Source organism: Mustela putorius, unplaced genomic scaffold, assembly GCF_011764305.1.
Source record: "Mustela putorius furo isolate JIRA1106 unplaced genomic scaffold, ASM1176430v1.1 tig00000580_pilon_pilon_pilon, whole genome shotgun sequence".
NCBI lineage: Eukaryota > Metazoa > Chordata > Mammalia > Carnivora > Mustelidae > Mustela > Mustela putorius.
In genome coordinates, this window is record NW_025421423.1 from 14,788,607 (window position 1) to 14,932,785 (window position 144,179).

At 37.6% G+C, this 144,179-nt stretch overlaps 2 protein-coding genes and 2 long non-coding RNA genes across 4 annotated transcripts; 2 read left to right on the forward strand and 2 right to left on the reverse strand.

The window, feature by feature from the left end:
- The first annotated feature begins 2,240 nt into the window (after positions 1-2,240).
- Positions 2,241-10,406, forward strand: GNG10 (G protein subunit gamma 10). The gene is made up of 3 exons (XM_045081704.1): positions 2,241-2,396; positions 7,943-8,074; positions 9,444-10,406. Exons 1-2 carry the CDS (start codon positions 2,316-2,318, stop codon positions 8,066-8,068), a joined length of 207 nt encoding a protein of 68 aa, XP_044937639.1. The 5' UTR covers positions 2,241-2,315; the 3' UTR covers positions 8,069-8,074; positions 9,444-10,406.
- Positions 10,407-16,194: 5,788 nt separating this feature from the next.
- On the reverse strand, positions 16,195-84,369 carry SHOC1 (shortage in chiasmata 1). Its single transcript, XM_045081705.1, has 26 exons — positions 84,279-84,369; positions 77,939-78,123; positions 70,024-70,186; positions 69,720-69,816; positions 68,433-68,470; positions 67,519-67,649; positions 66,679-66,780; positions 65,338-65,446; positions 59,981-60,075; positions 59,016-59,258; positions 56,272-56,685; positions 54,297-54,422; positions 52,766-52,942; positions 50,707-50,811; positions 47,534-47,712; positions 46,164-46,236; positions 41,264-41,336; positions 39,315-39,493; positions 37,497-37,614; positions 36,755-36,866; positions 34,631-34,752; positions 29,786-29,879; positions 24,238-24,369; positions 22,444-22,593; positions 20,833-21,796; positions 16,195-16,522 (listed from the first exon to the last, which is right to left on the reverse strand). The coding sequence occupies exons 1-26, from the start codon at positions 84,344-84,346 to the stop codon at positions 16,422-16,424; spliced, it is 4,350 nt and encodes a 1,449-aa protein (XP_044937640.1). The 5' UTR covers positions 84,347-84,369; the 3' UTR covers positions 16,195-16,421.
- LOC123392484 lies at positions 22,465-39,524 on the forward strand. The gene is made up of 2 exons (XR_006607210.1): positions 22,465-22,577; positions 39,249-39,524. It is a non-coding gene; the product is annotated as an uncharacterized LOC123392484 (long non-coding RNA).
- A 6,322-nt stretch (positions 84,370-90,691) lies between the features above and the next one.
- On the reverse strand, positions 90,692-93,783 carry LOC123392485. Its single transcript, XR_006607211.1, has 3 exons — positions 93,698-93,783; positions 92,519-92,606; positions 90,692-90,765 (listed from the first exon to the last, which is right to left on the reverse strand). It is a non-coding gene; the product is annotated as an uncharacterized LOC123392485 (long non-coding RNA).
- Between the last annotated feature and the right edge of the window lie 50,396 nt (positions 93,784-144,179).

Here is a 144,179-nt window from a genome sequence, read left to right on the forward strand (position 1 = left end):
GCCACACCTAATCTGGGCTTTCCAACTCTACATAACCCTTGCTTTCAAATAATGATTGGTTCAGGGTGGGCACATGACTGAATAATGTTGGTAAGATCCAGTATGGGGGTTTTTGTTGAAACAGTGAGAAAGAAAAGAGGAGGGGTCTTGCTCCTGAGTTCGCTGGGTTGGGACAATGAAAGCATGGAACGAACCTCTTTTTTTTTTTTTTAAAGATTTTTATTTATTTATTTATTTGACAGAGAGAAATCACAAGTAGATGGAGAGGCAGGCAGAGAGAGAGAGAGGGAAGCAGGCTCTCCACTGAGCAGAGAGCCCGATGTGGGACTCGATCCCAGGACTCTGAGATCATGACCTGAGCCGAAGGCAGCGGCTTAACCCACTGAGCCACCCAGGCGCCCTGGAACGAACCTCTTACAGTCTGTTTACCACTGAAGAAAATGAGGCCAATACCCAGAAAAAGCAGAGTCAAAAGACAGAGATCCCCCAACCTACTTTTTGGGCAATTAAATCCACTACTTTAAGTCCTTGGCTTTTCAGTTATGTAAGCTAATATATTACCTTTTTGCATTACTCAATTTAAATGAGCTCTGACATAACAGGTGACCCTTGAACAACAGGGGATAGGGGCATTGACCCCATGCATTCAAAAATCCACATATAAATTTTGACTCCCCCAAAACTTAATTACTAATAGCCTACTGTTCACTGGAAGCCTTACCAATAACATGAACAGCAGATTAACACATTTTGTATGCTGTATGTAATTTTTACTGTACTATTCTAGTAAAGCCAGAGAAAAGAAAATGTTAAGCAAATCACAAGTTAGAGGGGTGCCTGGGTGGCTCAGTCATTAAGCCGCTGCCCTCGCTCAGGTCATGATTCCAGGGTCCTATGATGGAGCCCCAGGTTCGGCTCCTTGCTCAGCAGGAAGCCTGCTTCTCCCTCTCCCCCTGCTTCTATTCCCTCTCTTGTGGTCTCTGTCAAATAAATAAATAAAATCTTTAAAAAAAAATCACAAGGAAGAGATGCCTGGGTTTTTGGTTTTGGTTTTGGCTCTCATCAAGATCTCAGGGTGCTGATATCCAGCCCCAAGTTGGGCTCCATGCTTCGTGGGGAATCTGCTACTCTCCTTCTCTCCTTCTGTCCCTCCACCCTCTCTCCCTCTCTCATCAATAAGTAAATAAATAAATCTTAAAAAAAAAAAAAGAAAATCATAAGAGAAAATCTTTTGAGAACTGTATTGAAAAAAAAAAAAAAAAACAACAAAAACCCAACCCAACAAGTATAAGTTGACCCACACAGTTCAAACCTGTGTTGCTTAAAGATCTACTGTTGTACAATGGTGTACAATAACAAAGGCGATATTCACGATACACTAAGTGAAAAAAATTAACACAAAACATACATTTTACATATAGCAATGACGCCAGTTTTGTAAAACAAACTAATGTACACAGTTAAAAAAAAAGAGGTGGCTCAGTCGGTTAAGAGTCTGTCTTCCGCTCAGGTCATGATCTCAGGATCCTGGGATCCAGCCCCCGTCTTGGGGGAGTCTGCTTGAGATTCTCTCCCTCTCCCCCCTCCCCCTGCTCTCTTTCTTTCTCCGATAAAATAAATAAAAACGTTTTTTAAAAATGCAGCACAACAGAAACAACATTATAGTTAAATGGTGAGATGGGACGGGGAAGGGTGGGAGACTGGATTTCATTTTCTCCTACAGGTTCCGCAGAGATGTCCAGGCCTGGGATTTGAGCCCTGCTTACCTTACTGACCTACCGACGCAACTGACGGGACTCCCACGACACGGGAACAAGTGACTCACGGGGCTCCTCTACCAGCCCTCCTCCCTCTCCCCCCATCCCCATTACAGAAAGGCCCGGAAGCCTCCAAGAGCTTCTTTCAACTCCTTTGCCACGTGGGCTCCAGTCACCCCGAGTCCCAGTTCCGATTTCTCAGGAGTGCGTCTCCACCTTCCCGAGCCCTAGAGCCCCCCATCCCGCAGGTCGCGTCCGCTCCTCCAGAAGCGCCACCGCGCTGAGGAGCTGGGTCCGCCGCGCGGCTCCGCGTCCAGGCGCAGGTGCGGCTGCTATCCACGTTTAGGGAGCAGAGAGAGTTAAGTGCCAGGCGACTCGGGAACCCACACGGTCGCTTACCTGCGGCTTCTGTCGCTTTGGAGACGGTCAGCGGGAGAGGCGGGGCAGCGGCGGCGGGGCGGGCGCAGCGGCTTCCCCGCCCCGGGGCGGCGCTCGCGCTCGGGGCCTCGCGGCTCCCGCGGCCCGGTTCCCCCGCCTTCGGAGCCCAGCGCCGCCGCCATGTCTTCCGGGGCCAGTGTGAACGCCCTGCAGCGCCTGGTAGAGCAGCTAAAGCTGGAGGCCGGCGTGGAGAGGATCAAGGTGAGACGGGCGGCGGCGCCCTTTCCTCGCGGCGCGGTGACGGCGCGCTCCCGCCGGGGAGACGTGAGGGGAGAAGCCGGCTGCCCCTTGCCGCGGCTGGGTTGTGGTGGGCGTCTCGTGAGGACGGCAGCCGGGTCCTGGCCAGCTTCCCGGCCTCGGCGGGGAGGCGGCCGTGAGAGGAGGCCGGGCCTGCCGGGCCCGCGGAGACCGGCGAGTCTTCCCGAGCGGGGCCCCGGCCGAGTGCCCTGGGGGAGTTTCCCAGTCAGCGGGGAGGACCCGGCCTCGGGGTGGGGGTGGGGTGGGGGCGGCGGAGCGGGGCGCACGCGCGCCGCCCAGGGATGCGGGCGCCGCGCGGCGGGCCTGGCCGGGCTCTTGCGGGAGGATGCGCTCCGGGCCTGCGGAGTAGACGAGGACCGGCCTTACTGAAGGATTCATGGGACGAGCGCGAGAGCGCGGCCCGAAGACGGGGCTCAGGTTTCTGGCGTGGTGACTGGGCGTCGGGCGCTGCCCTTAGTCCCCGCGGGGAAGAGGGAGAGCGGCTTCGCGGAATGAGCACGTCGGTGCTGGACGTGTGGACTTTGCCGAGATTTCCAGGTTGCGCTGGAGGCTCAGAGGACAAGGCTGAAAGAAGTCCTAGGAATGTATGGGGGTAAAAAAATGTGTGTTAACGAAAAGACCAGAGTGTGGACCCCTGCGCCGGCCGAAAGATGTCTGAGAGGAGAGGAGAACCAACAGAAAGCAAGGAAGGAGGGGCTTTCAGAAATTGGAGGCTTTGGGGACGCCTGGGTGGCTCAGTTGGTTGAGCAGCTGCCTTCGTCTCAGATCATGATCCCAGCGTCCTGGGATCGAGTCCCACATCGGGCTCCTTGCTCGGCAGGGAGCCTGCTTCTCCCTCTGCCTGCCATTCTGTCTGCCTGTGCTCTCTCCCTCTCTCTCTGAGATAAATAAATAAAATCTTTAAAAAAAAAATTGGAGGCTTAGTTATTATGTCTGATGTTTAGTCAGTTGATTGAAAAGCATCTCTTGTATATTGTGTTGAGCGACTAGGGTCGCATTATTTGTAGAATGTATGTTCGTGTGTGTGAATGACCACCGCTCTGGCACTCCGTGTACTTCCACAAGTGCCTTCTCTCTGTAGTTGGCGCTATTCTAGGTACTGAGAATGTGGTGATCATACTGGCAGAGATCATCAATAAACACATGAGTAAAATAACTTCAGACCGTAAGTGAAGATTATAAAACAAGATCAAGAGAGTTATGGCATGCAGAAGAGGTTTTAGTAACAGAGGTACTGGTAGGAGAATCTGGATTGTAAAAGGGTAGGCAGGCCTTTTTAAAAAAGAAATCTGGCATCTGTACCCCAATGTTTATAGCAGCAGTGGCCACCCACGGTCGCCAAACTGGAAAGAACCAAGATGCCCTTCAGCGGACGAATGGATAAGGAAGATGTGGTCCATATCCACTATGGAGTATTATGGCTCCATCAGAAAGGATGAATACCCAACTTTTGTAGCAACATGGACGGGACTGGAAGAGATTATGCTGAGTGAAATAAGTCAAGCAGAGAGAGTCAGTTATATGGTTTCACTTACTTGTGGAGCATAACAAATAGCATGGAGGACATGGGGTGTTAGAGAGGAGAAGGGAGTTGGGGGAAATTGGAAGGGGAGGTGAACCATGAGAGACTATGGACTCTGAAAAACAATCTGAGGGGTTTGAAGTGGCAGGGGGTGGGAGGTCGGGGTACCAGGTGGTGGGTATTGTAGAGGGCACGGATTCATGGAGCACTGGGTGTGGTGCAAAAATAATGAATACTGTTATGCTGAAAATAAAAAATAAATTAAAAAAGAAATCTGGTTTTAAAGAGGAAACAACTTTATTCTTTCTTTCTTTTTTTTTTTTTTTAAAAGATTTTATTTATTTATTTGAGAGAGAGCATGAGAGGGGGAATGTCAGAGGGAGAAGCAGAACTCCCTGCTGAGCAGAGAGCCGGTTGTGGGACTTGATCCGAGGACTCCAGGATCGTAACCTGAGCCGAAGGCAGTCGCTTAACCAACTGAGCCACCCAGGCACCCTTATTTCTTTTAATTTAGGAAATGAAAAGCTTTATTTCGAGGTTGAGGGAAAGGAACAAACTATTTTTAGATTGAGGGGGACCAAATAGAGGAGAATTGGAGGTAGAGAAGACAGGCAGTCTGCCTGTAGGGACATGGATTGAAGGGGCAACTTTTGAGATACGAAGAAAGATCAGGACGTATGTGAAGATAGATGTTTCTAGATGTGTGGACTTAAGGACTTGTATGATGACATTTTTCTTTGTGAAGTAGAAGGCCAAGTTTTCTTCTAGGGCTGAGGGGAGGGAGCTAATGGAGTCACAAGAGTGAGGATGGAGGAGAAGGTTGTTGGGAATGGGAGAGGAGCCCCTACCAGGCACAATCATAGGCACCTTGTGACTCTGAAGCCCGAGTTACTTTGAGATTGGAGACTGATTGCCCTACTTGCGGGGTTTGTTGTTTGTTTGTTTTTCCTCCACTAGCACTTAGTCACCCAGGAATCTGAGTATCCAAGGTGAATGGTAGTTGATCCAAGTAGTGGGTTAGCAGAGGAGGTATAACACAAAGATGGAAGTGGGGGCAAAGGGCAAGGAGCTTGAGGGGCTGGCTAGAAGGAGGCTGAACGCAGACTGGTTAGAGAAGGAACTGATCCAGCCTCCTGGTGATGGGCTTGGCAAAGGGGGAGGAGGCATTCTCCTGAGGTCAGAGAAAGGATGTAGTGAGAAGGAAGCAGCATTCTGGATGGGTAGGAGAGATTGTGATCAGAATGTAGGAAGTTAAAGTGTAAAATTTCGGATGTGGAGCAGTTAGAGGTGTTGGCTGTAACTGTTGGCACTGAGGAGAAGGCTGTCTGAGGAAAGGAGGTCAGGGAACTGAAACTAGGGTTGTTGAAAATGGTCAGGATGATGTTGGCACCTGAGAGGGAAAGGAGAGCTGGGAGCCAGTTGCCTGCCTACCCTGTGGAGTAGCTAGGTGAGGTATTTGCTACATTTAAAAAATAATTTTGTGTGATAAAACAGACCCAGAGAATTCAAGTGAATTGCTCAAAGTCACACAGATAATAACTTTATTTGTGGGGTGTTCTCATATGTAGTATGGTTTCAGGTGTTTGGTGGGCTTCTCTCAGGCAGCACCCTAAGGAGTCACAACATTCCAGGATCTAGTTGGCCTTATTGCAGGACTCAGCAACGAATGGATGCTCTCAGCACATCCACAGATGCCTTCTCATTAGCAGACTTGCTAACTAGTAAATAAACCAGAACACCAGTTTTCTAGCATATAATGGAGGGCATCTCTTGCTAGTAATTGGAATGCTTAATATTCTTCCAAGGGCCCCTTCTCTGTTTTGGAGAAATCTCTGAGAAGTTGCTGGGCGAGCATGGACTCAATCCAAGGAAAGCCATATAATTTGGGTATCCTACCTCCCATGGCAAATAACAGCTTCTAATTGTTTGAGCTTGTATTCCACCCCCACCCCACCCCCAAAGCGTTTTTCCTGTAAAAGTGCTAGAGAAATGCTGGCCACTTTTATTCTTCTCTTATTTTCTCTGCATATCCACTCAGCTTAACTTTTTGTCCATGTTCTTTAGGTAGAGTCCAGTTAGTCCAGTTTCTCCAGGGGTCCTGGAGGTTAGTCTCCCTTCTACCCATCACGTGTGAATTCATCTGTTCCCTCTGATGGAGCAATAGTAAGCATGAGTTTAATTGGTTCTAAATTCCTTGTGAATTAATAGCTGCTATATATAACCATTAATTCCAATAATAATCAACATGAACATGTCAGAACTTCTTTTGAGGGAAAAGGAAGCTTAACCATTAGTTTGATAGTATTATTTTATGTCTTTATATTTATATAATAGAAACTTATTACATTAATGAAACCAAAATTCGTAAGGCATTCTAGGAACTAGTTGGTAACTATAACATAAGGAGTTGATTTTCCAGGTATTTAGAAGCTTGGAAAATTAACACAAACTAGTAGTGATACTTGAACAGCAGTTGGAACCAATTTTTTTATGATAGGAGTGAGATTTTATACAAAACACCTTCTCAGTGCACATAAAATGGAATGGGAGGAAAGCCTCGATGTACAAAACTGCATCAAATGGAGGCTAAGAAGATAGGCAGAAATTATCAGTGCTACCTAATAAACTCCAAAACTTCGTCACTTAAAGCAACATTTATTAATTCGCAGTTTTTAGGTCAACATTTTGAGCTGGGCTCAGCTGTGTAGTTCTGCTGATCTTTGCTGGGCTCTTCCACGCATCTGCAGTCAGTTGGAGGGTTGGTTGGTGGCCGGAGGATGGAGGATGGCCTCACGTGCATGTCTGGAAGTTGGGAGGCAGATGGCAGGAGCTGGCTCCCTAATGATTCTCCCCAGGATCTCCAGCAGGCTAGCCTGGGCTCATTAGATGGTCTTACAGTTCCAACCACAGCAAGAGAGGTAGCTGCAAAGACTCTTCAGACCTACAGCCTAGAACATGTCCGTTATTTCTACCACATTTTCCTGGTCAAACCAGGTCACAAGGCTAACCCAGATTCAAGTGGTGTTAGGGAAAGGCTCTTGTTGGCAAGAGGAGCCGTAAAATACTGTGACTGTTCTTGTAGTCTGCCACAAATGTACTGCTGACTGTGTGTTAACACTGTTCTACGTGTTTTACATGCATTTAGCTCATTTAATTGGCTCATCAACTCACTGACTTACATACTGTTAAAAAATGTATTTCACAGATGAGGAAACAAAAACTGAGAAATTAAGTTAACTTGCTCAAGATCATACAGGTAAGGATGGAGCTGAATTTGAGTCCAGGCATTTTGGTTCCAGAGGCTGCACTTTTACCCAATAAGCTATCCTGCCTCAAAAGCTTGAGGAAAACTTGTCACTTTGTTTTGGGCAGACTGGATAAGGCTTCAGCCGTGTAAGCATTAAAACAGTCTGCTCAGGCACCTGGGTGGCTCAGTGGGTTAAGCCTCTGCCTTTGGCTCAGGTCATGATCTCAGGATCCTGGGATCGAGTCCCACATCGGGCTCTCTACTCAGCGGGGAGCCTGCTTCCCTCTCTCTCTCTGACTGCCTCTCTGCCTGCTTGTGATCTCCCTCTCTCTATCAAATAAATTAATAAATAAAATCTTAACAACAAAACAAAACAAAAAACCAGTCTGCTCACATGGCAAACCTGACTATATTAGCGCATGCTTATAAGTGAAAATTTGTAAAGGAAGTACTAGAATGAGCTATTTCTTTACCAGGTCAGTCTCACAACTAGGATTCTAAATGGATCAAAGATACCAGCTTTATTTTTCTTTTATTGAAGAAGCAACGGAATTAAAAAATACCCTAAATCATGGAAACTGTAACATGAACTTTCAGCAAAAAAAGAGACTTTTGGAGATCACAAGATGTGGGACCTTTATCAGGCTGTAGGATCATTTTTCAGAGTATCAGATGGCTCGGCTGTGAGCAGCACGTCAAGCCGGTGTCCCTTTGTTTCAGGTCTCACAGGCAGCTGCAGAGCTTCAGCAGTACTGCATGCAGAATGCTTGCAAGGATGCCCTGCTGGTAGGTGTTCCAGCTGGAAGCAACCCCTTCCGGGAGCCCAGATCCTGTGCTTTATTCTAAAGACTGGTGAGTAATGACACACTGTGCTGTCTTTGGGCCATGGCATTATCACAGGGCTTCCCAAGGGATCGGGCAACTGAGCTTTGAATATCCACTATTTTGGGGGAAATTAAAACAAGAAACAGTAAAATGCACCTGAGGGGTGACTCTAGTCAGCATGTCTGTGGAATACATCTCATTAAGTGAGTCTCAATTCTCTTGGGCACTAACTCATGAGATGTTAATATCCTTATGTACTTGAGGTCTTTAACTGAGTTGGCTGGTAGTAATTTCATGACCTTAATCCCACCATCTCTGCCCTAACACCATTCCAGTGCTGTGATTTGCTGCTTGGTGTTATCAGTAGGCTTGCTGCTCTCTGGACCAAGGACTCTGCAGAGGAGACTTGTTCCTACCACCAGCTATGATTTCTTTCCTGGAGGCTTTCAGAATATATGGGTTTTGGGTTTTTTGTTTTTTTTAAGATTTATTTATTTATTTATTTGACAGACAGAGATCACAAATAGGCAGAGAGAGAGAGAGAGAGGGAAGCAGGCTCCCCTGAGAAGCTCACTGAGCCACTCAGGTGCCCCCAGAATATGTGTTTAATAGAGGAAGAAGTGTAGTTACTGGAGAAAATCGTGGGTAGAGTTAAAAGAGCTTTGCAGGGGCACCTGGGTGGCTCAGTGGGTTAAAGCCTCTGCCTTCAGCTCCGGTCATGATTCCAGGGTCCTGAGATCGAGCCCTGCATTGGGCTCTCAGCTCAGTGGTGAGCCTGTTTCCCCCTCTCTCTCTGCTTGCCTCTCTGCCTACTTGCAATCTGTCTGTCAAATAAACAAAATCTTAAAAAAAAAAAAAAAAAGAGCTTTACAAATTGATTAGTGAAGTGAAAACACCTGTTTGGTGGCATATTGGGAATTTCACGGGTCCTAACGTGTTGCGTTTCCTTCTTTCACATTTTCACCTCCCCCCTCCCCTTTTTGGGAAGAGGTCAGGGCATAGATTACTGTAGTCTTTTGGGCCCAATATAGTTCAAATTATGTGTTCTGAGGGATTTTCATAAGACTTAAGTAAACATCTTAGGTCCTTTTTCATATATTTGCAAAAGGGAATTACTCATATTAACAGAAAGAAGTAATTATGTTGTCAGGTACTATTATACCTTTTAATGGAAAATGTCTACATTTATGGTATTAAAGTAATAGTCTTGTGCTGGCATAGCATTTTCCTTTTTACAAAGCAGCTTAATGGGTGTTATTCATTCAATAATGTAGCTTAGATATTTTTTATATTGTTACTTTCTACTTTGAGAACACTAAAGTGACCTGAATTGATGACTAGTTAATTATATGTATAAATCTTACTAACGTGAAAACCTACCTCATTCTCTTTTCAGTAAGGAAGAAGCTCACTGAGGAATGCTTTTAAGTGCAAAGTGACGAATAACTAACTGCCTCCAAGTCTCAAGAAAACACTTTTCTCCAGCCAAATGACTCTTATATATTTCAGACCTTTCCTTGGCCTGGTCCTATAGCCAAAATTTTATAGAAATTGATGAGTTTCTACTCAGATAAGGAAACTGGATGAGGGGGAAGACTTTAGATAATAATGGCCAGAGTCTTTTGGTAAAGTGCTTTTATATTTAAGACAAACAAAAATGTTACCACCAAATACACCTCTTTCATAAGCAAATTACTAGTGTTTCTATTCCTGGAATATTGTTTGTTTTATTTACTGGACGTTTACATTTTGGGAAGGCAAACATTTTTGTTTGTTAAAAAATTGAATATTTGTAATTTGTTGTTCCTAAGATTTTTATACCATAACAAAACTTGATCTTTTCTCCTGAATTTACAGTTTCTAAATGAAGACAAGCAAGTATAAAACTGGGGGAAGAGTAGACTTTGTTAATCAAATGCTGTCTTGATTTTTCTAAATGAGAAGATTCTTACATTTGTAACACTAAACATAGGAGCTGTTTCTTAGCAAACTCATTTGGAAAGATTCCTGTTGTGTTTTATATTAGATTGCCCCATCCAGTGTATGAAGCAGATTTGGTCTTTGTTTTCTTAAGTTCCTCTACTTTATAGTTGTAGTTATACTTAAAACAACAAAAAAAAAACTACATCATTTTATGTCTTTAAAAAAATGTGTTCTTTCGAACATTACAAATGAGTAAAAACAAAATCATGTGAAAATACAACCTACATAAATTCTTCATGTCACAAGTGTTTTATTTTGATGATGTGCCTTTGATTTAATTTGGAACACTTTTAAAAGGGTATTATGTGTTTGTAAAAATCTTTGATGAGCTTGGAAATAAAATTTCTGCTTAATTCATCATTTTCTATGATAGCAACATTTTGTGTCAGATTTTCTTTTAAGGTGTCATGAATTTTTGTTTCCTTGTGAAATTGAGTGCTAGAAGTGGGAAGTGAGATTTTTGCTTATAAGTTCTTGTAGAACTTTGTAAAAAAAATATATATATATGTATATAAAATGAGCAGAAACATCTCAATTTCTGGCAACATTGCACTTTGAAATAGTTATGTATAAATCCATAAATAAATGAAAATATCTTTTAGCATAATTTGTGTTACCAAGTAGAGAAAATAGAAGCCATCATATGGAAACTCCCTTAATCTCTGGCCACTAAACTTCCAAATCTAAGTTATCTGCATCTCTTCCTCCGTTCAATCAAAATTCAGGTGTCCCTTTTCTTTTCTTTCTTTTTTTTTTTTCCCTTAGTGGCAGAGATGGGGTTGTTTTGTTTTGTTTTGTTTTGTTTTTTACGGTGTCTCTTTTCTAACCCTGCTATTTGTTCTCTGGATCTGTTTTAATGTTTTGCCTTCTTTGAAATCATACTATCAATTATCCTTTCTCCTTTATCTTCAACTACTTTATTGGATCCTTTCTGTCAACATTAAACGTGCCAATCTCCATCTTAACAACAATAAGCATTTTTAAAAATCTCCATTAAAAAACTCATTTTCATTTATAAAAGGTAAATAAGTCCCAGAGATCTACTCTACAGCATAGTGCCATGGGTAGCATATTGTATTATGTACTGAAAAATTTAGTAAGAGGGTTGATCTTATGTTAGGTGTTACTATAAAAAGTAATAAGAGGGTGGGAGAAGAAACTTTTGGACATCATGGATAAGTTTATGGTGTAGATTGTGATGATGGTTTCAGAGGTGTATACTCACCTCCAAAGTCCTTAAGTTGTATACATTATTATGTACAGACTTTTGTATGTCAAAAAGAAAAAACTCTTTTCTTGATTCCGATTTCTCCTCTGGCAAAAACTTGGTAAGATAATACAAGAAGCTATAGATTTCTCACTTATGAGTATAAATATGTGTCCTAAATATAAGCAAATCAAATTCACTAGTGTATCAAGAGAAGATACAACGTGACAAAATTATTTTGATAAAAGGAAATCTATCCATGTATTTCATTACATTACAGGACCCTGGGATAATAACCGGAGCCGAAGACCCTGGGATGATGCTCAACTGACTGAGCCACCCAGGTGTCCCTTTATTTATTTATTTATTTTTAAGATTTTAATTCTTTGTTTGAGAAAGAAAGCATGAACAGGGGTAGGGAGCAGGGAGCCCAATGGTGGACTTGATCCTAGGACTCAGGATTGTGACGTGAGCTGAAAGCAGACACTTAACTGACTGAGCCAGCTAGGTGCCCCTTTATTTATTTATTTATTTAGATTTTATGTATTTACTTGACACAGAGAGAGCACAAGCAGGGGAACAGCAGGCTCCCTGCTGAGTGGGGAACATGATGCAGGGCTCAATCCCAGGACCCTGGGATCATGACCCTGAGCCGAAGGCAGATGCTTCACCGACAGCTACCCTGGCACCCCTAAAACTAAGATTTTTTTTTTTTTAATTACAAAGAACGGCATGTGGGTGGCTCAGTGGGTTAAACCTCTGCCATTGGCTTAGGTCATGATCTCAGGGTCCTGGGATCAACCCCCAGATCAGGCTCTCTGCTCAGCGGGGAGCCTTCTCCCCATTCCCCTACTCCCCCCCACCTGCTACTCTCTCTACTTGTGATCTCTGTTGCTCTGTCAAATAAATAAATAAATCCTTAAAAATATTTAAAAAAAACACAAAATTACTGTGATATAGGAATAGGCAAATAAATGATTGGATCATAACAGTTCAGAAATGGACTTTTCTCTTTGGTAGGAAAGTATGGTTTACTAATAAATGGTGCTGGCATTACTGGTTATCCACTTGGAAGGAAATAAAATTGGACTTGTAGGGCGCCTGGGTGGCTCGGTGGGTTGAGCCGCTGCCTTCGGCTCGGGTCATGGTCTCAGGGTCCTGGGATCGAGTCCCGCGTCAGGCTCTCTGCTCAGCAGGGAGTCTGCTTCCTCCTCTCTCTGCCTGCCTCTCTGCCTACTTGTGATGTCTCTCTATCAAATAAATAAATAAATAATCTTAAAAAATAAAAAAAAATTAAAATAAATAAAATTGGACTTGTATTATGTAATAAATGCACATCGGTTAAAGAAAGAATACAAATGTATTGGAAGAAAAATTAAGGGAATAGTTGTATAACTGAAGTAAAAAATTTATAAGGGTCTTCCTAAGCAAGGCAGGAAACCAGGAAATCAAAAAGAAAAGATGTGGATACCTTCCTAAAATTTAATTTAAATAAATAATTTAAATAAGTATTAAGTTAAAATCTGTTGTATGATAAAATCATAAACTGAATATAAAGGCAAAAGACAAAAATGTGTACTTTTTAAGTCCTCATTTGGGATTGCTCTTGGCATTCCCCACCACCTCTAACCCAGATTGCTCTGTTTATTAAAATTATTTGATCTCTTGTTTGAGGATCAGCTTACTATGTGGGGGAGAAAGACCAACCTATTTACTGTGAGAGGCAAGGGGTGGGATGCCCTGGTGTTGATTCCCATCTGGGCCCTGTATCTCAGTGGCAAAGGAAGGAGTATCTATGTCCATCCACAGTTGGAGGGGGCGGCTGATGTTCTCATGAGGCCTCAGACTTAGGGCTGGACCTAGGACCTCGGAGTAAGATCTCCCAAAACCTCTCTAAAGTGAGCAGCCCTATCACTAGCAATGGATCTAAGGGCAAGTAACTTTTTGGACCATGAAAAACCTCACAGGGAAATACTCTCAGAGGAAAAAAAAAAAATCAAAGTTCCATGCCAAGAGCCAGCCTGAGAAGATGGGGCTATTCCAAACAATTCTTTCTGATGGGTTGTTTGGAAGATGATATTGGGAGGTCAGACTGACACTTTGGGTCCCGCAGCAAGGGCCCAACCAGACCCTTCCGGCTTCTATGGATCAGCCCAACCTGTCATGTGACAATGGCTCACTTTAGCAGAGCTCACTCTAGGAGTCACCAGACTCCTAATACAAGACTTGCTTCCCAATACCTCTGACAGAGGCTGTTCTGTTGTGCCCAAATTCCGAGACCCCCCAAAGACGACCACCAGAGTCCAGAGTCAAAGCCAAACAGCAAGGGTTGTTTATTACGAGTTCGAACCGGGACCTCCGCGCACTCCTTACCAGTGATGCTAAGAGGTCCTGAGCTCAGGATCACAGCACTTTTTATACACTATTTGGGGAGGCAGGGAGTTAGCATACAACATAGTATCTCATAACAAATCACTACATACCGCGGGAAAATCAAACAGCAACTCTATAATATGACTGGTGTGCTACAGAGCGGGAAAAAGCTGAGAATAGATTATTGGTTAGATCAAAGGGCTGTCATTCTTTAAACTGCTTAGTTGGTGCTGCTAGGGTACGTGCCCCCTCAGGATTGGCGGGGTCTCCCAGTCAAGCAGCGGGGAGCCAGATGGTTATTATCTCCCGTACCCAAAGCTGGGTGGGGGGTCCGGGGGCAGTCACTTTGTCACGTCCAATTCCGGGTGGGGGTTTCTCTGGCGCCAGATGGCTGTTATCTCTTGGCCCAGAGCCGGGTGGGGGTCCAGGAGTGGCCACTCTGCTAGGTTCGATTCTGGTCGGGGGTTGTGTGGTTACAGAGTGCCTATAGAAAGTTTGCTGGTAATTTTCCATCTCCTCATGGGTTAGCATGGAAGGTACAGAAGCAGAAATAGCGGTTATGGTTATAATTTAGGCATCTCAGTTCCATGCCCAGGCAGAATCTGTCCTTAAACAGCAAGCGCCATTGAGAAATGCCCACAGGAGGACTCAAATACTTAGACTCCATTTGGTGAGGAAGCAAGACATGAGTGTTGATTGCCTAGCCTCAAGGCTTGCTGCAGTTGGTGGCCTATGAAGAAACTCCTCTCCTCGGAAGCCAATTAAAGGCAGTATAAAGGTGATCTGCAAGCTGAGAAGCCTTAGCCTTACATTAGTTTAGAAGCTATCCTGCCAAAACTTTAAGTAGAATAGCAAATCCAATTAGATTTCCAGAAACAGTTTCTCTTTAAAGTCTTTACCCCCTACATACCTAAGCAAAACCAAACACCCTATAAAGAAAAGTGTAATAGCAAGAGGAGAGTAGGAGGAAAGTAAGAGGTGATGTTAAGCCCGTTTCAAGCCCGTTTCAAAAAGGAGGACATGATTAACAGTAGCAAACGCTGAAGAGAGGTCAACTAGGGTGATGTCTGCATGTCTCTTGGATCTGAGAAGGTAGAGGTCAATTTTGGTAGTAATAAGGTGATAATTTCAGAAGCTAGGAAAGAGAGTATGCTTGTGGTCTTCAAACATTTTTGCTGGTGTACCACCTATAATAATGTCAAAAACCCATTACCTCCATTTTAGAGATGACATATAAAAGTTTTGTTAATAACCGAATAGTTGCAAAGAATATAACTTTATTAGAAATCCTGATATTTGAAAATAAAATTAATACATCTTTAAAAAATATTCTCAATGGAATATAAATACCAGAGTAATAAGAAACCTATAATCATCCATTAAAAAATATACAAACTACCCTCCAAAAATGTACCAACAGCATAGGAAAGTGTTCTTTCTCCAATATGCTGACACTGAATATTAAAATTTTCAAAGATTTTGCCAATCTGATAGGTGATCTGTTTTCTTTTGCATTTGCCTGATGAGTAATAAAGCTACATACAATTTAAAATGTTTATTGGCTACTTTTGTTTCTTCAGTGTAATATCTATCCATATATTTTTTTCTATCTACCCATATATTTTGCACACTGTTCTATTAAGTTGTCTTTTTTCCTACCAATTGTAGGATTCTTTGTATATTAGGAATGTATATCTTTTTTATTATGTAGGTTGCAAATATTTTCTTAGTGATTTGTTTTAAATTTTTATTTATGAAGGCAACATTTTATTATTATTATTTTTAAGTATTTAAGTAATCTCTACAACCAGTGTGAGGCCCAACTAATGACGCTGGAATCAGGAATTGCCTAGTCCTCTGACTGAGTGAGGCAGGCATCCCTGAAGGCAACACTTTAAGTGGGAAGTTCTCTGATGCCTGGGTGGCTCAGTAAATTAAGGGTCTGTCTTTGGCTCAGGTCAGGATCTCAAGGTCCTGGGATTAAGTCCCACACTGGGCTCTCTGCTCAGTGGGGGGTTGGCTTCTCCCGCTCCTTCTCCCTTTGTGCACTCTCCCTCTTCTTCTCCTCTCTCAAATAAATAAATAAAATGTTAAAAAAAAAAAAAGTGGGAAGTTCTCTAACTTCAACTTTGCCTAGATTTTAACTTTCTTGGTAATGTAGGGTTTACTCTGGTGATCTTCACTTCTTGACTTAAAAGGTCAGCCTGAAATGGAGGCTCATTTTAAAAAGCTTGCTGGAGGGGTGCCTAGGTGGCTCAGTGGGTTAAGCCTCTGCCTTCGGCTTAGGTCATGATCTCAGGGTCCTGGGATCGAGCCATGGGGCTCTCTGCTCAGCGGGGAAACTGCTTCCCCTCTCTGCCTGCCTCTCTGCCTACTTGTGATCTCTCTCTGTCAAATAAATAAATAAAATCTTAAAAAAAAAAAAAAGGGCTTGCTGGAGGAAAGGTGGGAAGCAGTGAGCCATTCGGAAGACAACTAAATTACCCTTTTATATATAGATACAATACTGTATATACTGCTGTTGCTCTAGATGTATATATTGTACCTACTGCTCTAAAAAAAAAAGAAGGCTTGCAGTGTTCAGGTGAATCTAGAAGATAATTGGATCTTACAATAATTATGCCAATCAGAATATTTAACATACAAAGATGCAAACAATAGGGCAGAATATATATTTTGAAATTTTAATATGGAAGAACCAAGAACATGTAACAAATGTATTTTATTTAATGAGTGAGCAAATCTAAATCATTTTGTTACTAGATTTTCATCAAAAACAAAGGAATGTGGCACAGAATATTATCCTTTCCTTCAAAAAAACCTCAGACGAGTTTGTCCATCAGCTCTACCAGGGACTTTTTCATACACCAGACGCCGTTTTTTGAATTGTGGTAGTTGTGAGCACATGAAATCTGTTAAAAGGAGAAAAAGGAAAACCATTTTATTTCTGACAGTAATAAAGTATAGCTATTTTTCTCGCTATTCTGATGCATCCTATCTCTTCATCTATCTACAAAGTGTTAAAATTTCCAAACTGAGCTAAAATGACTATAAAAAATTACATTTTTATCAGAAATGCATCTGTAGGGGTGCCTGAGTGGCTCAGTGGATTAAGCCTCTGCCTTGGCTCAGGTCATGATCTCAGGGTCCTCGGATCAAGCCTCACACCCAGCTCTCTGTTCAACGGGGGGCCTGCTTCCTCCTCTCTGTCTGCCTCTCTGCCTACTTGTGATCTCTGTCAAATAAATAAATAAAATCTTAAAAAAAAATGCACCTGTATCTAATAGCCCAATACTAATTAGTATCATGTACACATATTTGTATGCTCATACTTTGCACAAATAATTCAATCTCCCTGGATTTAAGACCCTTTCATTTTAGTTTTCCCTCATTAATTGCCTCCTATCTGTAATGTTGTAGAATTTATCCTGAGCTCTGATATATGATAGGTGGTGATCATGTATGGACTCACCTTCTATGACTGTATTATATATGACACTTTAGCCTGAAATATCCCAGATTTGGATTCTTATAGAGGTTAATTAATTAAATCAGTTAAAAAGGAGGCTAAAATATTTAAAACTATTTTAGTAATTATCCTGGGAATGTAATCTCATAATTAGAAGAGTTGGATGTCATTATAAGCAAATTTAAAAAGCAGTATAATAGGTAATTTTTATCATAGAGATCACAAATATACATCTATAAGACAGATGGAAAATTACCTTGAGATTATGTCAATGGCTTTGGATAAATTGTCTGGGCCTGAATTAATATGAATTCTAAAAGTTTATATCTTAGGGCACCTGGGTGGCTCAGTGGGTTGAGCCTCTGCTTTTGGCTCAGGTCACGATCTCAGGGTTCCGGGATCGAGTCCCGCATCGGGCTCTCTGCTCAGCAGGGAGCCTGCTTCCCTCTCTCTCTCTGCCTGCCTCTCTGCCTACTTGTGATTGATCTCTCTCTCTGTGTCAAATAAATAAATAAAATCTTTAAAAAAAAAGTTTATATCTTAAACAGTGAAGGCTTTATACCTTATAAACAGTGTTTATACCTTAAACAGTGAAGGTAATGATGTGCTATGGGAAACCACAGTAAAAAAGTCAAAAGTTTCCATAGCGAGAATGATACTAGTATCAAAGATTCATGTAAACTGTTTGAATAAAATTATTTTATGGAAGAAGTTTGAAAGTGGAAAAAAGCAATATTTCTAAACAAAATTATTTATCTAATATATTTAAAAATATATTTATAATTAAGTTAGTGAATTAAAATATAAGTAGACATTTGACTATTCCATCCATATCCCCAAAAGCTTAAATATAAAAGTTATTAGAAATAATTTTTGAGATCTTCTCATCGAGAAAATGGGAAGATTTTCCTATACATTGGGATGACCTAAGTTCAAGAACATATAGTAATTCACATGCTTGATTTGGTTCAAGATGGGAAAAAAATGGAATTTTTAATTCAGTTCATTTATGAAGCTGGAATAAACTTCATGTCAAAAATGTGACAGTACAATTAAAGAGCACAATAGGTTAATTGCATTATGAATATAGATATGAAAGTCAAAAATAAGTATTAGTAACCATATTCAACAACAAATTGAAAGAATCACTCTTCCAAAGCCAATTAAGTTTATTATAGAATAATAAGAACGATTTAATATTAGTAGACCTATTCTAATCCTTGACTTTAATGGATGAAAGGAAAAAACATATTTGATTTTCCCCAATAGGCAAAAAATATTTGGATAAAAATATTTGGATAAATATCCAAAAAATATTTGGATAAAATTTGGAATCTATTCCTCACGGAGGTTCTTATAAAACTGGGATAGAATAGTTCCCATTAAGATCAGGAGCAAAACAGGAGTTCCTGGGTGGCTCAGTGGGTTAAAGCCTCTGTTTTTGGCTCAGGTCATGATCCCAGGGTCCTGGGATCGAGCCCTGCATTGGGCTCTCTGCTCAGCAGGGAGCCTGCTTTCTTTCCTCTCTCTCTGCCTGCCTCTCTGCCCACTTGTGATCTCTGTCTGTCAAATAAATTAAAAAAAAAAAAAAAGGAGAAGATCAGGAACAAAACAAATTATGATTATTAAATAGGATCAAATCCAAGTTTTGTGAGTCCTGGCATTTATACAGTTGATCCTTGAACAATGAGGGTGTTAGGGATGCTGTCTCTCCCTACTCAAAAATCTAAATAAAGCTTTCTTTTAAAGTAATCTCTGCATCCAACATGGGGCTCAAACTCATGATCCTGAGATCAAGAGTCACATGCTCCACCGACTGAGCCAGCAAGGCACCCCAAAATTCTATAAATAACTTTTGACTTCTCTAATACTTGAACTACTAAGAGCCTACTGTGAACTGGAAGCCTTACTGATAACACAGACAATTAACACATATTTTGTATGTTACATGTATTATATACTGTATGCTTACAAGGAAATAAGCTAGAGAAAAGAAATGTTATAAAGAAATCTTAAGGAAAATATATTTATAGTACCGTATTGTATTTGTCAAAAACTCCATGTGTAAGTGGACCCACGCAGTTCAAACCTGTGTTTTTCAGGGGTCAACTGTACAGGTTGGGAGGTCCTCTTTATTTTATTTTATTCTTTACTTATTTTTTATTTATTAATATTATTTAATCCCAGTATAGTTAACATAATACAGTGTTATATTAGTTTCAGGTGTACAATATAGTGATTTATCCAAACCCATATATTACTCCGTGCTCGTCATGGCAAGTGAACTCTTTAATCCCCGTCCCCTATTTCACCCATCCACCCACCTCCTCTCTGGTGACATCAGTTTGTACTCTATAGTTAAGGGTACGGTTCTTGGTTTGTCTTTTTTTTTTCTTGTCCCTTTGTTTTGTTTCTTAAATTCCACATATGGGTGAGATCATATGGTACTTGGGGAGGTCCTCTTTTAACAAAACAAAGAATACCAGATTTTCTGGGAGTCTCTCAAGTCTCACAAAAGGGCCTCTGCAAAAAAGGAGCTTTGAAGTTTAAGCTTCTCCCCTTTTTATTTATTTTTTTCCTATCGTGGTAAGGCTACATTTATATGGCCATTAGAACTTATATATTTTGTTCTAGATGTTCAAGCCAATGTAATAAAAGACATCGAAAATAAAGGTACAAGAGGTATCTTTACCAGGAAAGAGAAAACTGTCCTTTTAAAAACTGACATGATTAGGGGCGCCTGGGTGGCTCAGTGGGTTAAAGCCTCTGCCTTCTGCTCAGGTCATGATCCCTGGGATCAAGCCCTTCATCGGGCTCTCTGCTCAGCAGGAATACTGCTTCCCTTCCTCTCTCTCTGCCTGTCTCTCTGCCTACTTGTAATCTCTGTCAAAAAAAAAAAAAATTGATATGATTAAATGTTCAGAAGCAGCAAATGTAAAGTAGAGCTAATAGTAGTATTTATCTGATATCTATTTAATAGTATTCTTAGAATTCAGTAATCTGTATAAAGGGCCTAGAAGGGCACCTGGCCTATAATAAGCTCTTTTTTTTTTTTTAAAGATTTTATTTATTTATTTGACAGACAGAGATCACAAGTAGGCAAAAGAGGCAGGCAGGGAGAGAAGGAAGCAGGCTCTCTGCGGAGCCGAGAGCCCGATGTGGGGCTCGATCCCAGGACCCTGGGATCATGACCTGAGCCGAAGGCAGAGGCTTTAACCCACTGAGCCACCCAGGCGCCCCTATAATAAGCTCTTAATAAAAGTTATCCCATTAAATATTCCTGCCCAACAAAGAAGTTAATTTTCTATTCATTGATTTCTGTTTAATCTTTGCTCATTTTATAGTCTTCAGCTTTACTTAGACTTGTTCTAAGGTTTTATTTTTCACTTCTTAAATTGAATGCTTACTTCATCTAAAGCTATAAGAATTTGACATATTTTGTTTGCATTTATTTTCTTAGATGTCTATAATTAGAATTTTGATTTTCTTTTTGACTCCAAAGTTTTTGAAGATTCTTTAAGTATATTATTTAAAGCAAACTTTTTTTTTTTTAAGTTTAGAGATGGTTCTATCTTTTAATATTACATCTGTAAGGGGTACCTGGCTGGCTTATGTTGGGATGGCATGTGACTCTTGATCTTGGGATCGTGAGTTTGGGTCCCTCACTGGGTGTAGATATTGGAAAAAGAATAAATAAACTTTAAAAAAAAATGACATCTCTGAGTAGTTTTATTAACATTAGGTAGTGTTTACCTGGTAATGATTTCTTGTCTCCTGAGTTAGATGAGGAGTCCGAGTGCCTCTTCTGTCCTAAACATTTCCCAGCTCTTTGGTGGAAATAAAGACTGCTGAATTCTTTTTGATTTACATTAGGATCAGAAGCACAAAATAAATCCAAACTGGGGGCAGATGGTAATTCTTTCCAGGATGTCCTTTTAGTCCCAGCATTTGACCTTTCACATATGAAGTCTTCTAACTCATCAGATAAACATTTTTGCTGATTAGTGAATAAATTATTTTCCTGAGAGTACCATTTGTCACATGCAGTCTGCTTTGCACCATATTTTAAGTTGAATGAGTGATTCTGTTGTTCCCATACATCTTTCTTAAGGTTCCAGTGAAGAGGAGATTGGGAGCCTTCTAGTGAAAAGCTAGGGGCAGGCACTTCTTTATTTATATGTCTTTTTGCATCATGTGTTCCCTTTTTCTGGTAATTTATAAAATTAGGGGCAACTCTCTTCTGAGTGTCAATTGGTGATACTATGTTTTCATAGTTTATTTGTGTTAGATCCAAACAAAAGACATCTGACTCTGAATCATTTTGGTTTTGAAAGGAGTCATCAGCTACATTCTTTGATTCTGTATTAATCAGGAAAGGATTATGCACTATGTTAGGGTTAAAATTGGAGTCTTTCCAGTAGCTGGCCTGATTGTAAGAAGTCACAGGTGGTAAAACGCATGGCATTTCTCTTAGTTCCATAAGGGAAGAGTTACAGTTTGAAGAGCTGTTTGTGTCTCCATGCACTGCTTCTCCTATATCTGAAAAGTGGTAATTTTCATTATGTCCTTGAAAGACAGAGTTTGAAGAGCCAGAAGCTAAACTCTGGGAGGTGAAGGTACTAGTCTGATTTCCATTTTCCTGAGGTGATGGACTTTGAGGTGAGTTTGTTATGGAAGAAGAACTAATCTTGAATAAGGAAGTGATGCTACAAAAATGCTAAAAAATTTTTAAAATTAATTAATATAATACAAATACAACATAAACATCAGTTCAAGTAATATAAAAAAATACAACATAAACATTAGTCAAGTAAATATAAATAGCAATGCTTATCTATATGTAAAGAAAGCAAAATATAAATAAGTAGGGTATTATAATGATCCATGTCATAAGAACATAATTAGGCTCCATTAAAAGAAAAACTTATTGTAATTAGAAAATCCATTTTCTAATCCAATTTCTAACCCATTTTCTAATCATAATTTAATAGAGTTTTGAGTTATACAAGTTATATAAGAATACCATCTGCTTGATAAAAATTTAAAATTTTTACCAATAAGGCTAAAGTTTTCTTTACTACTATAATGAAGGGCATCAGGATTGTAAGCACATATGAATAGAGTGTGTGATCACATACTTGTAGGCACAATAACATTTCAAAATAATTTAAAGTGTGATAAACTGTACTGAATTATTCATATAGGATAGCTTGAGAATTCTATGTGAAATTTAGTTCAAGTAAATTATTTCTTTGCTACACGAAGCCCAAAACAATTAATCTTGGATACTTTCATTTTGAAAACTGTTATGGTAAGTGGAAAGGAAATAAACTCATGTAAGACTATGGAATTCAAATAACTAACCTTTAATACTTTTTCTGGAACTTCAGGTAAAAGCTCCTGAAGTTGACACAGAGTTGCTAATAATATCCAGTGCAGTGAAGGTCCTTTATTTAACATGAGCTGAGCCACCAATGGGTTAATACATGGAAAATCAAGTAAGTACATTTCTTCCTAGAAAAGAGTTTAAAGGAATAATCAGCCACTAGTCATTTGCAAATGACCCATTTTATTCTGCTCAATCTAGCATATTAAATTTTTTGTCATTGCATCTCTCCTCAATTTGAGATGTCTGGGAAATAAGTATGGCTACTAGGGAAAGGAACTTCTTTGGCAGTTAAGATTCATACGCTCTCAGAATTAAGAAAGATCTTAAAGTTCATTCATTTAAATCACTCATCCAAAAAATTTTATTACAGTTCATCTCCTTTGAATGACAATTGTTTTTTACCTAATGGTAGATTTTCTAATGAGAAATGTTTTAGGGGACTTTTATAACTCAAGATTTCTTTAGCTATCCCTTTGTAGGCCATATACTACTATCACTATTTGATTAAGATGAACCATATTTATGAGAAACCATGTTTATGATACTTTCAGGAAAGCCTTGCTGTGAAGAGTATAGGAAGAACTTGTGTCGACCATAACTGACCTTAATGGTCTAAAAATATGTGTTTTCAGAGAGATCTCATAAAAGTCTAGAAATATAGCAGCCATGTTTTACTATTACTGCATTTTGTTTTCTTTCTGCATTACATTGGCTTTTTGCACCCTCTTTGATTTTACCAAATGACAGACATGTGAGTAGATTAGACATGCCTTGGTGAGAGGGAACCTGCACAGACATACATACATCCATAATTATACCCATACATGCTGATAGTACTATTTTCTGTTTAGGCATATAAAAATTCTATAATTTAATAAATATGAATGTTTGATGAATGTATATGAATACATTAATATTTTATTGAATTTATTTGCTTTATAATTTTATTTTTTAAATAGGTAAAATAGTCAAATGGTTCAAAATTCAAAAAGTACTAAAAGGTGTGCAGTAAAAACTCTCATCCTAACCCATTTTCCCAGTTCTCTCTGGAGATAACTAATGTTATCATTTCTTGATATCCTTGCAGAGATGTTTTATTCATTTACAAACACGTATAAATATTAATTTCCTTTGTTTTATACAAGTGGTAGTATATAAGCTCTATGCTGCAACTTCATTTTTAATGTAATATATCTTGAAGATCATTCCATATTAGCATGTAAAAAGCTTCATTATTCTTCTTTTACATTTTCATGATTTGAATATATTTAAAAAAAGGTAACAAAGATACTAGGTTGGTATGAGAACTTGAAAATATTTATGCTTAAACAAAAGGAATTTCTAAAAATTAACTAATCAATCTTAAAAATATTTCAAAACTCTACTTTCAGTTTCAATTATGTAACTAAATTACTGACAAAATGGAAGGATGGAATTTTGCTGTACTCATATTTACTACTCTTAAGTGTTTAAATTTAGGAACTAGGAAAAGTTATCTTTTGAAAATATTAGACATTAAAGTCATTATATCACACTATAATACACTTGATTTGAAAGTTCATTATAAAAGATCTCATTAAAATACTTCTGTGAAGTTGAAAAATACCCATGATTCTAGAAAATGATCTAAATAAATGTACATTATGGTTACTGCTATATATGCACATGCAAACATTAATGGACAAAAATAAGCTACCAAAAAGAGAATTCCAGTACATGTATTTATATTTGCCTTGTAAATGTCTAATTTACATAGTTAGGAAATGAACCTTAGATGGTGAAACTTCAAGCCAGGATTTATCCAACCATTCACGAGGATCTCTCTTTGAGGTCATTAAATTGTGATCAGCAATTTGCCGAATTATCAGTGCAGCCTCTTCCACTCCTGGGGCAATTATAAGCTAAAATATATTTTTTATATATTAGATTATAGGAAATTTTAGGAAGCAAAATATATAATTCAGAAATTGTTTGTAATCAGAAGAAAAAAAGCCCAGCAGATTTTAATCTTTGAATATAATTTTAGATATAATTTACCAAAATATGTGAAAGCCAGCATATTTTGTGAGGATAAGCAGTTTTCTTTCCTTCTTTAAATATGATATCCTTATAGTTTTCCAATTTTTGGAGCTAAATTTCTTCATTTCCATTTTGTATTTATTAATAAATTTATTAAAAATTTGGATGCCATTTATAATATTTACTATTTTTGTTTTTTCCAAGTTAAATCTAGCAGTTCTCAAAAATAAGAATTTAAGGGGCACCTGGGTGGCTCTGTTGGTTAGGTGTTTGCCTCCAGCTTAGGTCATGATCCTGGGATCCTGGGATCAAGTTGGGCATTGGGCTCCCTGTTCCATGGGGAGACTGCTTCTCCTTCTCGCTCTGCCAGCCGTTCCCCATGCTTGTGCTAGCTCTCTCTTTGTCAAATAAATAAATAAAATCTTAAAAAAAAAAAAAAAGAATTGGGGCGCTTGGGTGGCTCAGTGGGTTAGGCCTCTGCCTTCGGCTGAGGTCATGATCCCAGGATCCTGGGATAGAGCCCCATGTCAGGCTCTCTGCTTAGCGGAGAGCCTGCTTCCCCCTCTCTCAGCCTGCCTCTCTGCCTACTTGTGATCTCTCTCTCTCTCTCTGTTAAATAAATAAATAAATAAATAAAATCTTTAAAAATAAATAATTTATTTTTTAAAAAGATGATTTTTCAAAATGATATTAGAAGATAAAGGATAGGGGCACCTGGGGGGCTCAGTGGGTTAAAGCCTCTGTCTTCGGCTCAGGCTATGATCTCAGGGTCCTGGGATGGAGCCCTGTATCGGGCTCTCTGCTCAGCAGGGAGCCTTCCTCCTCCTCTCTCTCTGTCTGCCTCTCTGCCTACTTGTGATCTCTCTCTGTGTAAAATAAATAAAAATCTAAAAAAAAAGATAAAAGATATTTACAGATGAATTTGATGCTGTATTTGATGCTAATGAAAAACATTATTTTAAAAAAGATTTTATTTATTTGACAGCACAAGCAAGGGGAGTGGCAGGCAGAGGGCAAGGGAGAAGCAGGGAGTCCAATGCAGGTCTCTATCCCAGGACCCTGGGATCATGACCTGAGCCGAAGGTAGATGCTTAACCAACGGAGCCACCCAGGCACCCCAAAAAGGAAAAAGTTTTGATTTAGAATATTTTGGGAATTGTTCCATCCAATACTGGCTTATTTGATGCTAAGCTCTGTGTGTGTTAAACCTAATTCTAAAGAAAATTTCTTAATATCTTCTACTTCCTGTCTGTCACTTGTGTGTTTCCTCCATGCCTTTCTTTCGAAATGCCAGCCTTTTTCGTCTGCTTTCAGTTCCATTTTTAACTTCTTCATCTTTTAGATTCAGTTGAAGTAAAAATAGTCCATGGGTTAGCAGGCTTTTTTTTTTTTTTTAAAGATTTATTTATTTAATTTACAGAGAGAGGAGTTTGGGGAAGAGGGAGAGGGAGAGAGAGTCTTAAGCAGACTCTGTGCTAAGCAAAGAGCCCAACAGAGGGTTCAGTCTCAAGACCCTGAGATCATGAGTGGAGCCCAAACCAAGGGTCAGTGGCTCAACTAACTACCACCCAGGCACCCTAGTCCATGGGTTAGCAGTTTAATGTGAATAGGAAACACTGCCCTAAATAACCATATCTTAGAAATATAAACCTCCTGTCCTGTAGTGAAAATTCAAGAAACAAAGACTGTACAAACCTCATAAAATAATTATGACAATATTTTTTTTCACAAGATAACAAATAAAAAAACTGTTAGTACATAAAACTGGGGAGTATATGTATTCTAAAGAAGGATTTTCTTTAAATTATATTAAGTAGGTATAATTTTTTTTTCTTTTTTTTTTTTGAGAGAGAGGGAGAGTAAGCAGTTGAGGGGAGAGGAGGAGGGGCAGAGTGAGAGGGAAAGAGAGAATCTTAAGTAGGCTCCATCTGCCGTGGACTTGGGAGCCTGACTAGGCCTCCACTCAGGCTCAATCTCATGACCCTGAGATCATGACTTGAGGTAAAATCAAGTCGCTTTCTTAACTGACTGAGTCACCCATGCACTCAAAATATGTATAGAGTGCACAGACATAAGAGTGTTTGATTCCAAATTAATTTTTTAAAAAGATTTATTTGACAGAGATCACAAGTAGGCAGAAGGGCAGGCAGAGAGAGAGGGGGAAGCAGGCTCCCCACCGAGCAGAGAGCCCGATGTGGGGCTCGATCCTAGGACCCTGGGATCATGAACTGAGTTGAATGCAGGGGCTTTAACCTACTGAGCCATCCAGGTGCCCTTCCAAATTAATTTTATTGCAGTTTTGGATATTTTAAGAAGATCTGATGCTTTTATTTAAATATAAAAAGGCACAATTTTATGGTGATGGTAATGAATAATACCTTAATTTATTAGGCAAGAATTCTGGAGTTCATGGCTAGACTTTGGGAGATTCAGGAACCTCAACAATATTTTCAAAATTTTGCATATATGTTTATCTATGCATTTTTCTGTAAAAGGAACTAATAACAAATTTACAGAGCTTTTTGACATTAGAATAAAATACAGCACAACACTACTAGCAGTATTTTCTTTTAGCTTAAGAAAATGTAGTTAAACTTCTTAATGTTTCCTTAATGGCTAGGTCTTCAGATGCCTGAAAAAAAAATTTTTTTAAAATCCATACTGATGTGTTCTAACAGGCCCAAAGACATATTACTAAATTTGGTAAACTAAAGCAACAATATACTCTAAAATAATTTGAGTCTAGGGAACCCCCTGTATTTTTTTATTTTTAAGATTTTATTTATTTATTTGACAAAGAGAGCAAGAGAGTACAAACAGGCAGAGTAGTGGAGGGAGAGGGAGAAGCAGGCTCCCCCTGAGCAGGGAGCTGGATGCGGGGCTCTATCCTAGGACCCTGGGATCATGACCTGAGCAGAAAGCTGTTGCTTAACCACGTGAGCCACCCAGGCACCCCTTTAATGTGGTAATGTCATCAAGTCAGGAGAATAGGAGGCTTGAGTACTGGTGACATATTGATAATAGAACAAACTGGTATTTGTTTCTTAAATTCTATGGGAAAACTGATCTACTTTTAAGATTATTATGTATAACTTGAAAAGCTCTTGGAATAGTTTGATCCAGGTGAGAGCAGACTTTTGTTTGGAATGGATTGTGCCTGGGCATACTTCCTGTGTCATCCCTAAATGCTTTCCTTGGAACATGTCCTCTATGGGCCATGTCACTGTACCTGAACATAGTATTGCTCACTAGTATCATATAACCCATATATACAGGAATAAAATGATTCCCTTAAGTATATTTTGCAAATAACTGCTTACCATTAGCTGAAAAGAGGCTAGTTAAGTGGTGAAAGCACACTTGAATGGGTAAGGGAAATATACTTACATTTGCCATTCACTGATAACTTTTCTAAGAAATTTATTTCAATGTTTAATATGCATCACAGGGTCAAAATGATTAGGATTCTATTTCAAATAGATAATTTGTTAATTTTCTTAACAGGCTGTGCTTTGATTTAATTCAATTCAGTAGATGTTTGTTGAACATTTTTACTGGGTACAAAGTACTGTGCTGGATGCTATACATTTTTCAAACAAAAAGGTTCTTCCCTCCAGAGTGGAAGGCATATGAATGAATACATCATGCTACAATAAAGATATGAAGTGCTCTTGCGAGAACGGGAGGAGAGATTTATCTTGAGAGGGCATACTTGGGACACATTTCTTAATGGAGGTAGTGTTTGAGCTGGGCAACAAAAGATATAACTCCAAAGGCTAGCAGTAGGAGGAAGGGGGAGACAGCGTGTGATGACATGTTTGTGGACTGGCTGGCTGTGATAGTGTGGATATATTCAGGAAATAGTGAGTAGAATGATGCTAAAGGAAGAATTACTAGGGGCCAAATTATGAAGTTTGAATCCAGCTGAGTTTGATCTCTATTTTGAATGAATTAGGGAGCTACAAAATGTCTTTTGAGCAAGAAAATTTGATTTAACAACACATATTATCAAGAGTCTACTAGGGGTGCCTGGGTGGCTCAGTGGGTTAAGTCGCTGCCTTCGGCTCAGGTCATGATCTCAGGGTCCTGGGATCGAGTCCCACATCGGGCTCTCTGCTCAGCAGGGAGCCTGCTTCCCTCTCTCTCTCTCTCTGCCTGCCTCTCCATCTACTTGTGATTTCTGTCAAATAAATAAATAAAATCTTTAAAAAAAACCACGAGTCTACTAGATACTTGGTGCTGTGCTGGGTGCCAGGAACACGAAAACAAATAAACATGTTTCCTTTCTTTCAGGAGTTTACAGTTCAGGAAGTGAAATGTTCACAGCTTTATTTCAGAAATGTAATTGGTGTGAATATTATGCAACAAAGGAGGACAACTAGAAATAAGGAGATTAGTCAGGAAGTTGCTTTAAAACTCTAAAAGAGAGATGAAGGTCTGAATTTGGGGAAAAGCAGTAGGAGTAGAATGGAGACACATATTCTAGAGACACTGCAGTTACACATTAAGTTATAGTACTGCCATAAACTAAGTTTGGGGAGAATGAGAAGTTGTGTTTTGGACATAATATTGTTTGAGGCACCTGTCGGATATTCATGTAGAGATTTCCAGTAGAATGCCAGAATATCGGTGCAGACCTTAAAAAAAGTCAAGAAATTTTTAAGGATTATACTCAGAAATGAAAGCTAAATTTGTGGGAATTTTGAATTTATTAAGGAGAGAGTTAAAGTGGTAACAGAAGAGGACTGAGCCCTGAATTTGGAGGATTATCTAAATTTCATAATGAAACATTGAAAAAAGAACCAAGAAAGGACACTGGTTAGGGATCACTACAGCAGATTAAAAAAAAAGTATATGTTTCTTAAATGAACATATTTGATCAATGCATATTTACTTTTATTCATATCCTGCTAAGCAGCAACTAAGAGATAAAATATGACTTTAAATTTTTTAAGGCCTTTAATATTTATTATTTTATTTTATTTATTTGAGAGAGAGAGAGAGCACAAGCAGGGGAAGCAGCAGAGGGAAGAGAAGCAGGCTCCCCGCTGAGCAAGGGGGCCACACACGCCTTGAACCCAGGACCCTTGGATCATGACCAGAGCCAAAGGCAGGATGCTCAACCAACTGAGCCACCCAGGTGCCCCAAGGGGCCCTTCTTCTAGAACAGAAGTTTAAATGGAAAGAATATTAACTTTTTAGTTTATTGTAATGTTTCTTTGCACTGGGTACTTGAATTTGAGTATAATTTTGGTTTATGAAAAATACTTATAAACAAACATTTAAAAAAAAGAATACCTTTACATCCAGTTCTTCTGATTTTAGCCCAAATGATACCAAAGCTGCATAAATCAGTGCTAGATGATGAAGTGTTTTTTCTGTAAGATGGTACCTAAAAAAAAATTATATTACTATACTTATACTCATTTGATATCTGATTGTTCCTATTAGAAGTTCAATTCACTTTCCATATTTCATGTTACGACAATAATGTGACTAAGGTAAAACTTTGTGGCAGACTCGGCACTCTTTTAAGATGTTTCCACCTCCATTCTTCAACAATCCAGTTGAATCTAGGGGATGCTGAGAGTGTGTTTGAGGGGAGAAGTTTAACTCATCCCCTTACTGGCTCCAGGGATGGTTATCTGACTGACCCCAACTAAAATACTCTATCTCCCTGGCTAAAGTAACAGGTTCAGATAGGAACACGTGACCAGAACCAGAATAACTAGAATCCTTCCTGGGTCTTTTCCTTGAACTGTTCGAAAAAACACCTTTTAAAATGATCATTATGTCGGGCGCCTGGGTGGCTCAGTGGGTTAAGCCGCTGCCTTCGGCTCAGGTCATGATCTCAGAGTCCTGGGATCGAGTCCCGCATCGGGCTCTCTGCTCAGCAGAGAGCCTGCTTCCCTCTCTCTCTCTCTGGCTGCCTCTCCATCTGCTTGTGATTTCTCTCTGTCAAATTAATAAATAAAATCTTTAAAAAAAAATAAATAAAATGATCATTATGTGATGTGATAGAGGTGTTAGCTAACCCTACAGTGATAATCATATTATAATACATAAATGTATCAAATCAGCATGTTGTAGACCTTAAACTTACACAATCTGGTATGTCAATAGTATCAATTAAAAGAACACTCCTTTTTCCCCCACTATGGGTATTAAGCAGATCAGATTGAGTCTTGAGCTATCTGCCTTGAGCTACTGACTTTATCTACTTTAAGTACTCTAAGCAGCAAAAAGGAAATTTATTGGTTCATATTACTAGGAAGTCCAGGAGAAGACATTATTGGATCCAGGGACTCAAACCATGTCATCAAGACAAGGTCTCCTTAACTTATTGGCTCTCCTTTCCCCTGCTGGTTTTTTTTCCTCGGGTTAGCTTTTTCCATAAGAGTGGCTGACAAGAGTGGCTTACTATGCTTAAACTGTTTGTACAAACAATGTGGTTTCTGCTGAACACCTGCTTTTCTTCTTGGGAGTATAGAATTTTAATATGCGCTAGGCAGAGAGTGCCTACATGATCAATCCTTAGCGAAAGCCCTGGGGTTTGAGTCTCTAGTGAGTTTCCCTGGTACACAACACTGTACAAGTGTTGTCACAACTCTTTCCTGTGGAAATTAAGCATATTCTGTGTGATTCTACTAGGAGAAGATTCCTGGAAGCGTCCTTCTAGCTTCCTCTGGATTTTGTTCCATGCACTTTTCCCTTTGCTGATTTTGTTTGGTAACAGTTTACTATAATAAATCATAGTCATGAGTACAAGTAAGGCCGAGTCCAGTGAATCCTTTTACCAAATCATCAAAAATGGGGGTAGTCTTGGGGACTCCTAACACATTTTCTTAAACAAGAACTAATGGCATGAACTACGAAGGTAATTCAAGCAATTTTATTTTGTACATTGAATTTTCCTCATTTGATCAGTTGATTAAGATATTTCTTAAACGTTTTATATATCTAAAAGTATGGAAGTGAGAAACCTAGAAGTCTGAAAATAGCTACATTTTATAATAATAGCTTATTGTAAATAAGTAACTCTTCATATCCTGAACATCAAACTATCTCAGACTTACATAACTGGGTTTTTTTCCCATGAAAATCTGGGTAAAAATAAGTGTGAATCCCTCTTTTTGGCTGTACTTCAATTATACCTCTGGAATATAGGTGACTAGCAATCTAAAAACAACCTAAACTTTTTTCCTAAACAGTTTTATCTATAAGATACTTCCAAGCTCTTGAAAAAGTTAAATGCTTCACAAGTAAGTTCCAAGCTTAAAATGCTATACAGCCTTTACTAATATTCAAAATGAAGATTTTTAGACCTAAATTATTATTTTTATTTTTCAATTTTGGTAGTAAGGAAAAGCAAGGTTAAATGATTTGCTAGATATTATTGTTATTAGAAAAAGAAATAAGGGGATGCCTGGGTGGCTCAGTTGGTTAAGCAGCTGCCTTCAGCTCAGGTCATGATCCCAGCGTCCTGGGATCGAGTCCCACATCGGGCTCCTTGCTCCGCGGGGAGCCTGCTTCTCCCTCTGACTTTGCCTTCCACTCTGTCTGCCTGTGCTCGTTCTCGCTCTCTCTCATAAATAAATAAAATATTAAAAAAAAAAAGAAAAAGAAATAAGAACCAAGGTGTTTGGACTCTTAAATTTTAATTTGTACTTATGCCCCCCCATAATAATAATTGTATACAAAGAGCTTGTATATTGGAGCTGTGTACTGATTGGAAAGTCAGTAAAGGAAAAGAAATCCAAATGCAATGTCAAATAAGGAAAGATCTCTATACCTTCTCTATACCTATCTCTATACCTTCTTCTTCTATACTTTCTAACTAAATAATATATTCTTAAAGACTTTATTTATTTTTGAGAGAGAGAGAGAGAGAGCACAAGCAGGAGGAGGGACAGAGGGAGAGGGAGAAGTAGACTCCATGTGGAGCAGGGAGCATGACACAGGGCTTGATTGCAGGACCTCAGGATGGTGACCTGAGCCGAAGGAAGATGCTTAACCAGCTGAGCCACCCAAGGCATGGCAGAATTAATAATATTTTAAAAACCTATACTATGAGTGATGTCATATGTGTTATGAAATACTGTAGAGGTGTTAAAAAAAAAAAAAGGAGACCAGTTTGCAATTTAGTAGGAAAGATCCATTCATTTGATCAAGGAATATTTACCAAGTTAAATGCTTCACAAGTAAGTTCCAAGCTTAATGTGCAGTGTCATGGGGCAAGTACTCCAAAATGGTAATACAAAGCAAAATGTGATAAATGTCAAAGATGAGGAAAAGATAGAGAGCTAAGGAGACCAAAGGATGGAGAGGTCACAATTAACTATTTGTGTGCATGAGATGGGGGTATTAAAGAAAGATAGAATAGAAAAAGTGATATTTGGGGATAGGTTTTGAAAAATAGGCATGATTCACCAGATGAAATAGTTGGAGGAGATAGAGAATATTGTAGAAAGAGAGAAATATATCAGCAAAAGTAGAAGCAACAAAGGACCATATTTTTTTTTAAGATTTTATTTATTTATTTGTCATAGAGAGAGAAGCGAGAGCAAGCACAGGCAGACAGAGTGGCAGACAGAGGCAGAGGAAGAAGCAGGCTCCCAGCCAAGCAAGGAGCCCGATGTGGGACTCAATCCCAGGACGCTGGGATCATGTCCTGAGCCAAAGGCAGCCGTTTAACCCACTGAGCCACCCAGGCCTCCCAAAGGACCATATTTTTGAACCAATGAGCAATCCTTCTGGCTGAAATGGAAAACAGTGAAAATTAAGCCTGAAAATATAGGTCAGGATTATATTCTGAAGATTTTGAATATTAGGGTGAATAGTATGTATGCATTCAGTAGATAATAGGGAAGTCAGTGAAGGCTTCTTATCAGAGTGAAATAATAAGAGTTGATTTTTGAAATATTAATCAAATGTATGACAGATTATGGAGAGTAACATGGAGAGCCATGAGGTGGGAAAACAGTTGGTAGTCTATGTTAACAGTCCACATAAGATCTGAACCAAGATGTTGGTAATATAAATGGAGAGAGGGGATAGATAAAAAAGAGACTAGTGGTTACATCTATAAGATATGTTTTCTAACTTAGGTGACTAAAAGAAAGGCAAGTCATAAATAGCCAAAGGGCAAAAAAGAGGAGATACTGCTTCAGAAGGGATAGAAATAATGAACTCACCCTGGAACATGTTAAGTTTGAGAGTCTATAAAATATTAGGTTGGAGATATTTAATAGAAAATTAGAGAGACATGTCAGCAATTTCAAAGAGAGACTGCAGCTGCAGATATAAATATAATAATTATAGGTGGAAAAATGCTAATTGAAGCTATGGCAATGAATAAGGTTTCTAATGGATTGAATAGAAGAAAGAAGAGAATTCAGATGTATCTGTGGAGACTGGGACAAGAGAAGAGGTAAAGACAGAGAAAGTGGTTAAAGAGAAGATCAAAACTGAAGTGTTACAGGCCCGAAGAGCTTCAGATAAGGAAGCACTGACAAGTCTTCAATACTGTAAAGCAGAGAAAGATAAAAATACTTTTGGAGGTGGAAGTGACACTGGGAGACAGATTAGTATAGATGTAGGAAAAAAGCCAGACTGCAGAGAATAAAAAAAGGAGGTGGAAGCTGTGGGTTCATAAAATTTTGAGATGAAGGAAAGAAGGGACATATAATGATAACTTGAGCCAGTGTCTTGGCATGGATTTTTTGTAATTTTTAAGTTAAGCATGTCATTGAAAGAAAGAATAGCAAGGTGCTATTTAGTTGATAAACTTAATAAGTATTTGAGAGAAGTGATTTAAGAATGGCATTTTTTAACAGACAAGTCAGAACTAAAAAGTAATAAAAAGTGAAACACTTAAAGCAGCAACTCTTAGTGAACTAGAGGAGGCTGATTTGTACAGAATATCCCCCAGAAATATATCATCTCCAAAGTTCTGATTTGTTTTCCTTTCATTTTTTCCCCCCGATTTGTTTCCCTATGGGCACACCTCCACTTCGAAGATCCCTGACTCAATGCAAACTAGATAAGCAAGTGGAAAATTTGCATAGCTACTTTTATTCAAAGAGTAGGACCAAATAACTTAAGAAATAAAATGTGACTGTGGATGAAAAAATGTTTACTTACTGTGCGTTTAATGTTTTTTTGGTATACAAGATTATCCAACAATAGCTGTACTGGAATGATAATGCCATCAGTCTCATAATGATATTGTCTGATGCCTTCTCACAGTTCAATTCTTCTAGGTCCTACCAGAAAATAAATAAAATAAAAAGATTCACTAGGTTGAATAGTTGTTATGAAATTATTATTACCATATTTCAGTAATCTAATATATATATTAAATGTAATATATATATATATAAAACTATATTGGGGCACCCAGGTGCCCCAATCTTAGCAAACCTTAAGCAGGCTGCAAGGAGCCTAACTTGGGTTTACAATCAATTATTTTTTAATTTTTTATTTTTTACTAACATAATAATGCATTATATAATGCATTATTAGCCCCAAGGCTACAGGTCTGTGAATCACCAGGTTTACACATTTCATACAATTAATTTTTGATAGAGTGAATGATTCAGGAAGTGTCTTACTCTAACATTAAATCACGTAACTATGAACTAAAAAGTTTCGGGATGCCTGGGTGGCTCAGTCAGTTAAGCCTCTGCCTTGGGCTCAGGTCATGATCCCAGCATCCTAGGATCCAGTCTCACATCAGGCTCCTTGCTCATCAGGGAGCCTGCTTCTCTGCCTGCTTGTGCACGTACTCTCTCTTGCTCTGACAAATAAATAAATAAGATCTTTAAAAAAAAGTTAAATTAAATTAAAAGTTTCCCAAATGATATTTTGCCCTAAATAATTGTTTTTTTTTTAAAGATTTTATTTATTTATTTGACAGAGAGAAATTACAAGTACACTGAGAGGCAGGCAGAGAGAGAGAGAGAGAAGGAAGCAGGCTCCCTGCTGAGCAGAGAGCCCGACGCGGGACTCGATCCCAGGACCCTGAGATCATGACCCGAGCCGAAGGCAGCGGCTTAACCCACTGAGCCACCCAGGCGCCCCTAAATAATTGTTTTTTAAAAACACTTTAGGGGCACCTGGGTAACTTACCCAGTGAAGCATCTGCCTTTGGCTCAGGTCATGATCCCAGGTCCTGGGACAGGGCCCCATATTGGGCTCCCTGCTCAGGCAGGCACCTGCTTCTCCCTCTCCCTCTGATGCGCCCCCTGCTTGTGCTCTCTCGTTCCCACCTTCTCTCTCTCAAATAAATAAAATCTTTTTAAAAAGCTTTAAATATATAAGACATAGTAACTCTTAAGAAACCCTCTAACAGAGCTTTGTTTTTCCATTATATAATTCTTATACTGTTAACATTTGTTCATGACCAGACTTCTACCTTACCATATTTGCCATTAATTTATATTCCATCACTTCAAACTTGGTTTCTGCTCCCCATTTCCACCCTACTGAATTAATTTCTTTGTAATTTGTACTCCAATCAAGCAAACATATCAGGGAGATTTAGTCAAGAATTTGCACATTTTAAATTCTAAACTATAGGGCTTTTTTTAAAGAGAATTTTTCTTTTTTCTTTTTTTTTTTTTCAAACTGGCTTAATTGCAAGCAATCCCCACTTACCTTAGAGGAAATCCTGTATTACTAAACATGCATTAATTTACTGCCACCTTTTAAGAAACATAGTGGCTAGGATTTGATTTTTAAGGTTTTCAACACTGTAATATTCTATAAATATATATATATATTTTTAAAGATTTTATTTATTTATTTGCCAGAGAGAGGGAGAGAGAGAGCACGTGCAAGCGAGCACAGGCAGACAGAGTGGCAGCAGAGGCAGAGGGAGAAGCAGGCTCCCAGCCGAACAAGGAGCCCGATGTGGGACTCGATCCCAGGACGCTGGGATCATGACCTGAGCCAAAGGCAGCTGCCCAACCAACTGAGCCACCCAGGCGTCCCTATAAATATATTTTTAAATAGGTCAATATATAACATTAAAGATTCTATATTTGCTTTGTCTTCTTAAAGTATGCTAAAAATTTTAAGACATTAAAGAAGCTTGATAATAGTCATTTTCCATAGTCATGATTTTAATACTTGTCCATTTGCAAACTTTTGGAAGAAAACACTAATGGATTATAGTTAAGCTCTCTATACCAAAGCTAATACTAAATTACATGGTCAAATATACTGTACTATATTTAATTTATACTTTTTACTGTATAATTTTACCTGCAAAATTATGGCAGTGTGTTCATCAACTGTCACCACTACATAACACTCTGTACCTCCAAAGAGTTTCAATGACTCACTGCAGCATCTCTCCACTAGTGTGATATTATACCTGTAAAAATCCATATTTTGGGGTGACATAATAAAATGGCTAAGAAAAATTCTTTAAGAAAAGTTGTATTGTCCCCCTGCATACTAAATTATTTGAACTTCTGTGCTTTTTCATACATCAATTTATTCCACTTTACAAATTTGAGGAATAAAATTAAGATTTATTCAGTACATGTGACAAATTAGTTGAGATGTGCATTGCCTTATGTACTTCATTTAGAACATCATAGTTCTATTTCCCATGCAATATTTAAAGCCCTCTAAATAGGAATACTCATTTTCAATATTATCAATGACCAAAAGATATGATCATAAAATTTGCAGGGAAAAAGCACATAAAGTGTTCATATTTGCTGACAACAAAAGAAATTAAATTAAGATATAAATTTAGACAATAATGAAATATTTTTTTTCACAAGATTGATATATATTGATAAAAAAGACAATATTCAGTAATTAAGATGTATACTACAGGGATAGAAATGTGACTTGACATAAACTCTCTGGAAAACTATTTCTATGTGATATAATTGCAACTTCAATCAGGGAGAAATATGTCACATATATAGCACAATGTTTAGCCATTTAGGATATATATACCTTTGTTAAAGTTATGAAGTCAATAACTTACTTGGATTCTAGCAATTGAAGTATTTCTTGATTATTAAGAAGTCCTTCAGATGCAAAAAACACATATGGAACCTGTATTTCCAGAAGAAATCCACCAAAACTATCCAGCAAGGTGCTTCCTGAATAAGAGAAAGTTTATAAATACTTCTCTTTTTTCTCATCCTTCATCTCTTTCTCTTTTTTACTTAACATGAGAATAGCAAGTGTATGTTCAAGGAGTAGCACAAAAATAAAACACAGTCATTGTAAAAAATCAGAAATCAGAATAAAGAAAGGTCTGAAGAATAAAATAAAAACCACATGTTATCCTACTACCTAAAAATAAAACAGCATTAACAGAATTTACTAAAACTACTGTATGATACATTAATAGGAAAATATAAATACATCAACAGATAAATGGACAGAGAACATTAATAGGCAATTTACAAAAGAATGGCTATACAAGATCAAGTCACATCTGAAAAGACATGGATAATCAAAGACATCATCTGTAATTAAGTAACTATAATATAACATATTATATATATTATATATTTATATATATATAGTTACTTTATATATATATGAAATATATAATATTTTATGCCTATAATTCTGTCAAAGATTCAAAAGAATAATAATACCTACTTACAGTAAAGACACTGGGGAAAGGATTCTCTTATACTTTCTGTACAAATATGAATTGAGATAGCATTTCTGGAAGGCTATTTGGCAATATATAAATGTGTGTATACCTTTGACCTGGCAACTCATTTTACTTCGTAGAACAAGTATATAAAAATAAGTAAAATATATAAGCTACTATAAATCTTATAGTACAATAGTTGAAAATTGAAGCATTAGAAATGCTCCAAATAAGGAATTGGTTGAATCAATTAAGTTCGTCTTTGAGAGAATGGAAGAAGCCTCTACATATAAACTGAGATATTTATCTTTTATCTTTTTGGGGGCCCTCACTTAATCAATTTAACATTTAATTCTTTTTTTTTAAGATTTTATTTATTTGACAGACAGAGAGAAATCAAAAGCAGGCAGAGCAGCAGGCAGAGAGAGAGGGAGAAGTGGGCTCCCCACTGAGCAGAGAGACCGATGCGGGGGCTCCACCCCAGGACCCTGAGAACATGACTTGAGCCAAAGGCAGTCACTTAATGACTGAGCCACCCAGGCGCCCCAACATTTAATTCTATATATCAAAGATTCCAAAGTAATCATTATGGTGACTCTACTTTTAGCATTGAAATGGAATATCTCAGAATTCAAACTCCCCACTCAGACTTGAGGTGAACAGAAAATAACTTATGGCAAGTATTGAAAGGCTTGCACAGGACTAAATGTGTATAGGCTTTTAATTTAATGGATGTGAGAATTCACAACCTGAGTCATATGAAGTGTTGCTGAGAAATACAAAGAAACCAAAAGAGATTTAAATTCTTTTTGAAGTGTTTGTGTATAATTTTTTTTTACACATTAAGTTTTCTGAATCGGCCAACCTACTATAACAGAATTTTCCCTTAAAATTCAATAAAAAATACTACTGCATAGAAGTATCAGGTGAGGATTAGATAAGTTGTGGTATAATAAGTAAAATTTAGCATTTAAAGGGATGATGACAAATATAACCAGTAAAGCTTACTTTACAAATGAGCAAAATAGAGTAAGGGGTAAAGAACTGGCCCAAGGTCACATGGAGTGCTGAGGTTAGAGCCTGAACTCAAGTTCTCTAATGCCATTGCTCATTCTCTTTCCACAGACCAGAAGCAGAAAACAGACAATTTCCATTCTACTACAACAAAAGGATTTTAGTTTATATCCTTACTCCGTAAAACTGTGTCTGGAAGAATCACTTTGAAGACCTTGTGAGGAATATTCAATTTCTTGCAGTGTTTAGTCCAACAGGAGTTTTCTACAAAATTATATTCCACCACAAATGAGAAGTTACTCCAGGGGAAATCTGATCCAATATATTGATTATGCACAACTACACAGGAACTTTTACTGAAGACAAAATAAAGCCAAGAAAATGGAATTATATTTGTGTCATTATTTACTTGAAAGGTCAAAAGATGATTGTTTGGGCTATTTTATTCTTCTCTAGTTTATACTTGCTTATGCTGGAAAGACACTGGTGTATTTTCTGTTGATTTGTTCTCCAGTTGTGCTAATTCCTTTTTATCTTTCTTTTTGATGGTCATACATATTTTTTAAAAAAATTAAAGTTTAAAGATTTAAAAAAAGATTTTATTTATTTATTCTAGAGCTAGAGCCAGCCCAAGTGGGGGAGGGAAAGAGGGAGAAGCAGGCTCCTCACTGACCAGGGAGCCCTACAATGAGTATGATGATGATGAGGATGATGATGACAATGATGATGATGATGTGGAACTTGATCCCAGGACCCTGGAATCATGACCTGAGCCAAAGGCAGCTGTTTAACTGAATAAGCCCCCAGGTGCCCCTTTTAAGATTTTCTTTTTTTTTTTTTTATAAAGATTTTATTTATTTATTTGACAGAGAGAGATTACAAGTAGGCAGAGAGGCAGGCAGAGAGAGACAGAGGAGGAAGCAGGCTCCCCGCTGAGCAGAGAGCCCGATGCGGGACTCGATCCCAGGACCCTGGGATCATGACCTGAGCGGAAGGTAGAAGCTTAAAACCCACTGAGCCACCCAGGCGCCCCAAGATTTTATTTTTTAAGTAATCTCTACACCCAATGTGGGGCTCAAACTCACAACCCTGAGATCAGGAGTTGTGTGCTCTTCCAACTGAGCCATCCAGGTGCCCCTATGGACATACATTTCTTTAAAAAACAGGACCTAAAAAACTGTTGACTATTTCACATTATCAAATGCAAGGGACCCTAATTTTATTAACTGAGTCCTACCAATAACAGACAAGTCACTCTATGAGAATCCATTTTTTACACATGTAAGGTTTCATCTTTGAGGATCTACATAATAGAATATTACCTAACAACTTTGAAATGATTTTTCTTTTTCTTAATGAGCTTCATAGGTGATTTAGCAATGACAAAAAACAGATACTTAAATATCATAACTTTATCTTTCCTATCTTCAAATTCCATATAATAGCACTTATTGTAATGAAAATTCTCTACTGCTGCTTTCTATCTAAAGCAATCTAGATAGATAGCAGACCCAAGTTAAATCTTTTATGGGCTTCTATTTGACTTACAACTTCTCTTTTTGTTATCTGGCTCCCAATATTAGCAATAAAAATTTCTACATAAAATAAGGCAAAATAAAAACATTTTTAGATAAGTCAACACTAAATATTATTATTAGCATGCTTTTACCAAGAGAATTTCTAAAGAATGTACTTTAGGAAGAAGGAGAACTCAAAAGAAAGGAAGAAGATAAAAGAAACAATGCTATGCAAACTTAGAAAAAAAAGAAAGGAAGAAGATAAAAGAAACAATGCTATGCAAACTTAGAAAAAAAAGAAACAATGCTAAGCAAACCCCCCCAAACTGGTATAAACATGATCTAAACGGGTACTTCCTGTACTAACAGTAACACTGATAATGATAAGTGGGGGACATTATAGCAAGATTAAACTAAAATTCTGGACAACAATAATATATAACACACAAAGCAATGACCAGAGTTGAAGTATTCTAATGTAAAACACTTCAGGAAGAGGAGAGACACATTGATTTTGAACCTTTTAAAAAGTTAAATTCCAGAAGAAATTGTGCTTTTCCTATGGAACTGGTATGCTTATTCCCCATAGGTGAAGAAATACATTTTTACCCATTTAAAACACCTTCAGATTCCAGGAAATCTTTCCTTTTGTTGTTTGAATGTAAGACAGTCAATGTTAAACCTGTTGGGGAAAAAAAGAGTAATAAAAGTGTTTTTCAGTGTTTTGTTCATATATAATTTTTAGATGTTATATATCTCATTACTATAAAAAATGAGATAAAGGCCTTGAACAAGGAGACTGCTTAAAATACAATTTGTTGAATTATTCTTCTGTCTGTGGGTATCAGAAAGTTTGAAGCTTGGGCAATATTTCTGTTGTGTGTGTATGTTTTTTATGTACAAGCATGAAATTCTGAGTTTATTATGTAAAATAATAAAATGTATCAAAGTCTTAATTTTAAAGTAGCCAAATTAAACACTCATCCATTTGTGCATTTTACTTTGCTAAAAACCCTGGTTGATTTTACCTTCTTTCTCTAGTCAAAAATTTAAGTATGTAACTAAATAGCAAGAGACTAATTTTGATGTCCCTTTTTCCTTTTTTTTTAAGATTATTTATTTATTTATTTATTTGACAGAGAGAGATCACAAGTAGGCAGAGAGAGAGGAAGGGAAGCAGGCACCCTGCTGCGCAGAGAGCCCAACTCGGGGCTCTATCCCAGGACCCCAGGACTATGACCTGAGCCGAAGGCAGAGGCTTATTAACCCACTGAGCCACCCAGGTGCCCCTTACTCCTGCTTCTTAATCATAATTTAAGTTTCTTATGTTACTGATTTTTTAGCAAAATAAAATGAATTTTAAAAAATTCTGTAGCCACAATACAGTTTATTTTTGGTAGACATCATTGGTTTAAGAATAGCTAATTCTAGTTAAAGTAAATTTTACACTCTATTGGTGTATTTTTGTCAGTTGTAAGGTTGACAAAGGCATGATGTGATAATGACAGAGTAATACTTAATAATTTTATGTTTACTTGGCTTGATATGTCAATAGTTTTGGTCAACAATAAGAAGAGGATGAGTAGTACTTCTCTTTTTATATAAATTTATAAAGTCATATTATTATTATTATTTTAAAGATTTTATTTTTAAGCAGTCTCTACAACCAACGTGGGGTTCAAACTCACAATATTGAGATCAAGAGTTGCATGGTCCACCCACTGAGCCAGCCAGGCACCCCAAACTCAAACTACTTAAAACCTAATCTCTTTAGCACAGAGAAGATGAAACCACATTTCTACTTGCTAACACTAGACAGAAAAAGAAGGCCTCACTCCTAGACATAGAGGATAGCTGCTCATTAAAAAGATAGAAAAAACATTTTTTCAGCTTAAGGAGTAAAATATTTTTGTGTCAGTAAACCTTTTTGAAAAAAATAGCAGAGTAGTGATGATATAATCCCCAAAGCCAAAAGAAACACAATAATTTCTATTATTGATATTATTAATACTATTAATAGCCTATTAATAGCCCAATAATAGCCTATTAATAAAGAAGTGATACATGCAATAATAGTTTGTCCATGTGTCTTAAGTACACCAAAAGAAAAGGTGCCCCATTAAGTAGGTTTAAGTAATCTTCTCTATGGGGCAGGAATATTTCCTCAGCCTCTTTACAAAAGTATTACTTCAGTAACCTAAATCCCTTTGTTTCATAATGCTACATTGCTTAGCACTTTCCTAATTAAAAAAAATGTTTTCAGTTACCCCGATTCCAGACACGTGTCAAGTTCAAGCCTCACCAATTGTCAACTACTACTTTTAACATTTATGGTACTAGTAAAATATTGTGAATTTGGTGGATAAGACCTCATCTTCCCAGGACAGGAAACCTGGATGAAATAATAAGACCCAAGCTTGCAAATGTGGACTCTAGACGTATGATAATGTCTAGAAACAGCACCTTATAAAGTTCTATTGGAAAGAGACTTCCATTCTCATATTACTATAATTTAAAAGTTAATTTTACCAAGAGCACTGATAAGCCGACATTTGTAATATTTGTATATAATTCAGTTCAGTTTTTTTCACTAGTCTCAGTCTACTATGTATATAGAGAGGCATTCATTAGTTCAGTTATTCAATTCATTTTTATTAAGTTCCTTCTATATTCCAGACATTTCTGTGGGTGCTGGGAATACAAATTAGGAAATGGTCCTTACCCTCCAGAAGGTGACATGCTAGTAAAGAAGAGAAAATAGAATTAGTTGTTATAGCCTAGGATGGCAAGAAGTGCCTTAAAAATATGCACATAATTCACTAAGAGCACAGGGGAAAGCATTTACATCAAGGCTTCCTGAACAAATGTTTTAACTAATTTTTAAAGGTTGTGTAGGAGTTAGCTGCTAGAGAAGGGAGAAGAACATTCTGATAGCAGGAACAGGAAGCATAATATAGGAAACAGCATGATAAATAGCTTGGTAGGTGTGGAGGCCAAGAAAAACAAGGCTGTATCCACCTCCAGTCTAGCCCTAACATAGCCCTCCCCTCCATAAAACTGAAGGAAGCTGAAGCAGAAGAAAATGCAAAGTTAAACCTAAATCTCACTAACAAGAACGCTTGATAGGAGAAATGTGACATTCCACCAGGAAACTCCCAATTGTCGTCATGTTAGTGCCTCATCAAAGGGAGAAACGGCCTTAACTTGATAATAACCAGGCCTCCAATACCCTGACAGTCTTTTTTACCCTGATAGCCCTTCTGAACATCCCCTTTGTCCTCACCTACTGCTGAGCCAGCAGTCATGGCCCAATTATCTACTGCCAAGTCAACCCCCACTCTGCCTTTAAAAACCTCTGACTGTAATCTGGTTCAGGGTCCAAGTCCCAACACTCTGCTGTGTTGGGTATACTTGGGCCCAAGCTTAAGCTTGTCAAATAAACCCTCATGTGATTGCATCGGTGTTGGCTCCTTGGTGGTCTCTCGGACACGAAAACTTGGGCATAACAGTAGGGCTACAGCAAAGGTATATTTGGAGATGGTATGGAGGGCAGAGAAATAGTAAATAAAGGGTGACATAGGTTGAGGGTGGTATTTTATTTTATTTTAAGATTTTATTTATTTATTTGACAGAGAGAGAGACACAGGGAGAGAGGGAACACCAGCAGAGGGATAGGGAGATAGGGATAGGGAGAAGCAGGCTTCCCACCAAGCAGGGAGCCTGAAGCAGGGCTCGATCCTAGGATCATGGGATCATGACCTGAGGTGAACGCAGATGCTCAAAGCCACCCAGGCATCCCTGGTATTTTATTTTTAATACTGGAGGGCTTAAAGATTAAGGAAGAGTCTTTGGAGAGGAAGGTTGGGTAAGGAAATAACTGATGGAGGAACACTGATGCAAGAAGACCTGGGATCCAAAGCAAAAGTGAAAAACTGGTTTTCAAAAGGAGGAGGTTCACCTCCTTTACAAAGAAAGGAAAAGATAAAAGAATAGAAGAAATGAAGGTAAGTTTGTAGATGGTAGGTTGTAAGATGAAAGGTTGTTAAATATTAAGAGACCATTAAAGATCAGAGAAGTTAAATCTGTAGTGGTATTAAACTATCTGATTTTCTCTGATAATGCTCAGAAACTCGTGTATAGGAGCAGGGGGTTAAATATCTTGATGGATTCAGAGCTGAGAATAAACAGAAGGTACAGCAGAAGGACAAGATTGATTAAAGTCATGGGCACATCACCAAGTCTGGAAAGAGAAAAATGCTAAGGAGTTAATTGATTACAAGAAAGGAGTTGACTGGGACGCCTGGGTGGCTCAGTTGGTTGGACGACTGCCTTCGGCTCAGGTCATGATCCCGGAGTCCCGGGATCGAGTCCCGCATCGGGCTCCCAGCTCCACGGGGAGTCTGCTTCTCCCTCTGACCTTCTCCTTGCTCATGCTCTCTCTCACTGTCTCTCTCTCAAATAAATAAATAAAATCTTTAAAAAAAAAAAAAAAGAAAGGAGTTAACTGATTACAGAGCTCTAAGTTGCTGAACATCATGAAAGAGGTAAGATAGTTGTGGACAGAGAGCAATGTATCAGAGTTTAAAGTTCAGAATTCTGCATTATTACAAGGTTGATGGCATAACCAAAAGGTGAATACTATTACTCCTGTGGAGGTCAATGAAACTACAAGGTCAAGGTGTTGACCTTGTACAAACAACAAGGTGTTGAATGAGCCATTCACATTAAAGGCACTAGGATAGTGGCAGGACTAGGAGTGGAAAGAATACCATGAACCAGGTGCGCAACTGTCCAGGAATGTGTGGGTGGTTACTAGATGATGGCAAGACAATGCTGTGGTAATATGGCATAGCTCAGATGATAGAGAAATAATGTTGTTGGTTTTTTTTTCAAGGTTTTATGTATTTATTTGAGAGAGAAAGAGAGAGAGAGAGAGCACAACAGGAGGAGTGGGAGAGGGAGAAGCAGGCTTCCCCCTGAGCAGGGAGCCCAATGTGGTGCGTGATCCACCTGAGGTGAAGGCAGATGCTTAATGACTGAGCCACCCAGGTGCCCTGAGAAATAATGTTTTGGAAAGGATAATGGAAAGCAAGAAATGGCCCTTTCAATCCTATGATTGGTATGTATGTATGTGTGTGTGTGTGTGTGTATACACACACATACACATATACATATATATATACACACACGTATGTATATATATATATATATATATATATCATATATAAGAGAAAGAGAATTATCAGCTTCTATATGAAAGGGATACAGGGGAGGCTGTATCATCTGCAGAAAGCTGGGTTCACTTAAGACAAGGAGATAAAAAAGGAAAAGGGTTTACATATAAGCAATGGGTTCCATGGCTCAAGGTGGAAAAGGCTGGCAGAGTATGGCAATCCATACATAAAATGAATTTTATGTTATTATATCTTAATTTAAAAACTTAGATCACTACATTTTCATATGTTTCAAACATCTGTTATCAAATGAGGCATAATTTAAAACTCCCTACCTTCCATTTTGTTAAGGATTTTAATGAGTAAATGTTTTTCACCATCTGAGTCCATTCTTATTATAATCAGCACCTGATCAAAAACAAGAATTTCATATATATCTGAATAATTATTCTTTTTCATAGTTTTGCTACTGTGATAAAATAACAAGCTTCAATGGTTACATGAAACTATTGATAAAAAGATTACCAAGTAAATATTTGTGCTGTAAAAGATATCAGTGCTTAAACGCAAAGGAATAAATTCTGGTAAGATCAAATATCAATTAGGAAAATATTCTGGAGTAGCATTCTTAGCATTCATGTACTCCCATTAGGGTGACTGTATACATAAATTGTTTTTACCAGCATTGTTTGTGTTAAATTCAACCCAAACAAGTTTGAACTAGTGGGAAAAAAACAATGATTTATTGCTATACTTTCCTAGTTATCATTATAGGTTTTTTTGTTTTTGTTTTTGTTTTTGGTTGAGTGCGGGGAGAGTACAACAAATAAATTATAATTTTAAAATTTCTTACTGATTATTTTACTTTATTTTAATGACAAGCAGTTATCTAAGTAACCACAGAGCTGGAGACAAAGACACAGGAGGGACAAAGAAAAAAAAGGAAGAAAAAGGCCAAATTTATCCAGATTTAGCATAAAGCATTTGAAATGTTTTTCAGCTTGAAAATATTTAAGAAAGTCTTTCCTCGTAAGTCTTTATCAATGAAACCTTCATATGCTTGAGGTAGGGTGGACGAAAATTTCCAATATGATCCAAAACACAAGTTAATGCTTTCTTAATAGAATCACATAAGATAAGCTTCTGGCTCAATATCTAAAATTAATTATTGTAGTTCTGTTATTTGGTATATGTTCATGAATTTAGACATACCAGACAACAGTTCTGAGATCTGGAGAACCAATTCATAGAAAACTGCATATAATAAAAATGAAAGTATTTTTATTTTTTTATTTTTTAAAGATTTTATTTATTTATTTGACAGAGAGAGATGACAAGTAGGCAGAGAGGCAGACAGAGAGAGAGAGGAGGAAGCAGGCTCCCCGCTGAGCAGAGAGCCCGATGCGGGACTCGATCCCAGGACCCTGAGATCATGACCCGAGCCGAAGGCAGTGGCTTAACCCACTGAGCCACCCAGGCACCCATGAAAGTATTTTTAAATTCAAGATACATGAACAGTGATGCAAATCATCCTTTTTCTGGGTCCAATTCTGTTTTGTTAACTTACTTAAGGAGAAAGCTACCAAGGGTTTCTCTAGAAATAGTCTAGATTATTTCATAATTTCAGAGTTAAATGCAAAATTTTATCTGACATTCAATTCTTGTTTACGCTGATTACTGTCATCTGCTTTATTCCAGCACTTACCTTAATCTGTTGCCCACTTTGCATCCAACTTAGTATCTGACATTGTAGTTCTTGTATCTTGTGGTTGGTTTCAGGCTTTTTTTCCCTAATAAACTGTACAATCTCCAGCTGTCTGCAAATGTCATCTAAATAGGAGCCTAAAATATTTTTGTAGATATCTTTTGCATTTGACAAATATCCTGTTAAAAACAAAAGTAGGGGGAATGTGCGAAGGCATATCTTTTTGTTCTTTGAGAAAAGCCATGCGTCATAACAGAGTTTAAATTTCCCTTAATCTTTTTCCGATTTTGATCAAACATATTGACTAATGAAAACCTTAAAACTGAGTGAGCTGAAAAATAATACCAAATGTCTTCTTCTAAGCTACGTAATGACATACTCTATATATCCTCTGAATATACCCCATCTTTTCCTGCCTTCTGGCTTGGTCTACACTTACATGCAAGTCCTATGGAAATATCACTTCATTGGAATTTTCTTGGTATTTTATCTATAGAGTTTTTGTACTTGATTTCTTATGTATATATATGACAATCTCATTAGTCTATAAACTCCTGGGATATAATCCATGGTACTTATGCATAATTCATTTATAGAGCTGCTAAAAGAGCAGAGCCTAAATTCAGACTCACTAAAGCAGTTTCTAACAGAATGCTGAGACCAATCCCTGAAAGTTCATATTCAGTAAATCTAGACTCTTTCTCAGGGATTTCTGCCTAAAAGCTCTTCCTGCTTCTCTAGACCTCATCTTCTGAAAGAGAAGTCCAAGCCAGTAGCATCCAGTTTCAATGGCTCACTATCATCTATAGGATAAGGTCTGAACTCTTTTGTGCAGCCTAAAAGGCTATTCATGATTTGTTTCTTTGTTATGTCTTCAGGCTTAGTTCCTATTCCTTTCTACCTTATTCTCTTCGATTTAACTACATGCAGCACACCCACTGGGTCATTCTTCTGGGCTCTCAATTCTGCCTATAATACCCTTTCATCCTTTCTTTTCTTGGCAAACTCCTACTTGTTTTTAAACAAATATTCAGCTTTAAGGGTAACAGTCTTGATCCTTTGTGCCATTAGTACATATTGCTGCTCTAATACCCATTACACAATACTGAATTTATTTCTGGGTTTAACCTCGGGAGTGAAACTTTATACCCTTAGTCTTGAAACTCATTAACTTCCTAGCTTGGGAGAGGTAGAAAACCAGAAGCTGGGAGAAAAATACAGAATTCTGGAAGGCAGCGGGCAGACAGCCAAACCCCCATGGATCTTTCTTTCTCTGCCACTAGGCAGAGAAAAAGAAAAAAGAGGACAATCTAACTCACTGATTTTGAGAGGTTTAGAGGAGTGAGACAGCTCTCCACTAAAAATGTCCAAGCTGGCTAGGTTATTCCTTATGGCTTGGTTTGTTTTCCAACAAGGATTTTACTTTCATAGTATTCCTCAAGGTAGCCAAACAGCAATTCTCAAGTTTGATTTGGTGAAAGTATTCCTTTAAGGAACAAAAATAATTCAGCTGAAGTACATAGTTCTTAATGGTCTCACCTAATCCTGGAGTAGATTGTGAAAGTACAAAGTACTTAAACATGAATATATCTCAAGTAATCCTCCATAAATATTACTTCTCCAATTCTAGCTCTCTAATACTAATAAGTATTGAGCAATAGTGAGTCAAAATTGCACTCTCTTTACAGCACTGGGAGCTCAGATACTCTATCTAGATTCTGACATTCTGCCTTATGTTATGCTTTAACAATCAGCCTAGCTTTTGAAAGAACTGATGATCTTTTATGGAAGCTGAAAAGTATAATGAAGACAGGTGACTAAACAGAGGGGCAAGTAAAACTACACCTTTACACCAATTTCAGGTACTGTAAACTAGGGTGAGAGTCCCCAATCCATACTTGTCTGGGGATGGAGATAAAACAACCAAATCCAGCATCAACACCCAAATGGTTTAATTAGAGGAAAAGCACCACATTGGGCTTTCCAAAAATAACTGTAATTCAGTTTTAATACTTGGCCAGATAATACTAATATGATACTTGGCCAAATATTATAACTCCCAGTGCTGCTGAGGGAGTACAGTTGTAATTCACTGCTGCTCAGTACTTACCAAAACCTTGGATTAGAAAATACTTGTCTGGGTCACAGATAAAACAAAACCTCTGGGTCACAGATCATAGTAAAATTATTTTCACTTTATATTTCAAGTAAGTTCTAGAAATTCTAAACTATAAAACAATTCTATAAGTATACCATTACTAAACAAGTCTAAATAATCCTGCAATAAGGAGTCTCAAGCAGTAGGGTATTGAGAGAGATATTTAAATGATTTTGATAGTTTACTTTTTATTTTTTTTATTTTTTAAAAGATTTTATTTATTTATTTGACACAGAGAGAGAGCTCACAAGTAGGCAGAGAGTCAGGCAGAGAGAGAGAGAGAAGCAGGCTCCCTGCTGAGCAAAGAGCCCGATGCGGGGCTCAGTCCCAGGACAGAGATCATGACCTGAGCCAAAGGCAGCGGCTTAATCCACTGAGCCACCCAGGCGCCCCTGATTTTAATAGTTTAGAAAAAATTTCTAAAATCTTTAAATTTTCCAATGTATTCAAAATAGCTTGATTTTTATTCCTCCAGTAATTCATATCCTAATTTACAGAAAAAACTAAAAAAAGAAATTACAAAATATCTACTATTAATAATTTGGTTATCGTATATATATTATATATATTATTATATATGTATGTAACATATATTATATTATATATAACTATATATACGTATAGTATATATAGCAAAGATTCAAAGCCACATTCAATGAAGACCTAAAATGTACATGGCAAAATATCTTACATTAAAAAGCAGTATATGACAATGATTATACAATCAAATCTGTTTAAGGCATTATGACTCTGTAATTCAGGCCTAAATTAGAGAATCCTAAACCTATTTTCCTAAGTGATGATATTTATTACAAATTGTTTCTTTTAAAGAATACAGGCAGAATAAAACATAATATTCTATTATAATTATGTCAAAATGTATATGAAGTTTAATGTGCAAGTATAAAAGGCTACATAATTTCTTATAAGGTGCATCTTTTTCAGAAAAGTAAGTTATTTCAGATGAAATATTTCAATAGGAAGAAAAGGGGAAATAAAAATTTTCCCCACTAACCCAATGCTGTGTCCAAGCTACATGTTAAAAGGACATCTCTAATTGTTACCAGAAGATGTAAGAGAGCAGCATGCTTGAACGTCACTTCTTTTTCATCATTTGTACCTAAGCAAGCAGAAACATATTTAAAAACATAAGATACACATCAGAATTTCAGAATAGGTATCAGAATGCTTAACAATAATATCTAACATTCTTTATTAGGTGTGTCAGACAAGTTTATTGTGAACCTCATTTTTTGGATGAGAAAACAGTCCGAACAAGGCTTAGTAACTGTCCAAGGCCAACATGTGAATAAATGGGGGAGCTGGGATTCAAACCCATATGACTAACCTTAGTGTTCATACTCTTGTTGCTTTCCCGCTTTTGGTAAGAAAAAAGATCAGTAATTCCCAGTTATAAAACAAGAAGAAAATTAAACTTGTAACTTGCCAACTGGTGAAGATAAAGCTAGGTAATCCTAACATAAAGCAATACCTTGAAATGGAGGCAGAGATACCTGGGAATAATGACTGTCCAAAGATATGACTTGAGCAAGAGATGTATTCACAGGAACAGGCCAATTGTCTACTTAAATGTGTTCCATGTAGTTTTATAGGTTTTTGAAGATGATAGATTGGATTTTACTGTGTGCAAAAGTGAAACCAAAAAGATGAATCTAGGCCACTGCCCCAATTCAACCAGAAAAGCTCTACTTTTCTGTTTTATATAGTGGGATCCCATGAAATATTTATTTGTATAAAAAGTTCTGCTAAAAAGTTTGAAAAGTGCTTATCTAATCAATCAATAAAGATCAAGGCAAATATGAAGTAGTCACTGGGAACCAAGAGGCAACAGGAGAACCATTTATGAGTAGTATATCCAGCCCCTATAAGGACTTGTGGAAACAAGATGACCTGGAAGGGATGTGAACAGGGTGAGAAACCAGATTTGGTATCATTTTTCTTCTTTAGGAGAGTATTTCTTGAACATCTCTTAGAGTGCAGATTTGCAGCTGATGAATTCTTTTAGTTTTTGTATGTGTGAAACATCTTTATTTCACCTTTGCTTTTTTTTTTTTTAAGATTTAATTTATTTATTTGACACAGAGGGATCACAAGTAGGCAGAGAGGCAGGCAGATAGAGGGGGAAGCAGGCTCCCTGCTCAGGAGTTGATCCCAGAACCCTGAGATCATGACCTCAGCTGAAGGCAGAGGCTTAACCAACTGAGCCACCTAGGTGCCCCTCACCTTTGCTTTCATAATGTATGTTTGCCTAGTTCTACACTAGGATTTTTTTCTTTCAGTATTTCATTTTATTTTTTAAAGATTTATTTATTTAAGAAAGAAAGACAGAAAGACAGTGTGGCATGGAGGGACCACAGGAGAGGGTGAGGGGGAACCCTCAAGCGACTCCCAGCTAACTGCAGAGCTGGACCCTGGGCTCAATTCCAGGACCCTGAGATCAAGATCAGAGTCAGTTCTGTTGCTTCAACACAGAATATCCACTGGGTTCTGTTCCTACTATCTGTTCTTGTGCTATGGTCTGGTGACTTTTTCAAGGGAGTAAGCTAGGGCAATAGTAGGGCTCATCTTACTTGTTTCCCATATCTCAGAAATCACTGTTCTTCACTGCCTGATGTCTAGGGTCTTAAAAACTGGTTTCATGTATTTTGCCTTTGTCTTTTCTTTTTTTTCCTGAAAACTCCATTCTTGGCCAGAAGAAAAGTCCAGGATTGACTTTAATTAATCTATTTTTTAACCTCCCCCCTACCTTAGGAGGGAACAGGTGGTTCAGATGTTCATAATATAGAGTTAATTTAGTTTTTGCAATAGGAATCTGTCAAGTAATATATGTCAATTAGAAGCATTACTGAGAAGCAATGCCAGATGGTATTTGTTACCTTTTTCTCTTACTTAGCTCACCCTCCAGTATTAGTTTATAGTGTCATATTCTGAATTAAAGTGATGCCTTCATCCATGACTAACTTCTATACCTTCTATATTCAATTTTTACTCATTTGATACAATAACCCATATGTTTTTATCCTTTTAAATAACATGATTTTATTTGTACTCACCTTGCTGAATAGCATCACTTATTACTTTTTCTTGTTCCTTTAGGAGGAATCTTGTTTGGTCAAAAATGACAGTGGCAAATGTCCAATTAGCGGCAGGGAGAGTACAGAGGCATACAAGTTTTTTTAAAATAGGAGTAGCTGCTGCTTCTAGGAGACAGAATGCTTGGCACTGGCTATCTGTGAAAATAAAAGCATTAAAGATAGTGTTTTATAAGGGTGGCATGCTGGACACCTGGGTGGCTCAGTTGGTTAAGCAACTGCCTTTGGCTCAGGTCAGGATCCTGAAGTCTCAGGATCAAGTCCTGCATCAAGCTCCCTGCTCAGCAGAGAGTCTGCTTCTCCTTCTGACCCTCTCCTTCTCATGCTCTCTCTCATTCTCTCTCACTCAAATAAATACAATCTTAAAAAAAAAGAAAAAGCGGAGGGGGGGGCGCCTGGGTGGCTCCGTGGGTTAAAGCCTCTGCCTTTGGCTCGGGTCATGATCCCAGAGTCCTGGGATCGAGCCCCACATCGGGCTCTCTCCTCTGTGGGGAGCCTGTTTCCTCCTCTCTCTCTCTGCCTGCCTCTCTGCATGCTTGTGATCTCTGTCAAGTAAATTAAAAAAAAAAAAAAAAAGGATGGCATGCTCCTTTTGACAAACCAATTAAACATGTCACTTGATGGAAAACTGAACTACTTCCAAATTATTTTCTGAGTTAAAAATCATGAGACTGTATAGAGGTTCATTTAGGGTATTTATTCTAAATAAACTTATAACAACAAAATAAAACAAAAACCTTCTGTAAAATTTGCAGAATTTAATGATTATTCTGCCTATTAAATGTGTATTCAGTAACTAGTTTGGCATGGCAAGCATGAGGAGCCATATAAAAAGAATTACATTTTTTTTCTTTTCCCTCCACAATTAGCTTACAACCTTAAGCTGAACAAAGTTACCACAATGACAAATTGTTTCTAGTTTTCACTAGAAAAGCAATACTTTAAGATTTGCATTATCATCTAAAGGTCATAAAACTGAACCAAAAAATTGAAAGGATACTAGAAACTAGTGTCATATTTCCTTATTGATTTTAATAATAATCATGATGTTCTTAAGCAGACTATTCTTTAGGAGTCAAGGAATATTCTTCACATCAGAGGCAAAAATATTAATCAGTATAGGAAACAATAATAGCTTCTTTAACATCACCCTGATGGTGGGTAAGAGAACAGAGGGAGTAAGCCTCTGCAGTTCATTCTTCTGACTGGGCAGAAGTGTCGCAGCAGCGGCAGTTTGCTGTTGTCTGAAGAATGTAGGGAAGCAGCAATTTAAATGAAGAAAGAAATAACAGTGAGTGGACTGAAGTAGGGAAATGGAAAGAAGAAGAGGCAGTGAATGGGGTGTTCAGGTGTGGGAATATCTTAAAAGTAGGAATGGAAGGAAGAAACATCTGAAACAAGTATGGCCTGATTCACACTCAGGAAAGGGCTTTCAAATTTACTTACTTAGAATGCACTTTAAAAACATACAGCATAAAAGCATACAGCATACCTGATGCTTGAATTTCAATGACATTATCCACTATCCTTTCCTGATTTATTTTCTCTAGAGCTTTATTAGTACAAACAGGAGGACTTTCTTCCTGAAGAGTCAAACAATGTTCTTTATCTTGAAATCCTAATAAAAATGTTAATTCGCATTATTCAGGGAAACTTAAACATTGTTTTACTTAAAATGCTTCCATGTAATACTATCACAATGTTAAAGCTTTTCCTTGAAACACATCAGGATTAAATTGAACAACTATTCAGGTCGACAGATATAACACAGTGCTGAATGGCAACAGCAAAAAGAATCTTGACATTGAATCACTGTTTCAATCTCAGTTCTGACACTAGCTTCAGTGTCCCCATATGTAATATATAGATAAATATACTTATTTTTAATATTGTTATAAAGATTAAACACCAAGTACAGTTCCTGATACCCAAAATGCACAAAGAGCTCAATATCATTTCTCTATGACTTTCTACATACCCCCTCCTTCTGCTACTAATTCTCTCCTATGCCCCAAGTCCTCCCTGGCTCTGTCCTTTCTTAATTAGGTCAATTCTTAACCACTCACCTTTCAGCTCTCAGGAATTTTTCTATAACCCTACTCTACTATATTGCAAGCTTCTCGAGGTTAGCAATGGTATCATCTTTATCTCTAATATGTATTTTAGTGCCTGGCATACAACATTCAACAAATGTCACTTTTCTTCCTTCTTTCCTAGGTATTATAGAGTATTGTAGAGTACTATATATATATATATATATATATATATATATACACACACACACACTATTTATAGTTTTATATGTTAATGTATATATAAGTTATATGTATAACATATATAAAAACATATATATAACTATTTATAGTTACTTATATTAACTAGATAGTAATGTTATCTGTTAATAATACAATTACAGGGTAATTTTAAAATTACAATACCATCTTAAAAGATTTTAACATATGAGTTTTAAATACATGGTGAAAATCAATGGAGTAAAATATCCTAAACTAGATTATGCTATTATTTTCAAGTTTGCTTTTAATTAACTATAAATAACTGGAATAGCTAGGATTAAATTATATGAATTACTAGAGTTTTTGAGGGGGCCCAGTAAGTTGTAACATTCTTTCTTGCCTCTGAATTAACTATAAAATAAGGCAAGAAGTAAAATATATACCAAAATATTACCTCTTTTACTAATAAAGTTTAAGCTGGAGGAAGGAACTTAGTTTGAGAGTCAAGTGGGCTTACTAACTAAACAGCAGAATTGAATGTTAATAATATATGAGACCATAAGACCTAACTATGCTGTAATTCTCACACATAAATATTTTTGTACTTAATTCTTCTGGGTAACATATGTCAAATATATTCTAGTAATTTAAAAAACACAATACCATCTTAAAAGATTTTAACATATGAGTTTAAATACATGGTGAAAATACTTATTGTTTCTTTACCAGAAATAAAATGATACGACACATACTACCTTTGACATGGTCATAAACAGTGAACGTAAAATAATTAGAACTTACACAGAACTCTTCAGTAAATTTAAAAGAGTAATAAGCAATCAAATGGGCAAAGTGTTTTTAAGTACACATTAAAATGTAATACTGAGAACTGTCAGCTAAAAGAGAAAAAAGAATGGCAGAATGATCAATAAAAGTTAGAAATACTGACTCTGTGTGGCCAAGTTGCAGAAAGCAAGTTTTACAAATAGTGGCTTTTCTTACAAGTTCAAAAGCACTTATAAATTTTTTGGAAAATACGTATCTACATCCATACCTAAATAGCCACATCTATCTCCATACGCAATAAGTATCATGAATGAATGTCATTTTGTTTGACTTTGAAAAAGAATATATTCTGTTCAAAAGATCTTTAAATTTTACCTTCTCTAGTAAATTATACATTTAGTCCTTAAAGCTATTATATCTATGCCAAAATATTACTAAATTACCCACCATCATTTTCTTTACTGCCTGTGACTTCAGTCTTTGACATACAAGTCTTATATTTATTTCGCAGTGTAATAAAGTCACTCAAAAGGTCCAAATCGTTCTCCCATTTTTTACCATGCTTAAAAGGTGCTTTATCAATTTTTGGAGAGGAAGATGGTTCAACAGATGGTACTGTGCAGTCAAGTTCTAAGTAATCTTCATTTTCTTTATTTTGGCTTATTCTATCAACTAGTTCTAGATCATTCTTTGGTTTTTCTTCTTTTGTTGGTTGTTTAACAGATAAATTGTCATCAGAAAAACACAGATCTGATACTTCTGCCAGAGATGAAATCTTTTGTGGAGGTAATAAATGATCATTTGTAGATGTCTCATTAATAAGTACAGTAGGTGAAGAACAACTTTTTTGCTCTAGCCATGCTGAAAACAGAAAATAAAAATAACTAAATGACTTTCATGCATAAATGAGTGTTTTTACTAGGGTATTAAAATAACTTTTATTTGTAAGTTCTTATTAATATATTTGATCCTTAGAAGTACTTTGTCTCTTGCTTTGAAAATCAATTTTGGCCTGAATAAAATAAATTTTTTAAAAAGTGCAAAAATTCAGGGGCGCCTGGGTGGCTCAGTGGGTTAAGCCTCTGCCTTCGGCCCAGGTCATGATCCCAGGGTCCTGGGATCGAGCCCCACATCGGGCTCTCTCCTTGGCGGGGAGCCTGCTTCTCTCTCTCTCTCTCTCTCTGCCTGCCTCTCTGCCTACTTGTGACCTCTCTGTCTCTCTCTGTCAAATAAACAAATAAAATCTTTAAAAAAAAAAAAAAAAAAAAAGTGCAAAAATTCAGCACCTCTTATTCTTAATCTTGGAGCTAGGTTACCAAGCAAAGAAAGAATTCCAGAAAAGCCCTATTGCTAACAGGCTTGCAATTAAGTCTAAAGGTCAAAATCTTAGGTACCAAGCAATCCACAGAACAACAGAATATACTTGCAATATATACACTTGAAAAAGGACTGTATATATCCAGAGAACTCTTGTAGCTTAATATTTAAAAAGAAAGCCAATTTAAAATTTGACAAAATATTTAAAAAATATTTAAACAATACATAAGATATGTACATGCTATAACATGGATGAATCTTAACAACATTCTAAATGAAAGAAGCCAATCACAAAAGACCACATATTGTATGATTCCATTTACATGAAACATCCAGAGTCAACAAATCTATAGAGACAGAAGATAGATTAGTGGTTCCACAGCTGGGAAAATAGGGAAAAATGGGGAGTGACTGCCAATGGGTACAGGATTTCTTCTGGGGGATGAGAAAAATGTTCTAAAATTGATTGTGGTGCTGATTACAACTCTGTGAATACACTAAAACCACTGAATGGCATACTTAAATGGATAATTGTATGGTATATGAATTGTATTTCAATAAAGCTAATATATATGTGTATATATTTTCCTTTGGCTCACGTCTTGATCCCAGGGTCCTGGGATCGAGCCCCACGTCAGGCTCTCCGCTTGGTGGAGAGCCTGCTTCCTCTTCTGTCTCTTCCTGCCTCTCTGTCTACTTCTGATCTCGGTCTGTCAAATAAATGAATAAATAAATCTTAAAAAAAAATAAAACTCTTCTTCTACCCTGAGTACCCTCCTATGCCTTTAGGATAGATTGAATGGTGTACATTTCCTTGACATAGTCTATTTTCCTTTCTAGCAAAGCCCTCCATTTTCTGTCTTTGAAACATCTCTTGGTGACAACAATTCTTGCTCTAGTTCCTATTTCCTTAAAGCAGTCTCCCAATATACACAATAATTTCTAAAATGCATTTTTAAATATATTTACTTACTCTATAATAAACTAAAAGTGAACTTTCCCAACTTAACTTTAAGATCTAAAGCTATTGCACAAACTGATTTAAAAACAATCTATAGGGACGCCTGGGTGGCTCAGTTGGTTAAGCAGCTGCCTTCGGCTCAGGTCATGATCCCTGCGTCCTGGGATTGAGTCCCGCATCGGGCTCCTTGCTCAGCAGGGAGCCTGCTTCTCCCTCTGCCTCTGCCTGCCATTCTGTCTGCCTGTGCTTGCTCTCTCCCCCTCTCTCTCTCTGATAAATAAATAAAATTTAAAAAAAAAAATAAAAAAAAATAAAAACAATCTATATATACTTCAAAAAGGTGTAATTCAGACTAAGTATGTTCCATTTATTACAACGGCATATATAACAGCCAAAATAACTCAAAAGATACTTAAAAGACATTTCTGCCACCTTAAATTATATAATTAAAAAATGTTAACTGAGTAAATTCTTTAGAAACAAAGGAAGATTATCTACTGTTAAAGAAAGCTTACTAGATATTATTGAACACGCAGAGTTTACCTGTCAGATCAAAGAATAACAGTCCTGCTTTGAGTCTAGTCTGATGTAAATAAACACTGCGCTAGCAATTAATCAATATAAAAAGAAACAAAGTCACATTAATTGAAAATGGCCAGAAATTTAAAAACAGACTATACAATTTTAGGACAACAAAGGACTTCAGGATGAGCAAGTCAAACTTCCTTATTTTTTTCAAGGAAAAGAATGGGGCTTAGTGGAGCTCAAAATGATAAATTCTGGCAGAGCCAGGGCTAATACTGAATGCTGGAATTTAGTTTTATTTTCTCAATCACCTAGATGCTCAATCAGCATCTAACATTTTCTCATTCTGAAAAATTCATAGAGTGGATATTTACTATTGTGTACTTACATTCTAACTGAGGCTCTTTTGTTGGCAAAAATATCTCCATTTTAGTATCATCAGATGATAGGTTATCATGACACAAATACATATTTGGATGTTCCAAAACTTCTGCCTCTTTCAGATTCAGTTGTCCCTTTTCCCACCACTCTGTGCTCACAAGATTAACTACCAGGCTTTCTTCCTCAATAGAAAATATCTTTTTCAAATCCATAACTGAATATTGACTGTTGGGCTCTTCAGTTCTTGGCACTTAAAAAACAATAACAAACCGAAAACAGAAACAGTTCAAAGGGCAAAAGAGATGAAAAACACAATAAATAGCACCACACTGAAAATTGCTTATGAAATAGATTTTCACACATTGGGGAAAAAAAGTGAAACCTGGAGTTATATAGCTAGTATTTTGTCTTCAAGATACTAAAAGTCCAAAATATTATAGCAATAGAAGTCACATAGGGACTTATTTTAATCTGTGGAAATATCATAAAGTTAAAATTATTCTAACACATACTAGGAGATAGTACCATTATTTTGTTTGAACATTTTAATAATTACTAAATTAACAAATTTGATAACATTCTGAGGAATTAAAGTAAGATTTACTAAATTTGAAATTCTATTTTATTATAACGATCCTAAACTAGAAGGTATATTTGATCAGATTTTATGATGACTATCATCTTAGATACTGTGGCACAGAGCTTTCCACATGATTACTTTTAACCTAATAATAACAAATCATAATGTATGGAGGAACTGAAGTAGCATAACTACTTAAATTTTTATCTACACTACATGCTTCAACCCAAAATTAAGATGAAAAATTTTGAAATCCTAATTTTGGATCTGTGTTTTTTTAATAATGACAGTAACAACACTAAAAAAAAAAATAAAGCTGACAATACATTTCTACTAACTATATCTTCTTACCTTTACTTTTTGTTTAGCATTCAAAATCAAGTAATCTTTACCTGTAAGCAGAAATGGTTTCAGTGAGCTTCTGCAGCTTTCTAACTGCCACATCATGTGGTTTTTGTTAGCTGATTCTTCAGCAGTAAGCAAACTACTGAAAAAGAGGTAGAGCCTAATATATTAATAATATTGAGCATTTTTGTATAATAAAATTTTATTTTTCCTCTTTTAGATTTAAATTCAATTAGCCAATATATAGTAGTACATCATTAGTTTTTTTAAATTTATTTATTTTCAGAAAAACGGTATTCATTATTTTTTCACCACACCCAGTGCTCCATGCAATCCGTGCCCTCTATAATACCCACCACCTGGTACTAGTTTTTGATGTAGTGTTCAATGATCCATTAGTTGCATATAACACCCAGTGCTCATCATCATGTAATAAAATTTTATTTTAAGAAAATTATTTTTCTAAGTATTTTTTTACATTCAAAAGCAAGTGAAAAACATACTCTATAAATGTGTAAACTGAAATAGAGATTTTCATAGAACAAATTTCATATACTTACTTTTCCTCCCTTTGGAAGTTTTGACAATTTGTTAGCTCTTAATTGCTCCTGCTTGCCTACCTTAACTCCTCTATCTCCCTCAATGAAACTTGGAGACAAAGGAGGCTGACTTAGGAGGGGTTTAGCACTTCCTTCCATGAAGTGTGCCAGCACTAACCCTATAAACCACCCAAATTAAAAATATAATTTAAGTAAAATTACTGTGCTTTCCATACAAAAAAGTAGTTTTAACACAAATTTTTTACAAAATTGTTGTCCCCAAGTCCATTCTAAACAAATTCTGGAGCCTCTACTAGTTGAGGGCCAGAATTATGAAAATGTTCTGCCTGCTCTACGTTTTCAGGAAGGTAAAAGGTTTTTTTTTGGCGGGGGAGGGGGGGGAAGAAGGTGAAAGTTTAGTGGGAAAGTCTAGTTCAGGTCCTTTAATCTTGACGGGTGTGTGAATGAGTGATGTATGTCTGTTTACCCGTTTAGGAGTACTAGGAGAGAAAGGAAGAAAGATGGATGACAATTAGTGTAAATCACAGCTTATCAGTAGCTATGAAGGTACTAGCCTTGGTAGGGAAGATAACATTAACTCACAAACCCCTTAATCTGTGCTCCCAAACCTCTCACTCCGAGTTAAGAATTGATTGTATTCTGGTTCTCTGCTCATATGGGACATATGTGAGCACTCTAATTATAATATAATTATACTGCTAGTTGAGTTGACAGTCCTGGGCAGCAGAAAGCTGTTTTATGTCTAAGCTATCCAATTTACATAATCCAAAATCCAGGATGAAGTGACAAACTGAGATTCTAGATAATTCTTGAAACTTACCAAGATCTCTTTGACAAACAGCTCAGATTATAGGCAATTACTTTAAAGCAAAGGGAAGGCAAGCCAAGTCCAACAGAAGGTCATAATGTAAATAAATATTCCCACTCTTAATGGAACTTTCTGAAGATATGTCTGAATTTGATATATTGTTTCATTATAAATAAAAATATGTTCACAATTCAGTAATCAGTGTGGAAATAAAGTCTGGTGCTACACAGACTTTTCTTTTTAGCTCCATAAAGTCTAGCAAGAGAGTCTGACATGTGGTAAGCTCCCAAAATATTTGTTAACTGGATATATTTCCAGCCAAAATGTGTTCTGAAATAAAAGTAATTGGGGACATAAAAGCAAATTAAGAGTACAGTAACATTACACATTATCTTTCCCTTCTGTTTTTTTAACACTTTTTTCTTTTTTAGATTCACAGATGAGGTGAAAATCCATTTTTAAAATAGGAATTTTAAGGTTTTTATATTCATAAACCAAATGGAAGTGATTTACCTCTCGCTAATGAAAATAGCAGTGATGAGATGACCTCTTTAAGTTGTTTCAAATAGAACAACTTTGGTCTAGAACTTTAGGCTAATTTTAAAAATCCTTTTGTGCTCTAACTTGGGCAAATCATAAAACCTAGATGAGACTTAAGTTTCATCTATGTAGTTGAGTTACAACAATAAGTAGATATATAACTTGTGTGATTAACAGGGATTTATGACAATTAAGTAAATGCTTTTAATATTAGATTGAAATTCAAGATTGTACTAATTTCTTCTAGTTTCTGTTTCTGATTGCCAATCTGCCTTAACACATGGATTCAGATATGTGGAGTAAAAGAGCACTAAAAAAAGATGGTATAGGTCCTGTGAATAAACATCTGCACCTCAGCAAAGGGACTAAAAGTATTTAAGCAAAGTTTAAGTAGTTTCTGTACTTGTTCCATGAGATTTTTAAGAGTTCATTTCTGATATGGGCAGTTCCAGTTCATGGCAGAGTTTTGTATGTGACAGATTTATCCCCCAAATGACACTATTCTTTGCAAGAAAATGAAGGTAATTGGAGCCTTCAGTACCAGGCTCCTCCATTGTGTGCTGTGATACCTTCCTGAGATCATTAATAGAAACCTGAGCAGCTAGTGATGAGTTGTTCCCATTGCTCCCAAATACACAACAGAATTCTCCTTTGACAGATCACAGCTAAAAACTAAAAACTCAGGGGCACCTGGGTGGCTCAGTGGGTTAGGCCTCTGCCTTCGGCTCTGGTCATGATCTCAGGGTCATGGGATTGAGTCCTGCATGGTGCTCTCTGCTCAGTGGGGAGCCTGCTTCCTCCTCTCTCTCTGCCTGCCTCTCTGCCTACTTGTGATTTCTATCTTTCAAATAAATAAATAATCTTTAAAAAAACAAAAACAAAACAAAACAAAAAACCCTAAAAACTCAGTACTCAGCTCCCACAGCATTCATTCTGGGAACAATTCATTAGAGACTTGTAGACTTTCCTGTAATTTTCCTGAAATGTATTATTTTTGGACTCATTTAGTTTCAGGACTACAGTGGGGAAAGAAAGAGGCTATACTGGTTATGCTCCTAGTTTTGTAACTGGTGTAAAAGCAGGGGAATAGAGTGTCAATTCCAAGACAGCAGACTAATCTAACTTAGAACACATTAAGTTACATGTATGCCACATGGTAGAAGTTAGCAACCCAAGCTATCTCAGACTCCACTGGAGGACAAATATGCTGGGCCAGTAAGCTATACAATTTTGGCTCAAACTAGAATACAATGATCCAGCCCTGCAATGTCAGTTCTGAGATTATAGACCACTCTGTGCAGCAACAATCGGGTATTGAACAGATTTGTGGATCAATACTTGGTTCTACATGTCTAGTTTTCCAAAACCAATACCACATCAACAAAGGTAAACAAGGTCAGTGAATGCCTTCTGTTAGAGATGGGATATGATCCCTAGTACTCCTAGGAAAGTAATTTGATAGACAAATCTATTTATTGATCCTTATCCACACTGCCCTGTGATCCTTGTCTATTCCTGGTCAGAGAGTTATGATGCCTGGGTGGCTCAGCTGATTAAGTGGCTGCCTTCAGCTCAGGTCATGATCCCGGAGTCCCGGGATTGAGTCCCGCATCGGGCTCCCAGCTCCATGGGGAGTCTGCTTCTCCCTCTGACCTTCTCCTCTCTCATGTTCTCTCTCACTGTCTCTCTCTCAAATAAATAAAATATTAAAAAGGAAAAAAAAAGCTCAAGTAAATAAACCAATAAAATCTTAAAAAAAAAAGAAAAAAGAAAAAGTTGGAAGACAGCTACCCAAGATGAAGCCAAGAAAAGACATCTCATGATGAATCCAATCCCACTAATATCTTAATCTTAGACTTCTAGTCTCCAGACTGTGAATAAATAAATTTAAATTTATTTACCATAGATTGGGTATTTAAGCCATTGTCTCTGGTATTTGTTAAGGCAGCCTGAGCAAATGAATATACACTATACTATCTTTCGTAGCAGTGAGTGCCAATAGAGGCAGTACCACTGGCAGGTATCCAATGGCAATATCCTAAGCAAACTATTCTAGTGCCAGAATCTTTACAATCTTTCAACTTGCCTATTTTTAATGGTAATATGTTCACATTCAAAATACTAAAAATATAAAAGAACCTGGCTCTATCACTTACTAGCTCCCGAATTGCCAGGTTACCCAGGTCCCTTCCAGACACAACCGAAGCTACCTGATTCTTGTGTGTCTTTCTAAAGATATTCTATAAATACAAAATCAAGGATGTACAAATGGCCACAGACACATGAAAAAATGTTCAACATTACTCAGCATCAGGGAAATACAAATCAAAACCATAACAAAATACCACCTCACACTGGTTAGAATGGCTAAAATTAATAACAACAGATGTTGGCAAGGATGTGGAGAAAGGGGAACCCTCCTACACTGTTGGTGGAAATGCAAGCTGGTACAGCCATTCTGGAAAACAGTATGGAGGTTCCTTAAAAAGTTGAAAATAGAGCTACCCTACAACCCAGCAATTGCACCACTGGGTATTTACCCTAAAGATACAACTGTAGTGATCTGAAGGGGCACCTGCACCCATGTTTAAAGCAGCAATGTCCACAATAGCCAAACTATGGAAAGAGCCCAGATGTCCACCGACAGATGAACAGATAAAGAAGATGTATATATATACACGATAGAATACTACTCAACCATCAAAAAATTGAAATCTTATTTGCAATGACATGGATGGAACTAGAGGGCATTATTCTAAATGAAATAAGTCAGTCAGAGAAAGACAATTATCATATGATTTTACTCCTATGTGGAATTTAAAAAACAAAACAGAGGAGCATAGGGGAAGGGAAAAATAAAACAAGATGAAATCAGAGAGACAGACTAACCACAAGAAACTTTCAATCATAGGAAACAAACTGAGTGTTGCTGGAGGGGCGGGGCATGAAGGAATGGGATGGCTGGGTGCTGAACATTAAGGAAGGCACATGATGTAATGAGCGCTGTATATTATATAAGACTGATGAATCACTGACCTCTATCTCTGAAATTAATAATATATGATATGTTAATTAATTGATTTAAATTTTAAAAATAGTATCAAGAAATTTTAAAAAGTATGTACATATATATTCATACATTCTATTTGCCTACTATAGATACTGTCCTCTCTTACATTTTTTTCACAGAGGTATCTTGTAAATTACCTTTATATGGAGGGATCTGATTAAGGACTGGTTATTCTGGGGGCACCTGGGTGGCTCAGTGGGTTAAGCCTCTGCCTTCGGCTCAGGTCATGATCTCAGGGTCCTGGGATCGAGCCCCACATTGGGCTCTCTGCTCAGCAGGGAGCCTGTTTACCCCTCTGTCTCTGCCTGCCTCTCTGCCTACTTGTGATCTCTGTCTGTCAAATAAATAAATAAATAAAATCTTAAAGAAAAAAAAAGGACTGAGTTCTAGCTATAATCTTGAGTTCTAGCTATAATCTTTACTTACATTTTACAAATAGGAGAAAATGGAAATGTCTGAAGTCCTGTACATAATGAAGTCATGGAAGAATGTTGGTTTGTTAGATGTAGATGAGTTAATGGCATTTCTAACTCAACTAGAATACAAAAAGTTTAAAAAACAATTAATTACATAAACATGGTATAAAATTAAGTATAATTTAGAACTTTTTGTAAGCAACTATTATGTTGATCATTCTGCTACAACAAAAATTTTCAATAAAAAGACACTTGGGTTACTTAAAATACAAAATAACAGTTTTAAATTTCCATCATAAGGAATTACACATGTATCACATGCTATCTCAACAGTGGCAGTGGTGCTTTTAAAAAAATATATTAACAACTAAACTTTATTGTTCACTGTATGAGATAAATTCTAAGAGTTTTATGTTTAATAATGTTTTCCATTCTGACAAGTTATGTTGTTATGTACTTAGGAGCCAGTACTATTTTTATGTTCATACTAAATGAACCTACTATGTTCATACACAGGGTGGCCTTGAGAAACTGAAATTCATTTGTTCATAAGTAGTCAGTGTGTTTCTATCACTTCAAAAATAGAGCAAAAAACTTCCAAAGAGATGATTAATATGATTCAATTATAAATGTATCTAAAGGAGCACTGGGCTGGCTCAATCGGTTAAGTGTCAGACTCTTGATTTTGGCTCAGGTCATGATCTCAGCGTTGTGAGATTAGGCCACACACTGGGTGTTGGAACCTGTAAGATTCTCAATCTCTCTCTCTCTCTTTGCCTACCTTCCCCCACCCCCAACTAAAATAAAATACACGTAACTAAATAATAGTATCATCAACATGTTAAGAAGCAACACAAGTTGCATTAAAGTGGAACAAAAGATGATTCAGAGTCCAAATCTGGTATGATAATAATAGTAACATTAATGATAGGATTGCTTTGGGTGATTAAAAAGTTAAATTTACAAAAGTAAATTTAAGAGTCAACAAGATTACTAATACTGAGATTAAATAGAAAATTTTATTTACTGAACTATAATATCATAAGATTTCTGATTTTAATATTAATGCTATTTCTTCCATTTCTCTTCCTCAATCTTTGTAACTCTGTACATTACTCAGTTTTGTAACTCTGTACATCATTCAGTTTTGATGCCAGAAGGATAATGAGTTAATGACAGTAACAAATGTAAACAGACAGATAAGAGAAAAAAAATGACAAGCTGGATTGCAATAATCAAATTTTAAACATGAAAACTGTCTCACAGTAGACCTCACATGTGAATGTACTGTACTTTCACATCAGATATAGATAACTGCTGATAAACTCAATGATCTATCCAAAATTTCTACCTGGTTCACTGTACTCTGGTTCACAATGTTTTTGAATGGCCAAAATCTCTGTGGAGCTGCATTTTATATCCTCAATGTCAATTCCATGCTTAGTAGTAAGATCTGAAAAGTAAGAAAGTCTACTATCAGCATAAGTACTTCTGTAACAGTTTTTTTTGTAATGTCTGTTCCCGTTCTCAATGGATATCATAAATCTCCCTTCACTCCTCCCTCTGTATCTTTGATGATTTCAACTGGAATTTATAAAAGGGTAGTTAAATATTTGGGGTTAAATTGTCATTAGAAAGAATTCAACAATATTTACTAAATCTAACTAGGATAAAAGAAGCATCTATATTTTAGGTTATGATTCTCCCAGTCATCTGACTCCATGAATCAACGCCTTATTCTGATTTTCTGCACATCTAACGAGAGTCAGCATAGAAGTTGTTAGTGCTTTGTCATTGCTTATAAGAAAACAACTTTAAAAAATTAGTAAAGTCATATGTGATTTAGCTTTATTTGTATAATTATCTTGAACTGGTTAATTTCAGAGACATTTTAAGTCTGTAGTTATGTAAATTAACTTATATATACATATATATACATTAAGATATAAAGAGAAAGACAATGAGAAAAGAGTCTCACCAACAATAATTCTGAGATTTCACCATGTAAGCTAAAGAGCAGTTCTTAAAAATATGGAGGTTCAGAAAACAATTTAATCAATATATTTTATTTATTTATTTATTTTTTATTTTTTTAAAAATTTTTTAATTTTTTAAAATTAATCAATATATTTTTATAACAAACATTATTAAGTGGATTTCATAAGTAATAGATTTTTAAATTTGTTCTCACCTATTTTGAAAAGCTTTTCATTTTCATCTGCATAATTTATTATTTCTGGCACTAAGTTTAAGGATTCCTTTAGTTCGGAGAGTGACAGAATATCAACATCTTGTTTGAGGCTTGTAGGTATTAAGAATTCACACTCAGGCAAACTTGATGGCTGAAATAGTATAAGTAAAAGAGGCTTTTAGGGAGGTTTTCCAGATAAATATTTCTAGACTCATAAACATATGTAATTGTTGAATTGTTGTATCAAATTTTAAATTAAACATTCAAAATTTTTAATGTTATGAAAACATTTAAAAAAAAAAGGTATGGGGTGTCTGGGTGGCTCAGTGGGTTAAAGCCTCTGCCTTCCGCTCAGGTCATGATCTCAGGGTCCTGGGATCGAGCCCTGCTTCAGGCTCTTTGCTCAGTGGGGAGCCTGCTTCCCCCCTCTCTCTGCCTGCCTCTCTGCCTACTTGTGATCTCTGTCTGTCAAATAAATAAAATCTTTTTTAAAAAAAGGCATAATAGCCAAAAAATATATTACAAGCAATGTTCTGAGTATCATCCTTTATGGCCACTGATTACACTAGTGATGTACAGTATCCTCGATGCAGAAATATCTTCTTTTGGGCTAATAACAAATTTTTAAACTTCTGAATTAAAAATAATCACTGCAGTAGATGAGAGATGGTGAATGGGGAGAAATAAAAAGGGTAGATTAGGGGCGCCTGGGTGGCTCAGTGGGTTAAGCCGCTGCCTTCGGCTCAGGTCATGATCTCAGGGTCCTAGGATGGAGTCCCGCATCGGGCTCTCTGCTCAGTGGGGAGCCTGCTTCCCTCTCTCTCTCTCTCTGCCTACTTGTGATCTTTCTCTGTCAAATAAATAAATAAAATCTTTAAAAAAAAAAGTAGATGAAATGGAATGGATCTTCACTATACTCCATTAAATATGTTTCTCTTTCATTCCTACAGAACTAGATTCTATGTGCACAATTCTCAGAAATAATAAGTGAGGGAGAGAGGGACAAGGGAAAAGGGGATAATAAGTGAATTAATATTGTCACCATGTGTGTGATTTTTGTTTTTTTACCATGTGTGTTAAAATTTTTAACTGTAGGAGACTCTTTAAATGCCTTGAGATATCTTTATCTGTATCTAAGCTATATCTATCTCCTTTGAATTTTTTTTTTAAAGATTTTATTTATTTGACACACAGAGAGAGAGAGATCACAAGTAGTCAAAGAGGCAGGCAGAGAGAGAGGAGGAAGCAGGCTCCCTGCCAAGCAGAGAGCCCGATGCGGGACTTGATCCCAGGACTCTGAGATCATGACCTGAGCCGAAGGCAGAGGCTTAACCAACTGAACCACCCAGGTGCCCCTCCTTTGAATGTTTTAAGAAAAACCCCAAATGTGAAATATTTTCACATTCACAATATATTCACTTGTCTCAAAAAAAATGTTTAAGGTAACTCTGTAAATGCATCTATTTTATGTGGGCCTAGGTTTTTGAGTTTGTTAAACTGCAAAAAGTTATTTGCACTCTCAACTGCTAAAATTCTTTACATATTAATATTACAATAACAATTTTGTGTGCTTTGGAACTGTATACTAAAAAAGAGGGGTTGCCTTTGAGACATTTGATCTTTAATATGCAAGGATGCTATGTTCTTTATTAACCACTGGCAGAATCTAAAATGAAGTCTCAGAACATCTTTACTCTTACTACTTCAATGAGATCCTTTTTCTTACATAGTCTAAGTCCAATTTGTGTATAACTCACAAATCAAAATCAACATTTTTAGCTCTGGTTTCCAAATTTTTAACTAGAATATGACCACTTAATGTCCTACACCAGGTAGATTTATTAATATCATTAAGAGACATTTTTAAATTCACTATACCTGGGCTGCACAACAGACCAGTTCAAGCAGAATACATCTGAGTAGGACCCAGGCTTCAGTATTTTATTAAAACTCTCCAAGTAATACCAATGTGTAGACAAGGTTTAGAACCACTATCTTAAAGTAAATTTGACTTCATTATTGATATATTTAACCCATTACCAAGTTTTTTTTTAACTTGACATTAGTAGATGGTCAATGTATATTACTAAAATTATAAAAGTATGCTTTAAATTTAAAAAAAGTAAAAAAAATAAGTGTGCTTTACTAACTTTTATAAAAATATTACTTTAAGCAATTATTATAGTTTTATGTAAACCTACTGTATCTTCTAGCTTTTCCTGACAAAAGTTCTCTTTATCCATGTAAAAATCTTCTTTCACTAGACCCTTCAAATCTTCTTGAAAAGAGAAACATTCCCTTAACAACAACAACAAAAAAATATTAGTGTTTAACTAAAAGCAAGGTACATACCAAATGTGGCCAATCAAATTAAATAATAATTTAATACAATGATTAAAACTGGAATCTATGTAAATAAATGATAATTTATTATTGATAATGTCTAGACTTAAGAGCATACAAAGAGTATTTTCTCCTTTAAAAACATTTACATCAATTAAGTACCTGAAGAAATTAGCTTCTGTGAAGATCTGTCCTTTGAAATCTAAAATGGGGTCCTTTACTAAAAATAGTTTTAGCCTACTCAACAAAGTATGCAAAGTTGGTAGCTGACTTTTATAGGTCATCAAGTTATTTAAAAAAATTATTTCTTCATCAATAGACAAATCTGAAAAAAGAAATATAAAGGAATAAGAAAAAAAATCTAAAAGTTATACAAAGGGATCTAGATAGTTACTGTAGTCAGACATTCACACACACTTTAATTTTTTAGTTCTTCATTGTATTGTGCATATAAAGCATACAGCATAGGATTAGCATATAGCTAAAAGCTCAATAAATTTTAGTTATTACTTAGTACACCTGACTAGTAACCAAATATCCTGAAAGAGTTGTAATGTTCATTTTCTTTTAAACGAGGATTAGTTTAATCAATGGAGGAAAATATCTTGCAGCCTTATGTTTGAAAACAGTCAGGGGTAGCCTAAGCAAAGTCATAAAGAAATAAAAGCATTTGACTTTTGTGGAACCTAGTCTTTTCTCTGCATCATTTTACCTCTTAAAGTCTCTAATTCGTCCCTAGAGGCTCTGAGATGTAGGGGAAGAGATGGTCTACAAAACCTATAAATGAGATCCATTTGGACTCTATCATTGCAATGACAAAAAAAAACTTTCTATTGTAAAATAGAAATAAAACTTTCACTGTAAAATTTATTACAATGAAGGTTACATGGCAAAATATCTACTTGAGAAGTGTGATACATTTTATGTATTAGAAAACACTACTGCTAACAGTTAATTGCTGGAATAAATTTCTCCTATCCCCAACCTACTATATTCAGGTTACTTTAAAATCTTAGCCAACTGTGTCAGTGCTTTAACAGTTTCTGAGCCAAGGAAGGGATCATAAAACCTGCTCCCATTCTTTAATAAGTTCCTGAGTGGAAAGAAGAAAAGGAAAATAGAAGTTCAGATGAAGAAATGTTCAGAAAGCCAGACTCCCCAAAGCAAAAGCTACATTGAAGAGAGAGCAACAATTTCTTGTTCTGGGTAGTGACCTTTCAGTTAGGTAAATTTAGAATAACATGAGAGAGGAATAGCCTGGAATGATGTCTCCCATGACCAACCATTGGTATGCATATGTTTAATAAATATGTGGTGTTAAACAAGCAACCACGAAACACCCCTTTGCCTAGTGCCACCTTGAAATGCCAAAAGAGAAGTTGTTCCATTAACAAGCCTCTTGAGAGATTACTTATCTGAACCTGCTAAGTTCCTGATAATTTTGTAGCTAAGAGCTTCCCATGACAAATCTGGCATAGTTCTTTTATATACCAAAGAGAGCAAGCAAATCAATTCCATATCTAAACAGGGCTTAGGTGAGATAATTAAAGATGCTTCATTTGTACATCCACTCTGAAAGTATTAATGAAGTCATGTTAATAGTAAAAACCCAAACAGCATTTACTTATATCCCTCTCTCCATCTTCCATTCGTACAGGCTCATCCTAGTATTTCTGCAAGTCCAAGAAAAGAAACATCTATCAGTTATGAGATCTTGTTTTCCAACCACCCGTATTTGACAGAGCCGCTTGAGGGCAGCATCACACCACAACCAATGTTTTTAGTCAATACACAAAAGTTGTTTTAGGAGGTGCTACTTCCTTATATTCTTAAGGTTATACTTTTCCTGGTGTTCTTACTTTATTACAGCTCTTCTATTACCAACACAAATATGAGGAGACGGTTCTCCTTTATTGTAAAGAAGTGTTAAATTGTCACAAAGAAAGAAAATTTTAGCTAGTTAACTATGAAAAGAAACAGAAAATAGAGGTCTACTTGGCAGAAGATTGTTCTACCTAGAAAACCCAAGCTAACTAAATGAAAACAAAAAAAGGAGTTCACTACGTGTCTGATAAGAAAGAACTGTAAAATATCTGATTTTCAGGCATACATAAAAACCCCCCAAATTAATGGAAAATTCATTCATAATGGTAACAAGTATACAAACATCAAGGAATCAACATAATAAAATGTACAGAGAGTATATGCAGGAAACCACAAAATTTTAATGAGAACCACTTAAAAAGTTGAATAAAAGGCAAGATAAACCATTGTCCTGGCTAGTAAGACTACGGTTAAAAAAAAAAGTGAAAAAACACAATGACATTTCAATTTCTCAAGAGATCCGTTTTGGAACTTGAAAAACTGATTTACTGAAAGTAAATCTAGAAGAATAAAAATGTGAGTCTAGGAAAAAATAACAAAAAAGAAGAGACTATTAATACATGTTATAATTACATATTAAATGGAACTGTATGATACAATAATAGAAAAATCAATAGAACAAAATAGAAAATCCAGACACACTCTAATGTGGGCAAGGATTTAGCATATTTTCTAAGTGGCTTTTCCAATCAGTAGAGAGAAGAAAGACTATTCCATAAGTGATACTGAGATGACTGCCAAAACATTTGGAAAAAAATACTTTTAACCCTTACTTTTTTTTTTTTTTAAAGATTTTATTTATTTATTTGACAGAGATCACAAGTAGGCAGAGAGGCAGGCAGAGAGAGAGAGAGAGAGAGGGAAGCAGGCTTCCTGCGGAGCAGGGAGCCCGATGTGGGGCTCGATCCCAGGACCCTGAGATCATGACCCGAGCCGAAGGCAGCAGCCCAAACCACTGAGCCACCCAGGCGCCCCAACCCTTACTTTTAAACATATACCAAAATCTTAAGGAAAACCTTAAAGAAAATATGAATAAATATTCATCTAATTTAAGGAAGAATTTTCTAAGTATAAAAGCAATGAAAGAAACCTTAAAGGGAAACACTGATGGGACTGGTTAGTTTTAAAGATGTATGAAATATCTCTTTGACATACACAGATAAAATATAAGAATAGAAAAATACATAAAAGAATCACTTCACACATAAAAATATGCAAATAGCCAGTAAACATGAAGGATTTTTTATAAGTTTTATTACTTAGAGACAGAGCATGTGTGCAAGGCACACAAGTGCAAGGAGGTGGGGAGGGCAGAGAGGGAGAGGGAGAGAATCTCTTACAGACTCCCTTACCCAGCATGGAGCCTCATTCAGGGCTTGGTCCCATGACCTTGAGATCATGAGCCATGCCAAAATCAAGAGTTAGATGCTCAACCAACTGAGCGACCCAAGCATCCCAAACATGAATAATTTTTAAAGTCTAAGTAAAAACAACTTTTGTCCATCACATTGGTTAAAATGTATTAATACAATATCAGTAGTAATATATCCAATGACAATAAGGCTGGTATGAACAGGATATTCTCATATCATGCTTGTGGATGTATAGCTAAAAGAAACACTTATATCAAATAATTCCATTTCCATGAATTTACTCTATGGAAAGAAGTGGAAATGGAAGCATATATTTATGTCCATACTTGAATTTAAAAACAACATTAGTGTTCTCAAATTGGGAATGAATGATACATACATAAGATTTAAAACTGCAGTCACTAAAAGCCATCCTTTTGAAGACAAGTATATGGTGAGATGTTCCCAAGATAATGTTAACATTTAAAAATAATATAATGCAGATACAATATGATCCCAATAGCAAAATGACTTATGTTTAGATTATAGGCTTGAAAGTTTTTAATAAAGGGACATTCTACATATTTAGGATGTAGATATCAATGGATGTAGAAAACATTAATAAAATTCAGTTCTCATTCATGATCAAAAACTCTCAGTGAACTCGGAACAGAAAGAGCTTCCTCAACCCAATAAATTCTTCCCAACATTTAACCACTGAAACTGACATAAACATTGTAAATGATTCACCACCTGAAATGATATTTACATCATCTTTAATGATGAAATTTTAAAGTATTTCCTTTAGTGTCAAGAACAAGACGAGGATGACAACATCGCTGCTTCTATTAAACAATGTACTGTAGGTCCTAGTAAGCACAATAACACACACACACACACAAGATATAAATGTTGTGAAGGAAGAAACAGATGGTCAACAAAATCACTGTCTTAAAGAGGTATCTGTTCTCCCACTGCAGAGTACTCACAACAGCCAAGGTGTGGAAACCATGTAAGTGTCTCTCCACAGATGAATGGATAAAAAAAAAAGTGTTTTAAGGAAAATAGGTTTTATACACACAGACACAAGAAAATATTGTTCAACCTTGAAAAAGAAGGAAATTCTGCCATTTGCAATATGGGTGAACATGGAGGACATTTTGCTAAGTGAAATAAACCAGGCAGAGAACAACAAATACTGCATGGTATTACTTGTATGTGGAATCTTTATTTATTTTTTATTTTTTATTTTTATTATTTATTTATTTATTTGACAGGCATAGATCACAAGTGGGCAGAGAGGCAGGCAGAGAGAAAGGTGGAAGCAGGCTCCCTGCTAAGCAGACAGCCCAATGCAGGACTTGATCCCAGGACCCTGGGATCATGACCTGAGCCAAAGGCAGAGGCTTAACCCACTGAGCCACCCAGGCGCCCCTACATGGAATCTTTAAAAAAAAAAAAAAAATGGAACTAATGTAAACAGAGAGTGGAATGGTGGTTGCCAGGGACTGAGGCTGGGCTGTGGGGAATAGGGAGAGTCTGGTAAAACAGTACAAACCTCCAGTTATAAGGTAAGTAAAGTATGAGGATCTGATGTATAAAATGGTAATTACAGTTGATACTACATAACTGAAATTTGCTAAGAAAATAGAACTTAAGTGTTCTTACCAAAAAGAAAAAGAAAAAAAGAAGGTAAGTGATGTGAAGTGATGGATGTGTTAATTCAATGATGGAAATCTTTTACAATATATACATGTGTTAAGCCACCACATTGCACACCTTAAATACATTTTAAAAAAGGAAAAAATATGGCTAGTTGAAGTCAGAGGACTGCTACTTTTTATTATAAATTTTGAGTAACTATTTGATACTTGAAACTGTCTGCATGTACAATTTTTTTCTAAATTAAAAATAAATGGATGCCTGGGTGGTGCAGTCAGTTAAGCATCCAACTCATTTCATGATCTCAGGGTGGTGGGATTGAGCCTTGTGATGGGTTCTGTGCTCAGCGCAGAGTTTGCTTAAGACTCTCTCTGCCCCTCTCCTCTCTCTCTCTGAAATAAATAAATATTTAAAAAATAATAAAAATTAAATTAAATAAAAATAAAAAAGCTACATTTGCATTTGCTTATATATTTGTTGGACATCTGAATGGATATTCATAAAATAATTACATTTATTAATAAATATGTGAATGTTGTAGAAATATTAGCACATATTAACAAACCAATAAACAATAAAACATTTGATTAATTTATTTGAGAGACAGTGAGCAAAAGAGAGAGCATAAGCCCTGGGGGAGAAGCAGAGGGAGAAGAAGCAGAGTCCCCACTGAGCAGGGAGCCTGATATGGGGTTCAATCCCAGGACTACAAGATCATAACCTGAGCTAAAGGCAGACACTCAACCAACTGAGCCACCCAGATGCCCCACAATAAAAGAAAATTACTCACTGTTTTTATGTCTTAAAGAAATATAGGTTTTTAAATTAAGTTATAATTTAGCAATTGACTAAATTTCTTTTAAGACAGAAAATTTACAGTATCAATTGAATTTCAAAACGTAATGCATTCCTTTGGATTTAGACACTGAGGCCAAAGTATCTATAAATCTGGCAGCAATCAATATAGCTGCAAAGAAAATAAATGAAATTGCAAATCTAAATTTATAGAATGATGTCTAATGACAGAGGACCCCTCAGGCAATACAGGATATGGACAATTTATATGTATTTCAGAAACCCAAGTATATTTTCATTCGATGAATAATAGTTAAGGAAGCTTCTGACTCTGGTTGATGATATTATAAAGTTTACCAATAACAGCTTGCAGTTTTCCACATTAATAATAGCTATGTTTGGGGCGCCTGGGTGGCTCAGTGGGTTAAGCCGCTGCCTTCGGCTCAGGTCATGATCTCAGGGTTCTGGGATCGAGTCCCGCATCGGGCTCTCTGCTCAGCAGGGAGCCTGCTTCCCTCTCTCTCTCTCTGCCTGCCTCTCCGTCTGCTTGTGATTTCTGTCAAATAAATAAATAAAATCTTAAAAAAAAATAATAGCTATGTTTGGATATCTTTTATTTTTTATAAACTATCTCATTACATGTACAAATATATTAGTTGATCCCCACAAACATTTTTATAAGAAATTAGAAGAATAAGTTTAAAAAATTAAGGAAGAAAATTGAAAACTATAAAATTTTTAGCTACTGACTTCAAATTGTACCACATTTTATTTTATTTATTTTTTTTAAGATTTTATTTATTTCTTTGACAGAGACAGATCAGAAGTAGGCAGAGAGGAAGGCAGAGAGAGGAGGAAGCAGGCTCCCTGCCGAGCAGAGAGCCCGATGCGGGACTCGATCCCAGGACCCTGAGATCATGACCTGAGCTGAAGGCAGAGGCTTTAACCCACTGAGCCACCCAGGCGCTCCTTGTACCACATTTTAAAAGTAGATTTGGACTACAATCAAATCTTCCAAATCTTTAAGAGTGAATTTGGACTATGATCAAATCTTCATTTGGACTATGATCAAATTCAGATTATTCCTAATATAACATGTTCTCAAGTTTAGTCTTTATTTTTTCTTAAAGATTTTATTTTTAGAGAGAAAGAGAGTGTGTGCATGAGTGAGCAGGGGGAGGGGTAGAGGGGGAGGAAGAGGGAGAGAAGCAGACTCCACACTGAATGCAGAGCCACACCTGGGGCTCCATCTCAACCCTAAGATCATAACCTGATCTGAAATCGAGTCAGATGCTTAACCAACTGAGCCCTCCAGGTACTGTTCAAGTTTATTCTTTAACGCAATCTAATTCTCATTTTAAACTGAGAGGGATCTAACTCTGCATCATCACACACCTATCTGCCAACACTAAAAATTTAAACACAATTTATGTATTTACATAAAAATAGACATTTAAGAACCAAATTATTATATATTCTACATCTATTAGATTATTGTAGCTCAAGCTATAGTATATCTTAAACTTTATTTTAAAGGACCAGTTATTGTACATACCAGAAAGTTAGTTCTCAGCAAGTTTTTATACAATTGGAAGGATTCAGCACCCTCTAGTAGGGATGAAAATTTGGAATACAGCTTGGATAAAATGTACTTTAATTATTAATTATGGTAAATTTGTAAAAATGAGGTGAATTTCCTGATCTAATACTACAATGACTCCATCTCTACTTTGAATTATGGTTTCATATCAATCAGATCAGATTCAAAATCTTGAGCATATTTTGAAAATAAAATACAGCATCATTTAGTAATCTGCTGGTTTTTTTTTTTTTTTGTTTTTGTTTTTTTTTTTTTTTTTTTTTTAAAGATTTTATTTATTTATTTGACAGAGAGAAATCACAAGTACACTGAGAGGCAGGCAGAGAGAGAGAGAGAGAAGGAAGCAGGCTCCCTGCTGAGCAGAGAGCCCGACACGGGACTCGATCCCAGGACCCTGAGATCATGACCTGAGCCGAAGGCAGCGGCTTAACCCACTGAGCCACCCAGGCGCCCAGTAATCTGCTGTTTTAATGTTATACCAAATTGCTCTGTCATCAGGTCTGATTATGGTAACATGGTGTGGGCATACTATGATCAAATCCCTGACACTATTTTGATGCCCAACACACATAAACCCCCCCAAACAACCAAATTCACAAAAAAGGGACTAATTTGAAAGAGAAAGTATTTCCCTAATGTGGCAAAGTTTAGAATTACAATTTTGCAGGTGGATACCTTTAATAAAATAGAAAATTAAAAATAGAATAAAACAGAAAAACACAAAAATGAAAATCTGCATGTTATTAAGAAATGTTTTATAACAATAGAAATAATAAATGTTTACCTTCATTCTGTGTTTGAAGTGCTGGACATTTTCCTAAACCGCTGACAAGTGTAAAGACTTCGGTGTAATCCTTACGGGTATATAAACTGGCTTCCTCTACATCAGTTTGGGAGTTTGGGTTTGAACTTGGAACAACTTCCTCAAACATACAGTCAATCTGAGTCACCACTCCTGTAATTGTTTTTCTATGACATAAAATTACTGATTTTATGTATGTCCTATTTTAAAACATCTTTATAAATAGTATATGTTCTTTGTAGAAAAATTACAAAATTCCAACAGATACAGAGAAAAGTTACCCATAGCCCCAACAATCAAGAAATAAATTAAAAAATTATGTATTTTCACAATTACTTTTGGATATTTTTAAACAAAAGTAGATTCATATACATAGTATTATGAAACCTGCCTTTTCTGGTAAACAATAAAACATGAGCACATTTATATGTCAGTCAATGTACATTCACTTCATTTTTGATAAACAGGATCCCACTGCATTGGTAGGCCATAATTTACTGAAAGAGTTTCTTATTGTTGGCAATTTAAATTTGTTGTAATCATCTGCTATTATAATGCAAGTAACATCTTTGTGCACTTGCCTGTTTTCCAAAATATGTTTCCTAAAAATGGAAATGATCAAATTAAATGTCAGATTTTCAGACTTTGCCATGCACTGCCAAGTTGCCCTTGTATTGGATGTTCAATGTTTGTTTTCCCACATCATTATCCAACCTTTTATATTCTGTTTTTCATCCTGGGAGGCGCATCTCCATGACTGAACTAAGCTCCCTTGCTCTCTGGCTTCTGGTTGGGTTTGGCCAATAGGACGTATTGACAGGAGATCAACGTTGGGAAGAGAGACAAGTTAGGATATTATTGTTCCCAAATGCTTCTCTCCTGGGCCACAGTTTAGAAGTGGCTGCATTCTACCAAGAGTTACATCTCTTGTCAGACAGGCCCTCTCCTAAGCTAGTTGTAGTTCTTACTGGTCTGATTACTGCTCAGTCCCCTTGTTCCTACAAGCTTAGAGTGTTAACAACTTCTTGCTGTTTGGGGGCACTTTTTTTGGGGGAGGCTCCCTTGAACTTGCCACCTTGCCATACCTTGCCTATTTCCTGATTCATTCAGGTATATCTGCCACTGTCTGCAATATTGGGAGATTTGGACTTTTTATAAGAGAACTTTTTAATGAATTTTTCTGACAAATATATTATTGGCAATTTAACTATACATTCAAATATACCCCTTTCCCCCTGATATCCTAAAATATTTTAGTCTCAATAATTCCCTACCCAGACTGAGAGAACCAAAGTCAGTATCATTCCCTATGTAATTGGAGAAAAATGAATATGCCATATCTTCAAATCATATATAGAAAAGTCTCTAAAGTTTCTCCCTGACTCTAAGAAAATACAGGGCACAAGAAAAGATATTTCAACTTACCCAGGTCCATATTACTCATGAGACCATTGATTCCTATGGGAATCTTTATAGACTTCTAAACTTAGCATTTATACCACAATTATCTTTTTTTGTTTTAAATGTTACTAATAGGGTCAGTACTTTGTAATATTCCTTGGTATTAGAGTTTTGGAAAAAAAAACAGTCAATTCTCTTCCTCTAGATATAAAGTTTCTATGAAGAAAAGTAATTCCTGGATCTCTTCCTACTTCTGAGTCCAGTATTATCTATTCTTTGTTCACTGGTGTCACCTTTTCACCTAACCTGTAGTACTGATATTTCTCAGGATTCCAATCTGGATTGTGTTTGCTTTCTTTCCATATCATTCTATCTGGGTAAGTTCATCCACTCCAATTCACTAATTCTTTAACTTAAATGAAATATTTACTGAGTGTCCACAGCGTGCTAATACCATTTTAGGCACTAAGAATGGAGTGATAGAGCAAAACAAAGTTCTTACCCCCATGAAGCTTACCTGTTAACAGAATGATAGACAAACAAATAGCATAATTTCAGGTGGCAAAAAACTGTTATGAATAAAATAAAATATTAGGATACCAAGTAACAGCCAGAGAGTTGGTAGGAGGTCTATTTTGGAGAGCAGCCAGATGAGGAGCTGATAATTCCACAGCTACCTGAATAAGGATAGGAAGTGACCCATACAAAGGCCTAAAGTAGTGGAACAGGGTTGGTATAGTCTCAGAAAAGCACAAATGTTAGGGTTATTGGAAAAGAGTAAGGTTGGATAGGTAGGAAGGGACCAGATCATGTTGGGTATTACAGCACCTGGTAAGAACTTTGAGTTTTGTTCTATGTGCAATGGGATACTGTCAGTAGGTTCTAACAGAGATAGTTCATGATCTGATTTGTGTCTTTAAAAAAAAGTTCCAGGAAAACTATTAGAAGAAAATAGAGGAGTAAATCCTCATGACTTTGGATTAGGCAAAGCTTTCTCAGATATGATGCCAAAAGCCCAAGTGACAAAAGAAAAAATAGATAAATTGGACTTCATCAAAAATTTTTAAAAACTGTGCTTCAAAGGATACTATTAATAAAGTGGAAAGATAATCCACAGAAGAAAATATTTGTAAATCATGTGTCTGATAAGGGACTTGTATCTAGACTGTGTAGCAAAACTCTTAAAATTCAATTTTAAAAAGACACAAAAAACAACTGAAAAATGGGCTAAGAATTTAAATAAACATTTTCTTGAAGAAGATAAACTAAAGGCCAATAATTACATAAAAAGATGCTAAATATCATTAGCCATGAGGGAAATGCAAATCAAAATTACAATGACATACAATAAGCCATCCATTCGGATGACTATAATAAAAAGACAGATAATAACAAGGGTTTGAAGTTGAATAGACTAGGGTTTGAACATTTGAATAGTTCCAACTATTGACTGTGGGCAAGTTATTTAATCTGAGTCACAGTTTCTCATATCTAATATTTAGATAGTAACACCCACCTCACATAATAATTATGAGGTATACAGGAAGTAGATATTATGTGCATTGCCCTGTGTTCAATTGCACTCATGTGAATACAGAAAGCCACAGAGGACTAGGGGATATAGTTATACATTCTTCCTCTTACTTTACTTGGCTATTGCTCTCTCCTGGAAGCTAGAAGTTTATTGCATGGTTCTTCCTGATGTTTTTGCATTTTGCCCTTGTCACCATGGTTTGATAGCCTCAACCCCTTCTTTATTCTGTCTCTTGGGCTAAAAAAAAGTGCTATATTTACTGTAATATGTATGTATTTATTAGGAGCTTAATATGTCTTTTAAACTATACTTTTTTCTGGTAGTTTTCTAAAAATTAAAATAGTTATTATTTTTGTTAGTGTTCTGTTGCAAGTTGCAGCTTTGATGACAGAAGCCAATTTTCTTGTATGTCCTGTTATTTTTAGCGTGTAATTTCACAGAACATAAGATTTCTTAGGAATACACAGTGGAAAATGCCCAAATATGCTAAAATACAGTACACCACAAGTTAGTAAAATAATTGAGGCCTTAGAATCAATATTAAGAAGTAACAAAAATAGAAACAAGGAACAAAGAGAGAGGAGAAAAAGAGGAAAAGCAAGATTTAAAGAAACTCTAGGTAGTGCTAATGATCAGAATGTTTATTTCTAAAATCCATAGGTAACAAAACTGCAGTAGCAGAATTATTTAAAATTAAATTTAAGATGGGAAGTATCTATACTTTATGCTCAATTCTTCTGTGAACCAAAACTTCCCTAATAATAAAGTCTGTTAAAAATTAAATCTTACTGGGGCACCTGGATGGCTCAGTGGGCTAAAGCCTCTGCCTTTGGCTCAGGTCATGATCTCAGGGTCCTGGGATCGAGCCCCGCATCGGGCTCTCTGCTCTGCAGGGAGTCTGCTTCCTCCTCTCTGCCTGCCTCTCTGCCTACTTGTGATCTCTGTCCATCAAATAAATAAATAAAATCTTTAAAAAAATTAAATCTTACTGTATGAGACAAAATTGAAATTAATAGCTTACACACGTAAAAAGTGGAGTTTAGAAGTTCATGGCTAGTAAAACAGTTTGCAATGTGTTAGAGACTAATGCTCCTTTTGTTCTACTCTTTCACTCCTACGCTTAGTTCTTGCCAATACAGCCGAAGTTGGTTGCTGGAATCAGTCATTACATATCTATTCCAGCACTGGGAAGGAGAAAAGTGAAGGAGAAAAACATGCTGCTTCCTTTTTTTTTTTTTTTTTTTAGATATTTTATTTATTTATTTGACAGAGAGAAAGATCACAAGTAGGCAGAGAGGAAGAAGCAGGCTCCCCGCTGAGCAGAGAGACTGATGTGGGGCATGATTCCAGGACCTTGGGATCATGACCCGAGCTGAAGGCAAAGGCTTTAACCCACTGAGCCACCCGGTGCCCCCATGCTGCTTCCTTTTAAGGACATTCCCCCAAAATTGCATAAGCCTCTTTTGCTTAATATTCTATTGGGAAGAAATTAGTCACATGGCCATGTGTAGTTACAGAGAGGCTGAGAAATGTAAATGTGATTCTAGGTGATGCCACAGGTCCACCTTCTTTGCCATGGACTCCATGTTGGTACCGCAAAATGTAAGGAAGGTGAGATAAGATAGGGCATCCATTCTTTCAGCGCCTCCCATTTCTCCCATACATGAATCTTGGTTGAGTCAAAGTAGCTAGATAACTGCTTTCACTGCGGATTTATTGTGTATTCTTGCTCTATGCCTCCAGACTTGCTGTTTCCTTTGCCCGAAAACCCTTCTCTCACGTTACTCTTTTAATGTCCAGCTCAAGCTCAATTCCTACTTCTTTGTAAAGCTGATCTCTCCTGCTTATAAATGCACAGCCTTACCATCTAAATCATGAAGTGAAGAGATCTTAGAGATCATCTTGTTTCTTGTTACTTTAAGTAGGTTCTTGGGCCAGCAGTACCATCATACCTAAGAGCACATTAGAAGGGCAGAACTGGGATGCCTGGTTGGCTCAGTCAGTTAGGCATCCAACTCTTGATCTCAGCTCAGGTCTTGATCTTAGGATTATGAGTTCAAGCCCTGTGTTGGTTTCTAGCATGCTGGGCATGGACTCTACTTTAAAAAAAAAAAAAAAAAAAGTGCAGAATGACAGGCCCCAACACAGACCAACTGAATCGAGATCTCCATTTTTAATAAGATCATCAGGTGATTCATATGCACATTAAAGTTTGAGAAGCACTGATCCAGTGTCATTATACTGATAGAGAGTGAGGGTCAGAGAGAGAAGATGACTTGTCAAGTAGGTAGTACTTGACTTTTCAAATCAAGACTTGAAATCTACATTTTTTTTTAAACTCATGGAGCAGAGCTCTTTTCACTACACCCTCCTGCTTCTTCATTGCTCAGTTTAGTCATGCAATAGGCACTTTGTATCGGCCTTATGCCTTGTGATAGAATTTCTGATGGTCATCTTGTATTATGATTTAATTTTTACATGGTTGGTTTTTTTGATGTCTATATATTATCTTCCTAACTTGACTTTTAAATTCTTAGATGATGGAGATGGTATATTGGGTTTCTTTGAATTTGGAGTCTGGACACATTTAAATTGGTTATTTGTTTCTTTCCAGCAATTTCCAATAATTAAGGAAAACTTAAATTACTAAACCCTGAAAATGTGAAAAACTAAATCCTTCCTGGGTCTGATCAGCACCCTTTATACAAAGTGAAGCAACAGAGTAAATTATTTACCTTTTGTAAATCTCTAATTTTTGTCTATATTAACAATGTTGGGTTAGATGTCCTTCCTTGTATTATGTATGCTCTGTCTTCCTATCTCTGTCATTATATTTTCTATATTGTATTGTAATTATTTATTTATAAATCTCTATTCCCTAATTTCTTGTGTTCTTTGAGTAGAGACTGTATCTTATTCAGTTGCGTATTCTGTATCCAGCACACAGGATTGTATATAATAAATATTTGATGAATGACTGAACTAATAATAAATAATGTTTTGACAATGTTAGAAAATAGCCTTCAATCTGCATTTATACTACAATAAAAAAGACCAATTTTAATACAAAATGTCCTATAGACTCATTCTATAAGAAGTTTACTTATTGATTAAAAGTATAGTAATATATTTGCTTTCTTTCTGCGTGCATTTTATAGCACAAATGCATAGAGAACGGTTAATATGTGATAACTGAAGCCAAAATAAAAAGGGTATAAATCACCTGTATTAACCTCTCTTTTGTGACTCCGATTAGGGCTTTTTCTTCAGATAAAAGAATAAAATTGGTATGGATACAAAAGAAAGGATATTCTCTCTGCCGGTGTCTGGAGAACTTACTGTTTCTGTCCTAGACATAAAGGGGAAATTGAGGTTAAGGATACATACTTCTCTAGAAAATCCTCCACAAAAAGACTTGCTTTCCATTGATCCAAGACTGAAATATCATCTGTCATTCCCCACACCGAAACAGCTGAAACTAAAAAGGAGAATGGTGAACATTAACTTATGGAATTTTCTTTTTCACTTAATACAAAGAAGCCAAACATGAACCTTTTACATTATGATGTTATCTTTATTTGTTCACAAATGTAATTTTTCCTCAAATTTTACCAGATTCCAAATATTTAAATAATCTTCCTCATTATTACAATTCACCCCCCCAAAACCGCTCAACTATAGTCAGAATAACATCACCTGAACAACTACCCTCATTTTTACATCCTCTCTTTTGCCAATACAGCACTACCATCCTAGATAGTCCTGTTCAACAGCTCATATTACTCCTCATAAAGTTTTATTATTTATTATATATATTATTATATATTATATATAACACACATATATAATATTTATTATATATTATTTATTATATTTCAGCTTGTTCTGAATATATTCTCCTTGAAGGGCCAAAGTTGTCAGTAGCACTCATTCTGGTACATGACCAAACACAGCCATATTTTAAAATTTTAAGTATCTATAACTTGTCTCTCAAATTAGACCCTTGGTTCCTTAAGAGGGAGATCATGTCAAATACTAATCTCAGAAAAAGCAACTGAGTGAAGTTAAGAGTCAAAGCACCTGTATTCTACTACCAATGTTACATCTTAACTAGTTTTGTTATCCTGAACAAATCACCTAACATCCGAATCTGTGTGTCATTGAAAAAAATACAAAAGTTTAGTGGTAACAAGTACAGGTTCTGGAATCGCCCTGACTAGATTTTAATACTTGTATTGCTACTTATTAAGGGTATGAGCTTGTGTAAACCTCTTAACCCCTTTGTACCTGTATTCCTTATCTACAAATTAGGAATAATAATAATGGCCTTTTCCTAGTGTTGTGAAGATAAAATGTGATCAGACATATAAATTGTTTAGACAGTGCCTTACATATTGTAAACAAATTTTGGCTATTAATGGGGATGCCTGGGTGGCTCAGTCCATTAAGCGTCTGCCCTCAGCTCTGGTCATGATCCCAGGGTCCTGGAATCGAATCCCACATTGGGCTCCTTGCTCAGCAGGGAGCTGCTTCTCCCTCTGCCTGCCATTCTCCCTGCTTGTTCCCTCTCTCTCTCTCAATCTGGAAAATAAACAAATAAAATCTTAAAAAAAAATTTTGGCTACTAGTGTTATTATTGTTTTTAAAAAGAGAAAAAGAAATAGGAAAAATGATAAACTCATTTTTCCTTCTGTACATTTATTTATTTTTCCTTCTGTACTTTTAGATAAGCAGATTAATAAAAGCTATTCTTTAACTTACTTCCAACCTGATTAAGATTCATTCCATTTTTATAATATTCATTGTAAAATGAATATTCCTCCTCCCTCATGTCCTTACTATCTTTACTACCTTTCTTACACAGTTCAGTTTCCATAGCCAGTCCCATAACCACTATCTTATAAAGATCCTTAATTTCTTTGCCTCTCTTTCCCTTGTACTAACTTAGGAAAACCTCTACTCTCTACCTTATGTACATACACTAGAACAGCTGAAAATTATTGGAAAAAGATCATCCAGTCATGCTGAATGAACTCATTCTGATTACGACCATAAATTTCAAATGGGCATCCAATATTGACAGATGATAATAGTACATCTTCCTAACCAAACCGGCTTTTTCATTCTTCTTTTTTTTTTTTTTAAGATTTACTTATTTATTTTATTTTAGAGAGAGGAAGAAAATGATCATGTGGAGAGGGAAAAGGGCAGAGGGAGAAGGAAAGAATCTCAAGTAGACTTCTCGCTGAGTGTAGGGCTCAATCCCAGGACCCTGAAATCATGACCTGAGCTGACTGCAGATGCTTAAGGGACTGAGCTTCTCACTTGTGTTCTTATCTGGTTCTGCCTTTTCACTGCTGGAGTATTTTAGGATTTTGTCCTAGGATCTCTGCTTTATATATATTCATGCTCTCAGTGACTGCATCCACTTCCGTAAGTTTATGTGCAATCCATATATGATTACTTCAATTTGAAACTCCAGCAGTGCTCAAGATTTATATAATAAATGACCTCCTTGATGTCTTCATTGAGATGCCTAAATAGGCATTTTAACCTGGCCAAAGCAGAGCACCAACTGGCTTTCCCGTGAGCCTTTCCTTATCTTAGGAAAGGGCACTGCCATCCACCCAGTTACTCAGGTCAAAAACCTAGAAGAAATTTTTTATTGTTCTGCTTTTTCTTTAACCCTCACACTGTTGGCTGGACCTCTCATATAATCTCAATTCAACCACTCCTCACACATCCATTAATATAAGCCTAGTCCAAGTCACTATCATCATTTATGTAGAGTATACATTCACTTAGCAGTCTAGATTCTGAACCAATATGATAGCTTTCTGATTCCCAATCCCTATCCCTTCCATACTCTAGCCAACTAGAATGATTTTTCTAAAGCATATATCAGATTGTCACACCTCTTTTAAAAACTGTCCAATGATTTGCCACATTAGCCATAATATAAACAAGCAAATAAACTCCATATTATGGCCTATAATGCCTTATATCTTTCATAAGTTGCCTACTTTTTAAATATCCCCCTTTCATTAACCTGTCATGGTGGCCTAATTATTTGGTCCTAAAACTCATCAAGTTTATTCCAGAGTCAGAAACTCTGCATTTTCTTGAAAGCTTTCTCCTCCACTATCTTATTGTTGTTGCCTTCTCATCATTCAGATCATGCCAACTCATATGTCTAGCTCCTTCCCTAAGCATCTTAGGAAATAGTGCTCCCTACTAAATCTTTTATCACATTACCCTATTGTGTCTTCTCTACACATTTATTAATACCAGACATTAGCTTATACATTTAATGGTTTTTTTGCAGCAGTCTTTTTACCAGTCTGAAAACCCATGGAGGGAAGGAACTACTTCTGTCTTATTAGTACCATCCTTAGCACCTATAACAGTACCTGGTACATAATACATGCTAAAGAAATGTTAACTGACTTGACTCCTCTATGAAAGCTACCTCTTTCTTCCTATCTTTCTTTCTCTTTGAAGCTATCTCTTTCTTAAAAACACAACATGATAAGAGCAAAAGATATTTTGTACATGGGGCGCCTGGGTGGCTCAGTGGTTTGGGCTGCTGCCTTCGGCTCGGGTCATGATCTCAGGGTCCTGGGATCGAGCCCCGCATCGGGCTCTCTGCTCCGCAGGAAGCCTGCTTCCCTCTCTCTCTCTGCCTGCCTCTCTGCCTACTTGTGATCTCTGTCTGTCAAATAAATAAATAAAATCTTAAAAAAAAAAGATATTTTGTACATATACATTTAAACATAGTTTTATATGCAGTATATCATAACATTTTAAAGTAGCCCTCCTACAGTTGAGCAAGATCTTATTACAATACAACAAATGTTTACAGTGCTAGAATATTTTAAGACTTCATCATCTACATATCTTTTATTTGTTCTATTCATATCTAGTATAAGCTTCCCAATTCCCTACTTTGTCACCTAAATTCTGTCATAAAAATATTAATTTTTAACATTCTTGGAGTTCCTTTTTGTTTTTAAGATTTTATTTATTTATTTGAGAGAGAGAGAGAGCGCAAGTGCACACACAAGAAGGGAAGCTCAGAGGGAGAAAAGCAGACTCCCTGCTGAGCAAGGAGCCCAATGCAGGGCTCAGTCCTGGGACTCTGGGATCATGACCAGAGATGAGCCAAAGGCAGAAGCTTAAACTGACTGAACTACCCCCAGGCACCTCTTGGAGTTCTGATATGAATAAATGCAATGCAGTTTTACTAATTTAAAAAAGCACATTTTCTTAATTTACTATGCTAAACTCTCACATCACTTTTTAAATAGATTTTTGAGAAACAAAAGTAAAACATACCTCTCATCCATGGCCTCCTAAACTTATTATCAATAACTCCTGCATAATAATTTCCATCTTGATATAAACATGAAGGGACTCGAAGCAATAAAGAATCTCTGCAAAACTTCTTTCTAACTATATTCTATGTAAGAAAGTAAGATTATAAAATCTTTAAAAATATTTATCAGATGCAATTAACAGTATTCAAAATAATAAAATTCATTATTCTTTTAAATTCATATCATTTTTATTTAAAGCTAATACCTACTCATTATAAAACATAAAATAACACAGAACACATAACTGAGAAAGTCAAGGTCTCTAGTAATTTAAGTAAGAGTTTGGCATATTTTCCAGAGACTTCCTTTTTTAGGCTAGGCTAAATATGTGTGTGTGTGTGTTTATGTTTGACACAAATGAGATCCCATCATTTATACAGTATGCAATTTAGCAATGTGTTTTTTTCACTTAACAGTATAATATGGCTGTCTTAATTTTGTTTCTATGTTGCACTAGCAACAACCAGCAAATAAATTTTTGACTTGAAAAAAAATCAACAAATAAAACTATTTCTTTAACCTCATCATCTTTGGTGTGCCTCTGAAAAATGTCCCACTATTCTTCTCAGATTATCAAAATCCTATTTATCAAAAAAAGTCCTATATATCGGGGAACGTGGGTGGCTCAGTGGGTTAAAGCCTCTGCCATCTGCTCAGGTCATGGTTCCAGGGTCTGGGATCGAGCCTCACATCGTTCTGCTCAGCAGGGAGCCTGCTTCCTCCCTCTCTCTCTGCCGGCCTCTCTGCCTACTTGTGATCTCTGTCTGTCAAATAAATAAATAAAATCTTAAAAAAAAAATCCTATTTATCTTTCAAGGCCCATCTTAAGCAATATCTCTGCTATGAAGCTTTTCCTCAGTAACTCTCAACTTCCCACAAAATTCATTATTCTGTGTATTTGGACAAATGATAGTTTCTTGCATTACTTCCCAAGAGTTCTTTGTTTGCTGAAGGTGTTAATCATATTAAATAAAAGGTCTTAATTATCCAAGAATAAATGGTACAAAGAAAGAAGAGTTAAAGTAATTTATATAAGATGAGGACCAAAAGTTCATTGCAAAACAGAAAAAAAGCTTGATTAATACTTTGTCTAAAAAAAAATGAAACAAAGCTACAGAAATTAAATTTTGTAGCTAATAAAATTTTGGTTTTAATTAGCTCATAACCATAACTGGTTTTTTGTCAAAATTCTCCCATAAACTGTATTATGTAATGATATGGATATTAGTCATTGCCTAACCTTTGATTATAAAGAAGATATTTTTAAAAAATATTTAACCAAAATATTCCCAAGGCATCTCTGACTCCTTTAATATGCAAATCATTCTCTTCCTCTTCTCTGTAACTAATCTAATGTTTCAAGGTCTTCATTTGACTATAGCTTTACCTGTTGAGTGGCTCCTCAATACTGTTTCCATGAACTTTACAGAATTCTACAACTTTTGCGAGAAATGCCATCAGTCAGTATCATATTTGTACTATATCATGGGATGTGATCCACCAGTGAGAAACTAAGATACTACAGGCAAGAATAAAAGTTTAAGGATGTCTGAATACAGATTAATTTTGAAGTGGCCAATATATTCATAAATATATCTGGTTAACAATGACTTCTGATTCCCTACCATGTAAATGTTATAATAACACGTTTACTTCCCACAGTTATGAAGAAATAATAAAACCTGAAGATGTCTAAATGTCTTTCTTATTTCCTATAAAATGTAACAGTTTTAGTTACATTGGAATAACTTTTTTTCCTGGTAAAAAGGTCAAGGTTATAAAGAAAATAAAAATTTACCTTCTCAATTAAGATTATAAGAACAATGATTTATTGTATGACGACTACTCCAATTAGTTTCTTAACAATGTACTAGACTTAAACCTCAGCCTTTTATAAGCTGTTTAAGATCTCTAGACATCAGTTTCCGAACCTGTAAAATTGTAAAATCTAGCTCTTGGAGTAGTCATGATGATCAAATGGCATAACCCATCAAGAGAGCAAATGATCAAAAGATATAATCCATCAAAAGAGCAAAGTATCTGGCCCATAGCAAATGGTCAATACATGCTATTACTGTTATTTCCGCATAAAGATAACCGGGACTGCTTCTCCCTCCCCGACTCTTTTCAAGGACAATCACTCAAGAATATTGATAAACAAGCAGCCTAAATATGCCAAGTTTCCATTTTTTTTCTGCTGACAGCTTCAATTCACAATACACTGCCAATAATTTCCTTCCAAAAGTGGCATTTTTAAGGTATACTGGAAGTGGGAAGAAATTTTAAATAAATCCCAAAGTAATTAGATTAAGGATTAATCTAAGGACTACTGCAAAATTATCATAATCATGTAGTGAATGCAGATAGTACTTTTCATATCATAATTCTTAGTAGTTAGTGATTCAGTAACACGCTACCTCATATAAATAGTCTATTGCACAATATTTGAATGTTGAAAACATGTCTTCTTTCTTTGAAAGTGGTACAAATTTCAGTATCTGGAAATACAAAAATCAAAATTAAATGTTAGTAAAATAGCAAAACAAGGAGAAGGAAACCATTCTTAATCACAAAACTTTGGTTCATTCATTTTTAAGAAGGCACTGAGTGATTAGAAAAAAGCTAACTATAAAAATAATAGTTATTACTATGATTTAAATCTAATATCAAAATAATGTATGTTGATATAAAATCATTCATCTAATTTTCATATATTATTTAATCCACACAACTTCTGGCTGGTGGATTAAAGTATATATTCTGTGATCATTTTGTTGCAAAAGAGGCAGGAATTTGAAAGAATTGTACAGTGGTTTTCTCAGGACAACCGTATTTCTTAAGTGGTCTTGAAATAGAATAACCACAAGTAAAACTGTGCTTAAGCAGGGGAGAAGAATCTGGGAAACTGCAGTCTTTTAAAAAATAAAAAGCCCAGGGGGGGTGCCTGACTGGCTCAGTTGGAAGAACATGTGACTCTTGTTCTTGGGGTCATGAGTTCAAGCTCTTGCTGGGAATAGAGTTTACTTAAAAAAAAAAAATTTTTTTTTTTTTAAATTTAAAGGCTGAATTTAGAATTCCCTAATAGCCCATTTGGAATAAAGCCACTAAGACATAGTATTCCTAGGTCAATGGGTACATTATTATTGGTAAATAAACAAATTCATCCAATGAAGCGATAGGTAAATTTTAGAATGCTGAGAATCCAAGATGGTTCTCATTTATGTGAGAACCAGAGCAATTACAGCTTATAAGAGTCACTCTAGAATAGAATCAGTGTATCAGGTAGTTCTTAGCATTTTGATCAATTACTTAAAATGTTTTGGGTAATTTAGATGTAAGTCAGAAGTCTTCATATAGTAGTTTATCAGTAAGTTTTTAGTAGGTGAAATAAACATTTTAATCTGAATGGCTTTGCCTTAGTTTCATTATTATTTTAAATTTGTTTGAAGTTTACCTGTTTCTTTATCTAGGGTGAAGGTACAGTACCAGAAGACCTTAAGAGTTCATCTACATTAATTAGCTATGGATCTATTCCTATTTTCAGTCATCATCGAGAGAACATTCTTAACTACTCAATTACTGTATAAAAAACTAAGAGCAAACTGGTTATGGAATATAATTACTTTATCTGATTAATGAATCAGAAGACATTGTGGATATTACAATAAGCTTTCCAATTAAAACAAACCCAATAAGCTATCTGAATTATTTTTAATATACCTGAAATATTCTTAGTATTATTAGGTTCTGTGGTATCAACAGATGTTTTATCAAAAGATGTGGGGAGTACATAGCGTGGGTGCCCTCTTCCACTCTTAATTAAACAATGTCAACATAACATTTTCTTACTGGTGATTGCTTCTCTGGAAATATTTTCCAATCACTGTACTTCCATACCTTTTCCATACAGTGTTCACTGATCTTTGAGGCAAATATTAATTTAGAATTTCCATTTCTTGATATTGTGCTTTCAAAAAAACATTATCTGATGTGCTTCATTCTAGAAGTCATTTCAAAAAGTTTAAAACAACCAAGTTACTTAGTTAATCCATTCAGTCACTCTCAGCATTCATCTTAAATTTTCCTTTCTTGTGAAGCCTGTATTTCTACTAGCTTCAGATTCATCACTCTCATCAACTATCTTAAACAATAATTACTGCTGTATTGAAATTAATCATCTAAATTCATGCTGAACCTACAGTATTTAAATAAGATACTATATATCATATATACTCATAGAATTCCTCTCACCCGTCAACTTTACTTCATTGCATTACAGGTATTTGAATCCATCTTAAAATAGTGGATGGACAGGAAGAGAGATCAATTGGCCTTCTTTCTAAATTCAAAGGGAGAAAACAAGCAACATCATGGCTAAAAAGAAGTTATTTTTAAAATAGTCAAACACTTGGGGCACCTGGGTGGCTCAGTGGTTTAAGCCTCTGCCTTCGGCTCAGGTCATGATCTCAGGGTCCTGGGATGGAGCCCCACATCGGGCTTTCTGCTCAGCCCCTCTCTCTGCCTGCCTCTCTGCCTGCTTGTGATCTCTCTGTCAAATAAATAAATAAAATCTTTAAAATAAAATAAAATAGTAAAACAATCAATCAGGAATTGCAATTCCTGAAATATTTTTCCTTACCTATTTCTAAAGATTTTCTTTCTCTTGTGCTACCTCCTGACTGGGGCCGGAATGGAAATGCATATCAATAACTAGGTTAGGCTCTTAGGCAAAAGACCAGAGAAGGAAGGCCGAAGATTTTTTTTCCACCGAGTTTTACTGAAGTATCATTGAGATAAAAGTTTTACATATTTCTTTTTTTTTTTTTAAGATTTTATTTATTTATTTTACAGAGAGAGATCACAAGCAGATGGAGAGGCAGGCAGAGAGAGAGAGAGAGGGAAGCAGGCTCCCTGATGAGCAGAGAGCCCGATGCGGGACTCGATCCCAGGACCCTGAGATCATGACCTGAGCCGAAGGCAGCGGCCTAACCACTGAGCCACCCAGGCGCCCAAGTTTTACATATTTCAAGTGTAGGTATATATAATGGAAGATTATTTCCAAAATTATTTAAGACATATACGAGTGAATATGAATTGTAGGGCTGGCTTTCTGTCTCCTCCCACAGGGCTAAGGCATATGGAGATTTCTTCCTTTCCTCACTCCTGGACCTAAAAACCACACTTTAGCCATGTAATATCCCAGAGGAGGCAAGGTTCACACATTTTCTCGTATTTTTTAAATCTGTACAACTTCTTGTTAGTGGGTTGATATACCACTGGCTTTTCTGTGCCCTTCACCTCTATTCCCGCCACATTAGGTTACGTGGGCCCTGGCTCTGGGGTCTTGTCCTCACAGAGCCACATCAACCATGCCTCACAAAGATATTTTCCAGAAATTGTGGAGCCGCCATACCCTAACCCCGTCCTGACCTTTTCTTCTCCTCTGCTCAAGAACACCTTCCCTCTCTCCTCTCTTCACCCTCTCGGGTTGCTACTGAAGGGAATATCGCCACCGAGCCGTCTCTGCCTGGGAAAATTCCCGCCTACTGAGCATGTGACCTCCGGCCCTGGGCTCAGCGCAGGCATTGGCCAGCCTGGCCAGGCCCCGCCCCCCGTCTCCTAGCACTTCCGCCTGCGGTTGCCCAGTGCCTAGGCTGTCGGGGTCTTCGTTGGTGAGCGGAACTTTTGCCGCATCGAGTGGAGAGTGACAGCGGAGCAGGTGGAGGGAAGCCCGGAAGGAGCCGGTACGAAAGGCAGGGAAGACCAGGCCGGGGAGTCTGGACTTCTGATGTTATTGGCTAATCCTGACCAAACGGGAAAGGAACAGAGGGAAGGCAGGGGCAGAAGCTTTCCCGACGTAAAACAGGATTGAGGCATCCGATGCAGGGAGACAAGAAAGTGAAAGGGAGGAGGCCAGCCTGATTAAGGTATCTGGCTCGGTGTTGGCCGTGCCTTGATGGCAGAAGAGCATTTGAGGAGGGGCAGGGGCAGGAAGATAGCTAGAATTGGGACACGCAGATCGTACACGTTGATTGATAGCCACCCCTTCACAAACACACTCCTTTGGGAATTACTAGACCCACCTGACCAGGAAGAATTGTCGCTGTATTTCTTAACTCCTGTCTTTCTTTCCGTGACCTAACTTGGCATTAAATTTCTCCCCAGAATATTGCAAGAAGTAACATGCGTTTATTTATTTTAGTAACACATGGGTGTTTTTCCAGTTAATTACTAACAAAATAGTAATTATGAGACATCAGTGGATAAGCCACGTTACTTTCCCAAGTGACTGACTTCATTGTATTTTGCGCAGGTGTGTGCAGTTTGCTTCACCGATACGGATTTGATGTTTGGCGGTAATCAATATAAAGATGTTCATCTGTCATTGAGGTACATTACTATGTATCCTTGGATGTATACCTTTTATTAAAACTAATTTTAAATTAATTTGGTAAAAATTACAAAAGTAACACTCATTGTACTCATACTCATTGTAACGGGCAAAACCATTCTAAAATGAATTAAGAAAATGTAATCTCTATTACGGAACTTATTCCCTGATAACTGATGTTAACAATCTGGGTGTATCTTTTAAAAATTAAATTAAATTAAAATTTAAAATTTAAGATATATTATATTATTATTTCAGATTATATTTTATATATATACATATATATTATTTCAGATATATTATTATTTAGTGATATATCAGCTGCATCTAACACCTAGTGTTCACTTTATCAAGTGCCCTCCTTAACGCCCATCACTCAGTTACCCCATCCTTCCATCCAGGGGTATATCTTTTCATACCTTCTTGTACATTCATACAAATTTATATGGACATGCACACACAAAATAGTTTGGCCAGTTATATAAAAATGGGTGCCTTATTTTTCATGCTCCTTCACTAAACCATACATCATGAACAACCTTCCAGTTAAAAATATATAGATTTTGGGGCGCCTGGGTGGCTCAGTGGGTTAAGCCTCTGCCTTCGGCTCAGGTCATGATCCCAGGGGCCTGGGATCGAGTCCCGCATAGGGCTCTCTGCTCAGCAGGGAGCCTGCTTCTCCTCATCTCTCTCTCTCTGTCTATCTCTCTGCCTATTTGTGATCTCTCTCTCTCTCTGACAAATAAATAAATAAATAAAATATATATATATATATAGATTTAACTCATTTTTTAAAAAGATTTTATTTATTTATTTGACAGAGAGAGAGATCACAAGTAGGCAGTAGGCAGAGAGGCAGGCAGAGAGAGAGAAGGAAGCAGGCTTCCCGCTGAGCAGAGAGCCAGATGTGGGGCTCGATCTCAGGACCCTGGGATCATGACCTGAGCCGAAGGCAGAGGCTTAACCCACTGAGCCACCCAGGCGCCCTGATTTAACTCATTTTAACAGCTGCATATTATTTCATAGTGAAAATATACTATAATCTATCCAAACATTCTGCTACTGAAGGCTTTAGCAGATTGTTTTCAGGGTGGTTGTTGTTTTGTTTGTTTTTTATCTTGACAAATAATGCTGCAATAGGAATTCTTAGATGTAGAGTTTTGAATATTATTGCTGTTATTCCTATGGTATAGATTTGTTTTGCTTTGCTGCCTTAAGTGGTAAAAGTGTTTCAAATTTAATAGTGCCAATTTACCTTTCAAAAATTTGTAGTGATTTGGGGCGCCTGAGTGGCTCAGTAGGTTAAGCCTCTGCCTTCGGCTCAGGTCATGGTCTTAGGGTCCTGGATCGAGCCCCGAGTAAGGCTTTTTGCTCAGCAGGGAGCCTGCTTCCCTTCCTCTCTCTCTCTCTGCCAGCCTCTCCGCCTACTTGTGATCTCTGTCAAATAAATAAATAAAACCTTAAAAAAATTTTTGTAGTGATTTATGTTAACAGTGCTTGAGATGGATCATTTTCCTGAGTACTCAACAAAAATGAATATTTTTTCTTTTATTTTCTGGTCTGACACATGAAAAATACTATCTCATTATGGTTTTAATTTACATTTATATACTGATTACTGATTTTAATTTAATTTACATCCTGATTACTGCTGAGATTAATTAAACACTTTTTAGATGCCCATGAGCTCTTTGGATTTCTTCTTCCATGAATCCCATTAATTAATTTTGTGTGTGTGTCTGTGTGTATGTACAAGATCAGGTGATTTTTCTTTTCTTTTCTTTTCTTTTTTTAAAGATTTTATTTATTTGACAGACAGAGATCACAAGTAGGCAGAGGCAGCAGAGAGAGGGGGAAGCAGGCTTCCCGCCGAGCAGAGAGCTCGATGTGGGGCTCGATCCCAGGACCCTGGGATCATGACCCAAGCCGAAGACAGAGGCTTTAACCCACTGAGCCACCCAGGCACCCTGATCAGGTGATTTTCTATTCAGTAGGTTGTCTCTTGAAGATCTTGTATATAGGTACATTAGTTAATATCAGATTTGACTGTGTAGATAACAGAAAATTTCCAAGCAATATAAAATTTATTTCTCTGTCCTGTAAATGAGGTACAGAAGTAAAAGGTTCACGTCTGATATGGCAGCTGTGCCCTACAGAGTCCTCAGGGACTTAAACATCAAGCTCATTACTCTGATATTCCTGTGCTGTGGTCCTTGGTCTCAGGGTCTCAGGTGGCAGTGTTTATGTTTCAGGCAGCAAGGTGGAGCAAGGAATGAAAAAGAGGAGAGGCCAAGAGTACAATATTTCTTTATATATCTGTAATTAAAATTGTGAAATATAATGTTCATATAGAAAAATGCTAAAGACAATCTATAGCTTAAAAAATTATTTTAAAGAAACATCTATGCAATCTCCACTCAAAGAAACAGAGCATTACAGAATTTGAGAAGCTGTGTTTCCTTTTCTAATCACAACTCTCCCTTGAGGAAGTCTCCCTCTAGACCTAGAGATTACTATAATCCTGACTTTATGGTAATCACTGCTTTGCTTTTGTTTAGTTTCACCCAAGTATGCTTTCTAAATGATACAGTTTTGCTTATTTTTAAATATTGCTGTTTGTGTTAGTTTGGTTCTTGTTTCTATTCAGTGAATGACATTGTATGTATGTAGGTTAATTCAGTTTCATTGCTGAATACACCATTGTATAAATATACCTCAATTTATTTATCCATTCTATTGTTTTTTTTTAAAGATTATTTATTTATTTATTTATTTGACAGAGAGAGATCACAAGCAGGCAGAGAGGCAGGCAGAGAGAGAGGAAGGGAAGCAGGCTCTCTGGTGAGCAGAGAGCCCGACATGGGGCTCGATCCCAGGACCCTGGGATCAGGACCTGAGCTGAAGGCAGAGGCTTTAACCCACTGAGCCACCCAGGCGCCCCTATCCATTCTATTGTTTGTTTTTTTTTTTAATTTTATTTATTTGACAGACAGAGATCACAAATAGATAGGCAGGCAGAGAGAGAGAGAGGAGGAAGCAGGTTCCCCGCTGAGCAGAGAGCCCGATGTGGGACTCGATCCCAGAACCCTGAGATCATGACCTGAGCTGAAGGCAGAGGCTTAACCCGCTGAGCCACCCAGGCGCCCTCCATTCTATTGTTTGATGGACCTTTGGATTATTACAAATTGCAAATAGTGCTTCTATCAATATCCTTGTACATATATCCTAATATACATGTACATTTTTCTGGAACATAATTTTAGGAATGAATTTCTGGATTATTGAGTATGCATATCATCACATTTTTTCAATAATGGCAAACTGTTTTCCAAAGTGATTATACTAATTAACACTCCCACCAGCTATGTTTTAGATTCCTATTGCTTTGTGTCCTTACCAACCCTTAGCAGCTTCATGTTAATTTAATTTAAAAAGAAATTTTTTTACAGATTTTATTTATTTATTTGACACACAGAAAGAGATCACAAGTAGGCAGAGAGGCAGACAGAGAGAGAGGGAAGCAGGCTCCCTGATGATCAGAGAGTGTGATGCAGGGCTCTATCCCAGGACCCTGAGACAATGACCGAGCCAAAGACAGAGGTTTAACCCACCGAGCCACCCAGGCGCCCCCATGTTATTTAATTGTGAGTATCTGGTAAGTATCTAGCTGTCTTTCAAGGAAGGTTCTCATTAGCTGCCACATGACACTTCTGCTTACATCTCATTGGTTAGGCCCTAGACACCTGGTCAGTTTTAGCAGTAGTAAAGGCTAGAAGATTCATTGTTTATTCTGGACAGTCATATGCATAGTTACAACTTGGAGATTCTATTATTAAAATAAGGAGGAAAAAACAGACTTTGAGAAATATAATATTTCTGCTACTTTAAGAAGAATAATTTTAAAATACCTAACTTTTATTGACCACTTACTATGTGCCAAGCACTATTCTAAACACTTTGCAACTACTTATAAACTAGATACTATATTACAAACCCCAGTTTATAGGTAAGAAAACTAGGCCATTGAGAGCTTAAGTATCCTACCCAAGATTAAACACCTAGAAAGTATATTGCAAACCCAGGTAGTCTGGTTCAGAGTCCATGCTTTTAGCCGGGCCATATACAGTTTATATATTTATTTAATATATTATTTATTTATTTATTTGACAGACAGAGATCCCACGTAGTCAGAGAGGCAGGCAGAGAGAGAGGAGGAAGCATGCTCCCTGTCGAGCAGAGAGCCCGATGCAGGGCTCGATCGCAGGACCCTGGGATCATGACCTGAGCCTAAGAAAGAGGCTTTAACCCACTGAGCCACCCAGGTGCCCAAGGGCCATATACAGTTTAAAAGGAACATTTGTTCTTGGTCTGCCATGTTTTTTACAAAGATTTTCCTTCTGATTATCTTTGGAAATTTCTAAAAGTAGTTTTGTTTATATATTCAGAGTGAGTTTCACCTGTACATCTAAGTCATCTATGTTTTTTCTCAGTAGATAATGTTTCTGCATCATTTCTAAATTATGCATATGAAAAGACTCTAGAACAATTAGTTTGCCATTTAAATTTTAATTTTCCATTATTTGTTAGTATTATTTTGTATCTAGGTGGAAGTAAATTTAAACACACTTGAATATAAAGATTTTATTTATTTATTTATCTATTTATTTGAGAGAGAAAGATATAGAATGAAAGAGCACACATGGGGAAGGGCAGAGGAAAAGGGAGAAGGAAAACCAAGCAGACTCCACTCTGAGACAGAGCCCAATGCAGGGCTCGATCTTACAACACTGAGATTATGATCAGTGCCAATACCAAGTCAGGTGCTTAACCAACTGAGCCACCCAGGTGCCCCAAACACACTTTAATATAAACTAAGCTGAGGAGCCATAAAGGAAGTTGGAAAAACCCTCTTCTATCCAGATCAATTCCATATACTTGTGGAAATCCCTTATAATAATATTAAGCTTCATTGTTGTATTCATATGCTATGCTGTTGAGGACAGAGTAATAATGTTTAATGTTTACTGAGAACATACTTTGTGCCAGGCACAATATTAGGTACTAAAGATGCAAAAATAAAACAGATCTTAGCCTTTGAGAAGCTCATGAATCCTAGTCTGATGTTACTTGTCTTTTTCATTTTTCTTTTCTTCAGACAATTCTGTGTATTGTTGCCAGGATGATATTTCTAAAACAACTAACCGAAACTATCATTTCCCTGCCCAAACTTCATAATTTATCACATATCAGATGAAATCTGAATTTCTTTGCATGGAACAATTATTTTGCCCCATTTACTTTGGAACTCTGAACCATTAGCCATTCCTTGAACATCTCCCAGATCCTTCAACTTCCAAGTCTTTGTTCCTGCTGTTCTATTTGTATTCTGATCACATATTGAAGACCTATTTATTCTACAGGGTTCAGTTCAATTGTTTCCTCTTCCCACTGTTAATCTTAGAATTAGTTGTCACATTTTTGGCACTCTAACATTCTCAGTGTCCCACTTTGGGTAATTTTCATGCTTTACATTATAATTGTTTTGTTCATGCCTTCATCTCCTACCTGTATTCTTGAGATCAGGGGCCATGGACCAGGTCTTAATTACATTTACACACTTTGTATATACTAGCACAATACCTTATCTAGAGTAAGTTCTAAAATAGATACTTAATTCACTCCTTGAAATTTGGCACTAGGTCATTTTGAAATAATCAAAAACTTTTTTGCATTTTCTATTAAATGTAAGTTTTCAGTGTTTTTGCAGAAGAATTAATGTGTATGAAATATTACACATACATACACACACATCAGCCAAAGAAGACGTGGCATAAATATGATGGATAGTCAATTTGAGACGGAGTTGCAGATTAGTCTGAACCAGATTATGCAGAAAATCTGGATATGTGGAATGAAATAATATTGCACAAATGTGTTGCATAAGTAACTTGTCTTGTGGTTGCTAATTTATGGGTGTAGTCTTACATATTATCTTTTGATCAGTAACGAACTATTTTACATCAATAGATTGAGAGCAAACATTTTGGCACAACATATTTAATCTAATTAAACTAGATAATAATGCTAGAAACAAGCTGTGGTAGCATCAGCATGTAAAGAAATTTTCACAAGTATACTATTTATATAGTTTATCTTGTTTTCAAATACAGAAGCCACATGTTATTGTAGCCTATTTTTGCAACATCTGTCTCTATAAACACGATCATTTTTCTCTTTTCACATGTTGAACCCCTACACATTTTGCTGATTTCATCTCATGCCTTACATATATATATATATATATCATCTTTTATACACATTGAAAAATTCACTTAAGCTAAGCTTCTGGCTAGGATAAAAACATTATCCATGTTTAGACCTGACTCTGTTCCCCTAAAGAAGCTTTAGGCTTGAATAAGCAGTTTTACTTGTATCCTTTTCCTTCTGAAAAATGGAAGGGCTAGCTCTATGCTTTAGTATTTCCCTGGGTAACATTTACCCTAACACCTCTCATATTTTATGGTCCAGTGAAATTAAGGCATTTGCCAAAAATTAATAGGTGGGATAGGAATATAGGTCTTTGGACTTCCACCCAGTGAGGTGTAATTGTTCACTCATGGATGTATCCATCAATTTCTTTACGGGAGTGGGACAGAGGAAGAGGGAGAGAGAGAATCCTAAGCAGGCTCCACGCCCAGCGTAAAGCCCAACACAGGGCTGGATCTCATGTCCCTGAAATTACAACCTGAACTGCAATCAAGAGTTGGATGCTTAATCGACTAAGCCATGCAGGCGCCCCATCCATCAATTTTTGAGCACGTGTTATGCACAAGGATCTATGCTAGTTGAGGAGAGCAAATGATTCTACTCTGTCAATGTGGCAGGGGAAATAAGATATTTACATAAAAACTAGTTATTCCCTGAGGAAATTAATGTCATAAAAGTTATAGGGGCGCCTGGGTGGCTCAGTGGGTTAAGCCGCTGCCTTCGGCTCAGGTCATGATCTCAGGGTCCTGGGATCGAGTCCCGCATCGGGCTCTCTGCTCAGCAGGGAGCCTGCTTCCTCCTCTCTCTCTCTCTCTGCCTGCCTCTCTGCCTACTTGTGATCTCTCTCTGCAAATAAATAAATAAAATCTTTAAAAAAAAAAAAAAGTTATGGGAACTTAAAGGAAATAATGCTTTATTGTTTTAACAAGTAAGTTGTAGAGATACAGAATAAATGAATAAATATCTCATTTAGAATTTCATTAGATTAACCACACCTATGGGAAATCTAGCTCTTTGAAGCACAAAAGCATAACAGCACCACTGTATACCTAATGGAAAATGAACCAACTTATAAAATAACTTCCTGAGGTCTAAACTGCATATTCAAACTGTAAGTTGTAACAAATCACCAATATGCAGGGTAGCCAGTATCATGCTTATACAAGATGGGAAAACTATTTCTCTTTTTCTCTCCAAAAGAAAAAATTTTAAATTTATTTTTACTAGAGAGAGAGAGAGAGAAAACGAGCAAGGGGAGAGACAGAGGGAAAAGCAGACTCCCTGCTGTTCAGAGAGCCCAATGAGGGACTGAATCCCAAGACCCTGGAATCATTAACTGAGCCAAAGGCAGACACTGAATCAGCTGAGCCACCCAGGCACCCCTCTCCAAAAGAAGTCTTAATGTTATTTCATAAACAATTCTCACAATTTCATATTTTGAATTTAGACCCAGTCTCATACCTTACAATGTAAATTAATTTAACAAATAATTTTTTTAAAATGATTTTATTTATTTATTTAACAGACAGAGATCACAAGTAGGCAGAGAGGCAGGTAGAAAGAGAGAGAGGAGGAAGCAGGCTATCCGCAGAGCGGACAACCCGATGCGGGGCTCGATCCCAGGACTCTGGGATCATGACCTGAGCCGAAGGCAGAGGCTTTAACCCACTGAGCCACCCAGGCGCCCCTTAACAAATAATTTTTGAGCACTTACTACATGCTTGGTATGTACAAACTTAGTAGATTAGCAACTTGTATTGTCTCTTACCATAAAAAAGAAAAAAAAAGTACCCTGAAACAATAATATCTAACCCTATCATTAGTTGCATATAACACCCATTGCTCATCACAACCACAGAGCACCTTCTCTTTTAAATATCTTTCTCTTTAGGCTTTTAGCTTCCTGATTTCTCCCATCTGTTCTGCACCTGGACTCTCTGTAATTTGGGGAGAAAACAATAAAACCGTAATATCAGATTTATTGGTTCTACTACAAATATATGTTATGCAACTCCAGCAAGTCCTTCAATGCTGATTGTCAATCATTATTTTCCTTCATTTTATCTATAAAATCATTATATATATATATATATATATATATATATATATATATGAGATTGTTTATATATACCAGCAATGCTCTGAATGTGCGAAAGAGGAAGGAGTCTCAAGACAATGTCCCTATCTTTAGGCCCTTATCATATTCCAACAGCTAGACCAGTGGTTCTCATTTGAGGTGATTTTGCCTCTTAGAGGGCATTTGGACATATCTGGAGACATTTTTGGTTGTCATAACTGAAGGAAGGGTTGCTATTGGCATCTAATTAGCAGAGGCCAGGATCCTGCTATGAATATCCTAAAATTAAGAGGAAAGTCTACCACCACCCTTAAGTAAGAATTACCTAGCCCAAAATATCCATAGTATGAAGGCTGAGAAATCCTGATCTTAGGTGATTAAAGACCAAACTATATCCATACTCTTCTAGTCATATATATACAACTTACCCATTCCCTGGAAGTGACTTCGCCTTCTTGAGTGAGAAACTGTGTTCCTTCACTTTCCTCTTTTTATATCAAAATGTCCATATAGTCTCATTTGGCATTTTCTTACTTCTTTCTGTGGATAAATACTCTTCTTTCTTTCCAAGACTAATCTCTTCTAGTATTTACACTCTACCCTATTTTCCAAATTATTTATGCTGCTGACAAGAATGCATTCTATATCACAGAACAGAACAGATAAGAAATCAAGCAGAGAGGGTGCCTGGGTGGCTCAGTAGATTAAGCCTCTGGCTTCGGCTCAGGTCATGATCTCAGGGTCCTGAGATGGAACCCTGCACCGGGCTCTCTGCTCAGTGAGGAGCCTGCTTCCTCCTCTCTCTGCCTGCTGCTCTGCCTACTTGTGATCTCTCTCTGTCAAATAAATAAATAAAATTTAAAAAAGAAAAAAGAAAAAGAAATCCAGGAGAGTAGTTTTCTCTGAATTCTTTATTTCATCCCCACTCACCAGCTCCAGAAATTTAGTTCACAGGTTATTTCCTCTCATGTATCCTCATGCTTTCCCCTACAATAGGTTCTCTCTGTGTCTAAAAAGTACTTAATTATATTCTATCTTATAATATTCTTTAAAACTTTTATTTTGATCCTTCTGTTTTTTTCAACTTATCTGTATCCCCTAGGACTCCTGTAATTTTCTAACTGTTCTCCCAGCCTTTCATCTAGTCTGCATTTTGTGCTATAGGATTTATGTCAGCTACTCTCATCAGAGTCCTTCAGTAGTCAACCAGTGCCTATCACAATGACTACGTCACATCATGCATTTTTTATTCACAAGATACAGTGCTTGGAACTTAAGTTAGTATTAGTATCTCCATCATATAGATGAGAAACTGAGGCTTAGAGAGGTTGAGTGTCTTGCTCAAAACTCTATAGCTAGGATGTGAGGAGCCAATTCAAATCCAAATCAGTCTTATGCCAAAATCTTTGTGTACATTTTACACAACTCTTTATTCCCCAAGGCACTGAGTCCAGACTGCCAAGTTTGGCCTTCTCATCTCTCTCTGATCTGGCTTCACACTTTTTCCAGGTACTGCCAACCTACATCCACCTTATATTCATGTTAAAATACTGCTGTTCTGTGCATACTCTTTGCTTTTTATCCTTCTCTTTGCTCCCTTTCATACCATACCTTCTATGTTATCCTTCTCATGCATCTCCTAAGTTTCAAATACCCAACCATTTTCAAGCCCAGTTCAAGCTTCCCAGCCAGTTCCCTAATCTCAGATCTTTTCCTCCCCCCTCCCCCAGTGGTGTTTTTCTCACTTACAAATGTTGACATTATAAAGCATGTATATGCTTTTTTTTTTTTTGCCCTCTCTCTATTTTCACCTCCTTTAGAACAGGGAACTCATTGTGATAGTAACATATTTTTCTGTAGAATTTTATAAGCACTCTTGCAAATATGTTAAGAACCTGGTAAAGAACAAGAGCTCAATACAAGTTTGTTTGCTTGTTTGGTTCTAATCTTCATAGTAATTCTCCAAAGTCTACTTTACTAACAGATAAGAAAACTGAGGCTCAGGGAAATCAAGTGACCTGCCAAAGGGCAGAAATATTCCAATATGACCCAAGATCTAACTCAAGAGTTCTGTCTCTAATTGCGGGTTCTTCCTACTATACTATGTAGGGCTTCAGAATTTTGGTCCCCCAGAATATCCTAGCTCTATACCTTGGTCATAGTAGTTATTGAATATGAGCTTAATGAATGAGTAAAAGTCTGTTAAGAACATATTCTTTGAGGTTGAAAGTCATGAGAGGTTCATTGGCCACCAAGAATAACAGCACTTTTGGATGTGACTCATCTTCACACATAGTATTTAGGTAGAAGGAAAACAACCCTCCCATTCTGATCAAATATCTTAGGCAACATTAGGTTCAAGCTGTATTATTATCCACTTAAGAACATCCGTGCCACACACCTTCAACAAACAAGGTTTTATGTTATTTAAAATCAGTAGGTAGGAAGAAAATTGAGAGTAATTTTTCAGTTTTTGTTTTTCATTTTTCATAGCCAAATTGATATTCTCTTTCATTATTATCTCTACTTTTTGGATCATGTTTAGAAAAGTCACCTCTATCCCAAGAACTCTACAGATACTCCAATATGTATTCTTCTACTGTTTTTATCATGTCATTCTTTACATTTAGAATTTCTGGGATTAGGTGTCTGTGCATGTGTGTGTGTTTCTACATATATATGTGTTTCTATGTGTATGTGTAAGGCATAAAATAAGTTTATAATTTAATATTTTCTTACATAGTTTAGTGAGTTATTTATTAATTTTTCCTTTCTGATTTAAATTACATCCTTAGAGGCACTTGGGTGGCCCAGATGGTTAAGCATCTGCCTTCTGCTCAGGTCATGATGCCGGGGTTCTGGGATTGAGCCCTGTATCAGGCTCCCTTCTTGGCAGGAAGCCTGCTTCTCTCTCTCTCCCACACCCCGTGTTTGTGTTCCTTCTCTTGCTGTGTCTCTCTCTGTCAAATAAATAAATAAAATGATAAAGATGTAATTTATTTATTTATAAAGATTTTTTTTTAAATGGACAGATATGTCCATACACAGATTATTCTATATGTAAACTAAACTTTCCAGATTTGTAATTTATTCTATTGGTGGTTTACTCCTGAGCTGTGTTTATTTATTTATTTATCCATAATCTTTTAATGATTAAAGTTTTAATTTCTGGGCAGCAGTCTCATCCACTATTATTTTTTTATTTTTAAATTTTTTTAAAAATATTATTTATTTATTTATTTGACAGAGATCACAAGTAGGCGGAGAGGCAGACAGAGAGGGAAGGGAGAAGCAGGCTCCCTGCTGAGCAGAGAGCCCGATGTGGGGATGGATCCCAGAACCCTGAGATCATGACCTGAGCTGAAGGCAGAGGCTTTAACCCACTGAGCCACCCAGGCATCCCTATTTTTAATTTTTTAAACAAATATTTTGTTTACTTATTTTAGGGAGAGAGAGTGAACAAGTGGGAGGAGGAGTAGAGGGGGAGGGACAAGCCGACTCCACACTGAGCACAGAGAGCCCGACTTGGCGCTTCATCTCATGCCTGCAAGATCATGACCTAAGCCAAAGTCAAGAGTTGAACGCTTAACTGACTGAGCCACCCAGGTGGCTCCACTACTCTCCTTTAGAAAAAGAAAAAAAAAAGAAACAATTTGTGCCTACCCTCTAAGGTTTATTCTGTTTTTTAAAAGCTTATTTATTTATGGATTTATTTAAGTAGTCTCTATACCCAGTGTGGGGCTTGAACTCATGACCTTGAGACCAAGAGCTGTCTGCTCCTCTGACTGAGCCAGCCAGGCACCCCTCTAAGTTTTATTCTTTAAAAAAAGTACAAGAAATATTTTGCCAACATCCCACATTTTCTTTTAGTGGGATTCTGATTAAGATGAAATAGAAGTGATAGATTAATTTGAGAGAATTGACTGATTTTAATAGACAATCTTTAGAATCATAGAACCTAATATGGTTTTTCATTTACTCAAGTCTTTTGTCATCTTCCCCAATAATTTTATAATTTCTTTTTTAAAAAGATTTTATTTATTTATTTGACAGAGAGAGCACAGGTAAGCAGAGGGGCAGGCAGAGAGAGAGAAGCAGGCTTTCTGCCAAGCAGGGAGCTTGACTCGGGGCTTGATCCCAGGACTCTGGAACCATGACTTGAGCTGAAGGCAGCCACTCAACCAACCGAGCCACCGAGGTGTCCCTACAATTTCTTTTTAAAATATGTATTTTTAAAAGATTTTATTTATTTCTGTGAGAGAGAGAGAGTGAGACTCTGGGACTAAGGTATCATAACCTGAGCCAAGGGCAGACACTTAACCGACTGAGCCACCCAGACACCCAGTTTGGTTTTTTTCCCCCAAAGATTTTATTTATTTACTCAACAGAGAGAACACAAGGAGAGGGAGTGGCAGAGGGAGTGGGAGAAACAGGCTCCACGCTGAGCAGGGAGCCCAGCTCGGGCTGGATCCCAGGACCCTGGAATCATGACCCGAGCCAAAGGCAGATGCTTATCCAACTGAGCCACCCAGGTGCCCAATTTTACAATTTCTGTGTGTGTGTGTGTGTGTGTGTGTGTGTGTGTACACTTTAATAGAGCATAGTGCTTTAGTTCATATATGCAAGAATCAGCTGCCTGGGTTCCAAACTCACCTATGCTGTCACTAGCCATGTAAACTATTCATTCACCTTTGTGTACTTGTTCTTTATCTCCCCCTCCTATAATATGGGGTACTTGCAGATTTATCATGAAGATTAATTGGGTTAATATATCTAAAGTGCTTAAAACAATACCAAAAAAAACAATACCTGGCTAGTAAGTGCCCTATGAGTACTACCTATGATTACATGATTATATAGTATATCTATATATGCACTTCATGTTTCTTATTAAATATATTTGTGTTTTATGTAGTGTTGTTAAAAATGGGTTTTCCCCCCTACTCTCTTCTTATTGGTGGCCATTTTATTAATTTTGATTATGGAGGGCAATCTCAATAAGCACTAAACTTTGAAATTTCAACCTCCAGAGGGCTCCCCTTTCCTGTGAATTACTATCTTTTCTTATAACTTCTTTTTAAAGAATTTTATGTCACTTAGAGTGATGAAAAGTGATGAAAAAGAAAATGTGTGTATGATGCATTTGAAAGGTCAAGTAAGATAAATAAGATCAACAGCTAGTCCATTGAAAATACTAACAGGACAGGGTACCTGGGTGGCTCAAGTCATGATCCCAGAGTCCTGCATGAAGCCCCTCATCAGGCTCCCTGCTCAGTGGGAAGTCTCTTTCTCCCTCTGCTACTCCCCCTGCTTGTGCTCCCTCTCTCGCTGTGTCTGTCTATCAAATAAATAAATAAAATCTTAAAAAAGAAAATGCTAACAAGACAAACCGTCCTCTTGCAAAACTGAGGGAAGAGAAAACAGCTGAAAATACAAAAAAGAAAAAAAAGGAATTAACAGATGCATGTAAATATCCACGAAGTTTAAAAATTACAAAAATACTCAAAGTTTAACCTGTCAATAAAGTGAAAATTTTGACAACATTGGGTATTATTTAATAAGTATGAATTATAAAAATCGATACAACAAGAGGCAGAAAACTTGAACTGATAAATAGAAGAAATGGGAAATGTTAACCAAAGTTCTACCTCAGAAAAAGGTACCAGGTCAAGATTTTTTTCTTAAGATTTTATTTATTTATTTATTTGAGAGAGGGAGAGAGAGCAGGGGGAGGAGCAAAAGGAAAAGGAAAGAGAGAATCTTGAGCAGACTCTACACTGAGCCTGGAGCCAGATGTGGGGCTCAGTCTCATGACCCTGAGATCATGACCTGAGCTGAAGTTAAGTCGGGTGCTTAACCCAGTGAGCCACCCAGGCACACCTACGTCAAGATGTTTTAAAACATGGATTCTAGGGACGCCTGGGTGGCTCAGTGGGTTAAGCCACTGCCTTCGGCTCAGGTCATGATCTCAGAGTCCTGGGATCGAGTCCCACATCGGGCTCTCTGCTCAGCAGGGAGCCTGCTTCCTCCTCTCTCTCTGCCTGCCTCTCTGCCTGCTTGTGATCCCTCTCTGTCAAATAAATAAATAAAATCTTAAAAAAAAAAATACTTAAAAAAAAAAAACATGGATTCTATCAGAACTTTAGGAACAATGTTATTTACAGAACTTTAAAAAGATGGAAAACTTTATAACTCACAATACAAGGCTAACAAATATGAAACCAAATTAGTGAGGAATAGCAGAAGAAAAAAGCAATAGGCCAATTAATAATGAAATAAATGCAGAAATCCTAAATAAAACATTAACAAATTGAATACAACAGCATTTTAAAAGTTAGCATGACCAGGGGTTCCTGGGTAGCTCAGTGGGTTAAAGCCTCTGCCTTCGGCTTGGGTTATGATCCCAGGGTCCTGGGATCGAGCCCCGCATCGGGCTCTCTGCTTAGCAGGGAGCCTGCTTCCTCTTCCCTCTCTCTCTGCCTGCCTCTCTGCCTACCTGTGATCTCTATCTGTCAAATAAAATAAATAAAATCTTTAAAAAAAAAAAGTTAGCATGACCTAAATAGATTTTATTTTAGGAATGCAAAGATAATTTGATATATTAAGACATGAGCCTCTGATGATTTACACCTAAATAATAAGTAAATCTTTAAATATTTCATAGCATTTTTTTCTCCTGATATTATCCCACTTTACTACCTTGTTTGATCATCTCTCCCTGGAACATTTTCTTCTCCATCCAGTAAACTCCTACCTCTCTTTAAAGACTCAATTCAGCTTACTTACGTTTCTTTTTCTCTGACCCCTCCCTACCTGAGGGTAAGAAGCTGCTGCCTTGTATGCTGCCATAATACCTTGTATTTACCTCTATTACAGACTTATCATACTGTTCTATAAATGCTAGTTAACTTGTCTTCCCCACCAAACTGTGAACCCTGGAGACAGAGTCAATTTATTTCTGTGTTTTGGAAGCCAGACATATAAAATATTGAAAGAATCCATTGAGAAATACACACAGATCAAAACTGGAAATAAGAACTGTTAGCTAATTACTATTACACACACACACACACAGAAATTGTAAAATTGGGCACCTGGGTGGCTCAGTTGGATAAGCATCTGCCTTTGGCTCGGGTCATGATTCCAGAGTCCTGGACTGGAATTAGCCTCTGCCTTCGGCTCAGGTCATTATTCCAGGGTCCTGGGATCCAGCCCCAAGTCACGCTCTCTGCTCAACGGGGAACCTGCTTCCCCCTTTCTCTCTGCCTGCCTCTCTGCCTACTTGTGACCTCTCTGTCTGTCAAATAAATAAATAAAATCTTGGGGCACCTGGGTGGCTCAGTGGGTTAAGCCTCTGCCTTTGGCTCAGGTCATGATCTCAGGATTCTGGGATTGAGCCCGGATCAGGCTCTCTGCTTAGCAGGGAGCCTGCTTTCTCCCCTCTCTCTGCCTGCTTGTGATCTCTATCTGTCAAATAAATAAATAAAATCTTTAAAATAAATAAATAAATAAAATCTTAAAAAAAAAAAAAGCTGTATTGGAGGGCATGTTTTTATGTCTAGACTAGACTTCCTTTAATATTTCACCTTAAAATCAAACTTCCTTATCCTTTTATAGGCAAAGTTGGGCAACCTCAGGGCTCCATGGAAGGCGCTAGCTTTTTACCCATAGTAAAAACAGACTAGTGTTAACTTTATGTGTAGGGATTCTAGAAGATGCTAATGTGTTTATTAATGTTCTAGTCAAAAGTGCTCATCAAGTCAGTCGTTCTTCCTACGGTTATGTGAGAGGCGAAGAGACAGGCCAGGAGTATTATTCTAGCTGAAATACTGCATGGGGACATGAAACCAGAGAAATAGAGGATACCCCCTGTAATAGCTACCTAACTTAGAATATTTTACTTTAGAGCTTAGCTGCCTACAATTTTAGAGAAAAAGATTTCAACTGCAGTAACTATTTAGCCTGAGTGCTCTCATTTAACTTAGCAGGACTTTGTTCTTTAATTTATATTTTGATTTGTTTGCTTCCACGAATTTCGGTTATAATAGATGGAGTAAAAAAAAAAAAGTAACCAAAAGACATATAAAATTTCCTTACAAATCTATTTGCATCCTGTTATATTCTCTGTACTTTTTTTCTAGTTAATGCAACATTGCTTTGGGTGCTCTTAACGAGGTTAACTCTTCCTTGTGTAGCCTCATGAAATTGAGTAAGAAGGAATTGTCATCTGCATATATCCTGGATCTGCAACCCGAAAGTGTGCTCTGCTGACACCAACAGAGGAGGGAAGGGCTGGCCAAAGTTAGAGAGTGCATTCATTCACTTAACATTTAAATATGAGTCCATTCACTTAACATTTGTTTCACTAGCTTTCTTCGTCTGCTACCAATACAACTAGTAGATAAATTTTGGAGATCTAATGCATAGCATAGTGATTATAGTTAACAGTACTGTATTATTTACTTCAAAACTGCTAAGAGACTAGATCTTCAATGTTCTCACCGCAAAAAAGAAATAATAATTATGTGATGTGATGGAGGCTTGAGTAAAGCTATGGCGGTAATCATGTTGTAAGATATACATATCAAATCAACACATTGCGCACCTTAAACTTATGGAATACTACATGTCAATTATATCTCAATAAAAAATAAAGATACATCAGAATTTGTTCTCACCTGCTGATGCACACTTAGGTTACTTAGCAACTACTGCAAATAAAGCTGCTGTGAATGTTTGTGTACAAGTCTTGGTGTGGGTGTGTTTTCACTTGGATAAACACCTAGGAGTGAATGGCTGGGTCTTATTGTTTGTGTACCTGTAATTTCTTATTGTTATATAATTGACATGTAATATTATATTCATTTCAGCCAGACACCATAATGATTCAATATATGTATACATTGTGAAATAATCACCTCAGTAACTGTAGTTAACATCCATCACCACACAGAGTCACAAATTTTTTGTGTGTGTGATGAGAACTTTTTTTTTTAAGGGTTTTATTTATTTATTTGAGTGAGAAAGAGAGAGAGAGGGAGAGCGCAGGGGGCCGTGGGGAGAAGCAGACTCCTCCCGAGCAAGAAGCCCAATCCAGGGCTCTATCCTAAAACCCTGGGATCATGACCTGAGCTGAGGGCAGATGCTTAATGGACTGAGCCACCCAGGAGCCCCATTATTCCCTCAAATCTTATTGAGGACGGGCTTTTATTTTCCGTCTTCTCATCTTGCCCCTTTCCTCCCCAATGTTTTCTTTTCTTATTCCTCTTCTTAAAACATGTGTTTTTCCTACTCCTGGTCCTCATCTTCTTTCTTTTGACTCCCCCCCTTCATATTCAGGTCATTTCTTCTTTTCTGTATTTATTTAATACAAATTATGCGTTACTTCTAACTTAAGTAGCGAAGTGAGAATATTGCAGCCTTGGGGAAATTATCAGTGGTACCAAGGTGCAGACATCTGTGAGTGTAAGGAGAGTATTGAAAAATGCAATGAAAAAATTAATTGGATTGTCAGTGCATATAATGATGCCTGTGATGAGAGGCAGTTGGGAAGAGTCTATCTCTCCTCAAAGGAAATATGTACTAAATATCCTTGCAAAATATCACAGAAAGAATGAAACTGAGATATTGTGACTTATAATAAGAAATAAATATTTGGTCTTCCTTTTGGTTCCTGGTTTAGGAACCAAAAGGAAGACCAAATAAATTAATATTTAATTTATTCATTTGAAGAGAGAGAGCATAAGCAGGGAGGAGGGTCTGAGGGAGAGGGAGAAGCCCACTGAGCAGGGAGCCTGACACCAAACTCGGATCCCAGGACTTTGAGATCATTACCTGAGTTAAACCAGATGGTTAACAAACTGAGCCACTGAAGCATAGGACTCCTTAAACCCTTGGAATTAACTGTGGAAAAGGAGATCGTGTCTTTTATTATGTTAATGAGGGAACTTTTGGAAAGCACCTAAGGCTAGGGCTGGTTGCTCCTTGAACCAACCTTGTGATTTGAGGGTTGGAACTTTTAGTTTAGTCCTCCCCCACCTCTGGGGAGGGGAGAGGGGGCAGTTAGTCAAGTTCAGTCACGGGTAGCTGATGATTTAATCAATCATGACTATGTAATGAACCTTTCATAAAAGCCCCAAAGGACAGGGTTCAGATAGCTTCCAGGTTGGTGAGCCCATGGGGATTGTGGGAGGGTGGTATGTTTAGAGAAAGGAGGGAAGCTGAGTGTCCCTTTTTCCTTACCTTGCACTATGCATCTCTTCAATTTGGCTGTTGCCGAGTTACTTCCTTTTATAATAAACTGGTCATGTAGTAAGTAAAATGTTTCTCTGACTTCTCTGAGCCACTCTGGCAAATTAATGGAAGCTAAAGACAGGACTTTGGAATCTCCCAGCTGGTCAGAAGTATAGGTGACCACCTGTACTTGAGATGGGTGTCCATAGTGGGTGTGGTGGGTACGTGTTGGGGAGCAGTCTTGCAGGACTGAACCCTTAATATATGGGATCCGAGGCTATCTCTGGGTAGATAGTGTCAGAATTAAGTTGTGGGACACCCAGCTGGTATCAGAAGTTGCTAGGTGTGGGGGAAAAACCCATGTATTAGAATTTAGTGTAGAATCTTAGCAGCACACTCACTCCTTGTGTAATTTCTGAAATAATCCAAATCTGAAAATAATCCAAAACCCTGGTTATGAAAAACTAAGAAAACAATGCTTCTATAGACTTTAGGTGACCTATTACTTATTTCCTATAATTATGGAGACTTCCACTAAATCCGGAATTGAGAGACTTTAAAGGACATTGTAATATAATCACCCCATGATTTTTTTTATATGTGCTGAGGTTCCTGTTAGCCAACAATAATTTGATCGGGCCATTTGGTAAAACTACCTTAGCTTAAAGTGTGAATGCTGTTAAGATTTAATTGCTTTGTAAGGACCACCTAACACTAAGAGGCTGATACCAGGCAGGCAGGTAGGCCTTGTCTAGTAAGGATTGCTGAAGCAGTCTGTGTACTACTACTGAGTTTTTTGTTTGTTTGTTGTTTGTTTTTACTGCTGAGCTATGTTGTGTCGTTGAGCTCTGATCTAGTACTACTCTATTCCAGCAGACACATCTACTTCACAGAATATTCTTAATTTTTATACCATCCTATCTCAGCCAGTGAGGTGTGACGACAGACGGCATGACCTAAAAAAGAAAAGAAAAACAGTTCTAAATAGCCCTCTACATAATTTGACTTTGGTATCATATGACTACCTAAGGAAACAGAACATTTTATATGATAGTGATGAGGGAACAGAAGACTAGCAGAAGACAAAGCAGAATCTGACCCCCTGCAACCTCCCCCCACCCCCCACTCTGGGGTGGGACAGGGGAGACATTCTTCCTGGAATCTCCCAGCTATCTTAATATTAATGCCTTGCTAGAGGGGAGAAACAACCTTAACTTGACAGGGGCAAGGCTTCTGGTATCTTATAGGTTGTCTTTAGCATATGAAAGTTCTTTCGAAACCTCCCTTTCCCTTACCTGCCCCAACCTAGTAGTATATAATCAGCCAACCCTCACAACCCTCTTGCAGCAACTCTCCTGCCCCTGGGTCCTGTCCCCTAGTCCCCCGTCACCTTTTTGCACCAGAAATGTCGTAAGAATTCTTTTTTGGTCGTCAGCTTGGAACCTCGCTTATATTCTAAAATTTCATCAATAGGGCAGTATGTTTAGTAGAACTCTCCAAGTTCCGCTAAAGCTTTTTTTTTTTTTTTTTAAGATTTTATTTATTTATTTGACAGACAGAAATCACAAGTAGGCAGAGAGGCAGGCAGAGAGAGAGAGGAGGAAGCAGGCTCCGCGCTGAGCAGAGAGCCCGACGTGGGGCTCCATCCCAGGACCCGGGGACCATGACCCGAGCCAAAGGCAGAGGCTTTAACCCCCTGAGCCACCCAGGCGCCCCCCGCTAAAGCTTTTTAACTTACATTAACTCAGCTAATTGAGGAATGTTTGCCAGAACCTATTTAGAGTGATGCTAGCATTTATGTAATCACCTGTGTGTGAGAAAGGACTAGACATAAATACAAATTTTGACTTGTTGAAATGTAATCCTCTATAGTTAGAAAATACTACATTGACATGAAACCGGAACTTGGGAGATTAGATTATAAATAAAGTTATCATAATTTACTGTCTAAATCTAACGCTTTTGAGAATGAAAGAAGCAAAATAATAACCATATCATGACAACAGAAATAGAGTTTGTCCCAGGCAAACCAAGGAATACAGACATCCTGATTTTAAACTACATTTCGTATAAACATATTCAGGATTTTGCAATTGAATAATGGAGTTCTGGAGAAATTCTCTCAGTATCTACTTTCTCAGTTTCCTTCCTCAACCCACTTTCCACTAAGGTTTTCTGATGTTTCCTTCAATATAACATCCCCCCTTTTTTTATCTATAAGAATATGAAGTGAACAAAATATTAAAACTAGCTTCAGACATAATTGAACTTCAAATGCTCTCTATACTTAGTAGCAAAACAGATGTAGTTTTGAGTCCCAACAAAAGTTCTGAGTTCCCAGTATGGCTGCTGGAGGTACAGCATTTATGTAAAAGGTTAGTCTGTATTTCCTATTTTCCTTTAGAGAGGAAACTTTATGTCCCCTGTTTGATGTGTAAAAAGTCAACAGTGTTAGAATGTTAATCTGAAATTACATAAAATTCATGCAGAATAGCTTGTAGATTAATAAAGTACTCTTGATTCTTTTTTTAACTGAGATATAGTTGACATACTATTATATATGTTAAAGGTGAACAAAATGCTGATTTATGTACTGCAATATGATTACACTGAAGCATTAGCTAATCCCTCCCTTGGGTCACATAATCACCATTTCTTTTTTGTGGTGAAAGTACTCTTGAGTCTATCCTATGTGGCACTCACATGGCTTTTCATATGTCCCCCAAGCAAAGCGAGAACAAGTCTGCCCTATTCATAAATTTGTGTATCCATGGTGAATGCTATAGATGTACACACTGTGCATGTCACAAGACATAATCATGTTTTCATCAAGTTGAAGAAAGAGGTAAACCTGTGACAGCCATCCCAGTGCCCTCTGGGGACTTCAGAAAAATGTCTTCAACTTCACAACTGATAGAAAGGTCAGAGGGAGGCCAGATGATCAGAGGAAAACGTACTTTCAAACAAAAAAATTGGCTTTTTAGGGATGCCTGGGTGGCTCAGTTGGTTAAGCAGCTGCCTTCGGCTTGGGTCATGATCCCAGGGTCCTGGGATTGAGTCCCACATTGGGCTCCTTGCTCGGCAGGGAGCCTGCTTCTCCCTCTGCCTCTGCCTGCCTCTGTCTGCCTGTGCTCGCTTGCTCTCTCTCCCTCAGTCTCTGACAAATAAATAAATAAAATCTTAAAAAAAAATTGGCTTTTTAGGTGGGAAACAGGGTGTCCTCACCTATAAATTGGACAAATACTTGTTCTCAAGTTCCTTGTATGAATGGGATCTGGGAATTGAAGGGGACCAGAATGTGCCACAAAATAATAAAAATGTGGATTATTTTGAGCTGAAGTCAATTAAGATCCAGAAGACTCAAGGAAAACCTTTGCCTCTCAAATACTTAAAAGAATTTAGAAAAGGAGACTGGCCCAGAAAAAGAGCTATTACCAGAGATAACTTTTTTAAAAACGTATTCTTTTTTTAAAGATTTTATTTATTTATTTGACAGATCACAAGTAGGCAGAGAGGCAGGCAGAGAGAGAGGGGAGGGGGAAGCAGGCTCCCCGATGAGCAGAGAGCCTGATTCGGGGCTCGATCCCAGTACCCTGGGATCATGACCTGAGCTAAAGGCAGAGGCTTTAACCCACTGAGCCGCTCAGGCGCCCCTAATGTATTCTTTTTTTTTTAATTGAAGAATAATTGATATGTAATGTTACATTAGTTTTAAGTGTACAACATAGTGATTCAACAACTGTATACACTATGATCACCGTCTGTCCCCATACAACGCTATTATAATATCATTGACCATATTCCCTATGCTCTACCTTTCATCTCTGTGACTTATTCATTCCGTAACTGGAAGCTTTTATCTTCCACTCCCCGTTACCCATTTTGCACAATTCCCCCAACTCTCCCCTCTGGCGGTCATCAGTTTGCTCTTTGTATTTATGGGTCTGTTGCTGATTTTTTACTTGTTAATTTACTGTCTTTCAGATTCCACATATAAGTGAAAAATGGTTTTTGCCTTTCTTTTCTGACTTATTTCACTTAATGTAATATCCTCTATGTCCATCCATGTTATTGCAAACAGCAAGATCTCACTCTCCTCCACATCTCCTATATCCATTCATCTGTCCATGAGCACTTAGGTTATTTCCATATTTTGGCTATTATAAATAATGCTTCAGTAAACATAGGATGCATATATTTTTGAATTAGTATTTTAATTTTCTTTGAGTAAATACTCAGTAGTGGAATTACTGGATTGTATCATATTTCTATTTTTAATTTTTATTTTTTAATTTTTAAATAGGGTCCATGTCCAACATGAGGTTTGAACCCATCAGCTAGGGATTGAGAGTTGCATACTCGACTGACTGAGCCAGTCAGGTACTGTGATCTTATTTTTAAGTAACGTCTACACCCAACATGGGGCTCGAATCCACAACCCCAAGATCAAGAGTTGCATGCTCCACTGACCGAGCCAGCCAGGTGCACGTCTACACCCAACATGGGGCTCGAATCCACAGCCCCAAGATCAAGAGTTGCATGCTCCACTGACCGAGCCAGCCAGGTGCCCATACGGGCTTTCACAATGGCTACACCAATTTATATTCCCACTGAGGGTTCCTGAGGGTTCCTTTCTACCAGAGATAACTTTTTATCTAAAAGACCTATCTGTAGGGCAGGGCAAACATCTAATTACCAAACATATCTTATTATTCTCCTGGGAATTACCCCCCTCCCTCTGAAGCCCCAGGTCCCTATCCCATTCCTTCACTCAGGATAGCATATAAGCCTCAACTGCTCTACTCCCCCTTGAGTCTTACATATCTCTGGGGCTTCTGTATGTGCAAAATTAAATTTCTTCTTCTCCTGTTAATCTGTCTTATATAGATTTAATTATTAGATAATCCAAAGAACCTAGAAAAGAAGAAGGTAAAAATTTTCTTCCCCTACAGAATGAAGTCATCTTCAAGTAGTGTCTCCACATTTGTCCCAGCACATGGGAATCATTGTCAGGAGGAAGAGGGGGGCACTCTTGAGAAACACTGTAATGTGTAATAATGACTTAAAGAATATCTGAAATTTACATGGGACTTACTATAAATCAGGGACTGTTATGAATAGTTTTCATATATTACCTCAGGAAGAACCTGGGCTTGGAGTCATACAGGTCTGAGTCTGAATGCTGGTTCCGTCAGTTTATAGTTGTGTGGTCACAGGAAGAAGGTTCTTAAACTCTAATATTAATCTTAAACTCTAATATTGCATTCTTCAAAAGCAAAGTAGGGTCATTGTATAAATAAACGAGATCAGGTACATAGAAGCTCTAGTTGTATGCTGCCACATAATGGTCCTTTCCCTCTTTGTTCGTTACCCAGTGAACCTTCAGATGACAAAAACTGGTGCTAAGTGAACATTGTCTGAAGGCCAGGGAGTAATTGGCTATTCTAATATCACATGACATGGGACATTCACATGAGTGCCCATTAACTTTAAAAAGATTATGTATCTCCATCTGCTTGGAAAAAATAGTCCCTGTTCCTATGACCTGTTTTCTGCAAACATGGAGAGTTTGGAAACAAAGAGCCTGGTAGGATTCACCAAAGCCATAGAAGACATTACAAGGATGGCAAAGGCTAAAATTATAAAGATACTGAACTTAATTTGCATTTCTAGGGTCCTGAGATTTAAGATTTTTATTTTCCTAGAAGGGCATCCATGGAGAAATATCTAAGTATCTGCAGTATATAGACAGAAACACTTATTTCTTATGAACTAGCATTGGTTGAAGAAGAATGACCCTTACATGGTTCCTTTTTGTCAAACCTTCAGATATGTGATATTTGCATCCCAACCCATACAATTACCAGTAAAAAATATAGATGGTTTATATTGATATTTTTTAGTGCTAAAAGACTTGCTAATTGAAATAGTCAACAACAACAAATCACTTTAGGAGTGAGGCTGGTCCTTGTAATTAACCTCATTTTGCAACTGAAGGAACTTGAGCACTGAAACTATGTGACCAAGCCAACACCACAACAAGGTAAGGGCAAGGATAAAGACTAGACTTCAGCAAACCCTGAAAATCAAATCAGAGTGCCTTGTATAATCAACTTTTGTTAACCTTTAGCAATGGTTCTTTTCTATGCTTGTGATTGTGGGATTCAGTACTGGCCTTTATGGTTGTTCCTTGGTATGTTTAATAAAGAAGTAAAGCAAATTGTGCCTAAAACCAATCAATCAATCTCTCTCTCTCTCTCTCTCTCTCACACACACACACACACAATCTTTTGAGAAAATTCATTCCTAAATAATAACCTACTAATAAGTACTTTTAGATAATCAAAGGATAAGTGCATCGAAAGTATGTTCTGCTGAGTCCCTTTAGGGGGACTTTCAAACTAGGATGTTATATATAGAGATACCAGGAACACTTTAGGATATAACGTAGTTCACACCCTGCTTGTGTGTTACCCTATTTCTGGCCCTTGTGATTTAGCCAACCCATAGAGAGTGTGTCACAGTCAGTCACCAGAACCAGCTCTTGATGCCAGTGCTATTTGCCTAGTTAGAATCCCCATCCCAGGATGCATGAATATTCTGTTATTCTGAGCTTTTGGCATTCAGAACTCTCTCATGTTCTCTTATACTTTGATTTTGAGAAATCGTCTCAGGCTCTTCTCTGGCTGCCTGGTGTCATACCCCAGGAACTAAGTAACACACTTTGTATCCACAACATGTGGTACAGCCAAGGGAACAGCTGTAAAATATTTTGAGATAGTGAAGATTGTTTTGCTTTTGCCCTTGTGCTTTCTTGAATAAGCTACCCTCTTCCTAGCTTTCTTGAACAAGCTATTGCAGCAAAGCTTCTGAAAGTACTGATCTAGAGGGGTTGGTCTATACAGTTAAGAACAAAAAGTCAAATTCTTGGCCTTGAATTCTAAAGTAGGCTGTTGAAATTGATAGCAGAGAAAAAGGCTTGCAAGCACAGACTTTTAAGTTCCAATAGTTGGGCTGTTTGAGAGTGAAAGGATTTTTAAGTTCAGAAGCTTGTCTTTGAAAACCAAGAGCCAAAATCCAAATACAAAGTTTATACCATAATTATCAGATTTTGGAACAATATAGGATTCTGGAAGAGTAGTTTTCCTGGCCAAAAGAAAGCAAGATTTCCAGGACTTGGCAGGAGAAAGAGAATTGGAGAAGACATGAAAGGAACTTGTCTTTATGGGCGTAGTTTCTATCCTTAACACTTTTTAGACTGAGTCCCAAGAAGGATATTGAAGAAACGTATCAGCTAGCTATTCCAATGAGATTTAGGGGGCTGTCAGAGTAGGAGAACCACTATCAAACTCCCCCAGAATGTTGCCTGATGAGATGGCACACCTTGTAGTGAAGACTTAGTCTCTAGGAGAGCTAGAGACTCTGAACTGAGAAAGAACAATTGCTAAGTGAGGTCACCAGGGAGCTGGGCTTGAGGCAACTTCACACCCCTGTGGAGTGTGAAAGAACCTATGAAAGTTCCTATGTCAGAGTATGATAGCTCCTCAAAAAAGCAAACACACTTATCATTTGATCCATCGATTTCACTTGTAGCTATATACCCCAGAGAATTAAAAGCAGAAACTCAAACATGCATTTTTATAATTATGTTCATAGTGGGTTTACTCTCAATAGCCAGAAGATAGAAGCAACACAAAGATCCATTGATAAGTGACCACGTAAGTGAAATGTGTTATATATACACACAATGAAATATTATTTAGCCTTAAAAAGGAATACAGTTCTGATGCATGCTACAATAGGATCGGACCTATAAAACATTATGTTAAGTGAAATAAGATGCCAAAGGACAAATACTGTATAATTCCATTTGTATGGCATATTTAGAATAGTCAAATTCAGAGACAGTAGAATAGTGATTACCAGGGGCTTGAACGAAGGGAGAATGGACAGTTTTGTAGGTATTGGGTTTTAGTGAAGATGATGAAAAAGGTTTGGAGGTGGATTATGTGATAGTTGCAGAAAAATGAGAATATGAGGGGCATCTGGGTGGCTCAGTAGGTTAAGCATCGACTCTTGAGGTCGATGACCTCAGGGTCGTGAGACTGATCACCATGTCAGGCTCTGCACTCAGCGCAGGTCATGACCTCAGGGTCGTGAGACTGATCACCATGTCAGGCTCTGCACTCAGCGCAGAGTCTGCTTGAGAGTTTCTCTCTCTGTTTTCCTCTTCCCCTCCTCCCACTTGCACGTGCACTCTCTAAATAAATAAATAAAATCTTTTTAAAAATGGGAATATGAACAATAATGCCAATCAACTATACACTTAAAAGTGGTTAAAGTGGGAATTTTTATGTAATATATACTTTACCAGAATTTTTAAATTTTTAAAAATCAAGGAGAAAAACAAAAGGAAAAAAAATCAAGGAGGAAAAAATTCTCATACCCCCAGTAGGAAGACAAAATGACTGAAAACCAAGGCAGTGGGACAGGATATAGAGTGATTTGTGAAGCCCTGATGACTGATAAGCCAAGGAGACACAGTTTGGCATGGTTATAGTGGGAATAGGCAGCCATTGCACAGGAAATAGATTTTTCCTTTCAGTAGAAGCCACTGGGTGGTTTGCTAATGACTGCAAAACATATTACTCTCCCCCAAAGTCAGAGTGATAGATTACCCAGGAATAGGATCATCCAGATCTTAGATAACTACTAAAAAGTGACAGAAAAAGATGAAAGGAAAAAATACTAATTTGACCATTCGTCCAAAAAAGATTGAGTTTAAAATAGAATTTACCAAGATTACTTTGGATTACAGAGTTGGGTTTTCCATTATCCGTACAATAAGGACTCCAGAGCTAAAGTAAGTTGAGTTATAAGTAAATTATTTCCATTTTGCATGCATGAATGTGTATGACTGTGAAATGTATTCCCATTACATTGCTGCATGCCTTTTCCAAACCTAAAACTGAGGTGCTTCTCAAATCTGTGGCAATTTTGGAGCAGTTCTGTGAGGAACATGGAGTTCTGTCTGGTGCAAGCTTAGTTCAGCTTTCTTGGGCTTACCATCAGAGATGGCCACACAGTTTCACTCATGGCCAACCTTGAGACCAACCCCAGAACATGGATGTTCATGAAGCTGCATCATTGGGGTACCTACAATTAAAGCAGTGAACAAACCTGACTCTCTAGGTCCCATGATACACATTGGCCTTTGAGAGTACTCTTGGACTACTGGGACTATTGGATAACCCTCCCACCATCATCCTCCAGTGGTTAGTGATAAGGATACAGAAGGGGCTCCCAAAGTAATAGCTATTAATAACTGCTAATCTGTATTACATACGTATTCTCTGCTGGCACTGTGCTGTGAACTTTACACGATTATCTCATTTAGGACTTGTTATGCCCCAATAATAGGTCCGTGATTAAAGGAGTGAGACTGATAGAAAGCAAAGGTCAAGCAAAGCTTTATTTCATACCAAGCATCAAGAATTTAACTGAACGTTCGGGGACGCACCTCTTACAAGACAGGGCAGCCCTTCTCTGTTTCAAATACTAGCTTTTAAGGGCAAAGGCCATGCGTTCGGGCCTGGCCACGCACATGTGGCCAGTGAGATTGTAACACAGGAAACTCCACAGTGATGCTAGGTGACCAGTTGAATTACAATTTACCCTAGTAGACATTTGAACCAGCCTATTACACCTTGATTAGGACTGGCGCCAAAAAGGCTCTCAAAGGGCAGGGGCCCATACTCCTTGGTAGCGAGGGAGACAGTATGCAACCCCCCACTGATTGATGTCTCCACCTGGCCTGACCCACCCTTGTATCTGGGCTTTGTTACCTGGAGCTGGTTTCTGGGACTTGTTTTTAAGTGAATCCCCTGGGGGAGGGAGAACAGGGACAGTTTAACCTTAATGAAAGCCTCTTGCTAAAATATAAAAATATAAAATAGGTCCTTACAGGTCTCACCACACATCTGTGAGGTTAAGTACTGATCTTAATCACATTCTGGAGAAAAGGAAACTGAAGATTAATAAAGGCAGATAACTTGCTCTAGGTCACCCAGCTAGTAAGTAGCAGAGCAAGGAAGAACCCAGAAATCTGACTAGACAGCCCAAGTGCTAATCATTTGACAGTACATGGCTTATTGTTTGGGGACATCCTCCTACTCTAAAAATCTAACTTGACATGCATATTCTTGGATACAGTATAGTAAGAACTGGCTTAACTGTTAGATTTGTGTTTGAGGACTCACAGGTTGATTACTGGTCCACATAAACAAACAAGGCTTCCTTCCATGTGATACCTAGTAATCTAACAATGGTTTTGAAATAGGACTTTTTCAAAAATATTTAGCATATCTTGGGGTTTATTGTTTTATGAGCAATTCATCACTCCAATTTTATCCAAATCACCTCAATAAAGAAAACATGCTGCATCTTTAAGCTGTGAAAAACTCCCATTGTCCCAAGCCTTCCCAGCCCCCCGCCCCATACTGTTGGAAGCTTTACTTTTATCTGTGGTATAGGGTTATCAAATTCATATAGGAACAGATAACTGACTTCCACAACTACCTCCTGTGGGAGTGAGAGTTAATGGTTTTAAAGGCTGCATTAGAAATACGAGGGCTAATCCCAGGGAGTAAGCTTGGGGCAACTGGGACCCATAGGCTTACCTCACATCCTACAAGATGGTCCATTTTTTTTGTTTCTGTCCTGCAGGCACTGTGCAGGCAGGTAGATAATGCCTTATCTTACAAACAAAGGAAATAACAATATAAACCCTTTGCTATTCCTCATTCCCTCCGTCCTGTGCTGTCTCAGCAGTCCAGCCCCAGTGATGACTGGGCACTGTTTGGTACAGGAAACATACAGATGCTGTGTACTTACCACCCAACCACCCAGAGCTTGCCTATGGGAATGCAAAGTGCAGAGGGGAACTGTTCTGACCAGGAACAGTTATGAATGAAAAGAAATTCAGGCCAGAGAAGCCCATTTCTGGGTGTTTTATTTTTGTCCTAAAATGAATCTGGCCAGTCCCTCCAGACTATCAAAGCCCTTAACATGCCCCACAGAGACATCTGGGAACCTGACATATCCCCTCTTCTAATGTTCTCACACTTACAGCACCTTAACCAGATGTAAAGTCAGACCTCCAGAGGCCTAAGGAACTGCTTACCTATTTCTGATCACAAATGTCCCTGGGCCAACTTCCAGAACATGTCCCTCCATACAAAGACCTTCCAGAGTTTTAAAGTTCTGAGGAAAGATTATTTTCAAAATATAATCCAACACTGAGCAAACTATTAATCAAGGATAAGGGAAGAGAACATCTTTTCAGACACGAAAAGATGAAAAATTTTACCTTCCAAGTAACTGTTCTTAGGACTTACTTGAGGATATAACCCAGCAAATTTAGAGAACAGACCAAGAAAGGGGAGATACGGAATCCAGAAAACAGTGCACTGCTCTAACTCAAAAAAGCACTCAGATGAAGCTAATTAGCAAGACTATAGAACAGATACTCCAGATTGAAACTGCAAGATGAAGGGCTCTTAGACAAAAGTTTACAGAAATAAAGGGAGCCCAATATTAAAGAAAATATTTTTGACAACTTGGAAAACTTCAGGAAACCATAAATACACATAAATCAAGAAGTCTTAAAGCCATTAGAAATCCCAGGTAAAGAAGTAAGAAATAGAGAAAGAAGTCATGACCCAAACGTGAAACAAAAGACTTTCAGATCAAGATGGTACAGTGGATTTATACAATGAAATCCCACTTTGCTCCATATATATAGCAATAATAAAAATATGAAGAAAGAAAACCAAAAGGCATAAGTAGGCTAAAATACCAGATAAATGCAAAAACTCCAAAAAGGATTAGAAACTTAAATCAGTAAAAAGGACTAAAGCTGGGGCAGCTTGAAGTTTGCCTGTTATAAAGTGAAAGGGATTGAAAAGATGCCTATGAGACAGGAGACTGGAACTCTGAGCAGTTGTGTGTATCTTCAACACCGTGGAAAGAGAATGAAAACTAGCTACTGCTAACTGCTGCCTGGGACTATAACTTCTAATGGACTGCAGGCCCAAGGAGGCCAAGGTCAAGATGATAGTCTTGCAACTGGGATATAAGCCAAGACACCACTGGTACATGACTGGATCTGCCTTACCCTCACTATCAGCTCTGATCCACTATTATGAGACCTACTACTGAATTAGGGACCCAGAAGGCTGATTGGAGGTTAAATAAATAAATAAATAAATAAACAACAACAATAAAACTGATAGGCAAGGAAGTGCAAGGAGAGAGGTTAAGAGAGAAAGAGCCATAGAATAAATGACAGATTCTCATTTAAAATGAAACAAAAGGTTGGGTTATGGACATTGGGGAAGGTATGTGCTATGGAGAATGCTGTGAAGTGTGTAAACCTGGCAATTCATAGACCTGTACGCCTGGGGTTAATAATACATTATAGGTTAATTTAAAAAGTAAAAAAATTTAAAAAAAAAGAAGCAAAATTTCAAGATGGAAATTTATTGCTAATAAAGATGACTACTAAGCAGAGAGTAGATAGGAGGATGTGAAGTGTTGGTGGGATGCAAAAAAAAAAAAAGGTGGCTGCTAAAGTCTAAGGGACACTTACTTTTCTTAGTCTATACTTTGGTACCTTTCAAATTTGGGGAGTGAATTTTCTTTTTTTATTCAAAAAGTCTATGGAAACCTACCTGTTTCAATCTATAAATCTTAAATTGATAATATTCTTTATTTTGAAGGCTTTCACTGGAAGAGAAGGTCTTTCAGAACCTCAGCCTAAAGGTCCTATTGACAGTTTTTACAGAGAAGGCACCTGACAAATATTTGCTGACATTGCTGTTGTTATTGTTGATCATGATTATGACAGTGCCAATGATGAGATGGGCAAGAACTCATTTCATCACTCCCCAAGCCAAAGCACCAGAGCTTTGTGAATAGTCAACATCTTGGTTTCCCTGGAATGGCATGTCAACAATGTCATTTCCCATTTCCTTCAGGGCCAGGCACTGCCCTTAACATGACTTCTCCTTGCTATAAGGAGTATCTCCTGTGTACTCTCTTAGCATATCATTCTGTCCCCAAAATGGATTTTCAGGTGTCACTGAATCTGGTAGCCACAACTCTCGCTAGTTTTCTCCTTTTGGTAGCTGATGCTGTGCTTGAGAGTGACCCATGCATCGGGGAACCTACATTTCAGGAAGCCGTACGTGCTCACTAGTCAAGAGAAGAATCTCAGAAAGCATATTATTAAGTGATACATTCTTATCGCTCAGAGGCCAAACACATCCACTACAGCATTGTCTGGCACATGCAGACTAGGGGTGGGGGAAAGACATATGGAGATCATTGCCGCACAGCATACCATTTAGCCCAGTTAATCCTGCATCAGCTCTCTGAATGGAGGATGGCCCAAGGCTGCTCCTGGAATTCTGTATTCTTCATCACATAGACACAGTCTTTATCACAGAGAATTCTCTATCCTTGCTGGTCCCCCAACCCCTTCCTCTTTTCTTTCTTCCCTTTTTCCTTCCTTCACTCTCTAGGCATGCTTTGAGCTATGTGTGTCAGACACTACTCCAAGAAGAAGGTGGTAAGAATCACATGCCAGCTTTATATTTTATTTATGTACAGGAGAGAGAGCCAGAGAGAGAGCCAGAGAGAGAGAGCACAGAGACAGAGGGAGAAGCAGACTTCCCGCTGAGCAAGGAGGCCTACTCAGGGTTCCATCCCAGGACCCCGAGATCGTGACCTGAAGCCATAACTGACTGAGCCACCCAGGCACCCCACGTGCCAACTTGGGAAAAATTAGGAAAATCTGAAAGACCCCTATATTAGGAGCTGAGGTGGTTTTTATCAGACTTTAACTGAGTAAGTGGAACAAACTCCAATCAAGACTGAGCAGTTCCCGTCAGAATTATCTGTGCTTGAGTAACCCCTCCCCTACACCCACTCCTGATTTGTTGATAAGATCCTGTGGGCAGTTGTAAATACACGGATAGAAAGATTTGCCAGTTATCTGAGCTCTTTGAAGGAGGAACAGAAAGGGCCACTGCCCAGTATTGTGGTGGTAAGTTGCTATGCAAAGGAGTGCCTGGAGGAGGAGGTTCAGGACAGAAATCTTACCTGTGCTCTGGGCACTAACCCGTCAAGCGAGGGCTGCTGGGCATGGGCGCATTTTTCAAATTCCCACAAAAGTAGTGTATGTTGTAGGAAGTTCTCTGATTGTAATTCTCTGAAGGAGTTTTAAACCAGAGGGGCAACACAGGCTGCTGAAGAGACACAGGCTTTACAGAGTGAGGTACTGAGTGGACATCACCATCCACATCAGGCCCCTGCTTTGAAACAGCCTAGAGCCCGGGTTTTTCTGAAGATCAACTTCTAACCTGAATTCAGACTTCATAAGGGGTCTTCTGATTTCTAGCCAGTCATTCCTCACATTAGTCCCATGGATATTTATCTCCCCTGAATGGGAATAGATGTTCTTCATTCTCACTGACGTCTTTGTATGGGGAGTTTGTGGAGAATCCCCAGGAAGATGCAACTGAACTTGAACACTAGCATTTGAGGAAGTGTGGCATAGAACTGCTGATTTCCCAGGGCCAACCTTGTTGTCCCCTAAAAAACCTGCCTGGAAGTTCCGTTGTGGTTTTGATTCAACTTTGTGCCTGCTCCTGCATAAGTCCTCACCTCTCCCTGAGTTTCTGTCTCTTGGTCTATACAATAATAGGGGTCTTTGTTGTTCTGTCAGGCTGTGGTTATACCCTGCTTGGCTTTCAGAGGTTGGAAGCATAAAAGTGACTTGGCAGCAAGGGCTTTTTTGTAGTCCCATGGAGTCTGCATCTAGGACAAGAGGAAAGATATGGTTGGAAGGCACAGAGCCCTGTCTTCTCTCCCTATTCAGTTCATGCCAAGTGAATCAAGGATATAATTGCCCTTGGCATACCAAACATTACTATACTTACTTCAGTTCAGGTTCTCTTTCTTTTCGTTAAGCCCTTGTGGAAGTTGTCATCCCTCCCACCTGTACGTCAGTATGCAGGTTGTTACAGTAAAAACCCAGGAGCTTTGAAGTCCCGGTTTCACCCCTTAATAATTATGTGACTGATTCCCAGTTCCCTAATCTGTAAAGTGGAGATAATAATGTTTATGTCATGGCATTGCTATGAGGATTAAATGAGATTCTGTCTAAAAAGCATATAGCACTGGGCCTGGCTGACACATGATAACTTCCTTTCCTCTCTTACCTATCCCCCCTCCCCCTGCTGTTGCCCCACCACCTAGTGCACACATGTCAGTAAAGACTATTAAAATACTGCACCCCGCAGGGGTGAATTGACTGTCTAATGACACAGGTTCAGGCATGAAACAGGCATGCACTTGGGTATTTGTGGCTTGAAATCTCACTCCGGCCATTTTTTCACTACAGTTTCAGCTGAAGAGATGTCTCATTAGAATGATTTAAAAAAAAAAAAAGTGTATGTTTTCCCCCTGAAGTGATAGGTTCTTCCAGTTATGCTGGACCTGATAATTGTGTGTGTGTGTGTGTAAGAGGTTAATATCCAATGGGTATATATAGATGGCATAGGGAAGTCCCCTTAAATTTCAATCTTAACATTCCCTGATAAGTTGCCTATCTCCCATCACCCATCTGTGATGTAAAGCCCAGTTGTTTTGTTATTTACCCAAACAGAAGAATTCTTCAAGAGTTTCACTCCCTCCACTAGGCAACCATTCCATCTGTGGAGAACTCTCTTTAGTGAAATGTGCTATCTGCAACAATCATACACTGTTTCCATTTGTATAAAACAAGCAAGTTAGTATAATGCATTAGTGAAGAGCAAGGTCTCCATTTTCAGACTGTTTGATCTTGAAGACCGACTTTGCTACTTACTAGCTTTGTGACCTTGGGTATAGTTAGTTCATTTTTCAGTTTCCTTATCTTAAAAAAATGGACTCAACCTGATAAGACTGTTGAAAAGATTAAGTGCATTTCAGAGATACACCCAGCTGCCGTTCCTAGAAAACTTATCTTGAGACAGACCACTGTAGGAAAGACCATAGATAGCAGGTGGATGATTTCAATGTGAAAAGCAGTTTTCTGCTTATTTATTTCCTGCCTGATCATTTAAGAGAGCTCAAGTCCCTCTCTCTGCCAGGTGGGACACCTAAGCCCTGTAAGGTCGGAATGGCTGTGAATTTCTGATCATCAGCTATCTTTGCCTTGTTGGTTTTATGGCCACGAGCTTCCAGATCACGTCCTTTACCTCAGTCTGCTTCTATGCACAGTCTGTGCAACTTGTGTCAGCTACCAAATGACTCCACCAGGACTTGGAGTACCTGATTAAGAGAATTTGGGGGGAAAAAAGGAAAAAGAGATACCCCTGGCTCTGACCTCATGCCTAAATCCTAAGAGTATGTTTGCTGTTGATGCTGAAGTCCTGAGTTTTTAGGAAGGACACAAAGGGACTTGGTAAACGTTTATCTGCCTTTTGGTTACCCTACTATGTAAAAAAAAAGTGGGGGGGGGTGGCACCTAGGTGGCTCAGTTGGTTGAGCATCTGCCTTCTGCTCAGATTGTGATCCTGGGGTCCTGGGACCTAGTCCCACATTGGGCTTTCTGCTTCATGGAGAGCCTGCTGCTCCCCCCGCCCCCCTTTATCTCTGTTTCTCATGAATAAATAAATAAAATATTTTTAAAAGCGGGGGGCATAGGATTCAGGGTATGTTAGGATTCCTAAGGCTTCTTGGTAGTCAGAGCATGCAATAACCACCTACACCTGATCATTCTCAACTTGCTGGACCAGTTGAGGAAAGCTGGACTATTCACAAAGTCTTAACTCAGGTATGTAACATCAGAATCTAGGAGGATGCAACATTCTACAATGATGGAAGGCAACATTCTACAACATTCTACAATGTTGGAAGCAGTCTGAATATTGAAGGATATCCTTCATTTTCTGCACTCAAACACATTAATTTTTAAGAAGTGCAGACAATAAAGGATAAATAAAAACTGCATTGGTGGGGAAAAGTTCCCTATGGGAAGTGGGCCACACTCTCTTCTTCCACTTCTAAGACCAGCTTCCCCACTTTCCCTTCACTTCCACCCCAGATCATGTTCACTCAGGTCCTCTACATCTTTGACCTGTTCCTCTTGTCCTAAGAGACACAGGTTCTCTCTGAGGGATACTACTTCCCCTCCTGCCCTTTCCAAACTCCATCAACCACAATTGCCAAAAGAAAGAGCATCATTCTTACATCCCAGTGTCATTTTCAAGCTATTACTCCTATACCTTCAAGTAGAACATGTTCCTCTGTTGAATTTCAGGCCAGTAGGTTATGCCACAGTTCCCTTTCTTGACTTAAACTACCATCTTCCTAGTCCTTCCCCCACATTTACCTCTGGCCCCTGATCCTATGTCCAGTCCCTTAATAACCATGGGTGACCACAGTGTCAGTGGGGATAATCTACCCAATAATTTCTTGACCTTCTCAATGTCATGATCTCCGTGTAATTTTAGTCACCCCTCTCTCCAGTTCTGGACATCTTGGATTTTGTCAGAATCACCTCCAGAATCATAACTCTAGTATCCTCTGGCTTCAGTATTCCACTTCTGTCACTCCTTACTCTTTCTATTAAATTTGCCCTTTGATCTTAACAAGACCTCCAGTGTTTGATTCTTCCATTTTCTTCCAGTCTATTTGTCCCTCCCCTACTGAACCTAAATTCTCAACTCTTTAGATCAATTACTGATTGGCAAAATTTTCTGTTCTTTATTCCCCTTGACTTTTTATCTAACACACTTGGAAAAACAGCTGGACCTTCCATGACACATCACTGATTAGCAGTCCTAAAACTTGAGTAATTTTTAATTTCTCTATTCTCTGCAAACTCTCTACCCCTTTTATGTCTCACCCTACCTCATCATTCTTACAAGGTGGCCATATTTAATACCTCACACAGAAAATAAAAAGTGTTAAAGAGCAGTTACATTAAGTCTCTGTCCCTCATCTCCAATATGCAAAATTACCATCATCTCCCTCCTCTGGTCTAAAGCTAATCTAAAGCTGAAGCTACCTGTGGTCTGAATTTTATCCCTTTCTGCCTCCTCATGGGCCTTACTACATCAGTGAACTCTTTGGTATCATTAATGTCTCCCTCTTGACTTACACCTCAGAAGCTTCTATACCAAGTAGGTCTTTGTTCCCTAGACTTTTGCCTCACCTGGGAAATATCCACTCGGAGCATCACTTCAGGTTGGCATTGTTAAAATAAGAAAGTCAGAAAAAGGGAGGTATTTTTAGGAACAGCTATTTGGGACTTTAGGGGTCTTGTTTTGTCTTGTTTAAGATTTTATTTGAGAGAGAGAGCATGAGCAGCGGGGCAGAGGGAGAAGGACAAGCAGACTCCCCTCTGAGCATGGAGCCCAATGCAGGGCTTGATGCAGGGCTTGATCCCAGGACCCCGAGATCATGACCTAAGCCGAAGTCAGATGTTTAACTGGCTGAGTCATCCAGGTGCTCCTAGGGCTTTACTTTTTAGTACAGAGTTTGATGGGCTATTCCAGTAGAAATGTAAAGTAGGAGGTTTGGAGATGCACACATATATCTTTAGGAGAGAGATCAATCCTAGATATCCAACTTTCTTCCTTGCTCTGACACATTGAGGGCAAATAACTGTCCATTAACTTGGATAGGACAGGGATGGGGCTTATCCCAAAGTACTTCTTTTCCTAGTATTTTTCTACAAAGGGCCTCTAGATTTTGGCATATTAAGATATTTATTTTAAAGATATGTTCATAGTGTTGAAAACCCAGATGTTACAACTTTGAATTTCATCTCAATCTCCAGATGTGGAATCCATAAAAATTTCTCTAGTCATAGAGCAGAAAATGACAGTGTAACTTTGGATCCTTATTAGGATTTCTTACATTTTTTGTATAACTGAGGAAACCCATAGAGTCAATATGCAGCCATGTTTATTAAAAGAAAGGCTCCCCAAACTCTTGTTAGAGAATGACTTTACTGGGACACCTAGCTGGCTCAGTCAGCAACTTTCTTCTTTTTTTAAGATTTTATTTATTTATTTGACAGAGAGAGAGAGTGAGCACAAACGGGGGGACAGTAGGCAGAGGAAGAAGGAGAAGCAGAAGCAGCCTCTCTGCTAAGCAAGAGCCTGACTTGGGGCTCAATCCCAGGACCCCTGGAGTCATGACCTGAGCTGAAGGCAGAGGCTTAACCATCCGAGACACACCAGGTGCCCCAAGCATGCAACTCTTGATCTCAGGGTTGTGAGTTCAAGCCCCACATTGGGTGTGGAGTGTACTAAAAAAAATAATAAAGCAGGATTTCCTTCCTTCCTTCTTTCCTTCCTCTAGGGCTTGCTTTAATAAAAAGAAAAAAAGAAAAAGAAAATAACTTTATTATTTGTTTGGGAGTCAAAGTGAATTATTCTCTAGATGCTTCAGCCTACCACCTCCTAACAGAATATCACCTACATTTAGAGTAGAAGCAAGCAGAAGCTGAGAAATGCTGATGAACTTTGGGTAGCATGTCTTTAGCCTTTGGTTTAACTACTCCTCCGAAGTTTATCGTATTCTAAATTCCCTTTGATAAAATTGAGCTTTCTCTGATGGATAATTGCTGTCAGTCTCAATTACCTCACATATATTTAAAAATTATATCATGCTGCTTTGAACTAACATAATCGACAGACTTTTCTGATGACAACACACTGGTTATAAATGGTTATAAATACCATAACATGCAGAGAAAGGGGAACCCTGCTACACTGTTGGTGGGAATGCAAGCTGGTGCAACCACTCTGGAAAACAGCATGGAGTTTCCTCAAAAAGGTGAAAATAGAGTTACCCTATGACCCAGCGATCGCACTACTGGGTATTTGCCCTAAAGATACAAATGTAGTGATCCGAAGGGGCGCGTGCATCTGAATGTTTATAGCAGCAATGTCCACAATAGCCAAACTATGGAAAGAACCTAGATGTCCATCAACAGATGAATGGATAAAGAAGATGTGGTATATATACACAATGGGATACTATGCAGCCATCAAAAGAAATGAAATCTTGCCATTTGTGACGACGTGGATGGAACTAGAGAGTATTATGCTTAGTGAAATAAGTCAATCGGAGAAAGACAACTATCATATGATCTACCTGATATGAGGAAGTGGAAATGCAACATGGGAGGGTTTGGGGGTAGAAAAAGAATATATGAAACAAGATGGGATCGGGAGGGAGAAAAGCCATAAGAGACTCTTAATCTCACAAAACAGGGGGGCAGAGAGAGGGTGTTTGGGTTATGGACATTGGGGAGGGTATGGGCTATGGTGAGTGCTGTGAAGTGTGTAAACCTGGCAATTCACGGACCTGTACCCCTGGGGCTAATAATACATTATATGTTTATTTTAAAAATTATTAAAAATTAAATCAAGTTTCTGTTATTAAAAATAAATAAATATCATCACAAAGTACACTTGAGCATTCATCAGAAACATGAGGATTTATGTGAACTAATAGGATGACATTCACCAATGTGCTTGATAGCTGCAGTGCAGCTCTGCTAAATGGTCATGTCTTCTTTTTGAATCATGGGTCCTATACAGGATTTGGATGGACGAAAACTTAGAAATAAAAAGATTAGAATTATAAGACATGAATTATAAGATTAGAAGAGTCTTCTTTTTAAAGGTCACCTATGGTTGAGATGTCAGTTAAGCATCTGCCTTCAGCTCAGGTCATGATCTCAGGGTCCTGGGATGGAGTCCCAGGAGTCCTACATCAGGCTCCTTGCTCAGTGGGGAGCCTGCTTCTCCTTCTGCCGGCTGCTTATGCTCTTGCTCTCTGACAAACAAATAAATTAAAATAAAATAAATACAAATAAATAAATTAATTAAAATAAATAAATCTTTATTTTTTTATTTTATGTTTTTAAAAATTTTTATTTATTTATTTGACAGAGAGAGAGAGAGAGAGAGAGAGAGAGATAGCAAGAGAGGGAACACAAGCAGGGGGAGTGGGAGAGAGAGAAGCAGACTTCCTCCTGAGCAGGAAGCCTGATTCGGGGCTTGATCCCAGGACCCTGGGATCACGACTGAGCCACCCAACTGCCCCAAATAAAAATCTTTAAAGAAAAAAAAAAGGTCACCTTCCTCTATTCAGGCACTGAACCATAAGTCATTCAGTAGGATGAGATTTTATAATATGTTCTTTTTTTTTTTTTAATTTTTATTTATTTATTTGAGAGACAGTGAGAGAGAGCATGAGAGGTGAGAAGGTTAGAGGGAGAAGCAGACTCCCCATGGAGCTGGGAGCCTGATGCGGGACTCGATCCCGGGACTCCGGGACCATGACCTGAGCCAAAGGCGGTTGCTTAACCAACTGAGCCACCCAGGTGCCCCAATATGTTCTTTTTTTAATTAAAAAAAAATTTAGTAAAATTCTTAAATTCCAGTATAATTAACATACAGTGTTATCTTAGTTTGAAGTGTACAATATAGGTGATTCAACAATTACTCATTACATTACTCAGTGCTCATCGTGATGAGTGCACTCTTTAATCCCTATCACAGTATTTCACCCATCCCCAACCCACCTCCCCTCTGGTAAACCATCAGTTTGTTCTCTATAGTTAAGAGCATGTTTCTTGGTTTATTTCTCTCTTCCTTTTTTTCCCCTTTGCTCATGTTTTTGTTTTGTTTCTTAAATTCCACATATCAGTGAAATCATGTATTTGTCTTTCTCTGACTTATTTCACTTAGCATTATACTCTCTAGCTCCATGTTGTTATAATGGCAAGATTTCATTCTTTTTTATCACCAAGTATTTCACTATATAATTAAAATGGAATATATATATGAATATTTTACACACAAACACACACACACACACACACACACACCCCACATCTCCTTTATCCATTCATCAGTTGATGAACACTTGGGTTCCTTCCATATCTTAGCTAGTGTAAATAATGTTGCTATAAACAGGGGTGCATAAATCCCTTTGGATGAGTGTTCTTGCATTCTCTGGGTACATACGCAGTTGTGAGATTGCTGGATCATAGGGTAGTTTCATTTTTAACTTTTTTGAGGAACCTCCATACTCTTTTCCACAGTAACTATGCCAGTTTGCACTTCTACCAACAGTGCACAAGGGTTTCTTTTTCTCTACATCCTCTCCAATACCTGTTTCTTGTGTTTTGATTTTAATCATTCTGACAGGCATGAAGTGATATCTCACTGTAGTTTTGATTTGTATTTTCCTGATGCTGAAAGATATTGAGCATCTTTTCATGTGTCTGTTGGCCATCTGTACACAATATATTCTTATTTCCTTCCCTTTCTTCCTTCCTTTCCTCTCTTCTTCCTTGTCCTCCTCTTTACACAAACATTTACTGAGCACTTACAACATGCTGGGTCCTATGTTAAGTATTACCTAGTATTTAGTATTATTTTAGTGATGAACAATAATCAGTTCCTATCTTTAAAACTATCTAGTAGGAAAAAGAGAGAACATGTTACTACATCCAGGAGACTAGGCAGGATATCTATATTCCTTAACTCAACTGAATGACCAGGAAATATTTCTAGGGAGGTTATGCTTAAATTCACCCTTTAAAGGATGAGTAGTAAGTAGCCAAACAAGCAAGGGGGTACAGAAGAGATATGATGAACAGCATCATGGAAGAGTGAGAACACATGGTGAAATTATAAATGGTAACATGTTAAGTGAGCATATTGTGTGAATGTGGGTAAAGGAGTGTCTGGTCACCTATTCTGATGATACTCCAGTGAAAATAAAATTGGGCCTTAATTTTAACCCTCTTCTTTGGCAGAATCCTTTAAGAAACTGGCAAGAATAAAATCTGATTCTATATCATTTAATTAGATGGGCCTTAATATCAGATGTAGGATGAAGAAACTCAAAGGAAATTTTTCATCTCTTCAACTTTTAAGAGTTACTCTTACTAATTGCTGAGGGCAATGGTTATTAATGGGAATAGGCAAGGAGCAATGTCTCAGTTATTCTCAGCCAACCTTCCTGACAGTATTTCATTCAAATCAGAAGGATGTTAATTCTATTTTTCATAAATTAGAGGAGTATGACCAGTTGTAGCAAGCAGAATCCCAGCCTCAAAGAGTCAGTTGGATTAGCCTCAGGAAATCCTGATTTTTATCCAGTGTGGCCCATAAACTCAATTATTATATTCATAAGAGAAGTTCTTTAAGGACTGAATATTAGCTTCATTTTGCATTCAAAGTGATGGAAGTGATAAGCCTTAAAACAGGGTCACATGATTTTTAGAGCTAATGGCACTGAGGTCTCGCTTCATTTCTCCCTCTTGATCTCTAGCCTTTCCTTTTGACCCTCATCCTTCCTCTCTGCTCGCTCTTTCTTTCTTTCTTTTTTGTCTGTCTGTCTGTCTGTCTAAATTTCTTCTCAATTTATGTCTTATGCCTACCAGTGCCTCTTTGGGCATTTAAATTTTTCTGCTAGCGATTTGGGTTTCTAACATTTTACCTAAAAAAAAGATTTCACATAACTCTTTAGACTGCTCACTTGTCAAGGAATGTCCAATAAATTCCTCTTATGATTCCTCACATATTCCCACACCTGACAGAACCACACCTAGAGGAATGGGATTATTATTGTTTCTGTGTCACTCAGGAGCAAGTCTTTTGTGGAGGATCCTGTCATCCTCGGCCCTGCCCTGTTCGGCACTTTTAATAAGGATGTGTATGAAGACATAGATGACAGAATCAGTTTCCGAAATGATCTCAATTGGCTGGAATGCTGGTATGAAATCAGCTAGCTGAAATTTAAATCAGGCCAATGTGAAGTCCAATGTGTTAAATTTAAAGAGAACCAGCAGAAACTCAAGTCCTGACTGGGATTCATTCATTGGACTAGATTGGAGGGTTTTAATTGAATATTAGCTTAATATAAACCCAAAGCATGAAGCAGCTGTTAAAAAGCCTAACATATTATTAGACTGAATTAAAAGTAGGGTCCAGATCAAAGGAAGGAGTTGTCGTATTGTACTCTGGGTTGTCATATCTGAAACTTGATTTTCTATGGTAAGGCAAAACAGGTAAGGTAGATGAAGGGGGAAGGAGAGTGAGAGGTCAGAAAACTAGAAGAGGGTCTATATACTATGTCAGATGAAAGTGGTGGAAAAAACTTGGAAAATAATGAGTAGGAGGAGACTTGCTATCCCAAGGTTCATGTGAGCCAGACAACAACTCAAGAGGAATGTAGTAATAGCTCTGTCCTCCCTGTGCTCCCTGTCTCTGCCCAGTTCCTTTTATCCCTGTGAGTTCTAAAATGAGTTAAGACTTCTTCCATCCCTGGCCCTAGCTCTAGAGCACAGATTTTATCTATCATGACTAAGGTATGGGAGGGGCTGACTTCATGGATATATGATTTGTGCTCTTGCACAAGGCTCTGCACTTAGATGGACCCTGTGCTTGGTTTAATGTTTCCTTGAAATTCATAACAAGTTTCAAATGAGGGACCTGGCATTTTCATTTTCCACTGAGACCCACAAATTATTTAGCCCATCCTGGGTGTCGAAAACACCCTTTTCTTCTTAGACCGATTGGAGTTTCCTAGAAGGAAGATTTGCTGTGAAAATGAGTTAACAAATAATGTCAGCTATACTAATACCTAGAAAAGAATAAAATTGCAGATTACAGGTTAATCCCAAAGTGAACTAGAACTCAACCAAAAAAAAAAAAAAAATGTGATAGCATCGTTAAGGGGGTCTATAGCTTCTGGCTCCCTTCCACCTCATTTTTAGTGGCCCTGAATGTTAAATTAAGATATGTACATGATCTGAAATGGATTTTGGTTTGGCAATAAAACCAAGATGTAAGATCTATAATACAGGGTTTATGCCAGTAATGGACCCTAGGTCACTGCCTTGAGCTTCATTACCACTCATCACTCCCCTGTTTCTTACCTCTTCCTTCTGCCTCTTTCTACCCATTGGAGATTGGAACTCTGGTTTCTTCTTCTTCTTCTTCTTCTTTTTTTCCCCCAGGTTTTATTTATTTATTTGACAGAGAGATAGAGAGCACAAGCATCCAGAGTGGCAGGCAGGCCATCTCCAAGTATGGCTACTAAGGGAGAGGGAGAAGCAGGCTCTCCATTGAGCAGGGAGCCTGATATGGGGCTCCATCCCAGGACCCTAGGTTCATGACCTGAGCCAAAGGCAGCCACTTAACGAACTGAGCCACCCAGGCACACCTAGAACTCTGGCTTCTTAAGTTGGACTCCCTTTACTTTCTGTTTACTAGTCAATTAAAATGGCCATTTACACAAATTGGAGAATCTTGTCTTCCTCACCAATTATTGGCATCATGTAAAATTGCCAGATTTAGCAAATAAAAGTATAGGATGCCCAGTTGAATTAGAATTTTTAATTAAAAAGTGGATAATTTTTTAGTATGTGTTCCAAATATTGCATGACATATACTTAGAGTAAAAAAAATTGTTGTCTTGCTAAAATTCAAATTTATTTGAACATCCTGTGTTTTATCTTGGAACCCTAGCATCATTGACACCTGTGGACCTTTGGGCTGCCCCAAATATCTGTGATATGCCTACCATCTAATTTCCTTGGAATCCATTTCCATGACTTCAGTTTTTTTGTCTCCTGATCTTGTTTAATGCCAAATCCTCGCTCCTGCATTTTCTGCCTCCTCTCTAATTCCCATGTCAGCAGAGAGTAGAAATGCAGAAATAACTAAGAGATACATCCTTAGTTTATTAAGCAACCACTTATCTTTCCCAATTCATGTTACCAATTCTTCCCATTTACGGAAGCTCTCCTTCATTTCCATCTCCAAGTATGGCTACTAAATTTTGCAACAGAGATTGTGACTGTTCCCCCCAGCAACCCTGGCATCCTTACATGTCCTTCCTCTCTTCATGTTGTAGTGTGAGGGAAAGAATGAGCTATCTGTGGTAGAGTTGGAGTTGAGCAATGCATGATGTTGGCAGGGGGCAGGGGGCAGCAGGAAGATAAAGAGGTAAGATGGAGGCAAGATGAGCGATGGGGCTTCTGGGTGGTTTAGTCAGTTAAGCATTGCACTGTTGGTTTTGGCTCAGATCATGATCTTTGGGTCATGAGATTGGGTCCCCCCAACCCTGCCTTCCACCAAACCCTGCATCAGGCTGTGCACTGAGCATGGAGTCTGCTTGAGATTCTCTCTCCCTTTCCCTCTGCCCCCACCCCCACCACATGTGCTCTCTCTCTTTCTCCCTTTCTAAAATAAATAAATAAATAAATAAATAAATAAATAAATAAAATAAAAAGATGAGTGATATCCCTGGGGCTGGGATAGAGAGTGTGTGACAGCTCCAGATGTGTGTGTCAGATGTGAAAGCTGAGTAGAGGCAGGGTATGTGATTATACACTCAGTAATATTTAATGTAATATTTCTTTAAATAAAAATTAATGCTTTGGATGCTGAACATGTTTTAAAATTAGAGAATGGTAGGGTGCTGGGTGACACAGTCAGCTGAGTGGCTGAGTCTTGGTTTCTGCTTCGGTCATCATCTCAGGGTCCTGGGTTTGAGCCCCTCATTAGGCTCTGTGCTCAGCACAGTCCACTAGAAATTCTCTCCCTCTGCTCCTCCCCTGATCATGCGCTCTCTGTCTTACACTCTCTCTCCAAAATAAAAACAAATAAAATCTTTAAAAAATTAAATTAAATTAGATAACCGTGATGGTGGTATAACTCTATGAATATACTGAAAACCACTGAATTGTACACTTTAAAAGGATGAATGTTATGGTATGTGAATTATATCTCAATAAAGCTGTTATTAAAAAATTAATACAAAAAAAAACCCCATACGACTTCATGATGAACAAAATACCAAAATTTTAATGAAAGTAAGGATCAGGCTGGAACCCACCCAAACCCCAAGAGCACTGGTTTCTAGATCTCAGGACCACCAGTATTGCCTTAAAAAGGTGGAAGAAGGAAAGAAAAGGGCCTGCATACAGCAAGGGGGAACAAATACTTTCTTTTTGTAGTTTCAATTTTTCTTTCCTAAGCCACAAACACTAACTTTCCCTGAATTCTTCTTTGAACAGTCCTCTCCACGTTTGTTCCTTCCCCTTCCTTTCTCTGCTGCATAGCCTACAGTGGAGCACAGGGGAGATGGGGAGAGAAGCAGGCCAGGAGCAAAGTTTGGATGGATTGAGAAAATCAAGGCTATCCTGTTTATTTCAGGACCATCTCTAACTCTGGCAAAAATGTTTGTAATAAAGTGAGAAAAGTATTCAATTAACAAACAGAGGAAAGTACTCACTTAACAGGTTTTTAAAAAAATATTTTATTTATTTATTTGATAGAGATCACAAGTAGGCAGAGAGGCAGGCAGAGAGAGCGGAGAGCCCGATGTGGGGCTCGATCCCAGAGATCATGACCTGAGCTGAAGGCAGAGGCTTTAACCTATTGAGCCACCCAGGCATCCCCTCAATTAACAGTTTCTAAGGGAGGAAATGTAAGGAGGGAGAAATGCCTCAGAACTGTTTGGGGTAGAAGATGGGGTCATAAGAGCATGTAGGTCAGCCTGATTGGCAAGCTAAGGAGACCAGCCTTGCTACCAAGTCAAAGAGAAGGATTTGTTTATCTGGAGAGGATGGGTAGCAGCGAGCCAGGACAGAACAGTTGGTTGTGACAGCGGAGGAAAAAGAGGAACCGCTGGGGAATATATGAGGCTGGGTTCAGCGCAGGCTGATTGATCAGGAGAAAGTTCCCCTAAATCAGGACTTTTAAAAACAATATGTAAGGTGGCTTTTAAAAGTTGTTTAATGTGTTCTCTGTGTTGTAAACTCTCCCCTCTACAAGCCCCTGCTCTTAAATAAAATCTATGTGTATGAGTGGGGTTTGTGGGGGAACCAATGAAGAAACTGAATTTTGTGGACAGAGTGACCTGCTCAGAATGGAAAATGGGGCAGAAATAGCCAAAGCCCGGCATGCAGCAAAGACTGAAATGTAAGCCCCCTGCACTGTGCAGAAGAAGAAGTGACACCAATATTGCCTCAACAGATTCAGTTTACATATTTGGGGCCCAATTCTCTAAGGTTCGTCCTTACATTATTACTTGACACATTTCATGGGGTTTTTCACAGTCAAGATATTAGAATCTATATTAAGCTCAAGATCCCAGCTAGATAAACAAATTTCTTATTTTCCTAATAGATGTTCCAACTTAAGGGCAGATATTTGCAATATATACATATACATATAAATATATATACATATATATACACACATAAATATATACATATTTACCTTGTATATATGATTCTTTTCTTTCCACATTAAAAAAGGTTTCCCATTGGGGCACCTGGGTAGCTCAGCCATTAAGCATCTGCCTTCAGTTCAGGTCATGATCCCAGGGTCCTGGGTTCGATCCCCACATCGGGCTTCCTGCTCGGTGGAAGGCCTGCTTCTCCTTTTCCCATTCCCTCTGCTTGTGTTCCCTCTCTCGCTGTGTTTCTCCCGGTCAAATAAATAAAGTCTTAAAAAAAAGTTTTCCCATTGAAAACGATAGTTTAATATGAACCATGACAGACCCTGTAGTTTCATAGCACTTAAGAGGCATGAAGATAACTATCTATTGGCTTTTCTTTACTCATTTCTTGTTAATAAGTCACACCCACCCCCCCACCCACCCCCCAGCCTAGAACTTTCTGACTATAGCCCTATTCTGTTTTACAGTGGACAAGCCTCAAAAAGACTCACTCTAACCCAAATCAGAAATTCTAGAGTTAGGTTTCCAGGCATCAGTACTTTTTGAAAGCTTCTGAGATTTTTCCAATGTTTTGCCTTGGTTGAAAATTATAGGGACTGAATCTTCAGAGGCATATGTATTTTGAAAAATTCTCATCCCCTCCTATCAGTTGAGATTTATTTAATTCTATGGATTGAATAACTAATTATTTAAGACTTACTGTGTTTTTCCCCTCACTATCACTTGTCAAAAGCACAACCTAAGGAATGAGAATTTAGAAACCAAAGTATTAATCATGAAATAGCTTGATTGTTTAGTTCCTAATAATAATTTGAAATACTCCATTGATAATTGATTAATTCATTAATTTGTTCATTAACTCCTGCATTCTTAAGCACCTTTTATGTGCCCATACTCTTCTAAGAACTGGTGATATAAGAGTGAACAAGATTCACTCCCTACCTTCAGGAAAAATTGACAAGTTGATAGGCAATTACAATATAGTGTGATGCATATTAATGAAAGAGTAAATACCTAGAACCCTGGGTGCTCATTGAAGGGCATTTTAATGAAGCTTAAAGGTGAAAAGTTTAGAAAGTACTGCCTAAACTGAGACTCAGTGGATGAGAAGAACTCAGTCTGAATGTAAAGACACAAGAGATGAATAGTGCAAAGACCAGTAGAATGAACAAAATGAACCCAACCAAAGAGCTCTCAAAGATCCGCAAGTAGTTGGGCAGGATTGTAGCTTAAAATGAGGCTGAGCACATAAGCAAAATCAGATGATGAAAGACTCTATCCATCACATTTTGGAGTTTACACTCTATCTAGGTGGGGTGTCACAAAGATTTTTTGAAAGTTGGAATGACTAAAATTGAAAATATTGACAACACCAAGAATTGATAACTTGATATGCAGTAACTGGGGTTCTCATAAAATGCTCTACAACCCAGTAGTAGTTCCACCCTAGGTTACATACGAAAAGAAATGAGTGCATGTGTTAAACAACTGATATACACAAAATGTGGAAACAGTTTTGTTCATATTATCTAAAACCTACAGATGGCCCAAATAGCTATCAACAGGAAAAAGGGTAAATAAATTGAGGTATATTCATAGAATGAATGACTACATAGCAATAAAGAAGAATGAACTACTTATATATGCTACAAACTGGATGAATATCACAGACATTGAGTAAAAGTCTTGTACACAGAAAAGAACCTACTGTATGATTCCATTTATATGAATTTTTAAACTAGACAAAACTCAACTGCAGCGATAGCAGTCAGAATACTAGTTACCTTGGAGGTGGAACATGAGTCAAGTGGGGGCATGAGTCAGCCTTCTGGCATGCCAAATGTTTTGCATGTTGATCTGGTAATCATAACTGAAGATATATCAAGTCATATTTAAGATTTGGGCACTCTACTAGGTTACACTTTGGGCACTTCACAAAGTTAACATCTTTATTAAGTTATAACTCAATAAAAATTAAAAAGGAGAGTGCCATAACAAGATTAGCATTTTGAAGTGGCTGCTCTAGTTGTAGAATGGACTGGAAGCAAGAAGAAAAATGAGCAAAAATATCAGTAAGAGAGTGGTGGCCTGCCATAGGGGATGGATGAATTTTACATGTAAAAGGTAAGGAAGAGGGGCGCCTGGGTGGCTCAGTGGGTTAAAGCCTCTGCCTTTAGCTCGGGTCGGTCATGATCCCAGGGTCCTGGGATGGAGACCCACGTCTCGTCTCCGGCTCTCTGCTCAGCAGGGAGCCTACTTCCCCTCCCTCTCTCTGCCTGACTCTCTGCCTGCTTGGGATCTCTGTCTATCAAATAAATAAATAAAATCTTTTTTTTTTTTTTTTAAGGTAGGGAAGAAGCAGCTTGGTATTTCTTCTATGTGGTCAATGAGAGAGAAGGAAGTGTTAAGAATGGTTCAGAAGGTTCTGGCTTAGGCAACAGGACAGATGATGATGACATTTCTGAGAGAAAGAGCACAGAGGTGGAGCAAACTTGAGGTCATATTCAGTAAATGAGAAAAGGTCTGGGAAGGAGAACTGGGTGTGACCAAGGCAGGCCATCCACTCTCTCTGACTGGTCTGATGAGAGGGTCATAATCTCGATTTG

What these genes read in the sequence shown, in the direction of transcription:
- GNG10 (XM_045081704.1), top strand. Translation starts at nt 2,316, where the DNA reads ATGTCTTCCGGGGCCAGTGTGAACGCCCTGCAGCGCCTGGTAGAGCAG. An exon ending in CCGGCGTGGAGAGGATCAAG is followed by an intron (nt 2,397 to 7,942) that starts GTGAGACGGGCG and finishes CCTTTGTTTCAG; the next exon opens with GTCTCACAGGCAGCTGCAGA.
- SHOC1 (XM_045081705.1), bottom strand. Translation starts at nt 84,346, where the DNA reads ATGACAGATGATATTTCAGTCTTGGATCAATGGAAAGCAAGTCTTTTT. An exon ending in ACAGAAGCTAATTTCTTCAG is followed by an intron (nt 69,817 to 70,023) that starts GTACTTAATTGA and finishes GTTGTTGTTAAG; the next exon opens with GGAATGTTTCTCTTTTCAAG. An exon ending in TGAAAAGCTTTTCAAAATAG is followed by an intron (nt 66,781 to 67,518) that starts GTGAGAACAAAT and finishes CTTACTTTTCAG; the next exon opens with ATCTTACTACTAAGCATGGA.